Source organism: Dipodomys spectabilis, unplaced genomic scaffold (assembly GCF_019054845.1).
Source record: "Dipodomys spectabilis isolate Male_0828 unplaced genomic scaffold, ASM1905484v1 ptg000204l, whole genome shotgun sequence".
NCBI lineage: Eukaryota > Metazoa > Chordata > Mammalia > Rodentia > Heteromyidae > Dipodomys > Dipodomys spectabilis.
In genome coordinates, this window is record NW_024870881.1 from 1386058 (window position 1) to 1520345 (window position 134288).

General features: G+C 39.3%; 1 protein-coding gene across 2 annotated transcripts; it reads left to right on the top strand.

Moving 5' to 3' along the window:
- The first annotated feature begins 2100 nt into the window (after positions 1-2100).
- Kif27 (kinesin family member 27) lies at positions 2101-112327 on the top strand. Of its 2 annotated transcripts, none has more exons than XM_042696255.1 (18): positions 2101-2209; positions 7368-7713; positions 19421-19621; positions 25756-26714; positions 35889-36032; positions 40938-41144; positions 50040-50209; positions 50909-51012; positions 53325-53480; positions 56404-56609; positions 61632-61829; positions 79411-79524; positions 81455-81631; positions 88557-88772; positions 98776-98982; positions 100382-100580; positions 103016-103180; positions 109921-112327. In XM_042696255.1, the coding sequence occupies exons 2-18, from the start codon at positions 7416-7418 to the stop codon at positions 110379-110381; spliced, it is 4182 nt and encodes a 1393-aa protein (XP_042552189.1). In that variant the 5' UTR covers positions 2101-2209; positions 7368-7415; the 3' UTR covers positions 110382-112327. The 2 variants fall into 2 exon arrangements, with proteins under 2 accessions (XP_042552189.1, XP_042552188.1); XM_042696254.1 differs by having other exon boundaries at positions 50915-51030.
- The last annotated feature ends 21961 nt before the right edge of the window (positions 112328-134288 follow it).

Here is a 134288-nt window from a genome sequence, read left to right on the forward strand (position 1 = left end):
TAGTAGAGCCTTTGGCTAACATGAAGGGCCCTGAGGGTGGGGCAGAAGGCCATATACAAAATCTTATACTATAGATTCAAATATTATACTATAGATTCAAATCTTATACTATAGATTCCATGAATATGAGATGCCCAGAATAGGTGAGTCCATAGACAAAGAAAGTAGATTCTAGTAGTTAGCAGGAGCTGGAAGAGATGGGAACTGGAGGGAGTGACTGGTTTAGGAAATCTCCTTTGAGGTGATAGGATTTGATTTTGGAACGAAACACAAAGATGAGAGTTATACAACGCTGTGAACATTTGAATGAGTCCAGAGATCTCCATCTCTAAATATGGCATCCTGGCATGCTGATTATTTGAAATTAAGGGAATGTAGAACAGAGCGCTGGTGGCTCATGTCTATAATCTTAGCTACCCAGAACCTGAGGTTTGAGGAGCAAGGTTCAAAACCAGCTCAGGCAATAAAGTCCTGGAAACAGAGCTGGAAATGGAGATGTGGCTCAAGTGGTAAAACACCAGTCTTGAGTGAAATGGCAGTGCCCAGGCCCTAAGTTCAAGCCTCGGTACCAGCGCAAAAAAAATAAAAAATACAGGAACTTAGAGAACAGAAGGGGAAGCGGTGCTGTGGCTCAAGTGGAAGAGCATTTGCCTTGAGCTGAAGAGCTCAGGGACAGCACCCAGGCTCAGAGTTCAAGCCCCACAACTGCTAAAAAAAAAAAAAAGAGAGAGAGAGAACAGAAAAAAAAGTCTTCTCATAAGTAATTGAGGACAGCAGGCATTTATCTCCTTGTTATTTAAAGTCAGGACAACCAAGGAGTTTCCCCTTAACTGAAGTCATATTGTGGGACAAAAGTCTGTCAATACTCTTGGATAGACTTTGTCAACACTCACATTCAGTATTTCCCCCCAAATTCTTGGAAGTCCATTGTCTTTTCTGTGGCACCAGTTGACCTAGTCCTAGGCCATTGTAGACATTTTACAAGCCTAAAAAATCATTTAATATTCTCCTAAAAACTGTCTATATTCTCATTGTCCCTCTTTCCCTATGGAAAATAGGTGCTTTGTTTGTTTCTCAGTCCTAGGTCTTGAACTCAGGACCAGGACTCTGTCCATTAGCTTTTCCCCCCTGCTCTCTACCATTTGAGCCATGGATTCACTTTGACTTTTTGGTAGTTGATGAGTCCCACAGACTTTCCTCTAGGGCTGGTTTTGAACCACTATTCTCAGATCTCAGCCTCGTAAGTAGCTAGGATTATAGGCTATGATGAACCACAGGAGCCTAGTTCATGAGTGCATATTTCTGAATCATCTTGCAACTACTGCACATACACAATCCTGTGCCTTGGTCTGCTATAATTTTCCCCTTTTGTATGTTAATAAATTTGCCTTTTATCAGTTCATCCCACTGAAGTTTCAGAAGGCCCCCTTTCTTCCCCCCCCCAATAGTAAGTAAACAACACTGAAATGTAAATTTAAAAAACCCAGCTTATTTTATATTTTGCAAATTTTTCTCTTAAAGAAAAAAAAAGAAAGAAACAGGGCTGGAATGAGGCTTAGTGGTAGCGTGCTTGCCTAGCATGCATGAAGCCCTGGGTTCCATTTCTCAGTACCGGATAAACAGACAAAGCTGGAAGTGGCGCTGTGGCTCAAGGGATAGAGCTCTAGCCTTGAGCATACAGGCTTAGGGACAGTGCCCATATCTAAGTGCAAGGTCCAGGACTGGCAAAAACAAAAAAAGAGGAAAGAAAGAAAGAAAGAAAGGAAGGAAGGAAGGAAGGAAGGAAGGAGAAAGAAAGAAAAAAAGAAAGGAAGGAAGGAAGGAAGGAAGGAGAAAGAAAGAAAGAAAGAAGGAAAAAAGGAAAGAAAGGAAAGAATCTGATTTGTTATCTAAGATACGGAAATGCAATGTGGAAACGTTCTCACACTCGTTTTCTGGAACCTGTGGCTATCTAGAAACTGGTCCTCTGCGATAGGTGAGAAACTGCATAGGCCGCTTACACTTAGGGGCCTCGGGGGCGGGGCTTTCAGGGGGCGTGGTATCGAGGGGGCGGGGCCTGAGTAGGCGGGGCCGAGGCGCAGCGGCCCAGAGGAGGCGCGGGTTGCCGTGAGAACCTTGACAACAAAAGGCCCGGGCGGCGGCTGAGGCGCGGTAGAGTCAAGTCGAGGACTTCTGCGCCCCCTCCCGAAACCAGCGCTTTCCCGGGCCGGTCAGTGAGCCGCGGGGCCGGGCTGGGTAGGCTGGGGAAGCAGGCCCTACTCCCTCCGCGACGGCCCTCCATCCCTTCCCCGGGGCCCGCCGTTGGGAGTCGGGACGCCGCGGGGTGGGCTGGCCGGCGGTTGGGACGCCAGGGAGGCTGAGTTGGCGCCGGCGGAGGCCTGGGGTTGTTGCTGGGAGCCTGGCGAAGAGCCCGAGAGAAGTGGGTCGTCCCACAAGCGCCCCAGGTGTAAGGGCTGGAAACTGGGACCTCAGAAAACGTGGGACCAAGTCCTGGAGTCGGGTCTGTGTCCACCTCATCGCTGAGGGATGTGAGGGGGCCCAGGACCGCCCCCCCAGGCCCCCCCCGGAACCCCCTCCCCAGGATCGCCCCCCCCCAGGACCTCCCCCCCCCACCTGAGGGTTCCTTTTCCTCGCCTAGGTTTGAAACTTTGGCACATGGAATCGCTGTAGAACCCGACAGCTGCCATCCCCAGTGGCAGGTTTTTTTCCTCTCTTTATTTTTAAATTTTTCTTTTGGCAGCTCTTGTGATGCCAAAATGCAGGTGATAATGGAGGAAGACAAAGAATGTTCAGATTGTTTCTTGATAACACCGCTAACACCTTTCCTTCTCATGTGTAATATCGTTTGTTTGTTTTTTTTTTGCTTTAGCTGTCTTTATGCGTTTGAGACTTTTGAAACTGAGATCCTTCTTCAGTTTACATCTAATCTGCTGGGAAGTTTGTTATGAAAAGATTAATAATTAACAAATCACAAGTTTTAAGCAACTTCTACCTTTTGAGAAACCAAGAGCACAGGATGGCTTTGATTTTTAGAGATACTGTTTATGATCAGAAGCATGGCATAGGGGTCAAATCCTTACCTTGAATTTGGTCACATTTCAAAAATCCACTGAGTATACCTAAGTATTACCAGCTGCTGGGCAGATTTCACCTTTGTAACATGTGTTGGTGACAATACTTGTCTCCAAAGACTATAGTTAATCAGAATCTTAAGAACTATAATTTAAATAGACTATATATGTAATATGTGTGTATGTATATGTAATTGTTTACAAGCCATATGTTTATGGCCCATTGTCTCTAATAACTAGTTACTCTGAAGAATTACAGTTACTATAGACTATATATATATATATGTATGTGTGTGTGTGTATATACATTTTTTGTATTGGTTATTTTACAAGCTATATATTTATGGGCCATTATTATTTCTTAATGATTTGCCGAAGGTGAGTTTCAATAGCCTATAAGATCAAATTCCCATCATAAAACTAAGAAAGTGAAAATATCCAAATTATATTTAACAATTTAAAGCAGTTAGGGTTGCCTTAGCATAGACATGACTTTTGCTTTAATGTGATATCGTTAAAAGAAAAAAATCATTAAAAAAAAAGAAAAAAAGCATCTAATTTATAGATGAAAACTTAAGTTGTAGGTGTTCAGAGAAATTTGGAAGAATCTCTAAACAGTTTGAGTTTCTAGTACCAAATTGCAGAGTCCTTTGGAATCTAAGAAAGGATTTACTACCTATGAGCATTTATTTTTTCAGTGCAGATTTTGATTGGAATGGTTAAAACTTCCAAGATTAGACATATCTCTTTGATTTTTTTTTTTTTTTTCCTGTTCCTGAAGCTTGAACTCTGGGCTTGGGTGCTGCCCTTGAGCTTCTTTTTGCTCAAGGCTAACAGTATCACTAGAGCCACAGCACCACTCTTGGCTTTTTCTGAATAGTTTATTAGGGAAAAGAGTCTTATAGACTTTCTAGCCCAGGGAGACTTTCAATTCTATCCTCAGATCTCAGCCTCCTGAGTACCTAGTATTACAGGCCTGAGCCACCTGTGCCTGGCTGTTTTGGCTTTCAAAGATAGGTTGTTGTTAACTGTTTTGAGATTTTAGAGCCCAAGGGATCTGGTGTATATTTTTAAAATTCTCAATGGGATCCTACTAACATGATGTAAATTATTTTTGTTATTGTGATTCTGTTTACATTATCTACTCTGAATTATAAATGAGTGGTACTGCTGCTGAAGTTTATTTTGGGGGGGGTGAGGGTGGGGAAGGGGGTCTGGTTGTTGGGCCTGAACTCTGGGCCTGGGTGCTGTCCCTCAGCTCTTCAGCTCAAGGCTAGCACTCTACCACTTGAGCCACAGTGCCACTTCTGGCTTTTTTCTTTTTGCTTATGTGGTGCTGAGGAATCGAACCCAGGGCCTCATGCATGCAAGGCAAGCGCCCTACCACTGAGCCACCTTCCCAGCCCCTGAAGTTTCTTTTTAGTTGTTTGGGTTTTGTTTTTGTTTTTGTTTTTGGTGCCAGTCCTGGGGCTTAAGGACCTGGATGCTGTCCCTGAGCTTTTGTGCTCAAGGCTAGTGCCCTGCCACTTGATCCACAGCTCCACTTCCAGCTTATTTCTTGGTGATTAATTGGAGATAAGCATCTCATGGATTTTCTGGCCTGGGATGGCTTTGAACTGCAATCAGTTTGTCTAATTTTTCTTTTATTGACTTTGCCTCTGGTATCAAATCTCACAAGCAATCAATAAAACCAAAGTTAAAGTTTTCAATCATGCACATAAACTCTTAGGGCCTTGTGTTGCTAAGCAGGTACTCTATTACTTGGTCCACGCACCCAGCCCTCCTTTCAATATTTTGAAGTTTTCAGTGTAGAAATTGTATAGCTCTTCTTAAATTACTTCTTAAATATTCTATTTTTTATTGTTACTATACAGGTGATGTACCGATGAGTTACAGTTACATAAAAATATTGTGTTCTTTTTTATGCTTTTGTAAGTGTAATTGTTCTCTTAGTTTTCAGGATACTCATTGTAAGTGTAGTAGGGACTTCAATATATTTTTGTGCTGGTACCAAGGGCTTGAACTCAGGGCCTCAAGCACTTTCTTGTTCACAGTGAGCACTCTATCACTTGAGCCATACTTGCAGTCTGGCGTTTTATTGGTTAACTGGAGATGAAGTCGCACAGCCTTTTTTACCTGCGCTGGCTGAAACAACCTTTGTCCTCTAGATCTCAGCCTCTTGAGTAGCTCTGGACCTGGTTGCTGTCCCTGAGCTCTGCAGTTCAAGACCAGCGCTCTGCCACTTGAGCCATAGCGCCACTTCCGGTATTCTGGTAGTTGATTGGAGAAAAGAATCTCACAGACTTTCTTGCCCGGGCTGGCTTTGAACCATGATCCTCAGATCTCAGCTTCCTTAAGTAGCTAGGTGGCATGAGCCACCAGCACCCGGCCACTTGTTTTGTTTTGTTATGTAATTCAGGTTGATTTTGAATTCATGATCTTCCTGCCTTAGCTTCCTTAGTGCTTGGTACAGGCATGCACCCAGGACACCTGGCTCCAGTTTAATTATTAATGTATTAATTTCACCAGAGAGCTTCAGAAATAAATACAACATAGTATTTTGGAGTGGAAAAGAAAATTTTCTGTTAGCGCTTGTGTGTGTGTGTGTGTGTGTGTGTGTGTGTGTGTGTGTGTGTGTGTGCGCGCGCGCGCGCGCATGTGCGCGCGCCCACATGCCAATACTGCCCCCTACCTTTTTGGCTCAAAGGTACTACTACTTAAGCTACAGCTCTACTTCTGGCTTTTTGGTGGTTAATTAAAAATAGAGTTTCATGGACCTTCCTATTCAGGCTGGCTTCAAACCTCAATCCTTAAATCTTAGCCTCCTGCCAGGATTACAGACATAAGCCACCAGCACCTGGCTTAGTTATGGTTATTTTTTAATAAAATATTTAATTTTATATTCATATATTTAGTTTTAAATTTATATAAACAGAAATTTCATGGATTCACCTTTTTTTTGTATTGGGATTTGAACTCAGCCTCATCTTACTTGCTTATCTGACACTACAACTTGAGCCATGTCTCCATGTTTGATTTTTGTTGGTTATTTTGGAAATTAAGTCTTGTGTGCTTTCTGCCTGGTCTGACTTTGAACTGCTATCTTATAGATCTCAGTTTCCTAAGTAGCTGGGATTAAAAATTAAATTTAGCCAGGCACTGGTGGCTCACACCATAATCCTAGCTACTCAGGAGCTGAGATCTGAGGAACACAGTTCAAAGCCAGCCCTGGCAGGAAAGTCCTTGAGAATCTTATCTCCAGTAACCTACAAGAAAACTGGAAGTGGTGCTATGGCTCAAGCAGTAGAGCGCTAGTCTTGAGTTGAAGAGCACAGGGACAGCGCCCAGGCCCAGAGTTCAAGCCCCATGACCGACACACACACACACAAACACTCACAAAAATTAAATTTACTTTTAACTTTTACATAAGATAGATTTACTTTTTTTTTTTTGGGGGGTCCTGTCGTGGGGCCTGAACTCTGGGCCTGGGCGCTGTCCCTCAGCTCTTCAGCTCAAGGCGAGTGCTCTACCACTTGAGCTACAACACCACTTCTGGCTTTTTTCTTTTTGCTTATGTGGTGCTGAGGAATTGAACCCAGGGCCTCATGCATGCAAGGCAAGCACTCTACCACTGAGCCAACTTCCCAGCCCAGATAGATTTACTTTTAATCTTTGTTATGTTTCAATATCAATGTTATGTTTCAGTAAATAACGACAATATATAATACAAATGTTTGCTTTTAATCTGTGGGTAATTCTTCAGTTATTTCTTTGTGTGAATTTCCTAACTATTCAATATAGGCAGATACTGCTGTAGAAATAAATATAAAATGGAATCTCATGTGCTTATCACTTACCTTTCTAATTTACCAATTCATGGCCCTTCTTACCTCAACTATTTTGAAGCAAATCCAATTGTCATATCATTTCATCAATAAATTATTGATTTATTTTACAAGAGAGATTTAGTCTTTGTAACTTTTTTTTTTTTTTTTTGGTCAGTCGTGGGCCTGAACTCTGGGCCTGGGCGCTGTCCCTGAGCTCTTCAGCTCAAGGCTAGTGCTCTACCACTGGAGCCACAGCACCACTCCTGGCTTTTTCTGCTGAGGAATTGAATCCAAGGCCTCATGCATGCAAGGCAAACACTCTACCTCTGAGCCATCTTCCCAGCCCTCTTTGTAACTATTTAATGCTGGAGAAAAATCCATGCTAGAATTGGCTTTGCTTTAAAAGATAGTAATTTTATTAGGATAAGTGGAGTCAGTAATAAAATTTGTCTTTTATTTTAATACACAGGAGTCCAGTAAAATGGATGTTTCTCACACTAGATACTGAACAGCTGCCATGGAAGAAATACCAGTAAAAGTCGCCGTAAGAATTAGACCTCTGCTTTGTAAAGAAGTTCTTCATAATCATCAAGTTTGTGTGAGAGTTATTCCAAACACCCAGCAAATTATCATTGGGAGAGATAGAGTTTTTACTTTTGATTTTGTTTTTGGCAAAAATTCCACTCAAGATGAAATTTATAATACATGTATAAAGCCCCTAGTGTTGTCACTCATTGAGGGCTATAATGCAACTGTTTTTGCCTATGGACAGACTGGATCTGGGAAGACATACACCATTGGAGGAGGTCATGTTGGTAAGATTTTTATACTGTGACTTATTTGAGAAACTAGAAAGAAGCTTAAAATACAGTAATAGCTGATATAATAGGTATGTAGCATATTGATTGAATAATGAAAGCATAAGTAGGATAGTTAAATGTGTTTATAGGATCATTATCTTTTTTTTTTTTTTGTCGGTTATGAGAGCTGAACTCAGCCTGGGTGCTGTCCCTCAGCTCTTCAACTCAAGGTTAGTGCCCTACCACTTGAGCCACAGAGCCACTTCCCGCTTTTTTCTGCTTATGTGGAAGAATTGAACCCAGGGCCTCATGCATGCAAGACAAGCATTCTACCACTGGGCCAGCTTCCCAGCCCTTTTTTTTTTTTTAAGTCAGTCATGGGACTTGAACTCTGGGCCTAGGTGCTGTCCCTCAGCTCTTCAGCTCAAGGCTAGCACTCTACCACTGAGCCACATTCCCAGCCCCTCAAGAGAGTGGTTAATTTCCAATTAACCACTGAAAAACTGGGACTACAAGTTGCAGAGCCCCAGCTATGAGCAAAAGAGTAAAGCTAGAGTGCAAAGTCCTGAGTTCAAGTCTTAGTACTGGCACAAAAATAAACAAAATCATGGAAGCATGGTTCAAGTGATATAACACTTGCCTAGCAAGAGCAAAACCTCTAGTTCAAACCCTAGTGTCACAAAAAAAGGTGAAGACAATATTCATTGTTCAGTCCATGTTATTTTGAGTAGAAGGTAAAGTAGAAATGAATTTTAATTTGATTTTTCATCCTTAAATAAGCCCGATGTAAATATTAATTTTCTTATAACCAGGATTTAGGAGTAACCGGAAAACTTTTACTATATAATTTCAAATGTCTTTTTTAATTTAAAAGCTATTTCTTTTTTTTCGGGGAGGGGGAGGTTAGTACTTTGAACTTAGAGCATCACATTAACAGGCACTCTATCATTGAGCCAACCCCACAGTCCCAGGCTTTTTTGTTGTTGTTGTTGTTATTGTTTTAAGATAGAATTTCACTTCTGCTTGGGTGTATGCCTGATAGTGTGGACCACTATCCTCCTTTGTGGGGGTGGGGGGCTAGGGGTCGGGGGAAGCTTCTTGTCATTGCTGGGATGACAAGCACGTGCTACCACATCTATCTTTTCTTCATTGAGATGGAGTTTTACAGACTTTTCTAGCTGGCTGGCATGCAACAGCCCAATTGCAGTCTTCTGCTTAATTGAGGATGACTGTGCACAGCTAGGGGTTGAGGAGGAGTCTCATGAGCTTTCTTCTTAGGCTGGCCTCAAACCATGTTCTTCCCATTCTTAACCTCCCAAGTAGCTTAGCCTGTCCTAGTAGGATAACAAGCATGAGCTACCTATGACCAAATGCCACATTTCCTAGTTTCTTATTTTTTCCTTCTGGGATAGGATCTCCTTATATTGAATGGAGTTTCACTATAGCCCAGGCTGGCTTTGAACTCCTAATTAATTGTCTTTCTCTACCCAAGTCCTGTGATTACATGTGTGTACCACCACATCTAGCTCTCAGATGTCTATTTTTGAATATTTAATATTTTAGGATATTGGGGCTGGGAAAGTGGCTCAGTGGTAGAGCGACGACTGGACGCCCCCCAAAAAAAATTTTTTTTAGGATATTCTTTCTCCTAATTGTAGTAATAGTTTGGAAAAGGTAGAATAATTTGCAGTAGAGCTGCAAATTTAGGATTTGAAGCAGAGCTGCAAATTGTTAATTGTAAAGCTCCAGAAGAATTGTTGAGTTAGGTTGCTAGACATAAGAGTGGAGGTTGAAAGCCAAGTCTTCTGTTGAGACTTTCTTCTGCATTGGTATTTTTTTTTCCTTTATGGTAAGGAAGATTTTACTCAGGATCATTTCACAGGTATAGCAAACTGCAATAAGGGAACAAGATTAGGATCAATTCCAAATACAGGAAGGACTAGTGTGAATTTATAACCAGGGAAAAAGTTGAGACTCATGGATTGAAAATTATTGAGGTATAACATCAGTAGTAAAAGGGATTTTTACCAAACTGAGCTAATAGGGTTCTTCATAAAATCAGGCCAGAATGATCAGACATCACCTGGGAGATGGAAGTTGAGTGATTGGTGTGATATTGAAGGTGGAGGTTTCTTGTTAAATTGACTTAGTAGGGTTCTTGCTGAAATTGGTTTCTACAAAAAAAAAAAAATGCACAGATAGCTGTAGGAGACATTCAGGAGTTGTAATAAAGCTTGGTCATATGAAGAATCATGGTTCAATTTCATTTAGCATGGTTTTTTATTTAATAAAAAAATCTTTCATGAACCTACGTTATGAAAACTAAGTGAGATAGAACATGTTAAGGATCTACCAGATTTAGCAGTCTTTAAAGCATTTCCAACGTGTTATTTTCCAAGGAAAAAGAACACACACACTATCTTTGAGGAACCTGCTTTCTTCAGTCTTTATTCTTCCTGCCTTTCAAAGGTGTTAGCTGCTAAGCCCATCTTTCATATTCAATCCCTCCTCTATATTTGCTTCTAGAGAACTCTACTTGTGACGTTCAGCCAACCTCTAGAGAAAGCCTTTGTTTCATTTTGATTCCAAAGCAAACTTAGGAAATATTGTATATATGTCTTTGTCTAAATTTTAGAAAACCTTTGTTTCACAGCAAACTTAGGAAATGTTGTATATGAATCCTTGTCTAAATTTTACTTAATATTCCCTATATAGGGGCTCTCTATTTTTTTCTATTTTCATACACCTCAAGTGTAGAATGTATGTCTTTCAGACACTCCTGTCATTACAAAATACATGGATTGGAAGAAGTCTAGATGATGCCTGCACATTCTGAGGAAGATCTGGTGCCAGAGATTAAATGGAAAGGCCTTAAGACCCCAATACCTCTCAATTTTGAAAATTCACGAGTCTATAGTATTTGAGGATTGTAGGAGTGGTTTTTTGATTGGCAAATGGCTTATGATCTTTAAGATCTTGTGTATGCTTTATATTAATAGAAGTGGTAAATATTGGGCTGGGAAGGTGGCTCAGTGGTAGAGTGCTTGCCTTGCATGCCAGAGGCCCTGGGTTCGATTCCTCAGCACCACATAAGCAAAAAGGAAAAAGCTGGAAGTGGCTCTATGGCTCAAGTGGTAGAGCGCTCGCCTTGAGCTGAAGAGCTGAGGGACAGCGCCCAGGCCCAGAGTTCAGGCCCCACGACTGGACCCCTCCCCCCCCAAAAAAAAAGAAGTGGTAAATATTCATAGCTTGGTAACTTAATTGCAGATGTACTGATTTATATTAAAAGGCAAAGTATATGTTTAAATAGCATGTAATAGCCAACTGTGATGGTTGTTGAAGTATCAAACTTTTTCATTTTTCTCTCTGAACGACTCTTAAGACCAACATTCCAAGTGTGAAATATGATATTTAGGTTACAAAAATACATGTTTAAGCCTTATTATAAATATTTGAAATTCAGATTTTAAATATTTAAAAATTTCATGCTTTGTTATAAAGTAGCATAGGGAATAAAAGAACTATTTTTTCCCAGTGGTATAGTCTATAGATTTCCCACTTACACAACAATGTGAAAGAATTTAATCATCATGGAAGCTCTTTTTTCTTTTGAGATTAGGTCTCAAATATATCCCAAAGTGGCCTCAAATTCTCTCTGGAACCAAAACTGGCCTCTAGGCTCAAGACTCCTAATTTTTAAGGAATTTTCACTTTCTGTTTTGGAAAAACCCTTCAGTTTCCTTTTCTTGCCACAGGATGGCAGTCTTGTATCTTAATAGGTGAAAATCGGCCATACAAGTGAATAGAGATTCAAATACTGAAAATGCTTTTTGCCAAAATACTAAAGGTATACTTGGAAGGGACCTTTTTTTCTTTTTTTAAGGGTCATTGGTAAGTCAACTTAGTTACCTGGGATGTATTTTCTATGGTGTACATTTTCTAAACTGGTTTATAAAAGTATATTTGACTTTAAGTTTCAGATTTATCTATTTTAAAGTTTGTCTCGCCGGGCGCCAGTGGCCCAGGCCTGTAATCCTAGCTACTCAGGAGGCTAGGATCTGAGGATCATGGTTCAAAGCCAGACTGGGCAGGAAGGTCTGTGAGACTCTTTTCTCCAGAAAACCAGAAGTGACACTGTGGCTCAAGTGGTTGAGTGCTTTCCTTGAGGTGAGAGCTGAGGGACAGCTCCTAGTCCCCCAGTTCAAGACCCACAACTGAACCCCCTCCTCCCAAAAAGTTTGTCTCATGGAATTTTTTAAAACGAATTTTACAATGGTTGTAAACAAACATGAATATAAATATATATTAAATTTACTATTTTAGCTTGTACTTTTCAGCATATGTGATATCAAAAGCATTCATTTTGAATCAAATTAAGTTGAATACATTAGTACATTGTCACTATTTGCAATATTTTTCTAGTACTACTTTAAACAAAATCTCTGTACCCACTATGCTTGAACTTCTCTAGTTTACTCTCTATCTCTATTTTGACTCTCGTAGATATTTCATGGAAGATATTTCATGGCTTCTTTCACTTCACATCTATCAGAACTTTCACTTCACATCTATCACATGTATCAGAACTTTTATTTCTTTCTATGGTTGGAGAATACTCTGTTGTACACATATGCTACATTTTATTTATCTGGTCCTTCTGCTGATGGGCACTTAATATATTTCCTCTTTAGCTCTTATTACTAATGCTGCTGCACATGGTTATGTACCAGCATCTGTTTGAGTTCCTCCAAGGTATTTAAAAAAAATTTTTTTGGGGGGGGGTTTCTGGTCGTGGGGCCTGAACTCTGGGCCTGGGCACTGTCCCTCAGCTCTTCAGCTCAAGACTAGTGCTCTAGCACTTGAGCCACAGCACCACTTCCGGCTTTTTTCTTTTTTGCTTATGTGGTACTAAGGAATCCAACCCAGGGCCTCATGCATGCAAGGCAAGCGCTCTACCACTGAGCTACCTTCCCAGCCCCTCCAAGGTATTTTTAGGGGTAGTTGGTTTTTTTTTTTTTTTTTTGGTTGATTGTGGGGCTTGAACTCTGGGCCTGGGTGCTGTCCCTCAGCTCTTCAGCTTAAGGCTAGCACTCTACCACTTGAGCCACAGCACTACTTCCGGCTTTTTTTCTTTTTGCTTATATGGTGCTGAGGAATCGAACCCAGGGCCTCATGCATACAAGGCAAGCACTCTACCATTAACCCACCTTCCCAGCCCCTCCAAGGTATTTTTATAAAGTCATTTAAAACTCCTTTTTTAGCCAAGGTATGACATATATACATGTTTATAATATTATTATGCTTTGCTTTTGAAAAAATGATTTTTGGGGGGCAATATTGAGGTAAAACTCAAGTCCTTACCACTTGCTAGGCAGGTGCTTGACCACTGAGTTGCACCTCCAACCCAAAGGAATGAATCTTGGTAACATAAATGGCTTGTACCCCAGTGACTGAGATTCTATCCCAGCCCTGTCCCCTCCAATTGCCTAAATAGAATGATATTTTAGTGCACAGGACTGTGGAATAGGTTATCTCACCTAGAGTCAGTTCCCTGTTTTATCTTCCTTTTTTAAAAAAAAATTACATCAATTAGTTGTACCAGTGTGTAACATGCCCATGTATGGATTCAATCAATGCGTCTTCACCAAAGTCATTTCCTTCCTCTTCCTCTTTCCTCTTTTCTCCCTCTCCCAACCAGTCTCATTGAATTAACTTTTCCACTTTCACAAATGTACATAGATTATTCTGACTATATTAGCCTTGCTTTTCCCTCTGTCTGCTCCCTCCTTCTATGGCCCATACCCCAGTCCATGCTACTTTCTGATGTTATAATGTTCTGTTGTTATATTGCTAGTTAATTACTCAAAGGGATTTCATCATAGTACCTCATACCTGCAACATTATGGTTAGGTCAAGTTGATTTTGTGTGTGTGTGTGCGCACACACGTGTGCGCACACACACACACATATCCCATGCATATACATATCCTCTATGTGTTTCCATATGTTTTTATTTTAGATCTAACATCCACATAAGAGAGAAAGATGCACCTTTTGTTTTCCTAAGCCTGGCTTATTTCACTTAATATGATATTTTCCAGTCCCCATCCACTTCCCTGCAAATGACATCATTTAATTCTTCTTTAATAATACATTGGATATTCAATATTCTATTGGAATAATATTCCAATTTGTGTTTATATATGTATCTCATTTTCTTTATCTGTTTCCAAGGCTTGGGTTTGTGAATTGTGCTACAATGAACATGACTATTCAGGTGCCACTATTAGATCCTAAATTCCTATGGATAAATGCTTTGGTGGATCATAGGATCTTTTTTTTCCCCAGTGAACTTCATTAGTTTGGATTTTTAAATTATTATATATTCAAAGTGTTGTATGGGAGAGGGTTCAATTTACTCTGTTCATTTACGTGTAAATGCATCTTGATCAGAGTGATCCCTTCCAGATTGCTGCTCCACCTATTCTAGTCCCACGTGTCTCCATTTTTCGTGTATGTGCATTAAGTATTATGACTTTATTTGGCCACCATTCTTTCTGTTTCTCTACCTCTCCTCTTAGGCCCTCACAAGTCAAGATATGTTTCAGCTTCCTGATATCTCATTTTTAACTTTTCCTTCCCGATACTCATTTAACTTTTGTTTAACTGTCAGTTAATTGTTCAGAGGAACAATTGGAATTTCATGGAACAAGATGGAATTTCACTCCTATATATACCACACTTTAGTCAATTTGATCATATGTATATGTGTGTGGCCCTGTATGTGTTTGCCAATATGTTTTTATTTTAAGATCCATATACATGAGAAAATATGAGTCCCTTGTCTTTCTAAGCCCAACTTAATTCACTCAATACAATTTTTCTTCCTCCTCCTCTTTTTCTTCTTCTTCTTCTTCTTCTAATTTTTTTTTTTTTGTCATGGGGCTTGAACTCTGGGCCTGAACACTGTCCCTCAGCTTTTCAGCTCAAGGCTAGCGCTGTACCACTTGAGCCACTGCGCCACTTCTGGTTTTCTGAGTGGCTTATTGGAGATAAAAGTCTCATGGACTTTCCTGCCCGGGCTGGCTTTTAAACCACAATCCTCATGGGCTGGGAAGGTGGCTCAGTGGTAGAGTGCTTACCTTGCATGCATGAGGCCCTGGGTTCGATTCCTCAGCACCGCGTAAGCAAAAAGAAAAAAATCCGAAAGTGGCGCTGTGGCTCAAGTGGTAGAGCGCTAGCCTTGAGCTGAAGAGCTGAGGGACAGTGCCCAGGCCCAGAGTTCAGGCCCCACGACCGGACCCAAAAAAACCCCCAAAAAACAAAACAAAAACCTCGATCCTCAGATCTCAGCCTTCTGAGTAGCTAGGATTACAGGGATGAGCCACCAGCTCCTGGCTTCAGTATGATTTTTTCTAAATTTACTTCACTCAGTATGATTTTTTTCTAGGTCAATCCATTTTCTTTCTTTTTTTTTTTTTTTGGTCCGGTCGTGTGGTCTGAACTCTGGGCCTGGGCGCTGTCCCTCAGCTCTTCAGCTCAAGACTAATGCTCTACCACTTGAGCCACAGCGCCACTTCCTGCTTTTTTCTTTTTGCTTATGTGGTGCTGAGGAATTGAACCCAGGGCCTTAGGCATGCAAGGCAAGCACTCTACCACTGAGCTACCTTCCTAGCCCTGTCAATCCATTTTCATTACTTTCTTATGAATGACTAATTCCATTATGTATGTATATATGTATATATTTGTGTATGTACATGTGTATGTCTATGGATATAGATATAAAATCTCATATTTTGTTGATCCATTCATTGGTTGTAGGGCAAATGGACTGTTTCAGTAATTTGGTTACTGTGAATAATGCTGCAGTGAACATGGGTGAGTGAGTACCTTTATTGTCTTCTGACTTGCACTCTTTTGAATAAATGCTCAAGAATAGTATTGCTAGATATACAGTAGTAGTAGTTCTGTTGTTAGGGTTTTGTTTTGTTTTTGCCAGTCCTTGGGCTTGAACTCAGGGCTTATGTGCGTTCCCTGAGCCTCTTTGTACTCAAAGCTAGTGCTCTATTGCTTGAGACACAGCGCCACTTCTGGCTTTTTCTGAGTAGTTTATTGGAGATGTGAGTCTCATGGACTTTCTTGCCAGGGCTGGTTTCAAACCACAATTCTCAGATCTCAGCCTCCTGAGTAGCTAGGACTACAGGAATGAGCCAACAGCACCTGGCTTAGTTTTCGTTTTTTGAGGAATCTCTATATAGACTTCCATAGGAGTTACAAACTTACATTTCCACCAGCAGTATGGTGAGAGTTCCTTTTGCTCAAGACGGGTACTCTACCACTTGAGTTATGCTTCCACTTCTTTTCATTTGTTAGTTAATTGGAGATAAGAGTCTCAAGGACTTTTCTGCCCAGGCTAGCTTTGAGCTGAGATCCTCAGATCTCAGCCTCCTGAGTAGCTCAGATTATAGTTATCAGCCTGGATTGTTGTTTGTATTCTTTTTTTTTTTTTTTTTTTTGGTCGGTCAGTCGTGGGGCTTGAACTCTGGGCTTGGGTGCTGTCCCTGCGCTCTTCAGCTCAAGGCGAAGGCTCTTCCTCGAGCCACAGTGCCACTTCCATTTTTCTAGTGGTTAATTGGAAATAAGAGTCTCACAGACTTTTCTGCCCGGGCTGGCTTTGAACTGTGATCTTAAGATCTCAGCCTCCTGAGTAGTTAGGATTACAGTTGTGAGCCACTGGTGCCTGGCTGTTGTTTGTATTCTTTTTTTTTTGGTCCGGTCATGGGGCCTGAACTCTGGGCCTTGGGCACTGTCCCTCGGCTCTTCAGCTCAAGGCTTTTGCTCTACCACTTGAGCCACAGCGCAACTTCTGGCTTTTTTTTTTTTTCTTCTGCTTATGTGGTGCTAAGGAATTGAACTCAGGGCCTCATGCATGCAAGGCAAGTGCTCTACCACTGAACCAACTTCCTAGCCCTGTTGTTTGTATTCTTGATGATGGTGACTGACCAAAATGGGATCCAACCTCAATGTTTTGTGTTATTGATGTTTTCAGTTGTGGGGCTTGAACTCAGGAGCTGGGCACTGTCCCTGACCTTTTTTTTTTTTGCTCCACCACTTTGAATCACAGCCCTACTTCCGATTTTCCGGTGGTTAATTGGAGTTGAGAGTCTCATGGACTTTCCTGCCTGGGCTGGCTTGGAACCTCAATCCTCAGATCTCAGCTTCTTGAGTAGCAGCATGAGCCACCAGCACCTGGTTTCAGTGTCGTTTTGATTTGCATTTCCTTCATGGCCAATGATGCTGTATTTCTTCATATATTTATTGGCCACTTATACTCCCCTTTTGAAAAATGTGTGTTTAGCTACTTACTTCATTTATTGATTCCTTGGGGACTTAGTTTTTAAGCTCCCTATGTATTTTTTTTTTTTAATTTTGTTTTATTTGAGAACATACTGTACAGAGGGGTTACAATTACATGGGCAGGATAATGCATACATTTCTTACCAAGCATTGCAGCCTCCTCCTTTGTTTACCCTTCACCTCCCTTCCCAGCCTCCCCCCTCCCCCCCACCCAATCATACCCCCCCTCCCCCCCCCCACCGACATTGTAAAGCTGGTTATGACATGACATTTTGTACTTCTCATTGTTGCAACAGGTCCACCTGAATCCTTAAACGACTTGTTTGTCCCCGTCTCCTCCACATGTTATACTGACATCAAATATAGTGAAAGCGGGGGTTACACTGTGGGGGAGGGACATACAAAGCAACAAAGAAATAATCTTATAAATGCGTTAGAAACACATGCATGAAAGAAACAAAAACATTAAAATACATATTTGAGGGTTCGTTTTCCTAACATCACATTCTCTGACTTTTTCCGCTTGACTCATACCTATACTAGATATTGCAAATAAGGGAAACCATGGGACCTATGTTTCTTTGGGCCTAGCTTACTTCACTTAATATAATTTTTTCCAAGCCTTTCCATTTCCTAACAAATGGGGAAATGTCATTCTTTCTGATGGAGGCATAGAATTCCATTGTGTATATATACCACATCTTCTTGATCCATTCATCTACTTAGGGGCATCTGGGTTGGTTCCATATCTTAGCTATGGTAAATAATGCTTAAGCTCCCTATGTATTATTGTTAGTTGCTTGCCAGAAATTTTCTCTCATGGCAAAGTTTTTCTTCCATTCTATAAGTTGTCTTTTCAGTCTAGTGACTTCATTCTTTGCTTTACAGAAGCTTTTTAGTTTGATGCAATCCCATTTGTGAATCCTTGTTCTTACGTGCTGAGGTAATGGAGTTCTATTCAGGAGGTTTCTGCCTATGACAATAGGATATAGTATTTTCCAATACTCTTTCCATTAGTAGTTTCAAAGGTTCAGGTCTTACATAGTAAACATCATTGTATGTACCATCATGCCCACCTCACTTTTAAAAATACCATATTCAGCCGGGCGCTGGTAGCTCACGCCTGTAATCCTAGCTACTCAGGAGGCTGAGATCTGAGGATCGCGGTTCAAAGCCATCCCGGGCAGGAGAGACCGTGAGACTCCCATGTCCAATAAACCACCACAAAACCGGAAGTGGCGCTGTAGCTCAAGTGGTAGAGCGCTTGCCTTGAGCTGAAGAGCTGAGGGACAGCGCCCAGGCCCAGAGTTCAAGCCCCACGACCGACCAAAAAAAAAAAATACCATATTCACTTATCAGTTATGATGTTTAAAAAATTCACACACAAATATACAATGGAATGAGCAAAAATATATTCTAGCATTGACAGTAATAGCAAAAGGTCTTATAAGGAAATGATTCAATAATTATTTGAGTTTACATTTTAGGGTAATCATAAGTGAGTTATGAGATACATCTACATGGAGTAATATCAGAGTATTTTTTCTTGTAAAGAAACTGTACAGAGGGGCTACAGTTACACGAGTAAGGTAATGAGTACATTTACCTATTGAGCATTGTTACCTCTTCCTTTGTTTTTCCCATACCATCCCTTCTGTACCCACTTCCCAACTGCTCCTTCCCTATCATGATGTATATATATATATATTTTTTTTTGGGTCCGGTCGTGGGGCCTGAACTCTGGGCCTGGGCGCTGTCCCTCAGCTCTTCAGCTCAAGGCTAGCGCTCTACCACTTGAGCCACAGCACCACTTCCGGCTTTTTTTCTTTTTGCTTATGTGGTGCTGAGGAATCGAACCCAGGGCCTCAGGCATGCAAAGCAAGCGCTCTACCACTGAGCCAACTTCCCAGCCCCATGATGTATATTTTTAATATACATTGTTGAGTTTAAGACAAATGTTTCAGAACCTATATTTCAGGATACTGTGAACCTCCTACTTATTTATTTGGCTTATACCAGTTATTCCTTATTGTAACTGCCTGTTTTTCCTTGGAAGAAGTCAACAACTCAGGGATATTCCCCTCATTTTGTTCACTAAAGTTTCCCATAATCCTAGAATAGTGCATGACACATATATAGACATTAAATAAATAGTTGTTGAATGAATGCCTGATGAGGTCTATGTAAAGAGATCCGTGTGAAAACTTTCACTCATGAATTTTACAATTTTGTGTTTTTAAACTTTAATAATAGAGAAATATAAAAAAATTATACAGTATAACTTTTGGATATATATTTTGGATACATATGTGTATATGTATGTATTTCAAAGCTCCAGATTTGCTTTCCTTTTCTAAATTTTCAGCATCAGTAGTGGAGGGTCAAAAGGGTATCATTCCTCGAGCTATACAAGAAATATTTCAAAGCGTCTCTGAAAATCCTAACATTGACTTTAATATAAAAGTATCCTACATAGAAGTATACAAAGAGGACCTAAGAGATCTTCTAGAACTGGAGACATCCATGAAGGATCTTCACATCCGAGAAGATGAAAAAGGGAACACAGGTAAAGTAGTCTGTCTACTTAACCAGTTGCCTTTAGTAGCAAGCAGATATACTGAGTTTTGCCTGTGTGTGCTTAGACAAGTGCTCTGCCACTTGAGCCATATTCTGAGCTCTCAAGAATATCTTTAAGGGCTGGGAAGGTGGCTCAGTGGTAGAGCACTTGCCTTGCATGCCTGAGGCCCTGGGTTCAATTCCTCAGTACCACATAAGCAAAAAGAAAAAAGCCGAAAGTGGTGCTGTGGCTCAAGTGGTAGAGCGCTAGCCTTGAGCTGAAGAGCTGAGGGACAGTGCCCAGGCCCAGAGTTCAGGCCCCACAACAGGACCCCCCCCCAAAAAAAAAATCTTTAATTCAATTTCTGGATATATTCCAAGGAAGTTTAAAAAACTAAGCAAAAGGAATTTTTACTTTTTATTCATTTGCTCTTGAGGTACTTAGAATGAAAGTTGGAGCTATGTGCATGTTAGGTAAACACTCTGTCATCAACCCATAACCATAGCCCTTGTTTTTGTTTTTAAATTCAATATCTTTTTGCTTATTGTGTGAAAAGTAGTTCTTCAGACTGGATGAATTTATTCATTTGTAATTCAGAGTACTGTTTTCCTATTGTTAACTTACATCTGAGCTAACCTTAAACTGATATTGGCTAAATTTAATTTTATATTTTTTTCCTCTCAGGGACTTCCTGAGATGAAGGATGGCTGTCCAGATTTTTGTCAAGAAACACCTATTTTTTTCCTCATCTTTTTTTTTTTTTTTCCAATACTGGGGTTTGAATTTAGGGCCTTACTTGCTGGCCAGGCGTTCTACCAGTTGAGCTATGTTGCCCATCCCATTTAACTTTAGCTATTTTTCACATAGGGTCTCATGTTTTTACTTTAGTAAACTTGGACTTCAGTCCTCTTATTTATACCTCTTATGTAGCTGCTATGACAAGCATATGTCACCACACTCAACTTATTGGTTGAGATGGGGGTCTTAATAACTTTCTGCCTTGGCTGGCCTCAAACTGCAGTCACACTTGATTCCCTTTTAAGAGCTTAGAGCTTGAATTTTGCTTCTCCACATTGACATTTACTATCCTTTGTTATGCATCTTGAGGTCTGACTTTTGTGTGTGTGTGTGTGTGCTAGTATGGGGGCTTGAACTCAGGGCCTTGTGCTCTCACTTAACTTTTTTGCTCAAGGCTGGAGTTCTATCACTTGAGCCATAGCTCCACTTCCAGGTTTTTGGTGGTTAATTGGAAATAAACAGTCTCAAGACTTTCCTGACATTTTCCTGCCTTTGAATCATGATCCTCAGATCTCAGTCTCCTGAGTAGTTGAAATTACAGGCATGAACACAGGGCAGAGGTCTGACTTTTTGGGCTAATAATCTGTTAACTCTATTAATTATTTTCTGTTGTTTGGAAATGGAAGAATATTACCAGGAGGGATAAAAATGCAAACATTTTTTTTTTTGGGGGGGGGGTCTGGTCGTGGGGCCTGAACTCTGGGCCTGAGCACTGTCCCTCAGCTCTTCAGCTCAAGACTAGCGCTCTACCACTTGAGCCACAGTGCCACTTCCAGCTTTTTTCTTTTTGCTTATGTGGTGATGAGGAATCGAACCCAGGGCCTCATGCATGCAAGGCAAGCATTCTACCATTGAACCACCTTCCCAGCCTGCAAACATTTTTTTAAATGACATTTTTTTTTTCCTTTTCAAGATACTGAGAATTGAACTCAGGGCCTCATGGTTGCTGGACAGATGCTCTACCACTTGAGCCATCTCCCTTGTCCTTTTGCTGTTAGTTTATTTTCAGATAAGGGTTTGCCTGAGTTGGCCAGAGATTTTGATTGTCTTACTTCCATCTCTCCAGTAAGTGGAATCATAGGTATGTGCCACCATGCCTTGTTTTTAATTTTTTTTTGTGCCAGTCTTAGGGCTTGAACTCAGAACCTGAGTGTATTTCCACTCAAGGCTAGCACTCTGCCACTTGAGCCATAGCTCCACTTCCAGATTTTTTGGTGGTAAATTGGAGAGAAGAGTTTCAGCCAGCCTAGGGTAGTTTTGAACCTCACTCCTCAGCCTCCGGAGTAACTAGGATTACAGGAGTAAACCATCAGCACCCTATCCCTGTTTGTTTTGGAGATAAGAGTCTTACTTCTTTCTCCTGGGCTGTCCTCAAACTAATTTTTATGTCCATTTCCTCAGTAGCCTGGATTACAAGCATGTATCACCGTGCCTAGCAATTTTTTGCTTATTTGAGTTAAGAGCTATTTGTCATGGAATATTTTGAAAATGTATAAAACTATAAGGGAGAAAGTTAAAGATCATCTCTGACCCTTGAACTTTGAAATGGCAGGTTTTTCCTCCTCCTCTCCTTGATGCTGGAGATTGATCCCAGGGCTTTGTACATGCTTTGCAAGTGCTCTGCCATTGAGCTAGTTCTTCCATTAGCCAATAATATCTCTTTTTGTGTGTTTCTTTCCCAAATTCCTATTCTGTGTATATATAATTTTAAAACTTTTTTTTTTTTTGTTGGTCGTGGGGCTTGAACTCTGGGCCTGGGCGCTGTCCCTCAGCTCTTCAGCTCAAGGTGAGTGCTCTACCACTTGAGCTACAGCGCCACTTCCGGTTTTTCTGGTGGTTTATTGGAGATAGGAGTCTCACGGTCTCTCCTGCCCGGGCTGGCTTTGAACCGCGATCCTCAGATCTCAGCCTCCTGAGTAGCTAGGATTACAGGTGTGAGCCACCAGCGCCCGGCCATAATTTTAAAACTTTATGGGCTGGGAAGGTGACTCAGTGGTAAAGTGCTTGCCTTCCGCATGAAGCCCTGGGTTTAATTCCTCAGCACCACATAAGCAGAAAAAGCTAGAAGTGGCTCTGTGGCTCAAGTGGTAGAGTGCTAGCCTTGAGCTGAAGAGTTGAGGGAATGCTCAGGCCCAGAGTTCATGCCCCACCACTGACAAAAACAAAAAAATAAAAAAAGTATATGCTTGTAATACAGTACTACCTACAGTTTTACATTTTATTTTCCACATAATATTTATATTGTATTTTCATCACAGTTTTGTTTTGTTTTTGACAGTCCTAGGGCTTGAACTCAGAGCCTGGGTGCTATCCTTGAGCTTTTTGTGCTCAAGGCTAGTGCTCTATCACTTGAGCCACAGCTCTACTTCCAGCTTTTGTGACATTTAATTGGAGATTAGAGCCTCATGGATTTTCCTGCCAGGGCTTGATTGGAACCACAGTCCTCAGATCTCAGCCTCCTAAGTTGCTAGGATTACAGGCATGAGCTAGAACCTGGATATCACAGTTGTTGGGTTTTTTTTGTTGTTGTTGGTGGTGGTGGTGGTGGTGATAGTACTGGAGATTGAGCTCAGGACCCCTTGCTAGACAGATACTTAAGCTACACCCCATTCCTGTTTTGTTTTTTGGTTATTTTTTGGAAATAGTCTTTTTTTTTTTTTTGTCAGTCATAGGGCTTGAACTCAGGGCCTGGGTGCTGTCTCTGAGCTTTTTTTTTTTTTTTTTTTTTTTTTTTTTTTGGGTCCGGTCGTGGGGCCTGAACTCTGGGCCTGGGCGCTGTCCCTCAGCTCTTCAGCTCAAGGCTAGCGCTCTACCACTTGAGCCACAGCGCCACTTCCGGCTTTTTTCTTTTTGCTTATGTAGTGCTGAGGAATCGAACCCAGGGCCTCAGGCAATGCAAGGCAAGCGCTCTACCACTGAGCCACCTTCCTAGCCCTTGGAAATAGTCTTATGTCTTTGTCCAAGACTTGACTCAGACTTGAATTATCCTACCTACAACCTCCCAAGTAGCTAGGATTACAATTGTGGGCCATTGTGCTTAGTCCATTTGTATTATCAATGTGGTATAATAACTTATTTAACTCTGCTGTTGTAGAATATTTAGGCTGTTTTAAGGTTTTGTTATTAATGCCATTGATGTAAGAGTTCTTGGCTGAATTCCACTCCTAGAAAACATACATAGAACTTTTTCTGAAGAGGCTGCCAGACGAATGACTTCCTGGAGGACTTCGCTAGCACTTAGGAAAGGAAAATTGATATTATCATTCAAATTATAGTCTATAGGGGACAGTGAAACTTGCTCCTTACAGCCATGTTCTGGCCATCATGGCATTCCTGGATGCTTGGATAAACTGTTTTTTGCCTTGTAAGAAAGCGACCATGTTAGCTTATGGTCTTACTAGATAACCTTATATAGTTTTATCTATTCTGAGTAGAATTCATACTGAGCTTCTTGTACCTATGGTTATAATTACTGAGGTTTCTATGGTGTATAAAAATGACCAAATAATATATGCTAATTATAAAACATTAAAAACAATAGAAATATAGACTACACTCTGATTTCTAATAAACTTGGTGAATGTATTTTTCCTAAGTGAACCAATCTTGCAAAAAATTTGGAGGGCCATACAAATTATCTTAAGACAAATTACTATCTTATGTAGAGTTCTTCCCACGACCACAGTACATTTGATTGACAGATTGCTTTACTATCCTGGTATTCTCTGTCCTTGAAACAATGTTGTCTCAGCTACTGCAAAATTAGGGTCACCTGAAATGATTAATTTTTTAAAATATTGATTTCCAGGCCCAACTTCTTAGAGATTCTGATTTTTAGTCTAGGATAGTGCATTAGTTGTTTTTGTTTTGTTTTGTTTTTCATAATAAGTTACTAGGTGATACGTGAGTGGGTTTTAGAACCAGACCATTAGCTTACAGCCAAATATTCTATAAAAATTTCTAAAACTTTTATGAAAAATTTACTAGAATTTACAGGTTCAGTGCCATATTGTATAATCCTTGAGGGTTTAGCTCTGCCTATTTGTAGTACAGATAATTTAGAACTTTTATTTACTTTTTTTTGTACTATGAAATTTGAACTCTCAGGGTCTTGAGAGCTTACTAAGGCAAGCACCTCTCCTACCAAATCTGTAGTCTTTACAAAATTTCATTTACTTTTCTGATAGCATCTCCTACTTCTTGCCTGAGGCCAGCCTTGAACCATCTAGACCTCCCACAGAGCTGAGATTACAGATATGCACCTCTATACCCAGATTGTTCTTTGAGATAAGGTCTAGTTCATTTGCTTAGGCTGGCTTTGAACCTTGATTTTCTTATCTATGACTCCCTACTTGGAAGTCATAGATTGGGATTATAGTTGTGAGCCACCATACCTGGCCTAGAACTTTAAATGAACTAGGTTGCTACACTAGTGTCATGATAGAAATTATATAAACAAAGTTATTTATTTTAAAAGTAACAGTGATTGTGGCAGGATGTCAAAGAGGAAGCATGACACTACCATTTGAGCAAGGACTTGAGCTTTGCTTCTTGGATTAAAATCACAAATAACTTAATTTGTATTCAAGTTTTGATTTATCATTGATTGTGAGTCGACAACACAAAAAAAAAAGCTTTAAAGCTAAGGATGGCTTAAACTGCAAAAAAACTAATTTCTCTCAATTTACTACTGTCTAGCTCTATGAATCTATGATACATAGATTACTACTTAATCTGAGTCAAAATATTGAAACAGAGGGGTTTGAGTTTTTTGTTTTTGTTTTGTTTTGGGGATTGAACCTAAATCTTTTTTTTTTGTTTGTTTGTTTGTTTGTTTTTGGTCGGTCGTGGGGCTTGAACTCTAGGCTTGGGCACTCTCCCTGCGTTCTTCAGCTCAAGGCACATGCTCTACAGCTTGAGCCACAGCGCCACTTCCACCTAAACCTTTTTATGTGCTAAACACATACTTAACCACAGAGTTCTACCTCTAGCTCAAGAGTTTTTTTCTTTGGTTGTTCATTTTAAAGGTTTAAGTGTGATGTTTGGCGGAAGGAAGGAAGGAAGGAAGGGAAAAGAAAGGAAAGAAAGAAAGAACAAGAAAGAAAGAAGCGCACTAGATTTGTAACAATAAGTTATATCTTTTAGAGTTCAATCAAATGGTTCCATCGGGGAAATTTCCTTAAATTATTTAAATGAGATGGATGATGTTATTATTGTTTGCAATGCTATGTTTTTTTTCAAAGTGACTATCTTGATTGGGCTGTTTAGCAAATGATAACTTGTCTGTGTAACTCTATTGGATTTGATGGAAGCTTGCTTTTAAGATTTGTTGTTGCTATTTCCAGTGATTGTTGGGGTCAAAGAATGCCATGTGGAGAGTGTGGATGAAGTGATGAGTCTCCTAGAGGTGGGGAATGCCGCTAGACATACGGGTACCACGCACATGAATGAGCACTCCAGCAGGTCACATGCAATTTTTACAATCAGCATTTGTCAAGTTGAGAAAAATGCAGAGGCATCTGATGATGGATCATGGTATTCCCATCGGCATATCATCTCCAAGTTCCATTTTGTAGATTTGGCTGGATCAGAACGAGTAACCAAAACAGGGAATACCGGTGAACGGTTCAAAGAATCCATTCAAATCAACAGTGGATTGCTGGCTTTAGGAAATGTAATAAGTGCCCTTGGGGACCCACGCAGGAAGAGCTCACATATTCCATACAGGGATGCTAAAATTACTCGGCTTCTGAAAGACTCCCTGGGAGGCAGTGCCAAGACTGTCATGATCACCTGTGTCAGCCCATCCTCCTCAGATTTTGATGAGTCTTTAAATTCTCTCAAATATGCCAACAGAGCTCGCAACATTAGAAACAAACCCACTTTAAACTTTAGCCCCAAGTCAGACCGTATGGATGAAATGGAATTTGAAATTAAGTTGCTGAGAGAAGCTTTGCAAAGCCAGCAGGCTAGCGTCAGCCGAACTAGCCAGGTCCTTGGAGAGAGCACTCCTGATAAAAATAGGATCCATTCTCTAGAGGAACAAGTAGCTCAGCTACAAGGGGAATGTCAGGACTACCAAAATTGTATAGAGGAAGCCTTTACCTTCCTAGTGGACCTAAAAGATGCTGTTAGATTAAACCAGAAGCAGCAAGATCAACTTCAGGAGTGGTTTAACATGACCCAAGAGGTCAGAAAGGCCGTCCTTACTTCATTCCAAGGAAGCCAGGGCAGTGGAGACCTGGAAGAAGGACCACAGCATGTTACAGTTCTCCAGCTGAAGAGAGAGCTTAAGAAATACCAGGTACTTACACATTACTTTCATGAGTAACTTGTTTATGAACTACATGTATTTGGGCAAATCAATTCTAAAAGACTGCAATTGATGATGCTTTTAAGAAGAATTCCATTTACCCTTTGGCTTCCTCTGTTTCTTTCTATTCTCTATTGTTTCTTCTTCATGAGTTTTGACTTGATTGGTTCCTCTTCTCTTTATCGTTAAACTATAGGTCAGTATGTTAAATATATTAAATAGGTCAAGTGTAATATTTTGGTATCAACTTAGAGGGTGAAAAGAAATGTTTTCAGAAATAACTAAGTTGTACTTTTTTTTGACCATAAAAACATGATTTTATCAGTTAATTTCTTATAAGAGAATTATCTAAACATAAACTAATGGATAATCCCAAAACAAACTGAGTACAATAAAACTGTATCATAAATAAATTTGAACTTACACCTGAAAAGCCCAAAGTAATTTTTTTTTTTTTGGTTGGTCGTGGGGCTTGAACTCTGGGCCTGAGCGCTGTCCCTCAGCTCTTCAGCTCAAGGCGAGAGCTCTACCACTTGAGCTATAGCGCCACTTCTGGTTTTCTGGTGGTTTATTGGAGATAAGAGTTTCACAGACTTTCCTGCCTAGGCTGGCTTTGAACTACGATCCTCAGATCTCAGCCTCCTGAGTAGCTAGGATTATAGGCGTGAGTCACCAGCACCCGGCTCCAAAGTAATTTTTAAAAGTTTTTTGTTTGTTTTTAATAATCTAAGTTGTACTTTACTAAGTTCTTTCTCTGGGTCTGTAGTTCTTTAGAAAATACTTCATTTCTTAAGTCTAGATTTAATTAATTTAATCAACACATTTGACAATATCAAGCAATTAAGGAATGGATATGTATGCACATTGTATATACATATTTTGAGTTCAAAATTAATTGCCCCATTTATCATTTGAAAAAACATGGCATTAACGATTATGTGTCACTGGGAGATAATGTGGAACAAGACATACCTGGCTCACAAGACACACCTGGCTCTCCTTTTGTGGCATTCGTAAGAAGAATCTTTCTTTAAGTAACCTGGTTCCCAATTTCTAGGGTGTCATCTGTTTCCTAATATAGGAAAGCATTGCTTTCTGATGAGAAATGGGTATTCTCTATTATAGCACTTTGCAAACTTTTTCAAAACAAGAAAAAAATGTATAGAAGTGTGTTTTATATATATATATTTTTATTTATTTATTTTTTTATTTTATTTTTTTTGTCGGTCATGGGGCCTGAACTTTCTGGGCCTGGGCACTGTCCCTCAGCTCTTCAGCTCAAGGCTAGTGCTCTACCAGTTGAGCCATAGCACCACTTCCAGCTTTTTCTGTGTATGTGGTACTGAGGAATCGAACCCAGGGCCTCATGCATGCAAGGTAAACACTCTACCACTGAGCTACTTTCCCAGCCCGTGTGTTTTATATTTTTGCAGTCTCATTAACCTTTATCTTAATAGAAGGCAATTGGATTTCATAATGTGCTTTCAGCAGTTTGTTAGCTCATGCTGTTGAAGTTAGAAAAGAAAAATTCAGCCTTATGTAAATTTGTATTTGGAGTATTTTAATAACTTTTTAATATAACTGGAAATTTTTCTTTAATTTTTTTCATGTTTGAGGAAAGTACTCTATCACTTGATCAGCGTCCTTAACCTTTTTTTGTTTGTTGATTTGTTTTATTTTTTGAGATAGTGCTCTGCTAACTTGGCCCAAGCTAGACTCTAGCTCCAGAATCCTCCCTACCTTCTGAATAATTGGATGACAAGCATGCACTACCATGCCTGACTAGGAGGGGTGTGTGTGTGTGTGTGTGTGTGTGTGTGTGTGTGTGTGTGTGCGTGCGTGCACGCGCGCGCACATGCATATACATTTGCTGGTACTGGGGCTTGAACTCAGGGCCTTAAGTGCTTGCTTAGTCTTTTCTGCTCAACATTGGTACTCTATCACTTGGGCCATGCTTTTTTTTTTTAACATTTTGCTGGTTAGTGGTAAATAACAATGTCTTGGATTTGACTTCCCTGGCAATCTTCAGATCTCAGCCTCAGCCTCATTAGCAGCTAGGATTATAGATGTTAGCCATTGGTACTTAGTTTCAGAGATTATTTTTTAATACCATACCAGAACTTAACAAGTAGATATTTCCTATGTTTACTTGTAGTATGTGCTTTGAAATTTTTTTTTTTTTTGCCTGTACCAGGGCATGAACTCATAGCTTCAAATCTTGCTTGGCTTTTTAGCTAACAATTAGCACTGTGTCACTTGAGTCATGCCTCTAGTACTACTTTTTTTGCTGGCTAATTGGAAATTGTCTTGAGGCCTACTGCCAGGACTGGTTCAGACCTTAGTCCTTTGATCTCAGCCTCTTGTGGCTAGGATTACAGGTGTAAGCCACCCGTACCTGGCTAAAACTTTTAAAAAAATTAAGATTTGCTGGCTCCACATTTTGAAAATAATTGATCATTTAGGAAATAAGTTGTGTGCTAGGCTAAACAGTTATTCCAAAACCAATGATACCAAGGTATTATTTTTGTATTTTGTATTATTTTTGTTTTGTATGTAATTAGAGCTGAACCCAGGGCCTTGTGCATGGTAGGCCTTCTGCCTAACCACTTGAATTATGCTTTTTTGTTTGCATTTTGTCTCTATGAGCTACACTCACTAGCTTTTCCCAGGGCTGACTTTAAACTCAATCCTTCTGTCTGTACTCCCCAAATAGCTGAAAGTACAGGTATTGGATACTCTGTTTGGCTATTACATTTATAAGCATTTGTTGGAAGCTGTCAAGCTCATAAGTAGCAGAAATGTTTTCTGAAATTTAATTTTTGTGAAATTCAAGGATTATCATTTCTAGAAAAGCTCAAGTTTTCCTTGAAATGGTAGGTCCTCATTTTTGAGAAAATGTCTGCATGTACTCAAGTCTGAATAGCCATAGTTTATTTTTCTTTTTTCTTTTTTGGATTCGGTCGTGGGGCCTGAACTCTGGGCCTGGGCTCTGTCCCTCAGCTCTTCAGTTCAAGGCTAGCACTCTACCACTTGAGCCACAGCGCCACTTCTGGCTTTTTTTTTTTCTGCTTATGTGGTGCTGAGGAATCGAACCCAGGGCCTCATGCATGCAAGGCAAGCACTCTACCACTGAGCCACCTTCCCAGCCCAGTTTATTTTTCTTGTAAGCCTAGTTTGTTATTCTTTTTTCTTTTAATTGTGAAAAAACTGTACAGAGGGGTTACAATTACATGGGCAAGATAATGAGTACATTTCTTATCAAGCATTGTAGCCTCCTCCTTTGTTTCCCCTTCCCATCCTATCCTCCCCCCACCCCCCCAACACTCCTCCCCCCCCCAGCCCTCCTCCCCACCCCACCAAAGTTGTAAAGTTCATTTTCAACATAACGACTTGTACATCTCATTGTTGCAATGGGTCCACCTGTATAGCACAGACTAGCCTCTAATTCACCATCTTGTTAACTCAGTCTCCTGAGTACTGGGATTTCAAGCATGCACCACTATGCCTGATATAGTTTGTCATTTTTAAGTTCCTAGTGCTGCTTATAAATCATCTGCAAGTGCTCAAGTACATTCCCACATACAGCTTTTCCCACACACACGAACTCCAGAATTGAAAATTCATTTTTTTTGGTTGTTGTTGGTCATGGGGCTTGAACTCTGGGCCTAGGCGTTGTCCCTGAGCTCTTCAGCTCAAGGCAAGCATTCTACCACTTGAGCCACAGCGCCACTTCTGGTTTTCTGGTGGTTTATTGGAGATAAGAGCCTCATGGACTTTCCTGCCCGGGCTGTCTTTGAACCTTGATCCTCAGATGTCAGCCTCCTGAGTAGCTAGGATTACAGGCATGAGCCACCAGTGCCTGGCTGAAAATTAATTTTTTTATGCCAGTCTTGGCACTTGAACTCAGGACATGGGTGCTGCCCCTGAACTTATTCTGCTCAAGGCTAGCACTCTACCACTTCAGCCACAGCTCAAGTTCTATCTTTTTGGTAGTTAATTGGAGATAAGAGTCTCATGAACTTTCCTTCCCAGGATGGCTTCCAAGAGTGATCCTAATATCTCAGCTTCCTAAGTAGGATTACAGGTGTGAGCTATAGGCACTTGGTAAGGCAATACTTTCTTTCTTTTTTTGTGAAAGGTGGTAACCATGACTTGCCTCTTTCCCACACAGAACAAGCCCTTCCTCAGTAGTGTAAGAAACTGGTAGGACAGGAAGTACAGGTAATTGGAAGATTGAATTTTGGGATAATACAGATGTTGATAAGAAGAACTGCTTTTCCTTTTTCTTGCTTCTTAGGTGGCTGAAATTGGAAGCCCATACCACCTACTGTTAGAGGGGTAGGAAAAGTGCTAATTTTCTTTCTTTCTCTGTTAGAAACTCTAAAATTAAATTTGCTCTGGATTATGGCTTCCTGAAGATACTAACATCTTTCTGGAAAAGAATACCATGATCAGATTATTCTGGGGAATGCTAGATGGCGGAAAGCAAAGTTTTCTTAATTATAGGATTTGACAGAGCTTGGAAAATGCTAATGAATATTATCAATCTCAAAGTGAGAGACACAGCCCCTTTCCCCTATTTATTGGGATCTGAATCTTACAGGACTAATGATCTCTAGGTACTACTGGATAGCAAATGATCAAACAAAAGTTGTCATTCCACACACTTGTGTTGCTTTGGCAGTATTCCTGGGATTTGAATTCCAGGTCTGCAGCTCTGGCTAGGCTGATTTGTTATCATCTGAGTTGTGCAGCTAAACTAGTTTTTCTCTGGTTATTTTGGAGCTGGAGTCTACCATACTTTTCTGCCCAGGATGGCTTCCGTTTCAATCTTCAGGCTCTCAGCCTCTTGAGTAGCTAGGATTACTTACAGGCATGAACTACTGAGTCTGGCTCAAATAAATTCATTTTTTGCCCTTTCTTTTTTTCTGTGAGATGACCAAAAAAACAACAACAACAACAAAAACCCAGTGGTTAAAAACAACTATGCCAGGGCTAGGAGGGTGGCTCAGTGGTAGAGTGCTTGCCTTGCATGGATGAGGCCCTGGGTTCAGTTCCTCACCACCACATAGTGGCCCATAATGGCACTGTGGCTTAAGTAGTAGAGTGCTAGCTTTAAGCTGAAGGGCTGAGGGACAGAGGCTAGGTCTAGAGTTCAGGCCCCACGACCGACAAAAAGAAAGAAAGAAAAAAAAGAACAAGCGTGTCTCCTGGGCATTCATGGTTCACGTCTGTAATCCTAGCTACTCAGGAGGCTGAGAGCTGAGGACTGCAGTTCAAAGACAGCCTGGGCAGGAAAGTTTGTGAGCATTCACCACCAAAAGGCTGGAAGAGGAGCTGTGATTCAATTGGTAGAGTGCTAGCATTGAGCAGAAAAGCTCAGGGGGAGCAACGAGGCCCTGAGTTCAAGCCCCAGGACCACAACACACACACACACACACACACACACACACACACACACACACACACACACACACACACACACACACACACACACACACACACACACACACACACACACACACACACACACACACACACACACACACACACACACACACACACACACACACACACACACACACACACCTGGATGAAGTAAAGCTCAATAATTGTTAGCTAATTATAATCTCCTCTTATTATTTATTTATTTATTTTTGTTGGTTGTGGGCCTGAATTCTGGGCCTGGGTGCTGTCCCTCAACTCTTCAGTTCAAGGCTAGTGCTCTGTCACTTGAGCCACAGTGCCACTTCCAGTTTTCTAGTGGTTTATTGGAGATAAGAGTCTCATGGACTTCCCTGCGCAGGCTGGCGGGCTGGCTTTGAACGGTGATCTTCAGATCTCAGCCTCCTAAGTAACTAGGATTACAGGCATGAGCCACAAGCACCGGGCTTCCTCTCTTTTATTTATTTATTTGATTAGCTCCCCTGGGCTTAGGCATGTAAAAGTATCAGCTTTAGTCTTCCTAGGGAAGAACATATCCCATGTATCACTGTGAATGTAGCTTGGTAAACTGTCCTGCTTAGAGAGATTGCTTGGCATCATGACAAGAAGGCAGCCTGGGTGAAGATTTTTTTTTTTTCTTGGCCCTGCTTCTTTTCTTGAGTCTAGTAGGCAGACAAGTAAGCTTATTGAAAACTTCTTGGCCAAGATGAGATTGTAGTCAGATTATTGGTAAGGAAGTAGCATTGTTTTTTTGTTTTTATTTTTGTTTTTTTGTTGGTTGTGGGGCTTGAACTCTGGGCTTGGGCACTGTCCCTCAGCTCTTCAGCTCAAAGCTAGCGCTCTACCACTTGAGCTACAGTACCACTTCTGTAGCATTTGTTTTGAAGTTACCATCTCTCATAAATATATCTAAGGGACTTTGTCATTGTTGTTTGGGGTGGTGTGTGTGTGTGTGTGTGTGTGTGTGTGTGTTGGGACAGTTACTACTAGAGTTTGGACTTAGGGCTTATGGGCTCTATTCTGTTTTAAAAAATAATTATTTATTGAGATTAAGTGATTACATAAATTTCACAAATTTCACAGTATTGTGGGATAGTAATAGTTAAAGTCACGAACACATTTTAATCTTCACAAGGCAAATTGTCATTATCATGGTCTATAAAGTTTGTGAGTTCTATGAGCTTTGACAATACAACTTCAACTTCCACATCAAGTGATATGTACTTTGCTTTGTCTAAGCTGTTCCCTCTTTCCCTCTCATTCCTTCATGGGCTCTATTCTTTTTAGTTTTTCTTTCACTCAAGGCTGGCTCTTTACCACTTTAGCCACAGATATACTTCTGGCTTTTTGCTGTTAGTTGGAGAAAAAGTTTCATAGGCTTTCCTGCCTGAGCTGGCTTTGAGCTTCAATCTTCAGATTTCAGCCTCCTGAATACCTAGGATTGTAGTCATGAATATTGAGCACCGAGCTGACTTTGTTTCTTTTTGTATTTTGAGTACAAGAGTAGACAACGAAGATAAATGTATTGAGTAAACATTGAAATAAATAGAAATCAAATAAAATTATAAAACACTTATAGAGATATTTTACTATGCAGAAGTTAAACTTCTGAAATTAAAAAAAATGCATGTATGGGCTAGGAAGGTGGCTCAGTGGAAGAGTGCGTGCCTTGCATGCATGAGGCCCTGTGTTCGATTCCTCAGCACCATATAAGCAGAAAAAAGCTGGAAGAGGAGCTATGGCTCAAGTGGTAAGAGTGCTAGCCTTGAGCTGAAGAGCTGAGGGACAGCGCCCAGGCCTTGAGTTCGGGCCCTACAACCAAAAAATAATAATGCATGTAGAATAAAGAATAATTCTCATTATTATAGTTACCTCTATGGTTTTATAATATGGTATACAACTACATTGTAATATTAAAATACAACCATACTTTAATATGGTTATATAATCATATTATAAAGAATCTCAGAGAAGCTGGGCACCAATGGCTCATGCCTGTAATCCTAGCTACTCAGGAGGCTGAGATCTGAGGATCATAGTTTAAAGCTAGCTGGGCAGGAAAGTCTGTGAGACTATTCAAAAAATCTGGAAGTGGCACTTTGGCTCAAGTGGTAGAGTGCTAGCATTGAGCAGAAAAGCTCAGGGAGAGAACCAGTCCCTGAGTTCAAGCCCCAGGACTGGCAGAAATAAAAAAGAATCATAGAGAAAAAGAGGGACTCACCTAAAGTCTTACTCTCAAGTGGGTAAAATCAAAACTGGCCTCAGATCTAGGGCCCAGTGAAAGGTCTGATCATTACCATTCTACTTCCAGAAAAGTCACACATGTGCTATATCTTAGATTAAGTTGTTTTGTAAAGTGAAAAGTATTTTTGTCAACGAACCACTTATTCTTGGCTTTATAGCTTTCTAGTAAAGAGCAGAAACTTAGGGTTCAAATAGAGCCTGGGATTGAATCTTAACTATTGTATCATCTTGGGAAGAAATTCAAATCTCACTGAGCCTTAGTTTCTTCATGGTAAGAAATCATGTCTATTTAGGTAGATTTTCAGATTACTAAATATATGGCATGAAGTAGGACCTTGATGAATAATTTCATGCTTATTTAATTTAAAAATTATTCAGACATCCTAAGGTGTCTGAAAAACAAAATTCTTCAGAAACCAAGAAATAAGACCAGATAACTGCATTTTCTGTCTTCAAAAGACATCTCTTCATTGTGAAAGCATATGAACTCCTCAAGTATACGTCATTTAAATGCTTATTTGTATTTTTTTTCACTTTTTAAAAAATTTAATTTGATTGTAAAGGTGATATACAGAGGGGTTACAGTTACATAAGGTAATGGTACATTTCTTGTAGAACATTGTTACCCCACTTTTTCCCAGTTTCCCTCCCCCCAACTCACCTTCTCCCCAAGTTGTAAAGTTCATTTCCAACATAGTGTTTCATTTGGTTTACCCTTTGTCTTTGTTTCACCATTTTGTTATTCCCCTTCCCTTCCCAAATAAGATAAATGTATATACAAGCCTCAGGTACCAAAATCAAAAACAGTGAAATGGGATAAATCAAAGGGTAAAAAAAGAAATAACTTCACCCAGTACATTAAAAAAAGCCAACTTTTGTTTCCATATCTTGGAGTTAATTTCGATTAGCATCATTTTATATAGTCATATATATATAGCTACTGAGCTATTGTGATCCTCAACCCAGTGTTCCCCAGGAGATGAATGGATCAAGAAAAGGGAATTCTATGTTTCCATCAGAACGAATGGCATCGCCTCATTCATAAGGAAATGGAAAGACTTGGAAAATACATATTGAGTGAAGTAAGCCAGACTCAAAGAAACATAGGCTCCATGGTTTCCCTCATTTGTTCTTTCATCTGAACTTTAAAAACACACATGAAAATTTCAGCATTTCTAGCAGACTTGTAAAAATCATACTGGATATACTGTAGAATCCTGATAAGTAGTTTTCATATAAAGGAAATGAAAGTCAGGAAAGCTTTGTCTTCTTGGTAATTAATTGCAAGGATATAGCAATGATAGCTTCCTCATCAGTTTGGGGTTTTGTTTATAAAGAAACCAGGAAAAACTTGAAATGAAAGGGGAAAACGAAAAGAAAATATGTTGTCTACCTAAGATGCTAAGAGTTTTGTTATTATGAAGGTTCTCTTGAGTATTGGCCCTGGTGAATGTCACGTTTTTCTTTTCTGTGCAGTGTGCTCTGGCTGCTGCTGACACTATATTTAATCAGAAGGAACTGGAGGTGAAGGAACTAAAGAAACAAGTGCAAGAGTTGATGCAGGAAAACAAAGGATATATTGTATCTTTGAAAGAAGCTCAGAAAGTGAATAGATTACAGGTAGGGTTCCTTAATTTATCTACTTCTGTAGATGTAGTACTTTAAACAGAATAGCATTTTAACTTTTAATTTTTTATTTATCTTTAAGTAGTTGTACAAAGGGGTTTCAATTCAATATGAGTACAATGCTCCTTGATAAATGCCACCCCTTCCATTGTTCTCTCCCATCTCTCTCAACTCCATCCATCCCCTCAAACTGATTCCATTTTCACATATATACATTGAATATTATGACTGTACAGAATAGCATGTTAAATGATAAATAGACACTTAAGTATATTTCAGTTGAAGGATCTAAACGTAGGTACCTGAAAGATGGTAGTTTTTCCCCTAAATAATTTGAGAAACCATTTTTAGTTTAACTTCTGTTTCACAAAATGAAGCTAATACCTAGAATTTAATTTATATGGTATATAATGCTTATTTTTTTCTCCGTACTTATCCCTTCAGTTGTTTGTGAAGTTAGTATGCAGTATCATGTATCACACTTGTAATCCAAGCTACTCTGGGGACTGAGATCTGGTAGATCAAGGTTTGAAGCTAGCCAGGGCAGGAAAGTCCAAAAGATTCTTATCTTTATAATTAACCATCAAAAAGCCACTCTGTGGTCATGGTCAAATGGTAGAGCAAGAAGCTGAGTGAGCTTAATTAAGATCCTAAGTTTAAACCCTAGTACTTGCTGATATTGGAGTTTGAACTCAGCTTTGAGCTTGCTAGTTAGGTGCTCTATATTTTAAGCTATGCCTTAGCCCCTCTTTATTCTTTAGTTATTTTTCAGATAAGGTCTCATTATTTTTTGTTTGTTTGTTTTTTTGTTGGTTGTGGGGCCTGAACTCTGGGTATGGGTGCTGTCCCTCAGCTCTTCAGCTCAAGGATAGTGCTCTACCACTTGAGCCACAATGCCACTTCCGTTTTTTTCTGCTTATGTGGTGCTGAGGAATCAAACCCAGGGCCTCCTGCATGTAAGGCAAGCACTCTACCACTGAGCCACCTTGGCCACACTCATCATACCTATATCTCCCAAATAGCTTGGATTACAGGTGTTAAGAACCATGTTCAGGTCTTCTTTTACAATATATCCATTTAAAATAGTATCTAGAGTATCTGCCCTCCTGAGCTTATCCTTACCTTCATTCTACGGCAACTCTCCATAAAATTTCTTAATTTTTTATTACCTATAAGTTATAAAGAGTCATTTTCATTTCCAATACACAGGTCCAAATTCTTTTTTATTTTGTCTTGTGGTACAGAATGGTTCAATCCTTTCAATTATTGAAACTGGCTTTTTGCATAAGCATCAGGCCATTTTTTTGTTGATGTACATGTGCTTATAAGACTGTATTTTCTCCTTAATTGGGTTTATTTAAATCTGTATTTTCATTCACTTTTTGGGTCTTTTTCTATCAGTCATTTAAGAGAGTGATGTTAAAATCTCTCAAAATAATTTTGGATTTTTTTTTTCATGTAATTCTAGTGATTTTTCTTTTTACATAAGACAAGACATATTGAGGCTGTGTTATTATTAAGTACATACATGTAGAATTGCTATTTCATACTGATAAATTGACCTTTCAATTTTTTAATTTGCTTTTAGCTCTCCTAATGGTTCTTGCATTTTTTGGGGGGGAGTAGGGGGTCGTGGGGCCTGAACTCTGGGCCTGGGCACTGAACCTCAGCTCTTCAGCTCAAGACTAGTGCTTTATCACTTGAACCACAGTGTCACTAATGACTTGTGCTAAGGAATCAAACGTAGGGCCTCATGCATGTAAGGCAAGCACTCTACCACTGGGCTACCTTCCCAGCCCCGTAAAGTCTGTTTTGTGATTAGTATAGCTACACCATTTTTCTTTGAATAGGAATTTATATGGAGGGTTTTTAAAAATCATTCTTATTTTTTCTGTACCTTAGGCTTATTGTAAGCAGCCTATTGTCACCTTTGCAGTCTTCTCAAATAGTCTTGGTCATTTATTTATTTATTTTAATTTTTTCTGCCAGTTATGGGGCTTGAACTCAGGGCCTGGGCACTGTCCTTGAGCTTCTTTTGTTTAAGGCTAGTACTCTTACCACTTGAGCCACAACACCACTTCTGGCTTTTTCTGTCTAGGTAGTACTAAAGAATTGAACCCAGGGTTTCATGTATGCTAGGCAAGTACTCTACCACTTAGCCATGTTCCCAGCCCTCTTGATCTTTTAATAGGACTGTTTAGTTCATTTATGAATTTAACATAATTACTCTCACAGTTGTGTTTTTTGTTCATCTTTCCTGCTCAGTTTTCCTATTTCTCTCTTGTGTTACCTTCTTGTGTATCAGTTGGGTATTTCTTATTTTTCTATTGCTTTTCCCACTAGTGTCAAAGCTATGCTTTTCTTTATTTTTCTAGTGATTATGCCATCTACCTTTTTATTAAAGTCTAATATCAGTACCTTTACCTTTTCCCAAGACAATGTAAGTGCTTAACTGATCACTCCTCAATTTATATGCCATTAAGACTGTATACTTATTTGAATACATGACTTTTTTTTTTGTCGGCTTGGGTGCTCATGATGAGCACTCTGCTGCTTGAGCCACAGTGCCACTTTCTGTTTTCTAGTGGTTTATTGGAGATAAGAGTCTCATGGACTTCCCTGCCTGGGGCTGGCTTTGAACCATGATCCTCAGATCTCAGCCTCCTGAGTAGCTAGGATTACAGGCGTGAGCCACTGGCGCCTGGCTTACCTGACTTTTAAATAATACTGCTTTTATTTTTTGGCAGTAGTAGGGCTTATTCTAAGTAATCAGGCACTCATCACTTGAACCACTACACCAATCCCTTTTAGTGTTGGTTATTTTCAAGTAAGGGTCTTAGTTTATGCTCAGGCTAGCTTGGACTGTGGTCTTTCTGTTGTGCTTCCCTTAGTCACTGAGATCACAGGTTCTCAACACTGAGCCTAGCCTTTGTGATGAGTCATGTGCCTCCATATCTAGCTATTGACTAAGATGGAATCTCATAATCTTTTTTTAATGCCTAGGCTAGCCTTGAATCATAATCTCCCAATCTCTGCCTCCTGAGTTGCTAGAATTAGAACCACTGTGTCTGGCTAATATTGACTTGTTTTTTTGTTTTGTTTTGTTTTTTTGGTGCCAGTCCTGGGGCTTGAACTCAGGACATGGGCACTAAACCTGAGCTTTTTTACTCAAGGCTAATACATTCTACAACGTGAGCTACCGTTCTGCTTTTGGCTTTTTGGTAGTTTATTGGAAATAAGAATCTCACAGACTTTCCTGCTTTGAACTGTGATCCTTAGATCTCAGTCTCCTGAATAGGTAGGATTATAGGTATGAGCCACTAGCACCCAGCTTAATATTGCATTTTTATTGTTCTGTGAAATTTTAGGGATTTTTCCCCTATTTAAACATTGTAGCATGGAAGTGGCATTGTAGCCCAAGTGGTAGAGCGCTCGCCTTGAGATGAAGAGCTGAGGGACAGCTCCCAAGCCCAGAGTTTAAGCCCCATGACCGACCAAAAAAAAAAAAAAATTGTAGCATGTGTGAAGTATTAAGGTTTTTTTTTTCTTTAACATTTTATAAAATACTGGGTGTCATGACAATGTATTTTGATAATATTTACTCCCATCATCTTCTCCAAACTGTTAGTACCATCCAAAATAGTACCCCTTTCATATTCACATCCTTTTATTGTTGTCGTTATTACTATTGTACTAGAGTTTGAACTCAGGGCCTTAAGCTCTACCACTTGGGCCACACACCCAATCTTTTCGTGTTTAGTTTGTTTTTCAGATAGGCTTCTGTCTAGGCTGGCTTTGGACCATGATCCTCCTACCTGTCCTCCTGAGTAGCTGAATTAAACATAAACCACCATTCATGGCTCACAATGGTTTTTTTTCTGTTGTTGTTGCTATTGTTTTTGTTGGTTGTTGGGCTTGAACTCAGGGCCTGGGTATCTCCCTGAGTTTCTTTGCACTCAAAATTACCACTTGAGACACAGCAACACTTCTGATTTTTGATTGATTATTTGGAGATAAGAGTCTCATGGAGATTTTTCTGCCCATGCCCAGGCTGGCTTCAAATCACAATCCTCAGATCTCAGCCTCATGAGTAGCTAGGATCACAGGCATGAGCCATCAGCATAATGTTTTGTTTACATTTGTTGTTGTTGTTCTAGTACTGGGGCTTGAACTGAGGGCCTGAATGCTGTCCTTTAGCTTTTTCACTCAAGTCTAGTACTCTACCACTTGAGCCATACCTCTCTCCACTTCAGAATTTTTGCTGGTTAATTGGAGATAAAAGTTTCGTGGACTTTCCTGCTGGATTGGCTTGGAACTGTGATCTTCAGATCTAAACCTTTTGAATAGCTTTTGTGTCTGTAAAACAAAGATTGAAGTTAGAACTTTCTGCTTTGGATATTTTACAGGATACATAAAGTACACATAATTTGTTTTGCCATTGACTTTTAAGTTGGCTGTTTCCTGTCACCTTTCTGTCTCCTTTGCTATACAACCTGTTATGTTACCTCTTAGATTTCAACATAATAGGATTCAGCATAATGGTAATTAAGTACATTGTTCTAATCATCATGGCAAACCAACCAGTCACGTTGGATGGGTCATTTTTTTGAGTATTTTGGCTTCTTTGACTATTTGTTTTTGCTTAATACTGAAAAATTCTTTACTAGATTAAGGATATCTAGTATATGCAAGGGCCTGGGTGTTTGATGCAAAACAAGAAAAGAAAAGAAGAGAGTTTTTGCCTCTCAAAAAACTAGTTATAAACACCAGAAAGCTTTGGAATGAGGTTTGACTATATTGTTAAGATAATTGTGATTTTTGTCACTGTAAATTTGTTTTTAATTTTAACTAATACATGCACTAAGATTTTTTTTCAAATTTTACTTTTCTTCTACAAAGAATGAAAAAATAATAGAACAGCAACTTCTTGTGGATGAACTGAGTGAAAAATTAACAAAACTTAACCTGTCAGTGACTTGTTCAGTTAAGGAAAATTGTGGAGATGGGCCTGATACTAGAATTCCTGAAAAGAGACCATATACTGTACCATTTGATGCTCATTTGGGGCATTATATTTATATCCCATCAAGACGAGACTCCAGAAAGGTAAAGTCCAAACATGAGCCTTTTTCTTACTTGGAGATTTAAAATATAGCTAGTATATCGATTTAAGATAAACTATTCTATAAAATATTATAGTATGACATGCTCTCACAGTGTATTTGTGAAATTTGTAAAATTTCTGCATGTTTATTTTCCTGTTTGGTTTTATAGTTTTGGGCTATATTCTTTCTTTTATGTGTCCTTTTTAATAAAAAATAAATGAGAATACATACTATATTTGGAAGAAATGATTGTATAAAAGTCATGTCTACACTTCATCAAGGAGCAAAAGATCTCTTTATATTTTCAGACATGACTGATAGCTTTATGAACTATTATTTCTTTACAAAGGTGAGATGAGGCTAGAGGGTATTTATTTTGTTTATTTGCTTAAAAAAATTACACTTAGGAGGCTGAGATATGAGGTTCAAATCCAAGCTGGGCAGGAAAGTCCAAGAGACCCTTATCTTAAGATAATAAACAAAAAGCTGGAAGTGAGCTGTGGCTCAAGTGGTAGAATTCTAACCTTGAGCAAAACAGTTCAGGAACAGCCCCCAGATCCTGAGTTCAAGCCCCAGAACCAGCACACACACACAAAATTACACCTGTGTGTCATTCTTTCTTATTAAGCTGATATAGTCAAGACGGTGTAAAGATAAATTAGGTATATATTTTTAGTTTTCATTCTCATATTTATAATCCACATACAGGGCTGGGAATGTGGCTTAGTGGCAGAGTGCTTGCCTAGCATTTTTGAAGCCCTGGGTTCCATTCCTCAGTATACCACATAAACAGAAAAGGCCGGAAGTGGCGTGGTGGCTCAAGTGGTAGAGTGCTAGCTCTGAGCAAAAGAAGCTCAGGGACAGTGCCCAGCCTTGAGTTTGAGCCCCAGGACTGGTAAAATAATAAAAAATAATAGTTATAATCCACACACAGATTTTTCTTGAATAATTTATCAGGAATCTACAGTGAAAGTCAATTAGCAAATTCATGAAGTTTGGTTTCTATTTACTTCTTTTATGAAAAGAAATTGTTTAAGTGAAATCTATGTAGTAAGTTACAGTTATAGGGATGAGAAATATAAGAAGCAAGTTACATAAAGTGAATAGACTTTTTATTGGTCAGGCATGGGTATGAACTCTAGCGCTGGTGTATAGCCATAAATATTTGACTAAACTGGAGTGAGCCCCAACCTCCTTACGGTTAGAATGGGCAATTATGTAGTGAGGTGTATAAAGAATTTGCATGAGATGCTGACTCACTGCCCAGCACAGTGACTCACTGCCCAGCACAGTGTCATGGGTCCCATGACAGATGTGCAGTGAATGAGACAAATGCTATCTTTGCCTGTATGCTTATCTCTTCTTTTCTTTTTTGGAGGGGGGTTGATTTTTCTGGATATCAAACCGAGGGGCTTATACAATGATAGGCAAATGCTTTACCACTGAGCTCCAAACTCAGTTCCATTTGTATTATTTTCAGGTGCTTACATTTAAACTTTAAACCATTGTTAGTGTTAATTTCAGTTTTACTTTGGAGAGTTATCAACATTCTTTAAGAATGAATAAGACTTTTGTAGGATTCAATTTTCATTAATGCCATTTAAAAACTTATCGTCTGTACTTTAAATTTTGTACAATTGCTAGTGATGTGAAAATTTTCCATTTTTATCCATTCTTTTATTTCTTTTTTTTTTAATTTTAATTTTAATTTTTTGTGAACATACTGTACAGAGGGGTTACAATTACATGGGCAAGATAATGAGTACATTTCTTATCAAGCATTGCAGCCTCCTCCTTTGTTTACCCTTCACATCCCTTCCCAGCCTCCCTCCCTGCCCCCCCCAATCCTCGTCCGTTCCCCCCCCCCCTCCCCCCGCACCAAAGTTGTAAAGTTCGTTTTCGACATGACAACTTGTACTTCTCATTGTTGCAACAGGTCCACCTGTATCCTTATTTAAACGACTTGTTTTTCCCCATCTCCTCCACAAATTATACTGACATCAAATATAGTGAAAGCAGGGGTTATACTGTCGGGGAGGGACATACAAAGCAACAAAGAAATAATCTTATAAATGCGTTAGAAACAAATGCATGAAAGAAAAAAACATTAAAATACATATCTAAGGGTTCATTTTCCTAACATCACATTATCTGACCTTTTTTGCTTGACTCATACATATACTAGATATTGCAAATAAGGGAAACCATGGGACCTATGTTTCTTTGGGCTTGGCTTGCTTCACTTAATATAATTTTTTCCAAGTCTTTTCATTTCCTAACAAATGGGGCAATGTCATTCTTTCTGATGGAAGCATAGAATTCCATTGTGTATATATACCACATTTTCTTTGTTTTTTGTTTTGTTTTGTTTTGTTTTTGTCTAGTTGTGGGGCCTGAACTCTGGGCCTGGCCGCTGTCCCTCAGCTCTTCAGCTCAAGGCTAGCGCTCTACCACTTGAGCCACAGCACCAGTTCCGGATTTTTTTCTTTTTGCTTATGTGGTGCTGAGGAATCGAACCCAGGGCCTCATGCATGCAAGGCAAGCACTCTACCACTGAGCCACCTTCCCAGCCCATATACCACATTTTCTTGATCCATTCATCTACTGAGGGTCATCTGGGTTGGTTCCATATCTTAGCTATGGTAAATAATGCTGCAATAAACATAGTTGTGCTGGTAGCTTTAGTGTGGTCTTGTTTGTAAACATTTGGGTAAATGCCCAAAAGTGGGATTGCTGGGTCATAGGTGAGCTCTACGTGAAGTCTTTTGAGAAACCTCCATACTGCTTTCCAAAGTGGTTGAACAAGTTTACATTCCCACCAACAATGAAGTTAAGGTTCCCTTCTGTCCACATCCCCTCCAGCATCTGTTGTTGTTAGAGTTCTTGATTTTTGCCATTCTAACTGGAGTGAGGTGGTATCTCAGTGTTGTTTTGATTTGCATTTCTTTTATGGCTAGAGAGGTTGAGCATTTCTTCTCGTGTCTATTGGCCATCCTACTTTCCTCTTCAGAGAAGGTTCTCTTTAAGTCTTTAGCCCACTTAGCATTTAAAGTATGTCTTTGGTTATACAAATTGAGTTATTTACTTTATCTCTCTTGTTTGTGGTTTATGTCTCTTACCTCTTTCTCTTTGGAGAGATAGAGCTAGTGGTTAAGTCCTTTTTATCTTTAATTGTTTGATGAAGTCTGACATAGATTGTGACTGGAGTAAAGACTTCCAGTTACTGTTTCAAATTTGCAAATGGTTAGTTTTGTTCTGTTTTTAAAGTTCTTCTATCCCCAAAAGAGCCCTCCAAGCCACTGAAAGAAGGAAAGGAAGGAGATACAAAGGTGCTAAGTTCACAATTTTGGAGGCTCTCCTGTTCCTACTGTTTGTCCAGAAACCCTGGTCATCTCTCCCGCTTGGCTGATCACCACAGCAGCTCTGAAAAAGCAGTCTTGATGGGAAGACACTTCAGGGATAGGGAGGGGTGGTCCTCTTCAAGTCTTCTTTGTTGTTCCATTGTTTTAAAAGTAAGGGAAAAATTGCACATTGAGTATGAAAGGTGGCTAAATTAAGCCGAAGGGAACATCTGAAATATTATCTCATTTTCTCATGGATTTCTCCTTTCTTTAGTATTTAGTATTTTCTTCCTTCAGTTTAACTCTATTATTTTCTTGAAGTATAAATTGTCTAGCAAGAAAAAAATATTTTCTCAACTTAAAATACTTTCAGAGGAAATGGGGGGAAATGACTTAGTCAATTTTTAAATCAATTATACCAAGATGGTATTTAAGGGCCTTATGTTTGCTAGGCAGGCACTACTTGAACTCTACTACTAAGTTATATTTTATGTCCATAATATATGTATGTGTGTGTGTATGACAGTTCAGTGCTAGATATCAAACCTAAGGGTTCTCAAACCAAAATCAAATCTTGGCTTAAATTTAAATAAAAACAAAGAAGAATTTTACTTTCTTAGTGTAACTGTGATATTATTAAAACTAAGCCAGTCTCATCCATATTGAAAAAGGTATTTAAGAAGAAACAAATTATAAAATAGTTTACAGTCATAGTTTAATAATGATGAAAATCTATAATAGGTATCTAGACAGCTATAGATTCTTACAGAATAGGTAATTTTGTTGATATTAAGACTGACATTTTCACATGTGTCATCTTTCATGGTGGGACACATTTTACAGTTAATGGCAAGTCATAGTTTAACAGCTTTTTTTCTTTTTTGGTGGTATAAAAATAATGTGTGTCTATTAAATTTGATAAAATATGGCATTATGAAAAGGAAATAAAAGCAGTGGTCAAAATATATCAGTTTTTTACTTGACATAATTATATAGTAAGAAAACCAACTGAAGTATCCTTTTTTTGCCATTCATGGGGCTTGAACTCAGGATCTGGATGTTGTCCCTGAGCTCTTATGCTCAAGGCTAGAACTCTATCACTTTGAAGCATAGTGGTACAATCTTTAGCTCTCAGCCTCCTGAGTAGCTAGGATTACAGGTGTGAGCCACCAGCTCCCACCATATGTAAAGTATTCTTTTTTTTTTTTTTTGTCTGTCGTGGGGCTTGAACTCTGGGCTTGGGCGCTCTCCCTGTGCTCTTCAGCTCAAGGCAAGCGCTCTACTGCTTGAGCCACAGCGCCACTTCCGGTTTTCTAGTGGTTTATTGGAGATGAGAGTCTCCAGGACTTTCCTGCCTGGGCTGGCTTTGAACCTCGATCCTCAGATCTCAGTCTCCTGAGTAGCTAGGATTACAGGTGTGAGCCACTGGTGCCTGGCTTATCTGAAGTATTCTTAAGGGTTACATATTTAAAATTTATAACTGCAAACTCAAAAAGTGGAAATATTAAAAAAATTAGCTTTGTCTTGAATGAGTTATATTTGTTGAATGACAAAATTTCTGTGTATAACTTAACACTTGTAAGTTAACAGCCTCTATAATTTTTTGCTAAGAGTTTTTCTCTCTTACATAAAGGCTACTTTTTCTCACAGACAGATCATCAGGTTTTTTTTTTAATCATTTCTTTGCCTACTTAGTTGATCATGGTGAAGAGTGAGCAGCAATAAAACTGTGGGAGTCACATTTTATGGGCTGTTGACCAGATTCTTTTGCTAGCTTCCTGCAGAACATATCAACTTCATGGCTACAGAATTACCAACCATAATTACCTAAACTCTGCACAACTCTCCAACTTCAAAGTTAAATATGTGAAAGCCATAGTTATGGGATATTAGTTAATGTTTTAGCACATATAATCAACTAAAATATACCATTAATGAGAGAAGATTATTTTCTTGTTTGGTATTTTAGTGTGGGTATTATATTTTAAGTCAAATTAGGTTACTTTAAGGAAGCAACCAAGTTGCTCTGAAGTAGTTGTAATTCTAGTCTGAATCAGAGGGTACATGGTGACTGCTGGCAAATATTTGAAGACATATTTTTAGACTTCAGAGGTAGAGAAGAAGCTATAAGGAAATACAAAGAAGAGCTTAGTATTGAGATCCACCAAAGATGATGCAAGAGGCCTCCTGGATGATGAATATGTTTAAGCAGAGGCTAGATGATAACTTAGAGTATTGTAGAGAAGAGTCAAACTTGAGATATGATTAGTTTAGATCACTTTTTCAGACAAGGTCTTTCCAGGCTTGTGGCGATGTAATTCTAGGGAAAAATGGATTTTTATTTATTTTTTAATTTTAATTTTTTTGCCAGTCATAGGGCTTGAAACTCAGGACCTGGGCACTGTCCCTGAGCTTCTTTGTTTTGCTCAGTGCTAGCACTCTACCACTTGAGCCATAGCACCTTTTCTGTTTATGTGGTACTGAGGAATTGAACCTAGGGCTTCATGAATGCTAGGCAAGTACTCTACCACTAAGCCACCTTCCCAGACTGGGTAAAAAATTTTTAATTGGCATTTAGAAAGACACCCCTCAGCTCAATTCTCAATCAGCTTAGGGGGGTTAGTTATGTTGCTGTCAGTATTGTTTAGAATGTGGTTGAAAGTGCTAAAATATTCCTAGTGGTGAGTTGCAGAATGTAGAACCCAACACCGCAGTGGAATGCGATTGGGTTATAGAAGATTTTAGGAACCTGAGAGACACAAGAGCCCCTTAGGACTGGGTTGAAACAACCATCAATAAATGTTTAAATGTTGCACATTTTGACAGCGTTGGTGTGTGTGTGTGTGTGTGTGTGTGTGTGTGTGTGTGTGTGTGTGTGTGTGTGACTCTGGGGCTCAAGTCTAGCACCGGAGCCGTGTGTGTGTGTGTGTGTGTGTGTGTGTGTGTGTGTGTGTGTGTGTGTGTGTGTGTGTGTGTGTGTGTGTGTGTGTGTGTGTGTGTGTGTGACTCTGGGGCTCAAGTCTAGCACCGGAGCCATATTTCTACTTCCTGCTTTTTGTAAATTCATTAGAGACAAGTGTCTCACAGACTTTCCTACCTGGGCTGCCTTTAAACTGTAATCCTCAGATCTCAGCCTCCTGAATATATCTTAGTGGATTACAAGCATGAGCAACCAGTGCCCAGCTATTTGGTTCTTATTAGTAAGTTGGGACATTAAGTTTTCTATATAAAAAGAAAATTTTAAAGTAAGTTTCAATCACAGAGAAAAAAAGTTTGACTCTGAACAAAATGTCTTATTTGCTCCTGAAAATATGCCCAAATCCTCACAAGAGAAACTATAAAGCTGTCAATTATAGGGCAATATGGCTATGCCAGATACATTATACATACTAGACAAGTAATTCTTGAGTTATTCTGTAAAGAATCACTCTCTCTCATACCTTATTCCCCAGAACTAGGAGGTCACCTAGGAAATATTAGCCTCTATCCATCTTGGTGTTGATGTGGTAGCTGGTGACCATCAGTGAGGGAAAAAAAGATCAGATTCAAGAGAATCAATGCCAGGTAGTCTTTTTTAGAAGGGGATGAGTAAAAGGCCTACTGTCAGCTGATTGGATCATAAATGCTATGTGATACACATATCCATTATTAAAATTTTAACAACTTTTATGATTTGTGTTAAGTTGAACATTCTAAGTTATTACTTTTTCTGAGAAGTCATCTTGATGTTTTGTTACAGAGAGATGATGAAAAAGGAAACATGTTATAATTTGAGCCTAGATAAAAATATGGAAAGTTATTTGTAATTCAGTTGTTTATAAGGTCATTTGTGTGTGTACTAGTCCTAGGACTTGAATTCAGGCCCTGGACTCTGTTCCTGAGCCTTTATACTCCAGGGAAGCACTCTACTACTTGAGCTACAACTCAACAACTTCCAGCTTTTTTGGTAGTTTTTTTTTTTTTGGTCGGTTGTGGGTCTTGAATTCTGGGCCTGGGCGCTGTCCCTGAGCTCTTCAGCTCAAGGTTAACGCTCTGCCACTTAAACCATAAGACCACTTCCGGCTTTTTATGCTTATGTGGTGCTAAGGAATAGAACCCAGGGCCGAATGCATGTGAGGCAAGCACTCTACCACTGAGCCATCTTCCCAGCCCTTTTGGTAGTTTTGGAGATGAGAGTTTAATGGACTTTCCTGCCCAGGCTGGCTTCAAACCATGCTCCTCAGCTTTCAGCCTCATAAGTAGTTAGGAATATAGGCATGAGCCACCAGTACCTGACTTGCAAGATCATTTTTGAGCATGTAACATGCATTTCCTGTAGAAGTATGCTTTAGTAAAGAAAATTACAGCCAGGCACTGGTGGCTTACTCCTGTAATCCTAGCTACTCAGAAGACTGAGATCTGAGGATAATAGTTCAAAGCCAGACTAGGTAGGAAAGTCTGTGAGACTGTTTTCTCCAATTAACTACTCAGAAAAATCCAGAAGTAGTGCTATGACTCAAGTGGTAGAGTCCTAGCCTTGAACAAAAGAAGCTCAGGGACACACACAGCCCAGGCCCAGAGTTCAAGCCCCAGGACTGGCAAGAAAGAGAGAGAGAAAGAGGGAGGGAGAGGAAGGAAGGAAGGAAGGGGGGAAAGAAGGAGGGAAGGAAGGAAAAAATTTCTTGGCTAGCCCATAAAAGGGTATATATCCTATTATATTACTTAAATATATCACTTGGAACATTAATTCAGCTCTAGCTCGTCACTATTTGTTCTTGTCAAGTATGAGAAAATGCATTCTGCTATTTTTTTTTATTTTTATTTTTTTTGGTCCGGTAGTGGGGCCTGAACTCTAGGCCTGGGCACTGTCCCTCAGCTCTTCAGCTCAAGGCTAGCACTCTACCACTTGAGCCACAGTGCCACTTCCGGCTTTTTTCTTATGTGGTGCTGAGGAATTGAACCCAGGGCCTCTGGCATGCAAGGCAAGTGCTCTACCACTGAGCCACCTTCCCAGCCCCGAGAAAATGCATTCTGATTTCCAAACTGGGAATGTTTTGTCCTGGCAGAAGGAGTAGCAGTAGTACTGATTTCTTCCAGCTTTGGGATTTGATTGAAGCTAGATATATATGTTCATCAGCAACCTTGTAGTTTCTCTACATGTTCTGAACTGGGAATATTTGTCAGGGAGGGCCTTTGCTCTGTTGAAAAGCTGGGATAATTTTCATGCTTCTTTTTAGTTTTATTATTGGCTATTTTCTCTAAAACTGTTATTGAGGTATTTTTCATCCTTCTCTTTAGTTTTATTTTTGGCTATTACTTTTGGTAAAGTTATTTTCGAAGACCGAAGAGCTTTCTAGAAGAGAAAGAGCTGTGTAGATCCTGAAAGAAGCATGAGTCCGTGAAGCACCTTAGTATTGTGAAATTAATTTTAACCTTTTTGAGGGAGCACATTGTCAGTAATTGGCTGTCTAAGAGTACCTATCTAATAATCTCTTAAAAACATTTTGGATAGTAGGACAAAACTAGACATTAAAAAAATACTTCTTTTGTTGTTGGGTGGGGAAATCACTTGCAAGGTCTACTCAAGTCCTCCTATGTACTCTCTGGATCAAGTATTTGCTGGATTTCGATCACGAAGTCAGATGCTCTTGGGTTGCATAGAAGAACAAGATGAAGTCCTCCACTGCCAATTTTCAGATAACAGTGAAGATGAAGAATCAGATGGCCAAGAAAAATCTAGAATTGGGTATGTTACGTGTAGACCCACTTAATAAATATTATTATAATTATAATGATGGAAGATACATTAAATAACAATACATTACAGAAGATGCATTAAAATGTATTTTCCCATTAAACAGGAATATATAGTTTTTTAAAATATATACAGTCATATAATGTGATGTGAAAATAATGTTTGAACCAACATCATCAGCCTTACAATTGAAAATTATAAAATTGAAAAAACTTTATGAAGCTTTTGTAGTTATTCTAATGTTCAGAGGGCATGTTTTAGATTTCCCAGTTGTGCTGCCAAACATGGTAAATTTTCCATTAGATCTAGTATTGAAGACATTATTTTGAAGAATATTAGCAAAATTACTCTTATATATATATTTTAACATTGCTGCTAATGTTTTGGAGACACTAATTTAAAAGCATATAAGTAAAATCAGATAAAAAACTATCTTTGAGGGGCTGGGAAGGTGGCTCAGTGGTAGAGCACTTGCCTTGCATGCCTGAGGCCTGGGTTCGATTCCTTAGCACCACATAAGCAAAAAAGATAAAAGCCGGAAGTGGCGCTGTGGCTCAAGTGGTAGAGCGCTAGCCTTGAGCTGAAGAGCTGAGGGACAGCGCCCAGGCCCAGAGTTCAGGCCCCACGACCGGACCCAAAACAAAACAAAACAAAACTATCTTTGATCGTGATTATTGTTACTCTTTTTAACTGTAGAAATCATCAGTGGATTAAAAAGCCAGCTTCTATTTGTTCTCTTGTTGAGTTGAATGATATTCAGGATGAAACGCAAAAGTCAAGTTTGGGAAATGAAGGTACACAGACTTTCTCAAGTAAGTTAGACCTAATATTTATAAGCCACTATTGCTTTTTTTCAGTCAGTAATATAAGAAGCATCTAGGAAGTCTCAAAATTAGAAATTGATAGGAATGTTTTCTGGATTTGTAGAATTTTGTTTGTATTCTCAATTCTATAGACTCCAGGTTTTCACTCTTTCTGTTCCTTTGTAAAAGTTTTTTTTGTTGTTGTTGTTCTTTTTTACTTAGAGATGATCATTGTTTATATCCCAACCTGAGTATGTTCTGTACCTTCAGAGAACATTGTATGTCATCTACTAAGGGTCTTTTGACCTGCACTGGCACTCATGCCTGCCATTAGTTCTGGAAAACCTAGTTATATACAGAATATTTGTAATGTTTTAGCTGGTGGCTCACGCCTGTAATCCTAGCTACTCAGGAGGCTGAGATCTGAGGATCGCGGTTCAAAGCCAGCCCGGGCAGGAAAAGACCGTGAGACTCCTATCTCCAATAAACCACCAGAAAACCGGAAGTGGCGCTGTAGCTCAAGTGGTAGAGTGCTCGCCTTGAGCTGAAGAGCTGAGGGACAGCGCCTAGGCCCGGAGTTCAAGCCCCACGACCGACAAAAAAAAAAAAAGAATATTTGTAATGTTTTAGAACAAAATTGATGAAAATTTCTATGCATCAAGTAACAACATTAAGTGTTGTAACAAATCTATAATACAAAATCAAGTAGTTTCTCTTGATCTAAGTAGGTCAGTTTACAAAAAGTAAGGTTACATCCTCTGGACACCGGTGGCTCATGCCTGTAATCCTAGCTATTCAGGAGGCTGAGATCTGAGGCTCGCAGTTCAAAGCCAGTCCAGACAGGAAAACCCATGGAATGCTTATCTCCAATAAACCACCTGAAAACTGGAAGTAGTGCTCAAGTGGTAGAGCGCTAGCCTTGACCTGAATTGCTGAAGGACAGCACTCAGGCCCAGTGTTCAAGCCCTATAACCAACTGCTACAATATGAACAGACCACATCTCTCTGAGTTTTTTTTTTTGTTTGTTTTGTTTTGTGTTTTTGGGTCTGGTCGTGGGACCTGAATTCTGGGCCTGGGCACTGTCCCTCAGCTCTTCAGCTCAAGGCTAGCGCTCTACTACTTGAGCCACAGCACCACTTCTGGATTTTTTCTTTTCCCTTTATGTGGTGCTGAGGAATTGAACCTAGGGCCTCAGGCATGCAAGGCAAGCGCTCTACCACTGAGCTACCTTCCCAGCCCTCTCTGAGTTTTTTACATGTATTAGTTACTAAAATTTGACTATAAATAAACTAAATTAATTTCAAAATGTAGAAATAATGAAGATAAGTACTGCTCACATAGCCATCCTTAAACAGTTTTGTCTACAGCCACAAAATTTGTGCTAGAATATAGAAGAGTTCATTAAGAAAGCCTTTCTAGCTGGATGCTGGTAGCTTATGCTTATAGGTAATCAGGAGGCTGAGATCTGAGGGTCAAGGTTTGAAGCCAGCCTGGACAAGAAAGTCCATTGAGACTCTTATCTCTAATTAACCACTAAAAATCTGGAAGTGGTAGAGTGCTAGCCTTGAGCAAAAAAGAAAAAGAAAGGCTTGCTAAATTTAAAAGAAAAACAGGGTGTTTAGTGACATAGTTGATTTACATGGTGGTGCAAGACAGTAACATAGTGTTGGTCTACATTTTCTCTCCTCCTCCTCCTCCTCCCTCTCCTCCCCCTCCTCTTCCCTCTCCCCCTCCCCCCCCCCCCTCCTCCTCCTCTTCCTTCTTCTTCTTTTTTGCCAGTCCTGGGGCTTGAACTCTGGGCCTGGGCACTATCCCTGAACTTCTTTTGATCAAGGATAGCATTCTACCACTTGAGCCATAGCACCATTTCTAGCTTTTTCTGCATATGTGGTTCTAAGGAATTGAACCCAGTGTTTCATGCATGCTAGTCAAGCACTCTACCACTAAGCCACATTCCCAGCCCTGACTACATTTTCTGATCACAATAAAACTAGAAGGTAACAGGAAAAAATTCACTTCTCTGCCCACTTGGAGATGTGGTGCCTATTTCAAATAAGTCCAGGTAAAGCCAGTGGCAAACTGTTTATCCAAACCTCTATGAGGTTTGGGATGGGGAGGGGGAGTGGTGCAAGCATGCATGCTTAAAATTTTAAAGTAAATGAAAACTCTTACTATAAACTAGAACACTATTTATTCCTCCCTGTATTACCTATAAATTGCTTTTCTCTTTAAAATCAGTTTTAATTGAATATTTTATGAACAGATATATTTGTTTCTGAGTTTTGCTTCTTCTGTTTTAAAGATTTAAAGATTGAATGTCTTCGGAAGAGTCAAGAGTCAAATTTGCAAAAATTAAGGAGTTCAGAACTCATACTTAATGAAGCTAAACAAAAAATGAGAGAACTTACAATTAACATCAAGATGAAAGAAGATCTGATTAAAGAGCTAATAAAAACAGGTAATAGTATGCTGTTTTTATATGATTTAAAAAAAGGTCTTCTAAAATTGTTTCTGATGTGGTAATATTTATTTTAGTTGGTAAAGCTCATGACGATCCACTCTAGCTTGGATTAGGTATATGAGATACGTCTTAGAGATAATATGTGGAGATCAGTTATCAAGAATTTGTTATATTGAGATATCATCTAGGAATTGTTGTATCCACTGTAAATTTTGTGTTGTTCTGAATACAGCACTTACATATTAGAAAACTATGCTAGATACCTAAGTATATGTCTGAGATGTTTTTCTAACTCATTTTTAGTTCTTGTGGTACTGGATATAAAACCAGGGCCTTTAGTGATTTCTCACTGAGCAATTAATTGTTCATTTTAATGTAAATTTTTAAGTATTTTAGGTAAAGATAAGTTTTACTTCTCTAAAGATACAAAGATTTGTTCTTGAGAGGTTTTAGGAATAAGGATAGTTTGGAACGTTCATAAAGTGGTGATACCTAGTGAAAATAATCAATGTGCATTTATTTTCAGTCTTGCTAAAGACTTCTCCCAAATAGTAGCTACTTTACTCATGTGTACACTATATTTTGTCAGTCTAATACTTTTTTCACATCTTAATATCTATGAATTCAAGATGCATCTTATAATCAGTAGCAGTTTAGTATTTTATGATAATAATTAGCCTGTTTTTTTCTTAATGGTTCATAAAATTGGTTTGTTGACCCAATTAGTAAATAATTCAAGATTTGTTAAAAGTATTCATAGTTATGTTATTTATTGTATATTTTTCTTATTTAATTTGGGGGTATGAAGTTGAATTCAGTCACACATGGTAGGCATGCTCCATACTACTGAACTATATACCATAGCTCCTTAGTTGTCTGTATTTTAAAGTTGGCCAAATATTTAGAGTTCAGTAACTTTTTTACTAAAACCTTACAAGATTTTCCCATGCAGCAATAGAACAATTTGTATAACAGTATTACATGTTGCTTATATCCTGAGCTCCAGACACCTATTGTCAGTAGTCTGCCAATCTCACTATGGAACAACTAAAACCTAACTTGAGTCAGTAACTAATCTTAGATGAAAAGAAATATAGAAAGGAAATACAGAAATTTCTGTATCCTTCCTTTCCTCTGTTTAAATATTCATAAGTAAAGTATTTTTTAAATTTGTTCAGGTTTTTTTTTGTTTGGTGCTAGACTGGGTCTTAAACTCAGGACCTGGGAACTAGCCATTAGTTTTGTTTTGCTCAAAGCTAGTGCTCTATCACAAGAACCACAGATCCACTTCAGCTTCTTGGTGGTTAATTAGAGATTAATCTAACAAACTTTCTTGTCCAAGTTGGCTTCAAATCTTGATCCTTAGATCTTAGCCTCCTGAGTAGCTAAGATTACAAGCATGAGCCAACAACACTCAGCATAAGTAAAGTTTTGGAAAGATTATTTAACAAATTAAGTAAGGTGTCAGTTCAAGGTTAAAAGATTCTTTTTATAACTATCAGATATATTGTGTGACCTTATATAGATGCTGATTAATGAGCTAATTGTAAGAGTCATGTCAAGGCAATTGGGGAAGTCTAAATATGGACAAGTGGGTATTAGTTGTTAAGTATAACTTTGTGCTTATGCTTATATACTTTGTAGATATTTATTGAGGTATATAAAAATGAGAAGAGATAATATCTGGGACTCCTTAATATTTGCTTAAATATTCTTTAAGCAAAATAAAAGAAGGCTTACTTGAAGCAAACTGTGTCAAAATATTGATAATTCTTAAATCTGAGCAATGAGGGTTCATTTTTATTTCTTTTAATATATTTAATTTTTCCATAATTTTTTAAAATTAGAGTTTTAAAAAATGCTAGAAGACAGATGGGGTAGCAGGAAGCCAATGTGCACTAAGAGGACAGAGTGGCCCCTAATAGCCTTCTTACCTGGAGTTTGATGACAGTGAAACTCACCTGCAATTTCAGAGGATAAAAAAAATCATAGTGGGGCTGGGAAGGTGGCTCAGTGGTAGAGCGCATGCCTTGCATGCCAGAGGCCTTGGGTTCGATTCCTCAGCAACACATAAGCAAAAAGAAAAAAGCCGGAAGTGGCGCTGTGGCTCAAGTGGTAGAGCGCTAGCCTTGAGCTGAAGAGCTGAGGGACAGCGTTCAGGCCCCATGACCGGACACAAAAAAAAACAAAAACAAAAACAAAAAAATATTATAGTAACACACAAAAGATGAAACTGTGAGAATCAACTGGTACCAGACAAGAATATCGTTAAAGAACTGATTAATAAGTATAGTGGGAACTGGGAGCCAATGACTCACATCTGTAATCCTAGCTGTTCAAGAGTCTGAAATCAAGGATAGTTTTTTGAAGCCAGCTCACACAGGAAAATATATATATATATTTTTTTGTGGGTCTGGTCATGGGGCCTGAGCTCTGGGCCTGGGCGCTGTCCCTCAGCTCTTCAGCTGAAGGCTAGCACTCTACCACTTGAGCCACAGCACCACTTCCGGCTTTTTTCTTTTTTGCTTATGTGGTGCTGAGGAATCGAACCTAGGGCCTCATGCATACAAGGCAAGCGCTCTACCACTGAGCCACCTTCCCAGCCCATGGCAGGAAAGTATTGAGACTCTATCTAATAACCACCAAAAAGCAGGCAGCGAAGCTGTGGCTCAAGTGTAGAGTGCCAGTCTTGAGCAAAAAAGCTGCCAGATTCTGAGTTCAAGCCCTAGTATCATCACACACACACACACACACACACACACACACACACACACACACACACACACACAGAAATGTGACTGTTCACTGCATTTGTTGGGGGAGGGGATAGCTGACTGATTAATGCTATGCCTTAAGTGATAACTCTACTCAGCCTGAATTTTTAATTATAATTTTTATTGCTGTTGTTATTATGGTGAAGGTAATGATGCCAAATCTGTAAGCAAGCAGTATTCTCTCAAAGTAACAAAACTAGAGCATGAAGCAGAGCAGGCAAAAGTGGAGCTGACTGAAACACAGAAGCAGCTACAGGAACTGGAAAACAAAAATCTTTCTGATACTGCTTTGAAGGTCAAATTACAGAAAGAATTCCGTAAAAAGATGGATGCTGCAAAGATGAGAATCCAGGTAACTTAAAAATGTAATTAAGAACCAGGTGCTGGTGGCTCATGCCTATAATCCTAGCTACTCAGAGATCTGAGGATCTCAGTTTGAAACAGGCTGTGCAGGAAAGCCTGTGAGACTCTCATCTCCAATTAACAAGCAAAATGCTGGAAGTGAAGCTGTGGCTCAAGTGGTAGAGCCTTGAGCAAGAAAGCTCAGGGACAGTACCCAGGGCCCAAGTTCAAGCCCTAGAACCAGCACCAAAAACAAATGTAATTAGGAAAACTTTTTAAAGCCTTACTATTCATACTTATTTAAGAATTCTGCTGGGCTGGAATGTAGCTCAGTCATAAAGTACTGGTCTAGTGTCTAAGGCTCCAGGCTTGATCCTCAGTATTACAAACAAATCCCACAAAGCAGAATTCTTGCACCAAGTTAGGAGAAATGTAGGATTCTATTTACCAGAAGTAAAAACTGTTGCAATTATTTTTTATTTAGTGTGCTGATTGGTTTACATATTTTATAATGGGTAGTATATTACTTTATTCAGTAAGTCTATTTTTTTTTTACAGAAGTTATATTTTATTTACCATTTAGATGATTAACACATATAGTTAAGTGGAAGCACTTTATTTGGCTTAATTTCATCTCCAGAGACAAATGAGCAATTCCAAGAAATTTATGGCAAAGTCTATTGTTTTGATTTTGATATTTAAAAAAACTTACATGGGCTGGGCGCCAATGGCTCACTCCTGTAATCCTGGCTACTCAGGAGGCTGAGATCTGAAGAACATGGTTCAGAGGCAGCTCAGGTAGGAAAGTCTGTGAGATTCTTATATCCAATTAACCACCAGAAAATCAGAAGTGGTGCTGTGGCTCAAGTGGTAGAGTGCTTGCCTTGAACTGAAGAGCTCAGGAACAGCACCCAGGCCCAGAGTTCAATCCCCATGACCGACCAACAAAAAAAAAAAACCCAAAAAACAGAAAAAAATCTACATGGTAAGAAACAAAAATAACCACAGACATAGTATCCCTTCATGAAGGACAAAAGATTAAATGATAGTTTAAAAATATATAAATATATTAAAAAACATATAAATATGTATATAATATCAGGTACCCATGTTGAAAAAATTTTAAACCTTTTCGGGGGGAGAGGTCGGTCCTGGGCTTAAACTTTGGGCCTGGGCACTGTCCCTCAAGCTCTTTAGCTCAAGGTGAGTGCTCTACCACTTAAACTACAGTGCCACTTCTGGTTTTCTGGTGGTTAATTGGAGATAAGAGTTTCATGGCTTTTCCTGCCTGGGCTAGCTTTTTGTTGGTGGTGGTGGTGGTGGTCATGGGGCTGGAACTCTGGGCCTGGGTACTGTCCTTCAGCTCTTAAGCTCAAGGCTAGCACTCTACCACTTGAGACACAGCGCTACTTCTGGCTTTTTCTGCTTTTGTGGTGCTAAGGAATCGAACCCAGGGTCTCACGCATGCAAGGCAAGCACTCTACCACTAAGCCACCTTCCCAGCCCCCCCCCTCCGCCCCACCCCGGACTAGCTTTGAACTGTAATCCTCAGATCTCAGCCTCCTGAGTAAGTAGGATTACAGGAGTGAGCCACTGGCACCTGGTACCAAGATAGTTTTAGCCAGATGCACTGGCTAGCCTGAAATCCTAGCTACTTAGAAAGTAGAGCTGGGGGTGAATGTGAGAGGGAGCCTAGCATAAGGCCAACCCAGGTATAAAATTTGTGAGACTCTATCTCAACCAATAAGTGGGTGTGGTGATGCAATTCTACCATCCATAGAGAGACAGGGAAGCACAAAATAGGAGTATTATAGCCCAAGCTGGCCCAGGCATAAATCAAGACTCTACCCTGAAATTAAGTAATGCAAAAAAGGGCTAGACATGTAGCTCAAATAGTAGAGTGTCTGCCTAGCAAATGTGAGGCCCAAATTCAGATCCTAGTACAACCAAAAATGAAAAAAGGGACTTGAATTTGCTATTTCAGTACATGCATGCAATGTTACCTGGTCAAATTCACCCCCTTTATCACTCTGCCTCATTCCCCTTCCCCATTTAAAATACTTTCTACAAGTTTAATTGCTCCGTTTTCATATATGCATAGAAAGTACTTAGACTATATTCACTTTCTACCCTTTCCATTTGCCTTACCCCACCCACAAGTACTCACCTCCCAATAGAACCTGCTGTATAGTTTCATCATTTATTTTCTTTAGTGTGTATAGGTGCAGGGGATGAGAAGGAGGGTAGGAGAATGGTGGAGGTAAGTCATATCAAAATACATTTCATCTACATGAAGACACATAGGAAACTTTCTGAATGCTATTAAGTAATAAGAGGATAAGGGAAATGTGGAAAGGGAGAGCAACAGATCAGGTAAATTTGACTAAAGTATAATGTATACATGTGTGAACTATCATGGTGAAACCCTTTTGTACAATTTATATGTACTAAATATTTGTGAGGAAGAGAGAACCTGACAAAAGCAGACTGTCTGAAAGAGCATGTAGGAAAAGTCCAAAGTGATGACCTCTAGAAGGGTGCCTATAATCCTGCCAGCCCCTGATCCAGCCATGATGCCCAGCCATGATGCCCAGCAGCTACTCCTTCCCTGCCTTACACTGGAGCGCTTACTGTATGGAGCTTGCATAGTAGCTTCGACTAGTCTTGACTAGTAATTTTACCTTTCAGAAGAAAATTAATGGAGAAAATATGGCAAAACTTAATAAATTCAAATAAGACTTAACTAGTGGAGAAATTACTTTATTGAATAGATTAAAAATGTACAAATAACACAAAGATTGGTACATAAAACATTTCCAAAGAACCCCACCATGGACTACTATCCATGGCACTTTGTATATACTCAATAAATAGGAACTATTTCAGACAGTTTTCTGAAACCATAATTGATCGGTTTAAGAAAATAACTTTGAGGGCTGAGAAGGTGGCTCAGTGGTAGAATGCTTGCCTTGCATGCATGAGGCCCCGGGTTCGATTCCTCAGCACCACATAAGCAGAAAAAAAAAAAGCTGGAAGTGGTGCTATGGAGCAAGTGGTAGCTTGCTAGCCTTGAGCTGAAGAGCTGAGGGACAGCGCCCAGGCCCAGAGTTCAGGCCCCATGACTGGACCCCCCCCCCCCCAAAAAAAAAAGAAAAAAGAAAACAAAGTAACTTTGAGTAACACACAACTCAGCCATAATTCCTAATGCTTGAATTTAGCTATAACTTCAGAAATAGCCATAGTTAAATATTCTGTTCTAGGGCTGGGGAAGTAATTCAGTAATAAGAGTACCTGACTAATATTGTGAGACCCTGGGTCTAATTCCTATTACTCGGAAAGAAAATCCTATTGTGCAAAAAGGAATCCTACTGTGTGTATGAGGAAGCCATTTTCAGGTGCTTTGGTGATAGTCCTAGTGTTTTGTTAAATCATAATGAGTTTTCTAGAATGCATCTCTAGTTCTTTTTATTTTATGATCTATTGCTTTCATATTGCAGGAGCATATTCCCATTGTTTTCATTGTAGATAAAATTGAATTCATTTGACCTATTTAGAACAATATTATTTTGTTTGGTAGGGGGAACTACAGCAACGCTAATTTTTTTTTAACTATATGTTTGTATCTGATATGTAGCACCTGTCACAGGTGAAGATGAAAGTCAGTCCCTCCTACAGTTCCCTTGCCACCTCAGATATCTAAATATCTCCACTAAAAATTGTTACCTATATAGCCTGTCAAGTCACTACCAAATTAAACTAATACAACTTGAATATATGAACTGTTTTAAAGGAGGTCTGGTGATTGTTCATGTCCTACCTTCTATTTTTCCTCAGAATATTTATTTCAACTTACAAGGCATATCCTAGATTTGGGGGTGTTCTTTTTCATTTCTTGATCCTTCAAATGAGGGCCTTGATATCTAACAAATCACTGACTTTTTTTGTGCCAGTATGGTCTTGAACTCAGGGCCTTGACTGTTTTTGCTCGACTGGTGCCCTGCCACTTTGAGCATAAGTCCATTTCTGGCTTTGGTGGTTAATTGGAGATATAACTCTCATAGAGATTTTTCTCTTTCAACTGGCTTTGAACTGTGATCTTCAGATCTCAGCTTACTGAGTAGCTAGGGTTATAGGTATGAGCCACCAACACCTAGCCAAATAACTGATTTTAATAAGACATTTAGTAGAATAAAACAAATGTCTTCTCTGTTTAGGGATCCCATGTACACACACATACACACAATTTTTTTTTTGTCAGTCGTGGGGCTTAAACTCTGAGCCTGGGTGCTGTCCCTCAGCTTTTTAACTCAAGGCTAGCACTCTACCACCTGAGCTACAGTGCCACTTCTGGTTTTCTGGTGGTTTATTGGAGATAAGAGTTTCACAGACTTTCCTGCCCAGGCTGGCTTTGAACTGTGATCCTCAGATCTCAGCCTCCTGAGTAGCTAGGATTACAGGAGTGAGCCACTGGTACCCGGCTGATGTACATATATATTTTTAATGAAAGTTCTTAATAAAAAAAGCAAGCTCCATTTTGGTCTGGTTGCCAGCATTAAGAAGACTCATCTTTTGTTGTTGTTGTTGTTGGTCATGGGCTTGAACTCTGGGCCTGGGTGCTGTCCCCCAGCTATTCAGCTCAAGGCTAGTGCTCTGCCACTTGAGCCACAATGCCACTTCTGGTTTTCTGGTGGTTTATTGGAGGTAAGAGTCTCATGGAGTTTCCTGCCTGGGCTGCCCTTGAACCATGATCCTCAGATCTCAGCCTCTTAAGTAGCTAGGATTACAGGCATGAGCCACAGAAGCCTATCTTAAGAATACTCATCTTTAATAATTTACATGTCTGATAAAAATGATGATGATTTTCCCAGTTGTAAAATTAGAAATGCAGAAGAATATATAAATGTTGAATTTTTCAAAAATAAGTGAAAATCTAGGAGAAATGGCTGCCCTTACCATTGAATGAAAAGATTAAGTTTAGTTAAGAGATGAAAGAGATGCACTTTTTCATTTTGAAATATCTATGTGATCTCAGGTCTTACAGAAGAAGCAACGAGATAGTAAGAATTTTGCATCATTGTCGATCCATAATGAGAAACGTGCCCATGAACTAGAGCAGAATGTAGATCACATGAAATACCAAAAAGTACAGCTGCAAAAAAGACTTCGAGAGGAAAATGAAAAAAAGAAGCAACTGGATGAAGAAATTCAGCGAGATCAACGGAAAATCAAAGTAATATTGTCATACCTTCCTGCTAAGTATAATATGAAATGTTAACTGCTCAGAGCTAAAGAAGCCAGGGTCTTGATTCAGTTGGCTTGTGAAGTATCTGTCCTTGACCTGCCTTTCACTGCTGTCCTTACTTACTTCAAAGCTTTGTTCATCTACATAGTAAAAACTATTTATTGAATTCTGAGTACTGTCTTGAAGGCTTTGGCTTCACAAAAGAAGGTACAGTGATAAATGTTCTCTTCATAGGATTTTTAGTTGCAATTAGTAAAAAATACAAATTTATAGAGTTGACTCTGTGTGTGTGTGTGTGTGCGTGTGCGCGCATGTGCGCGTGCGTGCACATATGCTGGTCAAGGGTCTTAAACTCTGGGCCTGGGCACTCTCCCTGAGCTCTTTATCTCAAGGCTAGCGCTCTACCACTTAAGTCATGGCGCCACCTCCTGTTTTCTGGTGTTTAATAGGAGATAAGACTCACAGATGTTCCTGCCCAGGCTGGAACCACCATCCTCAGATCTCAGCCTCTTGAGTAGCTAGGATTACAAGTATGAGCCAATGGTGCCCAGCAGTGGAGTTGACTTTTAAATAAACAGTGTAATTTATAAAGGATTACCAGTTTTCAAAGTGTTTTGACATGCGTTGTCTATGTGGCTCCTGGAAAAAGTACAGATAAGATGATACCATGTCATTCTCAGTGCGCACAACAGTGATCAGGCTGGTGGTGTACCCCGCCATTCCATAGACTAGACAGCTGGGGAAGGGACTAGAGCTGTGAGCCTGGGCTCTGGAACAACACTAACATTAGCTTCAATCCCAACTCTCGTTTCCTGGCTGAGAAAATCAATCACTCTTTTTGAGTCTGTCTTATCTAAAATAGTCTTTAAAAAGTTATTGTAAAGGTGATATACAGAAAGGTTACAGTTACATAAGTCAGGTATTGAGAATATTTCTTTTTGAACACTGTCACCTCTTCCCTCATTTTCTCCCAGTTTTCCCCCTCTGGACCCTCCTCCCTGCCAAGTTGTACAGTTCATTTCTAACATAGTGTCTAGTGAGAATCACTGCTGGCTTAGTTTATCCTTTGTCCCACCATTTCTGTGCTTCCCCTTCCCCTCCCCAAATCAGATAAACTTACATCAAGACAAAAGGTACAGATATCAAAACTGTGACAAAAGGGGAAAATAGGAAAAAAACACAAAAAGTAAAAAAGATGATCATCATAATCATAATAACATAGTTATCTAATATATGCCCAGCTCTGTTCATTGAAATAGCAAACAGAACCAAAGGATTATAACATAGTTTTCTTTTTATTAATATTTTATTTAGAGCAGTTTTAGATTCTCAGCAAAATTGAAAATATCTAGTCTCATAAATCCTTTAGACTCCTTAAATTTTTGACACTGGATAGAATCTATTTACAGACCATAAAAAATTTGTACTTTAGTTATAGAAGAGAATCTTAAGAGCATTTACTCTTTTTTTGTCTTGTTTTTGTGCCGGTCCCAGGGCTTGAACTCAGGGCCTGGGCACTGTCTCTGAACATTTTTGCTCAAGGCTAGGGCTCTACCACTTGAGCCAAAGTTCCTTTTTGGTGATTAGAGATAAGTCTCACAGATATTACTGCCCAGGCCAGCTTGGAATTATGACTCTCAGATCTTAACCTCCTGGATCTTGAGCCACAAGCAGTTATTTTTGGTTTTGGTGTGTGTGTGTGTGTGTGTGTGTGTGTACACATGTGTGTGTGTGTGTACACACACGTGTGTGTGCACCGGTGCTGCCCCTGGGCTTTTGTGCTCAAGGCTAATGCTCTACCACTTGAGCCACAGCTCCACTTCTTCCTTTTTCTGTAGTTAATTGGAGATGAGGCTTATGGGCTTTCTGCCCCAGGCTGACTTCGAACTGTAATCCTTAGATTTTTTTCTGCCTGGGCTGGCCACACACCCTGATCCTTCTCTCAGACTCTGGGAGAGGTAGGCTTATAGGTGTGAGATACCAGTGTCCAGCCTTATTGTGGTTTTAATTTTCATTTCCTAAGTTACTAAGTTTTAATTTTCATTTCCTAAGTTACTAATTCAAGCATCTTTTCAAATGCCTATTTGTATATGTTCTATGGAGAAATGTCTGTTCATATCTTTTGTTCATTTTATTCATTTGTTTAGAGGATTTAAAATTTTCTCTCTTTTATAACTATATTTGTTGTATAATTTCCATTTATGCATAAGATGTATTTTCACCAAATTTGCTGTTACTTTTTCTTATGCCTCTACCCTCACTTTAAAAATTATTTATTTTCACCGGGCGCCGGTGGCTCAAGCCTGTAATCGTAGCTACTCAGGAGGCTGAGATCAGAGGATCGCGGTTCAAAGCCAGCCCAGGCAGGAAAGTCCATGAAACTCTTATCACCAATAAACCACCAGAAAACTGGAAGCAGTGCTGTGGCTCAAGTGGTAGAGCGCTAGCCTTGAGCTGAAGAGCTGAAGGGCAGTGCTCAGGCCCAGAGTTCAAGCCCCATGACTGACAAAAAAAAAAAAAATTTATTTTCTTTTTGAGGCAGGGTCTCACCATGTTTCATAGGCTTACTTTGAACTGAGCAGCTTAGGCTAGCTTCAAACTCTCGATCCTACTGATGCAGGCTCTTCTTCAATTCTTGTCTGCCTTTATTATTAAATTGCAAGAATGATATATTCTTGCCAGGAGCCAGTGGCTCACACCTGTAATCCTAGCTACTCAGGAGGCTGAGATCTGAGGATCGCAGTTCAAAGCCAGACCAGGCAGAAAAGTCTGTGAGACTCTTATCTCCAATAAACCACCAGAAAACCAGAAGTGGCACTGTGGCTCCAGTGGTAGAGCACTAGCCTTGAGCTGAGGAGTTGAGGGACAGCACCCAGGCCCAGAGTTCAAGTCCCACAACTGACAAAAAAATTATATATTATGGACACTAAACCTTGTCAGTCAAATGATTTCTAAATATTTTCTCATTATCTAGATTGTCTTTATTTTTTGACAATGTAAAATGTTACCCGAGCTGGTTTAAAACTCATGAAAAAAAAGTTATCCTCTTAGCAGATCTTTCTGCGTAGCCGGGACTACAGATTTGTACTATCACATTGGCCTAAACTTTTATAATATGCTTTGATGTACAGTTTTATTTTGAAGTCCAGTTGTTTCTATTGCTACTTGTGCTTGTTTTCCTAAGAATCCATTACCAGACCTGAGGTCATAAAGACTTACCTCTAGATTTTCTTATGAAAGTGCTATGGTTTTAGACATTATATTTAGGCTGTTTAGCTCTCTTGGGATAGTTTTTGTGTAGGATGTCTAGAATATCTCCATGTGCCTTGCATGTAGATCTCCAATTGTACCAGTACCATCTGTTGAAGAGACTTTTCTTTCCCTTGAATGGACATGACACCTTTGTCAAAACTCATTTTGGTTGGTTAATGGGAGACGCTGGTGGAGGAAGTAGGGAAGTTATTGGTCAAAGAGCACTAAGTTGCTAAGATGAGTATTGTATAGTGCTTTATGATTACAGTTAATACTATAAGCTGAGCTTGGAGAGACGTACACCTCAGTACTTGAGAGGCCGAGGTAAGAAGATCTGAAGTTTGAGGCCAGGCAAGGCTACATAAATGAGAGCCTGCCTAGAAAAAGATTGTATTTTAACTATAAAATTGCCAAGAGGAAATTTCAGTTACTTTCATCTTAAAATGTAAAATGGTAATTATACGAGATTATTAATTACCTTGACTGAAATAATTTCATTTATGTATATTAAAACATTACCTTCTATACCTTGGAACTTTGGCCAGATATCGTGGCTCAGCCTATAATCTAGCTACTTTATGGGCAGAGATCAGAGTGTCATGGCTCTAGTCTAAGTCTGGGCATTAAAATATCTCAACCAGTGATTGAGCATACACACCTGTTATCCCATTTACAGGTGAAGCAGAATGGCTTGGCACAATAGTAGACACATGTCATACTACATGACACTGAGAAGCACAAGTAGGAAGATTGCAGACCAGCCTAGCCTAAGCATAAAGTGAGACCCTGCCTTGAAAATAACCAATGCAAAAAGGGCTGGAGACATGGCTCAATGGTAGAGTCCCTTTTTAGCCAGACTCTGAGGCCCTGAGTTTAAGCCATATTACTGCCAGAAAATATTTTTTTAAAATAAAAGTCAACCGGGGAGCCTGGCATCAGTCTGGCTCTAATCCCAACTACTCAGGAGGCAGAGTTTGGAGGATGAAGATTGAAAGCTAGAGGTTCCAGGCTCATAGGGTCCTGAGTTCAATCTTCAGTGCTAGGATGAAAAAAACTGCAACTGGCCATATGTGATGAATGTTCTCTTCCACAGGGTATATTTCTATCCTCTTGTCAGTACTACACTTTTTATTTCTTAAAATGTATAGTTTTGAGACATCAACAAGTCTTCCAGCTTTGCTTGTCTTTCCTTTTTTCCTTTGATTTCAGTCCTCTGCTATTCCATATAAATTTTTTTTTTATTGTAAAGCTACTATACAGAGGGTTACAGTTACATGAGTGAGGTTATGAGTACACTTCCTCTTGAACATTGTTACCCCCTCCATTGTTTTCCCCCTACCATCCCCTCCCTCCCTCCCTTCCCCGAGGTTCTTTTTTTTTTTTTTTTTGATTGTGATTAAATGATTACATAATTTCAAAGTCACAAGTTCATTCTAACTTCCCTGGAGCAAATTGTCTACCACAGTCTGTAATATATAACATTGTTCACGTTATATACCATAGTTGTGATCAGCAGCATGGGGATATTTAGTAGTGGTTCAACCAGATGAGCGGGAGTTCTTTGTTTCTTAAGTCCTGTTAGTTTTGTCGTATCACCTAACCTTTTGGATTTAGCATCCACTTATCAGGGAGACCATGTACCGTTTGTCTCTTCGTTCTTGGCTTCCCTCGCTCAACATGATTCCTTCTAGCTCCATCCATTTCCCTGCAAATGCCATTATTTTGTCATTTCTAATGGCTGCATAATATTCCATTGTGTATAGATACCACAATTTTTGGATCCATTCATCTGTGGTGGGGCACCTAAGTTGTTTCCATATCCTAGCTATTGCGAACAGTGCTGCAATAAACATGGAGGTGCACGTGTCCTTGTATATTGGTTCCTGTTGTTCAGGGTAGATGCCTAGAAGTGGTATGACTGGGTCGTAAGGGAGGTCAATCTTTAGCTTTCTAAGGACCCTCCAGACTGCTTTCCAAAGTGGTTGTATAAGTGTACATTCCCACCAGCAGTGTAATAGGGTTCCTCTTTCTCCACATCCCCTCCAGCATTTGTCGTTGGCTGATTTGTGGATGTGGGACATTCTGACTGGGGTAAGGTGGTATCTCAGGGTTGTCTTTATTTGCATTTCCTTCACCACCAGGGATGATGAACATTTCCTCATGTGTTTCTTTGCCATTTTTATTTCTTCATTTGAGAAGTCCCTCTTTAGTTCCCTTGCCCATTTAGTAATTGGTTTGTTAGGTTTGGGAGGGATTAGTTTCTTGAGTTCCCTGTATATACAGGATGTTAACCCCTTGTCTGATATATCGCTGGTAAATATTTTTTCCCAATTAGTTGGTTGTCTTTCTAGCTTAGTTGCGATAGATTTAGCTGTGCAGAAGCTTTTTATTTTAAGGTAGTCCCATTTGTCGAGTCTCTCTCCAACTTGTTGTGACCCTGGGACTCTGTTCAGGAAGTTCCTTCCTGTGCCTATTAGTTCAAGTGTCTCTCCTACTCTGTCCTGTAGTAGTTTCAGAGATTCAGGTTTAATGTTAAGGTCTTTAATCCATTTTGAGTTGATGTTGGTGCATGGTGATAGGCTGGGGTCCACTTTTAGTTTTCTGCATGTGGCTGCCCAGTTTTCCCAGCACCAGCGGTTGAAGAGGCTGTGTTTCTTCCATTGTATGTCTTTGGCTCCTTTGTCGAATATCAGCTGGCTGTAGGCCTGTGGATTTATATCTGGATCTTCTATTCTGTTCCATTGGTCTTCGGGTCTGTTTTTGTGCCAGTACCATGCTGTCTTTGTGATTATAGCTCTGTAGTAGAGTTTGAAGTTCGGCATGGATAGCCCTCCCATATTGTCTTTATCCCCTAGAATTGTTTTGGCTATTCTAGGTCTTTTGTTGTTCCATATAAATTTTTGGACTGTTTTCTGTATTTCAGTGATGTACGTCATTGGGATTTTAATAGGAATTGCATTGAATTTGTATATTAGTTTTGGAAGTATTACCATCTTTACTATATTAAGTCGGCCTATCCAGGAGCATGGGAGGTCTTTCCATTTCCTAGTGTCTTCTGCAATTTCTTTCTTTAACTTTTTATAGTTCTCATTAAATAGTTCTTTTACATCTTTGGTTAGGTTAATTCCTAAATATTTTATTTTTTGGGAGGTTATTGTGAATGGGGTTGCTCCCTTTATTTCCCTCTCTTCCTGTGCGTTATCAGTGTATAGGAAGGCAACTGATTTTTGTGGGTTTATTTTGTATCCTGCTATTTTGCCGAAGTGACTTATGATTTCTAAAAGTTTGGGGATGGAGTTTTTGGGATCGTGGAGGCATAGTATCATGTCGTCTGCAAAAAGGGATAGTTTCACTTCTTCTTTCCCTATGCGGATCCCTTTAATGTCTTTTTCTTGCCTTATTGCCCTGGCTAAGGGTTCTAGGACTATGTTGAAGAGGAGTGGAGACAGTGGACATCCTTGCCTTGTTCCTGTTTTTAGGAGGATTGGTTGTAGCTTTTCCCCATTAAGTATAATATTGGCTATTGGTCTGTCATAAATGGCTTTTATTGTTTTTAGAAATGTTCCTTCTATTCCTATTTTCTCCAGAGCTTTTAGCATGAATGAATGTTGAATTTTATCAAAGGCCTTTTCTGCATCTGTGGCGATAATCATGTGATTCTTGACCTTGGCTCTGTTGATATGCTGGATTACATTTATTGACTTACGTATGTTAAACCATCCCTGTGTCTCTGGGATGAAGCCTACCTGATCATAGTGTTTTATTTTTTTAATGTGTTTCTGGATTCTGTTAGCTAGAATCTTGTTAAGGATCTTTGCATCTGTGTTCATCAAGGAGATTGGCCTGTAATTCTCCTTTTTGTTTGGGTCTTTGCCTGGTTTGGGGATGAGTGTGATATTGGCTTCCTAGAATGAGTTTGGGATGGCTCCCTCCTTCTCTGTTTCTCTGAAGAGCTTGAGGAGTATGGGTATTAGTTCTTCTTTAAAGGTCTTACAGAATTCTGCTGTGAATCCATCTGGTCCTGGGCTTTTTTTTGTTGGAAGACTTTTGATAGCTTCCTGTATCTCATTATAGGATATTGGCTTATTTAATTGGTTAACTTCTTCTTTGCTCAGTGTGGGTAACTTGTATTTCTCTAAAAATGCATCCATTTCCGCCAGATTTTCTTCCTTTAGAGAGTATAGCTTTTGAAAGTAGTCTGTTAGAATTGTTTGGATATCTTGGGTACGTGTTGTGATGTTTCTCGTGGCATCCCTAATCCTATTAATATGGGTTTCCTCTCTTCTTTTTTTAATTAATCTTGCCAACGGGCCATCAATTTTGTTTATTTTTTCAAAGAACCAGCTTTTTGTTTGGTTTATTTTGGTTATGGTTTTCTGATTTTCTAATTGGTTAATCTCTGCTCTCAATTTGGTTATCTGGCTTCGTCTAGTAGCTTTAGGTCCCATTTTTTCTTGTTTTTCTAGCTGTTTTAGTTGCAACATGAGATTATTTACTTGGTCTGTCTCCATTCTCTTGATGTGGGCACTGAGGGCAATAAATTTGCCCCTCAGGACTGCCTTTGCTGTGTCCCACAAGTTTCTTTGTGAGGTGTTTTCATTTTCATTGAGTTCTAGGAAATGCTTTATTTCTTCTCTGATCTCTTCTGTTACCCAGGCCTTGTTAAGGAGTATGCTGTTCAATTTCCATGTATTAGAGAAATTTCTGCGGTATGCTTTGTTATTGAGAGCTAGCTTGATTCCACTGTGGTCAGATAGGATACAGGGGATTATGTCGATCCCTTTGTATTTGCTTAAGTTCCTTGCATGAACTATGATATGGTCTATTTTGGAGAAAGTTCCATGAGCTGCTGAGAAGAATGTGTACTGTGTTGTTTTAGGGTGAAATACTCGGTAGATGTCAGTTAATTCCGCTTGAAGTATGGCCTCACTTAATTCGGTAGCTTCTTTGCCAATCCTCTGGTTGGTAGACCTGTCCTTTGGTGAGAGTGGCGTGTTAAAGTCTCCTAGTATTATTGTATTGGGATCTATTTTATTCTGTAAGTTTGAGAGCATTTGTTTAACATATCTGGGTGCACCGATATTTGGGGCATATAAGTTGATGATGGTTATATCCTCTTCTTGGATTGTTCCCTTTATTAATATGTAGTGTCCGTCCTTGTCTTTCTGTACTGATTTTAATGAAAAGTTTATTTTGTCAGATATCAGGATAGCTACACCTGCTTTCTTATTGGGGGAATTTGATTGGTAGATCCTTTTCCACCCCTTCACTCTGAGTTTGTTTGTATGTTTGGATGAGAGGTGGGTCTCCTGAAGGCAACAGATGGATGGGTCTTGTTTTCTGATCCAGTCCTCAGTTCGTTTTCTTTTAATTGGCGAATTCAGCCCATTTATATTAAGAGAAAGTATAGAGAGATGCATTGTTGTCCCTGCCATTCCATTTTCCTAAGTTTTTCTTCTTTCCTTTCCTCCTGTGCTTGCTCAGTTAGACTTTGAGTAATGCCTGTTTGGGGCAGGTCCCAGTTCCTGGTTGCTTTCTTCAGGTTGTGTCCCCCCTCTTAGAATTCTTTGTAATGCTGGCTTAATGTTTATGTATTCATTTAGTTTTTCTTTGCTATTAAAAGTTTTCAGTTCTCCATCGAATGTGAATGCTAGCTTTGCCGGGTATATCAGTCTGGGTTGGCAGTTACTGGCTCTCAGGGCTCGTATGGTGCTTTCCCAGGCTTTTCTTGCATTCATTGTTTGTGTGGAGAGATCTGCAGTGATTCTAATTTTTTTCCCGTTGTAGTATAGCTCCTTCTTCATTTTTGCTGCATGCAGGATTGTTTCCTTATTATTCAGAACCATCATTTTTACTATAATGTGCCTAGAAGTGTTTCTCCTGGGATCTTGCTTGTTGGGTGTTCGATAAGCTTTTGTGATGTAGTTAAGATGGTCGTTTTTGAGGTGGGGAAAATTTTCATTGACTATCTTGTTAAATCAGTGTTGCATTCCCTTGTTCTGGAATTCCTCACCTTCGTCCACTCCGATTATGCGAAGGTTAAATTTTTTAGCATTATCTGCTTGCTCTTGAATTTCCCTTTGGTTTAATTTGAGTGATTTTTCCATATCTGTCACTTTTTGGTCCAGTTGGTGTATTCTGTCTTCTGTATCTGACACTCTACCTTCCATTTCATTCACTCTGTTGACCGTGGCTTCTATTGTGGTTTGCATGGTGGAAATGGATCCCTTTATGGATTCAATGTTGGTTCTCAGAGTACTGATCTCACCTCTCAATGAGGTGAGATCAGTATGCATTACCTCTAATTTGGCGTTTATCTCACTTCTTACTGAGGTTTGTGCAGCTTCTATTTTTGCATCCAACTTTTGTTTGATGTCCTGTATATCTTTTGATAGTTCATCCTTGTGCTCTTTCAATTTCTGATCCATTTCTCGCTTTATTTCTTGAGTCATTGCCTCCAGCAACCCTTGGATGTAGTTTTTGTCTTCCATTCCTGCTTTGCTCTCACTGGGGCTCTCCCCTGCGTGGCTGCTGGCTTTTGAGGTGAGCTTGCTGTCCTGGGTAGTGGTAAACCTTGTGATTTTTCTCTGTGATTTTCGCATGGGGGTTCAGGAGACTGCTCTTCAATCTTGTTTTGGTGTGTCTGTCTTTGCTTGGTTGCTGATTCTGTATTGGTAGAGAGAGTCTGTGCCTGATCTGGATTCTGTTGGGAGCCTATTTCCAGCTGCTATTCTGACTTACTTAGGATTCTCAGCTCTCTGCTGTAGCAATTCCCGCCTTTGGAAGGGTTGAGCAGCCTAGACTGCTTGTGTTTGCTCCTGCGGGTGCTCTTGGGAAGATCAGATGCTCTGGATGCACTCTCCCAAATACTGGAGTCTGCTATGGGCTCCTGATGTGTTTTTGTTTGTTTGTTTTGGGCTGGTTGTGGGCTTGAACTCTAGGTTTGGGTGCTGTCCCTCAGCTCTTCAGCTCAAGGCTGGCACCCTACCATTTGAGCCACAGCCCCACTTCTGACCCTTTTTGCTTTGTTCAGGCGCCGGTCCCCGGGCCTGGTTCCGGCCCCAGCCTGGAGCGCGCTCGTTAGGCCAGTGCTAATGTGTATACCACCTAGGTTATGCAGCCTGGAGGACACAGTTCAAATTTCTTCTACTCTTGGTAGTCTTGACCCAGGGGCGCTGTTCCTGGCTTGGGCATTTAAGCTCCCTTCCAGGGGCGCTCTTGCTCTGGCCTGGCCAGCAGAGTGTGCTCCACCGGCTGGTGGAGCTCTCGAACAGTTCCCAGTTTTAGTGGGTCCTGTGGTCCGGGTGTTGGGGTAGGGAGTCTAGGTCAGGGTCTGGGGATTCCCTCCAGCTCTGGTCTCCCTTGAGGGATTCACTGTCCCCTGTGGGGTACTCACCCTGTAGGTCGTCAGTTGTTGTTGCAATCCGAGTTCAGTTGGGGTGGTTGCGGGCTGGGTTGGGCGGCCCCCCGCCGGGTAGTTGCGATGGCGATTGGGCGGGTGGTCTGCGGACAGGTCCCTTTGTGGCGCTGCTGGTGCCGGGCGGCTTTGGCGGGATGGAGCCTCTCCGCTCCGGTGGAGAGTGAGGGGTGGGGGTGGGATCCTCGTGGAGACTCCCGGCTGGTAGGTTTCTCTGTTCCTGGCGATCCGCTGTTCTGCAATCCGGTACCTGGTGATCTGCAAGCAGCCCCCTGTGTCTCTGTGGCTCCGGCAGCCCCCGCCGGGCCGGCTGGCCGGCGGCTTGGCGCACTGCCGCGCGGCCAGTAAAGGTTGCGGGAGGGGTCTTCGCTCTTCTCTGTTCTGAATTTCTTCTTTTCCTCTCTTTCTTTTTTTGTTATTTTCCACCTCTGGTTTTTCTCTGAGTGTTCGTCTTTTTGTTGTTGTCGGTCTCCTGGGGAGATTAAACGTTGGAACTCGAACTCTCTTTTTGGTTGGAGAGAGCTGTGGCGTTTCCCTACTGCCCCGTCGCCATCTTGGTCCCCCCTTCTATTCCATATAAATTTAAGGATCCATTTTTCCGTTTCTGAAAAAGGCCATTAAAATTCCTTTCTTTCAAGACAAAGTTTCAGTTGGACTTGGTGGCACACACCTGTAATACAAACTCTTGGGAGGCTGAGATGAGGATTAGGAGCTCCAGGCCACCCTGGGCTATATACTGGGTTCCAGTATAACTCATGAAACATAGTAGAGACCCTGTCTCCAAAAATAACAAAAAAGGCATGCGTGGGGTTGGTAGATCACCTAGACTAGCCTGAAATTAGCTATGTAGCTCTAGCTGTCCTCATATGGGATCCTCATATCTCTGTGATTATAGGGTAGTATTGACCACTGACAATATTAAGTCTATTCATGTGCATGAATAGTATTTTAAACTTGTATATGGACAAATAGGAATAGTAGAAATTCAACTTCAAGTATAAAGTATCTTGAGATAGCTTTCTTTCAGCATCCTGAAATTGCTGATATTCTTTTTTTTTTTTTTTTTACAATTAAATACCTTTCTATATTTAACCAAGAAACAATCTTTCCACCTTTATAACATGTATTTGCTTAAAGTTTTAGATGTTGAATAAGTCCATGTTACATTGCTCTTCTGTTCCTTTTTTTTTTAATTTAATTTAATTTTATTTGAGAACATACTGTACAGAGGGGTTACAATTACATGGGCAGGATAATGCATACATTTCTTACCAAGCATTGCAGCCTCCTCCTTTGTTTACCCTTCACCTCCCTTCCCAGCCTCCCCCCTCCCCCCCAATCATACCCCCTCTCCCCCCCCTACACCAACATTGTAAAGCTGGTTTTTTTTTTTAATTTTATTTTATTTTATTTGAGAACATACTGTACAGAGGGGTTACAATTACATGGGCAGGATAATGCATACATTTCTTGCCAAGCATTGCAGCCTCCTCCTTTGTTTACCCTTCACCTCCCTTCCCAGCCTCCCCCCTCCCCCCACCCAATCATACCCCCCCTCCCTCCCCCACACCGACTTGTAAACCTGGTTTTGACATGACATTTTGTACTTCTCATTGTTGCAACAGGTCCACCTGAATCCTTAAACGACTTGTTTGTCCCCATCTCCTCCACATGTTATACTGACATCAAATATAGTGAAAGCAGGGTCTACACTGTGGGGGAGGGACATACAAAGCAACAAAGAAATAATCTTATAAATGCATTAGAAACACATGCATGAAAGAAACAAAAACATTAAAATACATATTTGAGGGTTCGTTTTCCTAACATCACATTATCTGAATTTTTCCGCTTGACTCATACCTATACTAGGTATTGCAAATAAGGGAAACCATGGGACCTATGTTTCTTTGGGCCTGGCTTACTTCACTTAATATAATTTTTTCCAAGCCTTTCCATTTCCTAACAAATGGGGAAATGTCATTCTTTCTGATGGAGGCATAGAATTCCATTGTGTATATATACCACATTTTCTTGATCCATTCATCTACTGAGGGGCATCTGGGTTGGTTCCATATCTTAGCTATGGTAAATAATGCTGCAATAAACATAGTTGTGCTGGTAGCTTTAGTGTGGTCTTGTTTGTAAACATTAGGGTAAATGCCCAAAAGTGGGATTGCTGGGTCATAGGGGAGTTCTTTGTGAAGTCTTTTGAGGAACCTCCATACTGCTTTCCAAAGTGGTTGAACAAGTTTACACTCCCACCAACAATGAAGTAAGGTTCCTTTCTGTCCACATCCCCTCCAGCATCTGTTGTTGTTAGAGTTCTTGATTTTTGCTGTTCTAACTGGAGTGAGGTGGTATCTCAATGTTGTTTTGATTTGCATTTCTTTTATGGCTAGGGATGTTGAACATTTCTTCATGTGTCTATTGGCCATCCTTCTTTCTTCTTCAGAGAAGCTTCTCTTTAAGTCTTTTGCCCACTTACTTATTGGGCAGTTGTTTCTTTGAGGATTTGTTGTTGGGTGGTTTAATTTTTTGAGTTCCAAGTATATTTTAGATATGAGACCCTTGTCCGTTGTATGGCTAGTAAAGATCTTCTCCCAATCCGTGGGCTTTCTGTTGATCTTGCTAGCTATGTCATTTGCCCTGCAGAAGCTCTGCAACCTTATGCAATCCCATTTGTCCAACCTTTCTTTGATTTGTTGTATTTCCGGGTCTCTATTCAGAAAATTTCGTCCTGAGCCAAGGAGACCCAGGGTTTCTCCTATTCCATCCTGTAATGTTTTCAGAGTGTCTGCTTTGAGTTCAAGGTCTTTGATCCATTTGGAGTTGATTCTGGTGCAGGGTGATATATAAGGATCTAGCTTAAGTTTTCTACATGTAGTTAACCAGTTTTGCCAGCACCATTTACTGAAGGGGCTGTCTGTCTTCCATTCTATTGTTTTAGCTCCCTTATGGAAGATGAGATGGCTATAGGTCTGTAGGTTCATTTCTGGGTTTTCAATTCTATTCCATTGGTCCTGAGGTCTGTTCTTATGCCAATACCAAGCTGTTTTGATTACTATGGCTTTATAGTAGAGTTTGAAATTTGGTATTGATATTCCTCCAGCAGTGTTCTTTCCGTTGAGGAGCGTTTTTGCTATTCGGGGTCTTTTATTGTTCCATATGAATTTTTGGATTGCCTCTTCTATTTCCTTGAAGAATGAGGGTGGAATTTTGATAGGTATTGCGTTGAATTTGTAGATAGCCTTGGGAAGTATTGCCATTTTCATGATGTTAATCTTTCTAATCCAGGAGCATGGGAGGTTTTGCCATTTTTTAAGTTCTGTGTTGATTTCCTTTTTCAAGATTTTAAAGTTTTCCTCATAGAGGTCCTTCACTTCTTTAGTTAATTCCTAGGTATTTTATTTTTTGTGGGGCTATTACAAATGGAGTTGCTTTCCTAATTTCAGCCACACTTTTCTCATTGTTGGCATACAGAAAAGCCATTGATTTTTGGGGGTTAATTTTATAACCTGCTACTTTAATTGCTGATATTCTTGACGGGGGTAACAAGCTCAATTATAGCATTGGATAAGAGAAACAATGGATTAGGGAAAACTAATGGGAGGCAAAATAAAAATCTGGTCCAAAGTCTCTCATAATGCAACTCAGATGGGCACAGAAAACTAATTTAGCCTCTAACAGACTGGTGATCCTTGTGAGCACATCTCTCTCCTACTATGTGATGATATTTGCCAGAATAAGGGAACTAACCTAATATCTTGTTTATACCTTATCCTGAAAATGTAATTATTTCCTCTGAAGAATTCTTAAGTCTCTTAAATAAGAATACCCAGTCTCTTAGCCTCTTCTTCCCTCTACTCCTATCTTCAAGATGGCATCTAGTTTATGTGGTGGTTGAGTCTGTAGCTTTCTTCACTACATCCCATAGATTTGAAGGACATGATTGGCTAGAATCTGCTCTCTCTTGTCCACCATTCCTTGCCTAGCCTGTGACTCATGGTGATACAGCCATGGCTAGAAAAACATATGGGCTGGTCTGCCTGCCTTTTTCAGAATGTGGATACTTTAGTTTCATCTTTACTCCATTTGCTTCTGTAGCATTGTAAACTTGTGTTGAGATGACTGAGTTTTCTGTCTAGCTGCTAGCCCAGTGGTCTCTCCTACTCTCAGTTTGAGGTCCTATTCCTTACAATGACTGGCCCATATTGGCCCCTTGACTCAGGATCCATGCTGTATGAGACCAAGTTATCTAATTAGTCCCTCTTCCCTAACAGTACCTTTACTCTTTTCTGTGAGTCTAGGCAATCCCTGTAGGTTTGGGGGTCTCTGCATGTATTATGTTTTCTCTCTCAGATGGGGTGGGGTCCTTTCTTCTCTTGTTCCTTTTTCTGAGTCAAAACTCAAAGGGGCTGGGAAGGTGGCTCAGTGCTAGAGCGCTTGCCTTGCATGCATGAGGCCCTGGGTTCAATTCCTCAGCACCACATAAGCAAAAAGAAAAAAGCCAGAAGTGGTGCTGTGGCTCAAGTGGTAGAGCGCTAGCCTTGAGCTGAAGAGCTGAGGGACAGTGCCCAGGCCCAGAGTTCAGGCCCCACGACCGACAAAAAAAAAACAAAACAAAACAAAACTCAAAGACACTTGGAACACAAGTCTTTAATATTTTATTTTTCTTTCTTCCATTATGAGGGCTGGAAAGCTCTAATCTTTTATTTCTGTTCTTCTAGTGCTACTGAAATTACCTGTGGAGAAGGAACAGTTTCCATTTATTACAATTCACAGCTCAATACTTTATTATAAAGTATTTATTAGTAGAAAAATAATCCAGGCATAGGTAGCTCTTGTCTGCAATCCTAGTTACTTGGGAAGTTGAGAATAGGAGAATCATGGTTTGAGGCCACACTGAGCAGAATATTTGCAAACCCCCTCTTAACCCAGAGCTGGTTATAGTGCCATGTGTCTATCATCCTAAGCTACATGGGAGGCTGAAATTGGGAAGATCAAGGTTCCAGGACAGCTCAGGCAATCCATGAAGGGAATCTCTATGACGGGAAACTGGATGTGGTGGCACATGCCTATTGTCTGAGCAACTACAGGACTCCTAAAGCAAGTAGATCATGGTCCAGGTATGTGCCCAGGAAGAAAATAGGATCCTATTTTGAAAATAACCACTACAAAACAGAGCTGGCAGCATAGCTCAGCAGTGTAACACTTGCCTAAGAATCACAAGACCCCGAGTTCAAGATCTTAGTACTGGCCCCCCCAAATTGAAATATACAAATGAAAGTCTGTTTTCTTTTGAGACAGGGTCTCACTGTGTTGGCCACACTCCCTGAAAACTTGTGCTCTTCCTGTCTCAACCTCCCAATAGTTGGGGTTATAGAAAGGTACCACTTTGCCTAGTGAAAGTCCTTTATTTATTTCTCTCTTCCCCTGCTTTTTCCTTTCCCTTGCTTTCTTCTCTCCCTCCTTTTTCTTCCTCCCTTCCTTCACTCTTGCCCTTTCCATCCCTCTTTCCTGGGAGAACTGGGGTTTTTTAACTCAGGGCCTTATACTTGCTAAGCAGGCACTCTGCTGATGAGCTATGCCTCCAGCTCTTCTTTACATTTGGATATAAGGTTGTAATTCCTGCCCAGATGTATGCCTGGACTGCAGTCTTCCTGTTTTATACTTCCTGCCATAGCTAGGATGCAGCATCTTCTGCAGAGATGTAGTCTATTTTCTGCCCAGGATGGTCTGGAACTGTAATCCTCTCAATCTCAGAATCCCAGATGCTAGGATAACAGACTATACAACTGCACTGACTATTGGTTGAGATGGGGCCATGTGTGGGGGGCGGGGGCTGCCTTGAACTATGATCCTTTTTTATCGTAGCCTTCCAAGTAGCTAGGATTACAAGTATGAACCACAAGCACCTCGTTTACAGTCTTATTTAAATTATACGAGTCAACAGATATATAATTATCTTGCCAAATTGATGTCTAACCACAGACCTTCAGTTTTTATACTTACCCATCATGGACCACTAACAGAAATGGGCTATTTATCCATTGTTTCAGTCTGGTTCCTGCTAAACTTTAGTAGTGACAGCAGCATCTTCTAAACTCTAGAGGAGGACCATGAACTTTGGGCTTCTTGACACTTAAAATGTGGATGGAAACAAATTAATGGAATTTTGATCTGTCTTGCAAGGCTATTGAAAGCTGTAGACTATTTGTGAGCACCATAACGTCAATATTACTTCTTTTGCATTTCTACTATAATAAACTCAAGTATACCCATTGCTAACTCTGTAAAAAATTTGTATATGTATGTGTGTCAGACCTAAAGTTTGAACTCAGATCCTAGATGCTTTTTCCCCTCAAGACTAGTGCTCTACCACTTGAGCCACAGCTCTACTCCTGGCTTTTTTGCTGGTTGACATAGAGTTTTACAGACTTTCCTACTCAGGATGACTTTGAATCATGATCCTCAGATCTCAGCCTTCTGAGTGGCTGGAATTACAGGCATGACCCACTCACGCCTGGCTTATAAATGGTATTTAAATCAATTTATTATGATCAAACTTAGGGGTCTCTAGCATGTTAGGCAAATAAATATTCTATCACTGAGCTAGCTATATCACCAGCCTAAAGTTATTTTTTCAAAAAGCCCTATTTTTCATCCACTCATTTTCTCTTTTTGCAGCTAGGAAAAGTAAATGTTAAAAGAAATTGATTCTCAGGCTGTGGTGAGTATAGCTCAATGGTAGGGTATGCACTTAGCACATTCAAGACCCTGAGTTTAAGTTACAGCACCCAAAATAAAGAACAGCAAATGAGATGAAAGCTATTTTCTGCATAATTAATGATAGCCAGGTAGTAAAAGTGCTGAAGTGTCTTTAATTTTTTTTTACAGGAGCTCCAGTTAAAAAACAAACAGGAAGAAGATCTAAAACTAAAAGCTCAGGACATTGACGCATGTTACTTGCAACGGAGAAAAGGCCTTTTTGGACAGGTAGAACCACTCCAGGTTTGTTAGTTCTGTGCAGTGTTTGTTTCCTCTTCCTTTTGATGGTTGTCTAACTAGAAGTCAAAAGTGTGCATTCTGAATAAAATCTCAAATACTCATGTGTAAAATTTTTAATATTCCTTAATACTAAAAATTATTTTCTGATCCAGAAATTGCTTGTTATTACTTTAAAAGAAATATGTTTATTTGAAGGTTATGGAATACAGATGTGGACTCTGTGTTCACTAGCTTCTATTTATTCTGACTGCAGTTTGGACACAGATGTATTTCTAAAAATCAGAGCTTTACATTCAAACAGCTCCAAATTGGATATACATAATAAATTTTAAAGAACTGTTATTTTAGTTCTTCATTTGCAAAGTAAAAAGTCATAATTCCATGAAATAATTTCAAAGTTCAAAGAAATGAAAATACTTTAAGGAAAATAATGTGTGTAAAATTGTATTATACTCCAAATGTAAATACATCTATCTTAATTGTGAAAACTTTACTTCCCTTAAATTTTATATATCTTATTAGTGACAGGATATGGATGTATTCCCACACATACTCCCTTTACCCAGAAATGTTTTTTTTTTGGGGGGATCTGGTCGTGGGGCCTGAACTCTGGGCCTGGGCACTGTCCCTCAGCTCTTCAGCTCAAGGCTAGCGCTCTACCACTTGAGCCACAGCGCCACTTCCAGCTTTTTTCTTTTTGCTTATGTGGTGCTGAGGAATCGAACCCAGGGCCTTGAGCATGCAAGGCAAGCACTCTACCACTGAGCCACCTTCCCAGCCCAACCCAGAAATGTTTTAACAGTGATTTACTTTTTTGTTTTTGTTTTTCTCCTGTTGGAACAGAGCTTACAAAGGTCTTCTTTCAAACTCTACTCACAGTTGAAGAATAATTGAGTTTGTTTCATTGCAGACTTTGTAGGTCTCGTATTAGACTGTCTAAGGCTAAAACAAATGGAAATTATTTTCAATAGTTAACGCTCTCTTCCTGCCCTAATGATTGTCAAGCTTCTATTTTAGAATTCAGTATAAGAGCATAGTATGTAGACTTGTATGTTAGACTCACTAGCTTTGTGCTAGTGAGTTGCCTTGGCCACTTTGGTCTCTTTATCTCATGCATCTTTACTACCTCATTGAGGTATTGAGACACAGTACTAACTTGTAGGAGTTACTTTTACCAGGCCAATTAGCAGCTAGACAATAGTATATGTTTATTTTTCTGTTTATTGTTTCAGTATCTTTATGATACCACTCTGTCCTTTTGGTAGAGTACATCAAAGTCATATTCCATTTGTTCATACTCCATTTGTACTTATGTTTACACTTGTTTCTTTAACAAAATACAACTTTCTAGCTTTTTATCTTCTAACAAGTTAACTACAATGTAGATTGGGTTGTTATCCCATTGATTAATGATTGAATTAAGCATTTATTTACTTCTTCAATTAACATTTTATTTAGTGGCATTTGTGGGCCAGGCAACACTGCACCTATTATGGATAGAGAGATAAAAAGCACAGCTCCTACAGTCAATCGATTAGCTCAAGCTAAGGGATGATAGACTAGTAGAGCAACTGTCCATGTAAGTATTATGAGGGAGATGCGCACCTCTCAAAATTCCCATGCTGGGAATCTTTAATACAGGTAGAGAAATTTGTCTTTCCTTTTTTTTTCAGGCTGAAATGCTTCACACTCTTGAACATATTTGGGGAATCAATTTTAATTTTTAATAAAGCAACACAACAGGTTAAGTAGAACCACTCCTTATGGTTTCAGACTTATGGAACCTTCAGACCTTATGGAACATGAGTTATTTTTTACTGATTGTTTTAATGTTTATTTCAGAGGTTTTAGCCAGTCCAAAATTATAGTATCACCATGTAATCTTTATGGTAGGAGGAAAAACAAATTATGTTTCTTTGAAATTTTAATATAGAAATTGGATGAGCAAAAGAAATGGTTAGATGAGGAAGTAGAGAAAGTTCTGAACCAACGCCAAGAATTAGAACAGCTGGAAGAAGACCTAAAGAAACGGGAAGCCATAGTTTCTAAGAAGGAGGCCTTGCTACAGGAGAAGAGCCACCTGGAGAGTAAGAAGTTGAGATCTAGTCAGGTATTCCATTTAATTTGTTATTTAATTCTGGTTCTAGGATTTTTTTCCCCTAAAAAGTGAATTGTATAATTATGAAGTTAGAAACCAAAAGCTAGTCCAAGGAAGGTTCAAGTGGTGGAGTGTTTGCCTAATAAGCATGAGGCCTGGAGTTCATTACCCAGTAATGCCAAAAAATAGTATCTTATTTTCAGTATATATATATATATTTTGGGGGGGGTCTGGTCGTGGGGCCTGAACTCTGGGCCTGGGCGCTGTCCCTCAGCAATTCAGCTCAAGGCTAGCGCTCTACCACTTGAGTCACAGTGCCACTTCCGGCTTTTTTCTTTTTTGCTTATGTGGTGCTGAGAATTGAACCCAGGGCCTCAAGCATGTAAGGCAAGTGCTCTACCACTGAGCCACCTTCCCAGCCACTCGGTATATTTTTCTTATTGTTACCAGACAACCATCACCAAAACATTTCCATTATTTAAGTGAAATGGTGAGTGCTCTTCAGGTATGATTATTAACTTCATTATTGTGGCAAAATATTTTAAAATGTAATATTTATCATTTGTATGGCCTTGAACTTGAGATCTTCCTGCCTCGCCCACCCTAAAATTTGCCATTTTAATCTCTATTGAATAATTCAATGGCATTAATTACATCTCTAGTGTTGTAAAACTATTACAACTATCTATTTTTAAAACTTTTTGATAACACAAATAGAAACTCTGTAACCATTATGCAGTAACTCCTCACTTCCTTTCCTCCAAGCCCTATGCAATCTTTATTAAGACTTATTAACTTTAGTATTTTAAATTAATTGTATCATTTGATACTTTATATTTAAAGATGGATAATTTAGAAGAATGAATTTTAAATCTATCTAGCTATCACCACTACTCAACGTTAGGAATTGGCAGGATTCTTATAAAAGAAAGAAAAATTTGTAAAATGATGATTTGCTTGTTTTTAAGTTATAAAGAGTTTTAAAACTTCACAAAAGTTTTACTGGATGAGTTGCATTTTAGGAGTGAGTTAAAGATGTAATTTTATGGACAAGTTTGTCTAAATTTCAATTTTTGAAAAAGAAATGGTTGTGGGAATAGCCATTTTGTCAGCAACAGCATCTAAAAATGAAGCTGTTTTACTCAAACTTGAAGAAGATGATTCACCTCTAGCCAGTGTTGGGTCCTGGGTCATCCACACATTGAGTCATGGACTAGAGGATCAGTGAAGAGCCCTCCTATTACACTTGCCATCTAGCCAGCATCATGACCAGTGAGATCTGAGTTAATAGTGTGATCTTAACCTCTGCACATCAGTATAATATGCTGATAATAATAGGAACCTTTATTTACCTCCATTTCCCAATTTCTATTGAAATAGCTTTAAGCAAAGGCCGCTGAATAATGTCAGGGTGGTCACTCTAACCAGCCTAGTTGCTGGCACTACATCCAGATAACTTGCTAAAATGGGCTGTCAGGGTCAAATGTAAAAATTTATCCCTCAAAAAATATTAAAATCCCATGTGAGTAAACAAAAGAAAATCAGACTTTTATATGTTCTATATTATGAATGGAAAGAAAAACAGAACAAAGAATAAACATTAGGAAGAAAATGCTTTCTCTGAAATAAGTTTACTTCATGATACAGAAAAGAAACTAAAAGAAAACAAATGTTTTCTCTTTTTAAGGAGGTATACTTTTTAGGTAAGTAGGGAGTACAAATGAATAGAAATCACAAAATAGCAAAGGAAAATTGATCTTTAAAAACTTTTAATTATCCAAGAGAAACTTGAAATTAGGATCTTTCTGGAACAAAAGCTTTAAAATGTCATCCAATGTTTGAGAAATATTTATAAAATCTGATTATATACATTTCAGACAAGGAATATAATTGATTTAGCACAAGCATATTGCCTTACTAAAATGACAGAAAAGGAATTTATTTACATTGTACATAAACTCACATTGGACACAAGCCAGGCATGGTAACTCACATCTATTATCTCAGATTTGGAGGCTGAGGAACAAGGATCATGAGTTGAAGATCAGCCTGTATTACACAGCAAGACCTTGTTTCAGAAAGTAAAGCAAACAAGGAGCCTTTAACTCCCATATCCTGTGTGGGGAGCAGAGAATGTTTCTATTTCTTCCTACTTTATCCCTGAAGTGCTAAAATAGATCTTACTAAATAAACCTTAAAAAGAAAAAAAAAGAAATTTTAAAGAAAAACTAAAACTAATCTAAAATGGATGATATACAGCAAAGAACTAAAATAAAAAAACTCTTACATAGGCATAAATCTTTGACTTTATATGTTAATTGATCATTTCTTAGATATTATCCTAAAGCACAGACAATAAAAGAATGAAAAATAAAGTGTATTATATCAAAATTTAAAATATTTGTGATGCAAAGGACACTAACAAGAAAGTAAAATAGACCACTTTATAGAATAGAACGAGGGAAAATATTTGCAGATAATTTGATATGGGACTAAGAATATATAAAGGGGGCTGGAGGTGTGGCTCAAGAAGTAGAGCACCTGTCTAGCAAGCACATGGCCCCAAGTTCAAATCCTAGCACTGAGGCTATACACATACACACATATATACATACACAGAAATATTAAGAACTCCTACACATTGATTAAGATGGAATTGTATTTATAAACTGATTTGTTGAATGGTAACTCCTTTGTACACTACTTAAAGATAATAACATAATGAAAAAAGAAAGAACTCTTATAACTCAATAATAAAAACTTGCCTGTAATCCCAGAGCTCAGGAGGACAAACAAGTTGATTGTTAGTTCAAGGCCAACCTGGGATATATAGTAATACCTTCCTTCAAAAAAAATAATGAAAATTTAAAAATGGGAAAAGGATCTGAAAAGAGATTTCTTCAACGAAGATATGGAAGTGACTAATAAACACATAAAACAGTGTTCAACATAGCCATTGAAGTAATACAAATCAAAATACCATTTCACATTCAAATAGGATGGCTACAATCAGTAAACAGTAAGAAGTGTTGGTCCTTGGCATGGTAACACACACTTGTAATCCTAGTACTTAGGTGGCTGAGGCATGAGACTCCTGAGCTTAAGACCACAATACATAATTCCATAGAGCAGAAAGTAAATGATGGTTGCCTAGGCTATGGGATATTAGGGAGGAAATGGAATTACTGTTACTAGGGATGGTGTTTCTTTTTTGAGGATTGATGAAAATGTTTTTATTGATAGCATAACTGAATATATGTAACCTCATTTATATACCTTAAGTAGATTAATTATATGGTGTATGAATTATATCTCATTAAAACTCCTATTGAAGAAAAGGCTATGAAAACAGTAAAGGAAAGAGAACAAAAGACTAAAAAGAACTATAAAATGGAAAGCAAATCGAAGTTAATGATTTAGCAGAAGAGACGAAGCTAAAATACATGTCTAGAAAGACAGAAATGAGGACTATATGACACAAATGTATTATGAAACATACAATATTAAAAATGAAGAGCAAGGGTTTTAGCTTTAGCTTTTTTTATTCCTTAAAAAAATAATGGCTTTAGTGAGCTACAATTCACCTAGAACAGCAAAAAGATAGAAGTAAGGTGGCTAGAATTTTCAGAAGGCAGAAGTAAGGCACAGGATAAAAACAGGGCACTGTGGTTTATTTTTTGAAGATTGAACTGAATAAGTACATCAGAGGGTCAGAATTGGTCAAATACACAGAATGAATGTAAACATACCTATGAATTCTAAGCCATCCAGTTCCTAACCCTGATTTCCAATTCAAAGATGTTTAAAGGTGGATTTGTACTTCCTAGTAGAAGATCAGCAAATTTTCTGAAATCATTCCTAAAAAGAGATTTTAAAACTTAGGGATTTTAAGACTTGGAGCTGGGTGTTGGTGGCTTACTCCTGTAATCCTAACTACTCAGGAGGCTGAGATTTGAGGGTTGCAGTTCAAAGACAGCCTAGGCAGGAAAGTCTGTGAGAATCTTATCTCTAAATCTCCAGAGTTAACTACCAATAAGCTAAAATTGGTACTGTGGCTCAAAGTTGTAGGGCACTTAACCTTAAGCACAAAGAACAGTGACCAGGCCCTGAATTCAAACCCTGGGACCGGCTTGCTCACTCTCTCCTCTCTCTCTCTCTCTCTCTCTCTCTTCTCTCTCTCTCTCTCTTCTCTCTCTCTCTCTCTCTCTCTCTCTCTCTCTCTCTCTCTCTCTGTTTGTCTCTCTTTCTCACACACACATACAATTCAGATTCATCTTTGGAATCTGACATTATATATATATGACATATATATATATCTAAAACCACACATTCTTTTTATTAGCTTACAATAGTTATTACTTGGGGTGGGGGACTTTCATTGCTCCATTTCCACACATTTACAATAAATTTTAATTAATCTCACCCATCCATCACTCATCCCATCTTATTAAGTTTTGGGGGGTTTTGTTTGTTTAAGACAGTTTTGTTATGTGCCCTCAAACTTGAGATCCTCCAGCCTCAGCCTCCCAAGTGATTATAGCTATGTCAGCTAACTTTCCAACTATTTTGTGTCTGACTCTTCAATGTTACCAATATTAAAGGAATACCACTAACATTAAAGACAAACACCAGAGAGAAAAAGGAACTTAGAGAAATTAGAGACAACTAGGAGCTTAAAAATCTTCCAATAAAGATCTTGGTATCCTTGATGATCCGTGATAAATGATATTACTATATCCATCAAACAAGAACTACAAGTTATGAAAACATGAAAGAACTGTTGAACATTAAAAGGGTTAGAGGATACAGTTTAAAAAAGCTCAGTAAGTTAAAAGGCAAAGCACAAGAAAATAAAAAATACTTTAAACTAGGAAGTCCAATTTTTAAATAGTAGGAATTCCAGAAAGAAACAAAAAAGAAGCAGGAGAGATTATGAAACACACAGTATAAAAAAAATTTCAGCACTAATTTTCAAGGATCTAGAAAAATGAATACCTTAAGCAAAGCATTATGAAGGTTTAGGTGCACAAAGGGAAAAAAAAGATTCTGAAAGCTTCTAAGTAGAAAAGACTAGTTGCTTATCCACCTCAAGAATCAGAATGGCACTGGGCTTTTCAACTTTCTTCACTAGGAGGTAAAAGAAATGAAGCCAGCTTCAAATTTATGAGGAAACATTTTCAGTTAGTATTTCTTCTCTTAGCCAAACTCTTAATCAAATGTGAAGATGGAAACTAGTGTAGGATGTCCTCCACAATAAAAACATGAATTATGAAAAAGACTTCAGATCCCCAAAATGTGATCCAGCAGGAGAATGGAGGCTACAGGCAGAATGTTTTCAGAAAAGAATGTATTAAAAAGATTTCCTGATAAATTTGGTCAAAAGAAGAAAGTGTGGGAAGGAATTTTATAGTTTTATTTTACTTATAGGGTACCAGAATTGGAGTATGATCATTTTATGTTAGGTAGATGAGCTATGACTAATAGTTGCAAAGTCCTAATAAGGTGTAAATGAATACTGATGTAACTAAAAGCTGTACTAGAACTTAAATTGGGAGAATGAAGGTAGGGAGGGGGTAAGTGGAGAAGGGGAGGTATAAGAGTGCTAAACTCTATAATATACAGATGATGGACAGTATCTAAATTTAGACATGTGGACCAAAAAACCAGAAGAAACATCTAAAAGGATGGGAAGCAGCTTGTTTAGGGAGTAGGACTCTGGTGAAGGTTATGAGAAGGAACTACTTTATTAATGATAAACTTTATGCTAGTAAATATATGGCTACACACACACACACACACACACACACACACATTTATAACTACTGCTACTACGCACCAGCAGCTCAGGCCTGTAATCCAGTCTACTCAGGTGGCTGAGATTTGAGGATCATGGTTCAGAACCAGTTGGGAAGGAAAGTCCATGAGACTCATCTCCAGTTAACCACCCCCAAACAAGAACTAGAGATGCCAGCTTTGGCAAAAAAGCTACAGGACAGGGCCCAGGCCCTGAGTTAAAGTCTTTGTACCATTACATCTCTGTGTGTACAGAGACACAAACGTATACACACACTACTTGTTGCATATCTATAAACTTTTTGACATTCATGGTCGCTTCAGATCCTCACAACAATCCTGGAATAGGCACTACTGCTTCCAGTTTATAGGTATCAAAACTGAGGAGCAGAAAACTCAAGTGTCTTATAGGAGGCCACATAGCTAGGGAGAGACTGAGATAAAAATATTTTAGCGTAAGCTATAATATTTTCTGACTAGAATGATGTATAGATAAAACCAAATTTTATGTTTAAAACAGCAAATATCAACATCTAGGGAATTACAGTTCTTTGTAATAAGCTAAGGTAAAAGACTGTTCGATTTAGAAAATAATAAAAAAGAAAAACTATCTCTGAAAACCTCACTTAAGGCATTCTTGGTAGTAAATTCTTAGTTTAAATCTATTTTTTAATACATTCAGCTTAGTTTTTGTGTGTGTGTGCGCGTGTGTGTGCACACGCATATGCACACACTCGTACTCCTGTACTGGGGCTTGAATTCAATGCCTCATGCCTCATACACTTGTTCATCTTGCTTGCTCACAGCTGGTACTTTACCACTTGAGTCATACCTCCAGTTTGGCATTTGGTTGGGTAATTAGAGATGGAGTCTTATGGACTGCATGAGCTGACTTTGAACCTGGTTCCTCTAGGTCTCAGCCATTTGACTAGCTAGCATTTTAGAAGAGAGCCACCACCACCTGGCCTCAACATAAGATCTTGATAATGAACCCCCAAAAAAATCTATGGGAGAAAATAATTTAAAAGTGAAAAATGCATTCACTTAGTAATTTTCTCTGTTTTTTTTTTTTTTTTCTGATTTATACACAGTCTGGATTTCTCGTAACTGTTTTGGGGGTATTTGGTGGATTGTATCTTTTTAGGCCTTAAGCACTGATAGTTTGAAAATATCAACTCGCCTGAACTTGTTGGACCAGGAATTGTCTGAAAAGAATATGCAGTTTGAAAGCAGTACTGCTGAGGAGAAAATAAAGATTTCAGAACAAGTTCAAGTTCTTCAGAAAGAAAAGGATCTTCTCCAGAGACAAAGAAACAGTGTGGATGAGAAACTTAAAAATGGTAGAGTTCTATCACCTGAAGTAAGTCAGTATTCTTTGGAACTGGAGTTGATGTATGAGTGATTTTCTTGGTCTCTTGTCACACAATCATAAAAATGATAAATCTGATAAACTTGCTTCCTTGATATTTTTGTCATCTGTAATGAGTTCACCTGGCATCTCTTAGTATCGTAAACTATGCTTGACTAGAGACAGACATGTCCTCACAGAGTGGTTCAGAGAAATATGGCCCTCTCCTGACATAGCCAGCCATTGGAAAACCAGTATTTCTTGAGTTTGGTCTTCTAAGTCTTGATTTCTTATCTGAAATCAACATCCTCAGAACATTAAGGGTTAATTCTTCCCAAGGAACCTTTTGAAAAAGAGTTGACATTGGGAGCATATACCATACCAAGTCCAAACAATAGACATAAAATCAATTCTCAGTAAAGTTCTTCTTAGTTATAGAAGATACAGGTCCTCTCACCTTTTTTTTTTTTTTTTTGGTCGGTCCTGGGGCTTGAACTCTAGGCCTGGGCACTGTCCCTGTGCTCTTCAGCTCAAGGCGAGCGCTCTACTGCTTAAGCCACAGCGCTACTTCCGGTTTTTGAGTGTTTTATTAGAGATAAGAGTCTCACGGACTTTCCTGCCCGGGCTGGCTTTGAACCACGATCCTCAGATCTCAGACTCCTGAATAGCTAGGATTACAGGTGTGAGCCACCAGTGCCAGGCTTCACCTCTTCTTTTTTAGGGAGGTCGGGGTTAGTCAAATATTTTTATTATTATAAAGGTGATATACAGAGTGGTTACCATTTCATAAGTCAGGTAACAAGTACATTTCTTTTTGGACAACTGTCACCCCTCCCTAGTTTTTCCTTCCTGTCCTGTTCCACAAGTTATATAGTTAATTTTCAACATAGTGTCTACTGAGTACTGCATTTGTTCACCTTTTGTCCTACCTTTTCTGTGCCATTACCACCCCAAAGAAAGATAAACAAGACAAAAAGAAAAGAAAAAAGTCATCTTCCCATTTCCTGGAGTTCATTTTGATAAATATTATTTTATATGATCAGAGGAATTTTTTGCCCAGATTTTTTTTTTTTTTTTTGTCGGTCATGGGGCTTGAACTCTGGGCTTGGGCGCTGTCCCTGCGCTCTTCAGCTCAAGGCTAGTGCTCTACCACTTGAGCTACAGTGCCACTTCTGGTTTCCTGCTGGTCTATTGGAGATAGGAGTCTCACAGTCTTTTCTGCCCAGACTGGTTTTGAACCACGATCCTCAGATCTTAGCCTCCTGAGTAGCTAGGATTACAGGCGTGAGCCACCGGCGCCCGGCTTGCCCAGACTTTTTTTTTAAGTGAGGCTTGAACTCTGGGCCTTGTGCTCTTGCTTGGCTTTTTCCCTTTTGGCTGGTGCTCTACCACTTTAAGCCATGCCTCCATTTCCAACTGTTTGCAAGTTTTTGTTTCTCAGATTTGTTTGCCTGTGCTGAGTTCAAGCCTCAATTCTCAGTTCTCAGCCTCCTGAGTGGCTAGGATTATAGGCATGAGCCACTGACAGCCACTGGACTTACTTGTTTAAAATTTTTTTCACTCAGTAATGGCCCTACATCTTACTTTATCAGATAAAGCTGATGATGTTTTTCATGTGCTTGGGCTTGAGCTCAGGGCCTCAAGCTTTACTTGTTTTTTTCACTTACCACTGGTGCTTTACTCTTTGAGCCATGCTTCCTGTTCCAAAAATGAATGTTTGAGCTTGAATTTTCTCTACTGATATTTATAGCTTGTGTCCTGTCATTACCAAACAAGGTAAGGGCAAATTCCTAAAAGAAGGTGAGTTGCTGCTGGTCATGTGCCTTACAGAATCTTGTAGTGATGTAGATTAGGATAAGATAGAGGTAAGAGAGCTAGTTTAAGAAATGGAAGGGCTGGGAAGGTGGCTCAGTGGTAGAGCACTTGCCTTGCATGCCTGAGGCCCTGGGTTTGATTCCTTAGCACCACATAAGCAAAAAGAAAAAGCCGGAAGTGGCGCTGTGGCTCAAGTGGTAGAGCGCTAGCCTTGAGCTGAAGAAGGGACAGTGTCCAGGCCCAGAGTTCAGGCCCCATAACAGGACCCCCCACCCCCAAAAAAGAAAAGAAATGGGAGAAAGGAAATATAAAGTTAGATTGTTAACTGACTTGGTGAAAGGAATTGAGGACTAATTTAAGGACTAAGTCAAAATTGATCAGGTACCTACCCCTCTACTGCCCTATTTTATAAGTTAACTTGGGTACTTGTGGAGAGTGTCCTAAAGTATTCCATTGGAGCCCCAAGCTTTCAGATTTGAAGGTATGAGAACCTACAACACAACAAAATATAAGGAGGAATTCTGGCCAGGACAGATACTAGCCTTGTGAAAGAAACGAAAATGTAAAACATACATCTTTGCCTTGAGAAATTCATACTCTATCTTGGAAAAAAGAGAAATATATGAAAACTCTAAACCCCAAAGTACATAATAAAGCAGGTTGTGTTGCAGGGTACTGATGGTTCTCACCTGTAATCTTAGCTACCCTCAGGAGGCTGAAATCTAAGGAACGTGTAGTTCAAAGCTAACAAAGGTGAAAAGGTCCATGAGAATTGGATCTCCAATGAACTAGGAAAATGCCAGAAGTAGAGGTGTGGCTGAAGAGATAGAGGACCAGTCTTTTTAAATTTTTTTTCTTTTTTTCTTTTTTTTTTTTTGTCTAATACCAGACTTGGACTAGGTATCTGACATTTTCGCTCTATGACCTGAGCCATGCTTCCAACCCCTGGAGCACCAACCAGTCTTAAATGAAAATGCCAAGTGAAAACTCTAATCTTTGAGTTCAAGTCCCAGTACTGGCATTAAAAAAGAAAAAAGGCAAGTTGTGGATATTCTAATAAAGCTATCATTATTATACTGTTTATGCAAAGCAGTACAATGATTATTTGAGGGAAAATGTGTCAAGGCTAACTTGGTAGATTAATATCATGAATTGGATTATGAAAAACATGTATTGACAAATTATAAGAAAGCCATTTTAGATAGAACATGGGTAAGAAAGGCATATAGAAAAGAATGAGCAAATTATGTGAGCAAAAGGGTAGAGGTCTATTACTAAGAAACATTAAGACTTTTACTTCATGAGGATTTCTTTAAACTAAAAGTGCATATAGATTTATGGTGAAAATATTTCACTGTGTTGAAACCTACTGAGCAGACTCCTGGATTATTTTGAAGGAATAATGAACTTGCCACAGTTGTTGGGATTCCATATAGTCTGTTTCTTTGTACTTTGTCCCACACAGTTGGTTTTCCTTTAGTGTAACTATGAAGTGGGATTTGCTCTCACTGGTTGTCAAGCCAAGACTAATATTCCCAAGTAAAACTGCCAGTAGCAGACTGCTGGATATGTGAGATTGTAAAGTGACAGAAATCATCAGTAAAATCTTGGTAGAAAGATGTCTTTTTTTTTTTTTTGGGTCTGGTAGTGGGGCCTGAACTCTGGGCCTGGGCACTGTCCCTCAGCTCTTCAGCTCAAGGCTAGCACTCTACCACTTGAGCCACAGTGCCACTTCCGGCTTTTTTCTTTTTGCTTATGTGGTGCTGAGGAATCGAACCCAGGGCCTCAGGCATGCAAGGCAAGCGCTTTACCACTGAGCCACCTTCCCAGCCCCAGAAGGATGTCTTTAAACTTGCTTAAAATTATTTTTTGTTCCACAATAAGTAATTTTCCTAGTTTTATTACTTGATAGGAATTATAAACTTTAGATCCTGCATACCAGTAGAGAATTACCCAATAAGTTCCTGTTACCTTAAAAAAAATAAAATCCAGAAATTAAAACTTTAGAAGTATTTGAGTTCTACTTTTATTTTTCTTTTTTAAACAAGCATATGTAATTATATGCCAATAAAAACCTTTTTTCAACACCAGTACTGGGGCTTGAACTCAGGGTCTCAAGCTCTCCCGTAGTGTTTTTGTTCAAAGCTGAAACTCTGCCACTTGAGCAATACCTTCACTTCCAGATTTTGTTGGTTAATTGGAGATGAGAGTATCCCAGAATTGAATTGTCTTCCTGAGCTGGCTTCAAACTCAGATCCTCAGATTTCAGCAGTAAATAAATCCTTAGAGTAGCTAGAGTTACAGGTGAAATATTCTAGCCTGGCAAAACTTTTTTGTTGTTGTTGTTGTTGGTCTTGGGGCTTGAATTCTGGGCCTGGGCGCTGTCTGTTTTTCAGCTTTTTCTGGGTTTTTTTTTTGGCGGGGGGGGGGGGGGGGGGGGGAGGGGGGGGAATCTGGTTGTGGGGCCTGAACTCTGAGCCTGGGCGCTGTCCCTCAGCTCTTCAGCTCAAGGCTAGCGCTCTACCACTTGAGCCACAGCGCCACTTCCAGCTTTTTTCTTTTTGCTTATGTGGTGCTGAGGAATCGAACCCAAGGCCTCATGCATGCAAGGCAAGTGCTCTACCAGAGCCACCTTCCCAGCCCCTAGCCTTTTCTGTTTATGTGGTGCTAAGGAATCAAATCCAGGGCCTCATGCATGGGAGGCATGCACTCTACCACTGAGCCACCTTCCCAGCTTTTCTTTTTTCATTCCTTTTCATTGGCCATGGGGCTTGAACTCAAGGCGTGGGTGCTATCCCTGAGTTCTTTTGCTAAAGGCTAGTGCTCTACCACATTGAGCCACAGCACCACTTCCAGTTTTCTGATCCTTAGTTGGAGATAAGAATCTCATGGACTTCCCTGCCAGGGTTGGCTTTCAACTTGGATCCTCAGATCTCAGCCTCCTGAGTAGCTAGGATTACAAGCATGAGCCACCGGTGCCTGGTTGGCAAAACTTCATATATATATATATATATATACACACACACATACATATATACATATATATATATATATATTCTTTTTCTACATTTTAATTTTCACCTTCAAATAGATGTAAAACAGGGTTTAAATTTAACATACCCATTTAACATATCCATGTTGATTAGTGTCACCCCTGATAATCATTTTCCTCCTCCTTTTATGGAGAACAGTATTATAACTCAATATATGTATAAAATACATAATGATCAAGACAGAGTACTTTAGCATTTCCATTTCCTCAAATAGCATAATTTCTATGTTGTGGAAATCCTGAACTCTTCTTTTTGAAACAGTTAATAAATTTCTTTAGGCAACAGATACCCTGCCATTCACCATTCTATGGAACATGAGAACTAAGTGTATTTGGTACCCATTAGCCAACCTCTTTCTATCCTCCCTACCTTTCATAGTCTGTAGTCATGACTTTTATATCTCTACTATGTGATCATCTTCTTTAGCTTCCGTAAATGAGTGAGAGAATGCTATATGCAGCTTTTTGGGGCTGGCTTATTTCAATTAACATAATGTCTGCCACTTTGATCCACGTTACAGATGATAGAATTATCCTTCAGTGGGATACATAAAGAAAAGAACTGTTAATGTTAGCTGGGCATTGGTGGCTCATGCCTCTAATCCTAGCTACTCAAAAGGCTGAGATCTAAGGATCATTGTTCAAAGTCAGCCCATGCAAGAAAGTCTGTGAGACTTATCTCCAGTTAACTACCAAAAAAGCCAGAAGTAGAGCTGACTCAAGTGGTGGAGAGTTGGCCTTGAACAAAAAAAAAATCTCAGTGACTCCGCTTATGCCCTGAATTCAAGACTCAGGACCAGTACCAAAAAAATAAATAAAAGAACTGTTATGTTTATTTCATCTTAGAAGATTTCTGTTTTATGTTTTATTGTTATATTACTTTCATTTATGGGGAATAACTACATATGCAAAGTATTTGCTAACTTTTTGTTTTGTGATCCAAAACATTTGGAGAACATTACTTTTGGTCCATGTTGCTTGTACTGTGGTCTCTGAACCAACAGCACCTCAAGGGAGTCTGACAGAAATGCAGACCCTTAGGGCCCACCCAGAATCAGAATCTGAATTTTAATATGCTCATCAGTGCATACTCAAATTTGAAAAGTATGATAAAGTACAACTGACTCTTGATAATCTGAAATTTGTGTTAAGACAAGTTTTTCGTCCCATGACAGTTTTTCATGGCTCCCTCCCTATACTTAGTGCTGAGTTAGAGGGAACTGCAAACACCTACGTGCTTGAGCCTCACTGGAGTCACTGTCCTCAGGGTATTGATACTTCCTTATACATCACTGCACTTCTTTAACTTAGATCTGAAACTGTATAAACTAAGTTTACACTCTTCTTTGCCATCAATAAAGGCAAACTTTTCATATTTGTGTTAAGTACAATTCAGCACTCAAATATTATCGTCAGATAATTCAGTTATTTCATGGTTTCTCTTACCTAAATACATTTAACTTCTTAAGGGCTTTTTTTCTTTAAAAAGGTGAATATTACTTTGTTTCTTATGGACCAATTATTAAATCTTTGAATGATAGTAGGTGTTTTACAAAGAAATAGAATGGCTGTTGAACATTTTTTTCAAAATAGCTCTTCCAGGGCTGGGAAGTTGGCTCAGTGGCAGAGTGCTTGCCTTGCATGCCTGAGGCCCTGGGTTCGATTCCTCAGCACCACATAAGCAAAAAGAAAAAAGCTGAAGTGCGCTGTGGCTCAAGTGGTAGAGCACTAGCTTTGAGCTGAAGAGCTGAGGGACAGCGCTCAGGCCCAGAGTTCAGGCCACACGATGGGACCAAAAAAAAAAAACAAAAAAAAAAATAGCTCTTCCAGCAGATTTTATATAATGGCTCTTTAAAAGGAATATTACTCAAACCTCTCACTAGACAGTCATTACATACCTATTTTTTTGAATTCCAAAAGAGAAGCTCAAACGTTAATATTCTTTAATATAATCATAAATATTCACATATTTTCCTTTGAGATGCTGCAGGGAGGAATGGAGAAAAGTTGTTAGGTTTCTTTTTTTTTTTTTTTTTGGTTCCGGTCGTGGGGCCTGAACTCTGGGCCTGGGCACTGTCCCTCAGCTCTTCAGCTCAAGGCTAGTGCTCTACCACTTGAGCGCCACTTCCGGCTTTTTTCTTTTTGCTTATGTGGTGCTGAGGAATCGAACCCAGGGCCTTGAGCATGCAAGGCAAGCGCTCTACCACTGAGCCACCTTCCCAGCCCAGTTGTTAGTTTTCTTGGTAAAGATTTGTCAGATTTTTTCCTAGAAAAGAAGTATCTAGTACATTAAAGCATGCTATACTTCCTCCTTTCAAAACAAAATTTCTTAGGAATGCTATTAAACATTACTTTAAAATTATCTTTAAATAGTTGTACAATGAAGTTGCCATTCAATTAAACCATTTATGTAAACAATGCATCTTGATCAAAGTCACCCATTTAATCATTTTTCCCTATCTCTCCCAACCTACCACTTCCCTCACTTTTCTTAAATTTGTAGAATATGCACTGAATTTCATGACTGCATTCTCCCGCCAAACATTATTAGTATTTTTTTTTTTTTTTGCCAGTCCTGGGGCTTGAACTCAGGGCCTTGGCACTATCCTTGAGCTTTTTTTTTTTCTTCCAAGGCTAGCCACAGTGCCCCTTCTGGCTTTTTCCTTTTATGTGGTACTGAGGAACTGAACCCAGGGCTTCATGAATGCTAGGCAAGCACTACCACTAAGTCACATTCCCAGCCCTCTAAACATTATTCTTTTCTTTTTTTTTTTTTTTTTTGGGTCCGGTCGTGGGGCCTGTACTCTGGGCCTGGGTGCTGTCCCTCAGCTCTTCAGCTCAAGGCTAGCACTCTACCCCTTGAGCCACAGCGCCACTTCCGGCTTTTTTCTTTTTGCTTATGTGGTGCTGAGGAATAGAACCCAGGGCCTCAGGCATGCAAGGCAAGCACTCTACCACTGAGCCACCTTCCCAGCCCCTAAACATTATTCTTAATAGCACTTTCCCTGATTACATCTTTTCATAGGAATCTTAGGAAATGCTTTGTGTCCTTTAATCTTTACTTCATTTTCATTTTTCTTTCCTCAGTAACTCTTCTCTGATTACTAGTTCATGTGTGTGTTTGTGTGTGTGTATGTGAGAGAGAGAGAGAGAGAGAAAGAGCGAGCGAGCATGTGCACATGCGTGCATGCCAGTCCCAGGGCTTGAACTCAGGGCCTGGGTGCTATCCCTGTACTTTTGTGCTCAAGGATAACCGCAGCTCCACTTCTGGCATTTTGGTGGTTAATTGGAGATAAAGAGTCAAAGACCTATCTGCGTGGGCTGATCTGATCCTCCAATCTCAGCCTCCTGAGTAGCTAAGATTACAGCCATAACCCACGAGCACCTGGCTTACTGGTTCTTAATAGCTTACTCTAAACGTATTTCTTCCTTCTGTCCTCACAATATACTGTTTTAATAGGTTATTGGAGGGACATCAGGAGCTCTCTAGATTTTACTAGTGGAAATACTGATTCAGAGTATAGAAAGAGATGGCAATTCTGTGAGCATATTCCTTGGGTTTGGCAAGATGGTTTATGCCTATAATCCTACCTACTCAGGAGGCAGAGACATAGAGGATAACAATCAAAGCCAGCCTAGGCAGAAAGGTCTGCAAGACTTTTTATCTCCAGTTGATCAGCAAAGTGTCAGATTGAAGACATGACCAGCAATGAGTAAAAAAGCCAAGCCAGAGTGCAAGGCTCTAAGTTCAAGCCCTAGTATTAGCACACATGTCAACCAACATCTGGGCACAGTAGTATATATTTTCATCCCAGTGATGCAGGGAAGCACAAATAAGAAGGCCAGCATAAAACAAGACCTAATCCTGAAAATACCCAATACAAAAAGGACTGTCAGAGTGGTTTAAGTGGTAGAGCACCTGCTTAGTAAGCACAAACCCCTATACCACTAAAAAAAAAAAAAAAAAAAGCATATTTCTTGAATTTAGGTAGTTAGCATTTGCAGTATGACCTTGGGATGTTTCAGAATTCATGTATCTGTCCTTCCCTTTTTATTATAGGTTTAGTGTGAAGACACAGTGCAAGAGCTCAACCTTTGTTGTTGTTGTTTTTTAATTTTTTATTGTAAAGATACTATACAGAGGGTTACAGTCACATGAGTAAGGTAATGAGTACACTTCTTATTGAGCATTGTTACCCCCTCCGTTGTTTTCCCCCTACTATCCCTTCCCTCCCTACCTTCCCCGAGGTTCTTTTTTTTTTTTTTAATTGTGATTAAGTGATTATATAATTTCCCAAATTTCACAGTATAGTGGAATAATGATGCTCATTTAAAGTCACAAGTTCATTCTAACTTTCCTGGAGCAAATTGTCTATCACAGTCTATAACATATAACAGTGTACACATATACACCATACATGTGATCAGCAGCATGGGGATATTTAGTAGTGGTTCGACCAGATGAGTGGGAGTTCTTCTTAAGTCCTGTTAGTTTTGTCATATCACCTAACATTTTGGATTTAGCATCCACTTATCGGGAGACCATGTACCGTTTGTCTCTTTGCTCTTGGCTTACCTCGCTCAACATGATTCCTTCTAGCTCCATCCATTTCCCTGCAAATGCCATTATTTTGTCATTTCTAATGGCTGCATAATATTCCATTGTGTATAGATACCACAATTTTTGGATCCATTCATCTGTGGTGGGGCATCTGGGTTGTTTCCATATCCTGGCTATTGTGAACAGTGCTGCAATAAACATGGAGGTGCACGTGTCCTTGTATATTGGTTCCTGTTGTTCAGGGTAGATGCCTAGAAGTGGTATGACTGGGTCGTAAGGGAGGTCAATCTTTAGCTTTCTAAGGACCCTCCAGACTGCTTTCCAAAGTGCTTGTATAAGTGTACATTCCCACCAGCAGTGTAATAGGGTTCCTCTTTCTCCACATCCCATCCAGCATTTGTCATTGGCTGATTTGTGGATGTGGGACATTCTGACTGGGGTAAGGTTCAACCCTTGTTTTTTAAAATTTAGTACTAGGCTGCAAATTTTCCTTAAAACCAAAAAGCACAGTAAATTCTAAGTATATGACAAGGTCTAGGTTATATGATTTCATTTTAAATGAGTGCTTCATATTGTATTATTCCTAGGAAGAACATGTTCTTTTCCAACTTGAAGAGGGCATTGAAGCTTTGGAGGCTGCAATTGAATACAAGAATGAAAGTATCCAGAGCCGCCAGGACTCACTTCGAGCATCATTCCAAAATCTTTCTCAGAGTGAAGCAAATGTCTTGGAGAAACTCATTTGCCTGAATCCTGTTGAGACTAGAGCTATCCTTTTCAGATACTTCAATAAGGTTTGTTTGTGAGGAACAATATTTTTCTTACAGAGAATAGTCAAGAGCTCCTCATTATGTCAATTTTTTAAAGAAAAAAATTAAAGGCATAAAGATTTGATGGTAGAACTACAAATTTAAACATGACTTCTTTTTATAGTACTAAATGTTACCTGAAAATTTATAATTGTCCATGTAGGTACACCTAACTTAGTGAAATGTTTAAAGTTGGAGAACTTTTCATTAGAAAGGATTTAGATTATATTGCTTCCTTACTTTTATTGAGTATAAGTTTGTGAGTTGCTATGCAACATTATGAAAAGTCAAGGGCCCTCTGACTTTTTCTTTCATTGCTGTGGGGAGGTAAACCTGTACTTTTTCATCATGTGTGACTTGAATAGAGATGAAGTGGTGCTTCAGTGGCAAAGATAACAATAGACTTTATTAACTTATACTTAAATCAATTAAAATATTTTACATAATTTTTTTAATTTACTGATCCAGGGCTGGGAAGGTGGTTCAGTGGTAGAGCGCTTGCCTTGCATGCATGAAGCCCTGGGTTCGATTCCTCAGCACCACATAAGCAAAAAGAAAAAAGCCAGAAGTAGCGCTGTGGCTCAAGTGGTAGAGCGCTAGCCTTGAGCTGAAGAGCTGAGGGACAGCACCCAAGCCCAGAGTTCAGGCCCCACGACCAGACCACCCCCACACACACAAAAAAAAGAATTTACTGATCCAGAGATGACTATAAGCATTAAGAACTTTGTCCATCTTTTTTAATGTCCTTTCCACTTAAAATAGACATTACAGAGTTGCTGTTGTTATATTTCTCTGAAAAATATAGTTTATAGAATACCAGGCAACTGATAAATAAAGCACCAAAGTTTTTAATGTTCTAATTAAACAGAATAGAATAAAGATATGTCAGATGCTGGTGGCTCATGGTTATAATCCTAGCTATTCAGGAGGCTGAGATCTAAGGATCACAGTTCAAGGCCAGTGTGGGCAGAAAAAGTCTGTCTCTTCAACTAATCAGCAAAAAGCTAAAAGCAAAACTGTGATTCAAGTGGTAGAGTGCCAGATTTGAGCAAAAACACCAAGCAAGAGCAAAAATCCCTGAGTTTAAGGCCAAGTACAAGCAAGGAAGGAAGGAAGGAAGAAGAGAAGGAAGGAGGGAGGGAGTCAGGCAAGCATACAGTTTCCTCTTAGATACCTACAATAATTAATTACAATTACTACTGTAAGCTACTTCAATTGTGAGAGTGCATCTAGTTGCAGTGCTTGTTTAGAAAATAGAAAAATAGTGGAGTCCTGTCCTAGGCAGTAGCTTACAGCTATAGAGGTTAAAGAAGTTCATCTTTATGTAGTCCCAAAATAGTCGATTGTAAGACACGACTAAAAGTACAAAACTTATGTTTGCTAGGTGGTTAATTTACGAGAAGCAGAGCGAAAACAACAGTTAGAAAATGAAGAGATTAAATTAAAGGTTCTTGAACAGGATAATATGGTTCGTGAGTTGAAATCTGCACTGGATCATCTGAAGTTACAGTGTGATCGGAGGCTCACCCTGCAACAAAAGGAACACGAGCAAAAGATGCAGCTGTTGTTACATCATTTCAAAGGTAATTGTCTTTTTCAGTATACAGAAGTGATTCAGGAAGGAAGACAGAATTTGATCACCCAACACATGATCCAATATATATAAATAGTTAATACTTACACTACTTTGGGCCTTTACATATTTTGGTTATGGGAGAGTGAACTTTGATGAAGGCTATTAATGCTTGAGATGCCATTTCTTCTACCTGTCCCCAACCCACATGTAAGTACTGCTGCTAAGTACTCTTAGCTTGTTGTTGGTGTAGTTTTTATGTTAAAATGTAGGACTACTTCTGGCTTTTTGGTGTATAGTTGAAAATTTCTTTCAAGCTTGACAAATTATTTTCCGTTAACAAACTTCAAGTGAATGATGTCCTGTTACTACCTAAACTACCTAAATTTATTATAATTTTATTTGGTTATGATTTTTTATGCATGGAGGTTATATCATAAGTTGAAATTAGTCTACCAAATACTGTCACTAGTGATCAGCAGTTCAACCATTAGCTGATGTAGAAAGAGAGCTGTCATAATGATCAGTCCTCACATTATCTGGGCATATGGCCAGTACACAAACAGTTGCTATGGTAACAAAATCACAGCCAGGTGATACTATTTCTCTCTCTTTTTTTTTTTTTTTTGTCGGTCGTAGGGCTTGAACTCTGAGTCTGAGCTATTCAGCTCAAAGCTAACGCTCTACCACTTGAGCCACAGTGCCACTTCCAAAGTGATACTATTTCTGCCTCAATCCAGACTACTTACTCTTTTTTACAAAAATAAAAATATTTTATTTTTGGTGTTACTGGGGTTTGAACTTAGGGATTTGCATTGAATTCAGGGCTTTGCATCTGCTAGACAAGTATTCTACCTCTGAGCCAAAACTCCAGTCAGGCTGCTATGGCTTGATAATCAGTAATTGAAAATGGGTCAGATGGACCCAAGGAAGCAGAAAACCCTTGGAAAATACATGAATTTGCTTTTTGAGGCAATGTGCCTCTAAGATAGTTGCATATCTGGCTTAATTAGCAACCAGTGCCTAATGACAGGATTTCCTTGACACGATCCCACACATTATTACATCTGAACATGCTAGCCTTTCTTTAGTTTCCCGTCTCAAGTGTCTAAGAGTGATGTTTGATTACAATTTTTATGTCTTTTAAAGCAACTGGAATTATAATACCAGTATACATTCTAGTATTTGATGTATATATCAAAGCTCATGTCATAGTCAAATGAGAACATTCTTTAACACTATAGCTATACAGCGTTCTCATAACAAAGTTGTAACTGAAAATGTTAACAATTTGTGAATTTTCTATGTTCAACTAAATGAATATGGGAAATTTTGAAAAAATATAAAAATATGTAAAATAAAAACTATACTTTTATGTTGGTGGTGGTTTTTTGTTTTTTTGTTTTTTGGGTTTTTTGGTACTGAAGATCATATCAAAAGTCTCACACATGCTATCCAAGTGCTCTAATACTGAACTATACAACACTACCCAGCTCTACTGTATGAGTCTCTGATTTATAGTATCATTAATTTTAAGAAATTTTAAAAACATGGAGGGTTAAATTAAGCTATACAAATACACTTAAAATTGTACGAAAACAACACAATTTTCAAACCAGCAGGACTATTTTATAAATATATCACAGTAAGTCTGAAAGTACCTACTTTTTAAGTCAGTATACTGGGTTTTACTATTCTGGGCAGGGTTAAACATAAACATGAGCTAGAAACTTTTAAGTTATATGTGACATCAGCTAACTTATGCTGCCATCTCACTTTTTATGCCATGTTTTCTTTGTGATTTAATCTCTACCCTCTTTTAATAAGTTTGCTTCTTTGTAAGTTTCTTGGTTGTAGATTGTTTGTGCCTGTGAAGCCTAAACTTAGAATTTTTCCTATAATCACAGTTCCTGACATAAACTTTTTTTTTTTTGGTCTGGTCATGGGGCCTGAACTCTGGGCCTGGGTGCTGTCCCTCAGCTCTTCAGCTCAAGGCTAGCACTCTACCACTTGAGCCACAGCGCCACTTCTGGCCTTTTCTGCTTATGTGATGCTGAGGAATCGAACCCAGGGCCTCATGCATGCAAGGCAAGCGCTCTACTACTGAGCCACCTTCCCAGCCCCCTGACATAAACTTTTAAGTAAGATATTGAAAGAGCTTATGGAAAGAGAAACATGAACTTTGTGTAGGAAATGCTGGCTTCTGCTGTTCTAAGAATGAGTGTTTAGTTGTAGTTGCAAAATGTTTATGAATTGTCAGGTAGGGATGGAGTAAAAGAAGTGACTTAAGTGCTAATGTTTTCCAAAATATAGGTAGAAAAATTGAGATTGTGAGATGTAATGTAACATACTCTGATCCTTTGAAGATAGTCAGGGGTCATGTTAAAACATACTTTTAAATCATTTGTTTAAAACCAAGTTTAAATGTAAATTTTCACTTTATAGAGCAAGATGGAGAAGGTATTAGAGAAACTTTAAAAACATATGAAGATAAAATCCAGCAGTTGGAAAAAGATCTTTATTTCTATAAGAAAACCAGCAGAGATCTTAAGAAGAAGCTTAAAGAAGTGGCACGCGAAGCAGTTCAGTGGCAACTAGCATTGTCAGAACGTAAGACCTATGCTACTTGTGTTAACTGTGTTTCTCTGTGTTTGGTGAGGTCATACTCAATTTGTTGTGCAGCATTTCTCAAGATAACTGGGTTATTTAGGATGAGTCACTTCTGTTTGTCACTGCAGACAAAAACTAGTTTAGTTTATGTATAGGACAGAACTTCAGGAGAGTGAATGAATGAGTGGACAGTATGAAGGGAGTTATCACTAATCTTTTTTTTTTTTTTTCCCAGAAGGCAAGGCTTTATTCACTATTGAGAATATTCTGATCAAATTTGAAAATTAAAGAACAATACAGTTGAAGTAGTTTTAAAGAATATGTTAACTGAAAATAAAGGTTATCTTAAATATACCTTGCCTAGTATAAATGTTAATGCCAATTCTTCCTGTTGAATGGATTCATGAATCTCTGCACTATAATTATCAATCGGAGTGTAAATGGCATATGCTGAACCATTCATTTTACTTCAAGTAGTGCTCACTGATTACCACTAAGACTACTTAACTTTCTCTTGTTTTTCTTAACAGTCGAGTATAATTGATTTTCATGTATTTAAAATATGTAGACTACAAATGCATAAACTAAGCTACAAACTGTATCTAAAATTGATACCTAAAGCTGTAGGAAACATCATTTATTGTCTGCTGTGTGCTAGTGATTTTTAGTCTTTAATTCATTTAGTCCTTAAAATAGCCCTATAATTTATTTGTTGTTTTCCTATTTTATAGTAAAATGAGCCTTCTAATTACCATTGGAAAAAAAAACATGAAGCTCACACCTGTAATCCTAGCTACTCAGGAGGCTGAGATCTGAGGCTCAAGGTTCAAAAAGCCAGCCCGAGAAGGAAAGTCCATGAGACTCTTATCGCCAAGTATGGCTCAAGTAGTAGAGCATTTGCTCCAGGACAGCGCCCAGGCCCAGAGTTCAAGTCCCATGACCAACAAAATTAAAAAAAAAAAAAAAAAAAAAGTAACTGCTGAACACTGGTGGCTCATGCCTATAAATCCTAGCAACTCAGAAGGCTAAGATCTGAGAACTGAAGTTCAAATCCAGACCAGGAAGGAAAGTCCCCTGACTCTTTTCTCCAACTAATCTCACACACACACACACACACACACACACACACACACACACAGAGCCACAAGTAGAGATTTCTGGCTCAAGTGGTAGAGTACTAGCCCTGAGCAAAAATCTCAGGAACAGTGCCCAGGCTCTGAATTCAAGATCCAGAACTTACAAGAAAAAAAAAAAAAAGATATAGCTGGGCACCCATAGTTTATACCTGTTATTCTAGCTTCAGGAGTCTGAGATCTAAGGATCAACATTCAAAAGCTAGCCTGGGTAGAAAAGTTCATGTGATCCCATCTTCAATTAACTAGAAAAAAGCCAGCCCAAAGGTATGGCTCAAAAAGTAGAATGCCAGCTGTAATCAAGCAAGCCAGCAAGCCCAGGGAGTGAGTGCATGGTCCTGGATTCAAGCTCCTTGCACTAGTAATAGAGAATAATAAAAATAAAGATAAAAGTGTATTTCTAAGATAAATCAGTTTTTTTTTGTCAGTCGTGGGGCTTGAACTCTGGGCTTGGGCATTGTCCCTGCACTCTTCAGCTCAAGGCAAGCGCTCTACTGCTCAAGCCACAGTGCTACTCCCAGTTTTCTAGTGGTTTATTGGAGATTAAATTCTCACAGACTTTCTTGCCCAGGCTTTGAACCGTGATCCTCAGATCTCAGCCTCCTGAGTAGCTAGGATTACAGGCATGAACCACCGGCACCCAGCTAACATATACCCTTTTTAAGCGGGGTGCCAGTGGCTCATGTCTTTAATCCTCACTACTCAAGAAGCTGAGATCTGAGGATCACAATTCAAAGCCAGCCTAGATAGGAAAGTTTGTGACTTCGTATCTCCAATTAATTACCAAAATAGCCTGAAGTGGAGCTGTGGCTCAAGCAGTAGATGCTAGCCTTTAGCCAAAAAAGCTCAGTGACAGCACTTTGAACCAGCATAGGAAATAAACAAATGCACACACCTCTTTTAGGACAGCAAAATAAAAGTAATATTTCTCAAATAACAGTCTATAAAATAACAGCCTTCTTTCAGAGGTTCGTTCTAATAATTTAAATATGGTTTGTGAAATATTAAGACTATACCTAACTTGACCTTTAAAGAAAATTGTTCTTAGATGACAAGACAAATGAAAGAATTTAGTGGAAAAATTATATTTATGTGCAATGAATATACATGATGACTATAGAGTGGAATTAGCATACTTTTCTTCTAGAGTAGAGTACTGCTTTATATTCATGACATAAATATCATAAATTTGCAATATTCAAGTAACAAAAAGTATTCCAAGAAAAAAACACTTGGATAAAGGTATTTTCACAAATAGTGTAAACTTAGCTCTCAAAGTCAGGGTAAACCAGTGTCTGCTAAACCTGTGTTTTGATGAGAAAGTTAGGGCCAAGCACTCATGATAGAATAGTAATTAGAACATGGTCCAAGAGTTTGCATCTGACTCCTGTTCCAGTAATCTAGTGATAAACATGTGATACAGATTCTATGAGCCTTCCCAAAGAGACTAAACTTACTGATCATCAATGAATTAGTACAGAGGTGCTTATAGACATAAAACTTTTAATGGAAACATTACTTCAGAAATGTAACCAGTCAATAAAAGACCATTATTTTAGCTTTTGGTTAGTGATACTGAAGCTTTAACTCAGAGCCTCACACTTGTTAGGCAAGTGCTCTACCACTTGAGCCATGACTTGTCCCCATTTTAGCCATTTTAAAAGCTCACTTTGAGAGCTGAATGTGTAGCTTGTCATGTGTGAGTCCCTGTGTGAGTCCATCCTAGCACCAAAACACACAGCAGCAACACAAATAACCCCTTTCCAAATCTGAAGTATTAAACATCTGGTTTGTAAATGGTACATGTTTGTACTACTGAATCTACTACATACTTCTTTGAAGAGACAATATAATATTTGTAAATATACCTGGGGATGTGTAAAATGAGGATAAAACCTATCTGATCAACTTGCCCAAGAAGTCTAGTAGTCTTAGTAATGTTAAGAAGATTATTTCAGGGCTGGGAAGGTGGCTCAGTGGTAGAGCGCTTGCCTTGCATGCATGAGGCCCTGGGTTCAATTCCTCAGCACCACATAAGCAAAAAGAAAAAAGCTGGAAGTGGCGCTGTGGCTCAAGTGGTAGAGTGCTAGCCTTGAGCTGAAGAGCTGAGGGACAGCGCCAAGGCCCAGAGTTCAGGCCCCACAACCAGACCCCCCCCCAAAAAAAAAAAAAATAAAAGAAGATTATTTCAGCAAATCTGTTTTTCTACCTGGAAACATTTTAAATACTTTGTGGGGGGGGGCGCTATAAAAACTAACGTGGCTGGGTGCTAGTGGCTCACACCTGTAATCCTAGTTGCTCAGGAGTCTGAGATTTATGGATCTTGCAGTTTGAAACCAGCCTGGGCAGAAAAGTCTGTGAGGCTCTTACTTCCAATTCATCAGCAAAAAAGCCAAAGGTAGAACTGTGGCTCAAGCAGTAGAGTATCAGTCTTGAGGGAAAATTCCAAGCAAGAGTTAGTTGGAGGCTTTGAGTTCAAGCCCTAGTACTAGCACCAAAAAAAAAAAAAAAAAGAGTTAAAAAAGAGTAATATGTAGTCATTATAGAAAACTTGAAAATACAGGAAAAAATGGAAAACAACTCATAAACTACCCATATTTTAACATATTTATTTTCATATTATTGCCATGTTTTAAAAAACAGTTGCAATCCAGTTAGGTATATTTGCATATTATATCATATCTCTATCTCTATATCATCCCCCTGCTTTCATAAGTGACATTAAACAAACTTTAGTTGATGTTTAAAATACAGCAATTTATATTTATCAAATTCTGAGTTCCCAAAAAATGTCTCTGCTTACTAACCACTGTCCTAGTTAATACAAAACTATCTTGGTATTCAGTTCATTGAGATTAATTGGTTTTTATAAGGAGCTGTGTTGCTTTACCTAGTCTTGAACTCATGAACTCAGTGGTCCTCATGCCTCACCCCCTGAATAGCTTGACTATAGATGTATATCACTACGCCCAGCTTTTAACTCACTGTGTTTTGATAGTAGTTTTTGTTGTTGTTGTTGTCTGCATACAAGAATTGTATTTATTTTGAGTATTCTTGGCCTTTTCCAGTATCAAAAATTAATCTTCTGACTGAAATATCTTGGTCATTTGGTGACTATGACTCTGTAATAGTATATGTGGTTTCTGATATATTTTGTGTGGATAAATTTAGTCTATATAAACATCTCTCCACTTTAGTTTTTTGTTTGTCAGTCATGGGGCCTGAACTCTGTCCCTTAGCTCTTCAGCTCAAGGCTAGCACTCTACCACTTGAGCCACGGTGCAAATTCCGGCTTTTTCTGCTTATGTGGTGCTGAGGAATCGAACCCAGGGTCTCATGTATGCAAGGCAAGCACTCTACCACTGGGCTACCTTCCCAGACCTGCACTTAAGTATTTAAAACTATATATCAACTTAAATCAGTATCAAACTATATAAAATGATACTGGAGTCAGAAGATCTGGGTTGGAGTCCTTTCTGTCTTGCTTTATTCTTCAGTGATGGTATAGTACTCAGGGCCTTACAAATGCTAGTCAAGTGGTCTACTGCTAAACTACATTCTCAACCCTAGAATCCTGTTTTGTTCATTTTTCTTTTTTAGTGGGTATGAACTCAGGGCTTCCTGCTTGCCAGGCCAGCACTCTACCACTTAAGCCACATCCCTAGCCCTTTTTGCTTTCATTATTTAATTTTAATTAATAGGATCTCTTTTAAATTTTTTCTTGATAACCTCCTACCACCCCCTTTCTCTCATTTGGGAGCCACTATTTTTGGTCAACTTTGTATCTATCTTAGTATCTGATTTATGTCCTGTGTCAGTTCAGGGGTTGTTTGTTTTTGAAAGATTTTAAGAGCTAGAAAATAATTTGCATTTTAAACCAGGGTTAGAAACTAGAGTACCTTCAGTAGCCAAGAAGCAAATGTGACTATAGGGTCTATAGCTCTTATCAAATGGAACTCTGCTCCTGCTGCTGTTGCTATATAGTTGTTAGCTCTTTTAGTTGATGTTTCATACCAAAATAAATTTGTATGAAACTTCTGATTTAAATTTTTTTATTTTATTTTTTGTACTAGTCCTGGGGCTTGAACTGGGGATTTGGATGCTATCCCTGAACTTTTTTGCTCAAGGCTAGTGCTCTACCACTTGAGTCTCATCTCTACTTCTGGATTTTGGGTATTTATTTGGATATAAGAGTCACAAGAGTTTCTTACCTGGGTTGTATTTGAACTGCAATCCTCAGATCTCAGCCAGGATTGCAGGAAGTAAAAGTGTCATGGACTTTTCTGTTGGATCTGGCTTTGAACCTTGATCCTCAGATCCAGCCTATTGAGTAGACCAGGATTACAGAGTGGTTGGAAATTCTTGAAATTTTTTTTTTTTTTTTTTTTGGTCAGTCATGGGCCTGAACTCTGGGCCTGGGCGCTGTCCCTCAGCTCTTCAGCTCAAGGCTAGCGCTCTACCACTTGAGCTACAGCACCACTTCCGGCTTTTTCTGCTTATGTGGTGCTGAGGAATTGAACCCAGGGCTTCATGCATGCAAGGCAAGCACTCTACCACTGAGCCACCTTCCCAGCCCCATTCTTGAAATTTTTTGAGTGAAGTATTAAACATTAGAGTACAATGTGTATGTGTTAGTTTGGCTTAGGGGCTGCCAGTGTATAACCTGTTTTTAAACCTGGTCTTAACAAGACTAAAAGTGTACTAAGCACATTATATGTTCAAGTTGGCATTTATTAGGTATAGTTCATGTGTGAGTTTTCCCTCTAGTAAGCTTTTGTCTGAGATAATAGTTATGATTTGGAGAGTTCTAAGCCTGAATTTTTTCCACACATTCTAATCATTGTATGATGTCTCTCACTGAGGTGTTATGCACTCATTTTTTTTTTTTTTTTTGGTCAGTCGTGGGGCTTGAACTCTGGGCCTGAGCACTGTCCCTCAGCTCTTCAGCTCAAGGCTAGCTCTCTACCACTTGAGCCACAGTGCCACTTCCGGTTTTCTGGTAGTTTATTGGAGATAAGCGTCTCACAAACTTTCCTGCCCCGGCTGGCTTTGAACTGCAATCCTCAGATCTCAGCTTCCTGAGTAGCTAGGATTACAGACAGGCATGAGCCACCGGCACCTGGCTCATCTTCATTTTGACATGGCATATACCCCAGCATGCATTTGTGCAGCAGAACCCTGCTATCATGCTGGGAAGGCTACCTAAGACCAGATTTTCATACAAATAATGCCAAGTCTCCTAAGCAGGCCTATACAGAGAAGGCAGAACCAGTGTTTCCAGAGCTGCCTTTACTTGAACAGTAACAAGCCAGACAGACGAAAGTATGGAAAGGCACCAGAGAGAAGAAAAGCATTTCTGGTTTCCAAGAGTTACCAGAATCCCTAGAAGAAAATTTCCCAACTTTGCTCTGTGAATTAACATTCTGATTTATTCTCATACAAAATGCTTATAAGTGAAATAATTCCCAAGTTTGTCTAAAACAAATAAACTAGCTGAAAATGGATTGGTAAGAATGTAGTTATGTTAGGATATTATTATTATTATTTAAATACCTGGTTTTGAGGGAATCATCTCTAATAAATTTTTGGTTTGGGGAATTATTTTAGATCGTGATGCTGGAGATGGAGTCCTGATTCCGGAAGAAACAAGTGTGTTTTCAGAAGAATTAAAATGGGCATCCAGAACTGAAAATGCAAAATTAAGTGGAAAAGAAAAAGAAGTGGACAGTTTCCCAAGCAAACCACATTCTCAGTTTTGGGATGATATCCCAGAGTTACCTGCAGTTAATAGCTCTGTAGCACCCTCTAGTGGACAATTAAGCAATATGGATAAAATAGATGAAAATCATTTTATATATTCTCACAGTCGAACATCACCCCTAATTCAGCCAGTAGAAAATGTGGGACAACTTCATGGTATCACACCTGTAAAACTGTGTCGCAAAGAATTACGTCAGATTTCTGCCATGGAACTCTCATTACGACGTTCCAATCTTGGAGTAGGAGTTGGATCAATGACTGCTGATTCCATTGAAGTATCTAGGAAACAGAGTGATTTTAAAACTTAGGCATTTAACAGTAGAACCTTTAATTTAGTGAATAAAAAAAAATAAAAATATTTCTTTTCCTAACCTGTTAAAAATTAAAACTCAAGCTCACTAGGATCCAAGAAAAAGGAAAGGATTGAATTTCTCATCTTTTTGTATATTTATGGACCTGCTATAGTGTATTTCTGGAATTCCAATTTGCATTTCCATAGTAATCAAACAATTTTATTCAAATATTTGATAACATTTAAATATTTCCACTTATAAGATGCACACATAAATTTTCAGGCATTTTATTTCATTTTTTTCAGGCATACTTGAAGAATATTTGAAGAATAGACTAACTTGTCCTTCAAATGCATATTATAGCATTATGTTGTAGCATATTACAATATACAATAACTATTGCTGTTATTCTAAAATACAAATGTATTTCTATGTTTAGGAAATCCAACTAAGTATTTAGCTTGTATCAGAAGGGGTCACCAGTTGCATATGTTTTGGATGGATTTGTTTTATATTATTAGTTTGCTAATAGAACAAATGTTTCACTTTCTTCTGTCCTATGCAGTCAGAATGGGAAAGTATTGGACATAATTCCATGCAACAGGGTAGCAGTAATAGATTCAGCAAAGAAATCTAACATTCCAAGGAAAAGAACACTGGTGTGAGCAGCCAGGCCACATGGAGTGTCTGTAAAGCTTGAAGTCTAGCCAAGGCATCTTTAGCCAACATGTGCTTAAGTATGGCAGCTTGCCTCATCAAGTTTTTTGCAGGCCAAACTACACTGGGGCTGTGAATATGTAAATGAAAGTTTTGCTAAAATTGCCCTTCGAGTTTTTCTTTTGTCAAAATTTTACATAATATTTAGAATTAACTGAACAATTTGACCACCAGTTCTTTTCCACCATCTTTCCCCATCATGGGTAACATTCCACTATCAAGACCTGAGGTATTATTTTGTTACTTTTTAATACTTTACCAGACATTGACTTCTAAACCAAAGTTGAGTTTCTTGGACTAGTCACTGATGTTGCTCAATAAGAGCCGCTGTGCTTCCATGCTGAGTCCATTTGTTTTTATTGAAACAGCCACAGACACTTTTTTATATTCTTTCTTCTGTTGCTGCTGGTCTGACCATCACTCCTAAGACCTAATCTGTTTCCTTTCATTAGAACACCAATGACCTCCATCCTTTTTCTACTCGCTAGCCCCAACAGACTAGAGTTCCTTGTCTTATTGCTAAAGAAACAATTCTTAAAAGGAAAGAGAAACTTCTAAATAGTTTTTTTAATCTCTTAAGCATGGTGCTAAAATAAAATCATAAGTTAAATAGATTTCTTTGGATTTACGTTGGAACTGAACAGTTTGTAGCATTAGTCTAATGAGAAATTGCCTCTCCTAAGGTTCAGACAACTAATTTACAAACTAACATAGAACGTTATTTTATCTGGTCATTTTCTGGTTTACCCTTAGTCTTCCTATTTGCCTTTCATTTACATGTCGGTCGTATAGCAAAAGCCTTCAATAAAATATAGGAATTATACATTTATTAGTAAATATACATTTATTCATGAGTCATAATAATAAATTCCTTATAAGATTATATAATGTGCTATTAGCTATGAGTAATTCATATGAGAATGTATTCCGATACTAGAATGGTGCCTACTCAAGGAATAACAAAGCAAAAGCTATATTAAATTACAGTGATTTGATTTGATAATGCAAAAGTGAATTGACCACTAGTAACAAAGTTGTGATATTTTCCCCTGTCTTTGATTAGCTGTTTACCCTTTATTATACTATGATATATTTCATGCACATACTCGAAACAAATAATGCAAATAACATATTCTGGAACTTAATTTAACTTCTGGTTATTGTAGGTTAATCAATACTCTTAACAAAGGAAACAAAAAATAAAGTACCTCATTTAGGACAAATAAAATTATTTTAAATTTAAATAGATTTTACTCTTTTATGGTATTCAATATTCTTATTATCTTTTAGTTGTACAAAGGGGTTTTAATTCAACATTTATACTTAGTTATATGCTTCCTTTAGTCTAAACCTTTTGTCATTATGTTTGCTTTATTACATACAGAAACACTTTTGGGGTAGGGGGAGTTGTTCATTATTTTCTTTTATTCTCCACCTGTAGTAGAACATTTGTAAGGGAAGACATCTCTAACGTAACTAGGTTTTGGTTTGGGTTTTTTTTTTTATTTTTGCTAATTCCAGAGTTACACTGAACAGAGTGGAAATTTTTCATATATGGGAATTATGCATAGTGAAAACATGGATGAAGGTGGTGTGTGTGTGTGTGTGTGTGTGTGTGTGTGTGTGTCTGTCTGTCTGTCTGTCTGTCTGTCTGTCTGTCTGTCTATATTACAGTGCTGGGGATAAGTCCTAAGCTTGGCTTCACTTAGGTAAACACTCACTGAGATATACTCCAAGCCACTGCTATGCTTTAATGTTTGTTTTCTCTTGTTAGTGTATTATTGGCTCCTCATTTCTTCCCAGCTTCATGAACCTTTGATTTCAAGGAGTTAGCAAAAATATATAGGATCTTCAGTTATGTGGACTGTATTGCCATTAGCCATTGCCTTGTTTATATTAAATATAGAGTAATAAAATTTATGAATATTTCAGACTAGATCACATTTGAAAAATAAAGGCCTTATATCCTAGGATGGATTATAATGTCATGAAATACTTAGTAGTTGTTCGGTTCTATGGTCACAAAATTTCAAACATTCAACGGACACAGGACATATTTGACTTTAAAAACACTGTTAAGCCAATATCTGAAGATTCAAGTAGAAAATTTATTCTACCTTCAACATTACTAGAATTAAAAACATTTATTGTATATATTTTACACTTGTTATATTCGTAGGCTGCCCTCGTTAATACTGATGACATACTTAAATGTGAGACAGAAATCTTGTTGTAATAAGTACCTTCAATGCATTGGGTATTGTTATTTGGGGGCCTAACTGGGTGGTAGTTTGCCAGGGGAAGGGTTGGGAGCTTCTGTCCTACAGGAAGAGAGGGTGTGTTCTCATTGTCATGGTGCTGCACTGCTTAAACTCCTTGCTCTTGATGTGCACTTCATACCAGCACATAAGAACAAACTGATGGATAATCATTATGCTGGTTCATGTTGAACTCAACATGATCCCAGAATGCGGAACAAGGGAAATTATAAAAGGAAAGCTCATACTCAGGAGGCTGAGATAATAGACTCTCAATTCAAAGACAGCCCAAGCAGACATATCCAAAAGGTATTATCCAGCAAAAAAGCTGGAAAGGGAATTTGTGGTAGCTCAAGTGGTAGAGCACCAGTCTTGCCAAAAAGCCAAGCAAGAGCACAGGCCCTGAGTTCAAGCCCTAGTACCGGCATTCCCTACCCACCACCCCAAAAAAAACACCTCAGAAAAACCTTCTTTTGAGTATTGTATAGTTCTCATTTGCCCTTCTCCTCCTCCTCCCCCCCCCCCTTTCTCCTCCTCCTCCTCCTCCTCTTTTTGAGAGTCATAGGGCTTAAACTCAGTCCCTGAGCAGTTTTTCTCAAGGCTAGGGCTCTACCACTGTGAGCCACAGTACCACTTCCAGTTTTCTGATGGTTAATTGGAGATAAGAGTCTCATGGACTTTCCTGCCCAAGGCAGCTTTGAACTGTGATCCTCAGATCTGAGCCTCTTGAGTAGCTAGGAGTGAGCCGCAGAACCTGGCTCATTTGTCCCTTTTAATATTTTTTTCTTCTAGGAAGTTTCACAGTAAATTAACACAATTGCCACTACTTGAAATGCTAATAGTGTAATTTGATTGAACTCAAAGATAATTAGACTTAGCTTTAATACTCTGTATAAAGTTTGGTTTTCTGTTTTTTCCTTTTTTATTGTACCAGGGCTTAAACTCAGGACCTCACACTCTTGCTCAACTTTCTTGCTCACAGTTGGCACTCATCACTTGAGCAGGCTTGCAGCCTGGCTTTTCTTGGTTATTTTTTATTCATATATATATTTTTTGTGGGCCGTGGGGCCTGAACTTTGGGCCTGGGTGCTGTCCCTCTGCTCTTCAGCTCAAGGCTAGCACTTTACCACTTGAGCAACAGCGCCACTTCTGGCCTTTTCTGCTTATGTGGTGCTGAGGAATCGAACTCAGGGCCTCATGCATGCAACAAAAGTACTCTACCACTGAGCCACCTTTCCAGCCCTTTGTTGGTTATTTCGTAAATGATGTCTTAGAACTTTGCTGCTTAGGGTTGAATCTCAACTGTGATCCTCCTATCTAGGATTATAGGCATGAGCTATAGGTACCTGGCTTAACACACAGTTCCACTGAGTTATTTCTACAGCATTTCAAAGGAAAAATATAGCAGTCTTATAAACTTTGTTACAACAAGCAAATGCTTTGTATCTATGAGACAAAATCACACCAAAAAAGAGTAAAAATTTTAATCTTCAAAAAATTTATACTCAGAATTCTTAGACAAAGTCCACTTATTAATAAATGCTTCTGTAATTAAAGTAGAAAGAAATTACTTTAAAACTCCATTCACATACACACACACACACACACACACACACACACACACACACACATACGTATTATTTTTACTTATATAAACAGCTCACTATGTTGACCTCAAAATTTCAACCCTGTCTATAGCCCTTTCCTCCTATCCTGTAACCCTGCTGGGATTATAAGCATGTTCTACCATGTATATCCTAAGGTGCCTTTTTGTTTTGCCAGTCCTGGGACTTGAACTCTGGGCCTTTGTGCTGTCTCTGAGCTTTTATGGTTCAGGTTAGTACTCTACCACTTGATCCACAGCTGTACTACTGGCTTTTTTTGTAGTTTAGTGGAGTAGCCTCCTGAGTAGCTAGGATTACAGGTATGAGCCTCCAGCACCTGGTTGGTGCCTTAATTTTAAAAGAACCACCTCCTGCAAAATTATCAGCAACAGATTTTAGGTCTGTACTTAATTCTTAGTGACTCAGGATTCTATCAGCTCTAAGAAGACAGGGACTAAGGAACAGGAAAAAAAGATTTCTTTGAAAGTACTGTGTAGACAAGTAAATTATTTTTAAGTGATTTTAAGTGATAGGACAGTTTATTAGAAGAGAAAGAGCATGTTGCCTAGACCTACCTCAGGGAAGACAGAACTTCAGCCCGTATTAGCCATCTCATACCATCTTCAGGATTTATAGAGTTTGGTCTTGGGTTAAATAGGGAGAATAGGACAGCTTCTGCTTCTTACAAAGTTGTGGCACCAAAGATTCAGTTCCCATCCTTATTTCTTCATTCTTTTCTTCTTCCTCATTCTCTTCTTCTTTTGTAGTCCCCTCTCATATTTCATTTGGTCTATCTACAAGCTTTTAGGCCACAATTCCCTGCCTGTTTTTCTACTAACTCGAATCATTTTCCCCTTCTAAAGAGGTAACCCTAACTGCTGCTAGGGAAATAGGAGTAATGAAAGGAAAGGATTTTCAAAAATATTTGGAGGGAATGTTTTCTTTGGCAGAAAATACTCCTAACTAGAACTGAATTTGCCATTTGAAAATATGCATAACCAGGTTTTAACAGTGGTTCATTTTCCTGTGGTTATAATTAATCCAGGATTATATAAAGCAGCCATCCTTTCAGAATTTGAATGGAAACTGAAACTAATCACTAGTTAACAAGAAACAATAACTTGGGATGAAGCACAGCAGTCTAACAAACTGAAGAGAGCACTTGGGATTTAAAGGATTTTTACCAATGAAGAAGCATCGAAGACTATATCAAAATAAAGATTTGATTGTAGGCAAAATAAAAAAGTGATACTATCTCAGTTTTGCTCCCTCTGAAAATATCCCTGAAGTTTTCTACTGAAAAACCTGTAGATGAAAGCTTTCCACTCATGATTATAAATAGCAGCTATCATTCTGCCACAAGTGGCTGAATTAACATTACTTATTTTTGTCTGTGGCTTACAGTGGCATTTAACTGTCCTACCCTGCAGGATCGAGGAGTTAGTTGAATTCTACTAAACTTGAAGTTTTGCTATTTTTCCAGCATACTGTGTTCTCTAGCTGAAGAGCAAGAACCAGAATTATAATATTTTTATACAGAGGCCTTTGAGATTCCCATCACCTGAGGGAACTGGTTGGCTCTGAATGGTAGCACTACAGGCTCAGACCTAAGCACATCACTTTCATATTTTCACAGATAACTTATGGTGTCAGCTGCTTTAAGATGACTGGAAGGACTCAAGCTATAATAGGGCACATTAAATAATATTTTCCTCAACCTCCAAACAGCCTTTCCTTTCCTTCAAAGAGAAAAGCCATGAGCCACTCCTATGCACTTTACTTTTTTAAATTTATTTAATTTTATTTTATTATTGTGAAAATACTGTACAGAGGAGTTATAATTACATGGGCAAGATAATGAGTACATTTCTTATCAAGCATTGTAGCCTCCTCCTTTGTTTCCCCTTCCCATCCCTTCCCAGCCTCCTCCTGTCCCCTACCCCCAACCCTCCCTGCTCCCCGCCCCAACCAAAGTTGTAAAGTTTGTTTTCGACATAACGACTTGTACATCTCATTGTTGCAATGCGCCCACCTGTATCCCTATTTAGACGATTTGTTTTTCCCCTTCCCCTCCACAAATTATACCGACATCAAATACAATGAAAGCAGGGGTTATACTGTGGGGGTTATACTTTGTGCAACAAAGATCCTATGCACTTTAAAACAAGGTACTTTTCAAATACAATTTGCAGTGATAAAGTGTTCTTTTTCATTGCACAGCAATCTGGTGCTTTACCTAATAAACTCACAAAAGTACTTTTTTTTTTTTTTTGTCAGTTATGGGACTTGAACTCAGCTCAAGTAATAGAGCTCAAACTTTGAGGTGAAAAACCTAAGCAAGAGTGCCCTGGCCTTGAGTTCAAGCACTAGTACTGGCATTTTAAAAATGCATAACAGCATTGCTGGGAAGTTTCATATGAATTCTGTAATCAAAATACTTTAAAGAATTACCAAATACTTTTATAAATCTTGTGTTATGACTATGTTTTGATTTATGAGTGAAATAAATGTTCATTGGTAATTTTTGGTCCCTAGTTTGGGGCTACAGAATGACTTCTTAAAACTGATAACCGGGGGCTGGGAAGGTGGCTCAATGGTAGAGTGCTTGCCTTGCATGCCTGAGGCCCTGGGTTCGATTCCTCAGCACCACATAAGCAAAAAGAAAAAAGCGGGAAGTGGCGCTGTGGCTCAAGTGGTAGAGTGCTAGCCTTGAACTGAAGAGCTGAGGGACAGTGCCTAGGCCCAGAGTTCAGGCCCCACGACCGGACCCAAAAAAAAAACAAAAAACAAAAAACTGATAACCGGGGCTGGGAAGGTGGCTCAGTGGTAAGAGTGCTTGCCTCACTGCATGAGGCCCTGCGTTCCATTCCTCACCACCACATACGCAGAAAAAGCCGGGAGTGGCACTGTGGCTCAAGTGGTAGAGCACTAGCCTTGAGCTGAAGAGCTGAGGGACAGGCTCCACAACCGACAAAAAAAAACAAAAAAACACTTGATGATTAAAAGTATTTTAAACTATTTCCTCCCCAAAGGAAATGGTTAAACAATTAATTGGCACATTATATAGGTAAGATCAGTCTTCATTTGCATTTGCTACTCTATGAGATATAAGAAGTATATTAGAATTAAATTTGACATTACCATAGTGGCTTCTTCATAAATATTCAGAGGGAGCTCATTTTCATTCATTTGCAAGTATCTGCCAACATTAAGAAATAATTGTCTCTTTAGATCATACCACTCATGTTCTGAACAGTCAAATAATCAAGAATACCAAGACTTTAAGAATAATAGAACCTATGCTCAGAAGAATTCTAGTGGATTGTGAACAAATAAGTCAGGAAGAATACTTCCATACACTTTTCCTCAGTTACCTCCAGTAGTCATGGGGTTCTCTTAGTAAGATCTATTAGAAAATCCGGTTTCTCCCATGAGAAAGGAAGCTAGATATAAAAACCTGATTAATTGGCCAAATCACAGCAAACCCTTCAAGACCAGCCTAGTAACCTAGACTTTAGTTCTCATATGGCAGAATCTATCTGAAAACATCATAAAAATAGCATCTCTCTATGGAAATCTATATGGACGTTTTTATTTGCAGGCCTGCTTTATGGTTCCTATCCTTTTATTTTTGCAGCTAGAGCTGAGGACTAAGCCTTCTCTGTGGAGAAACTTACATTCTAGTGGTTATTGTGGTGAGCCAGAGGCATAGTGTGAGAATAGAGTAAGGGTTGACGGTTTTAAATGTTTCTGAGCTTACACATATGCAGATGAAGTTGCCTTTCCAAGGTTCTGCTGTACGGCTACTCATAAGAGGCAAGGATTAAAAATTATTTCTGATCACAGAAATCACCCCAGCCATTCTGAATGGGAAGGGAAGACATTGATTCACCTTGCAAACAACATGCTACTCTGATCTACACTGTTGCTTACAATTTATCCCAAGCCTAGGATCATATTCCAGTTTTTAAAATTTTAACATATAATTTACTAAAATTTACCATATTAAGATGTATTAAATCGTTTTTAGTCTATTCCTTACACTAATCATACTAATTCTAATTCTAGAACATTTTCATCACACTGAAAAGAAATTAGCCATCGGTCCGACTTTTCTCTTCCCTCATCCCTGGCAGCCTCTGATCTGCTTTCTGTCTCTGGATTTTCTTAGTCTTCACATTTCATATAAATAATATTTAATATGTAACCTTTGGTAGATTATTTTTTGACAGTACTGAGGACTGAACTCCAGGCCTACCAAGCATGCTACCACTTGAGTCATGTCTCTAGTCTTTTTGCTTTTAGTTTGTTTCGGAGGGGCGGGGTAGGATTTCCCACTTTTGTTCTTGCTGACCTTAGACTTTGATTTTCCTATCTCAACCTCCTGAGTAGCTGGGATTACAGATGTGAACTACCATACCTGGCTTGTATGGCTTTTTCATTCAGTACAGTGATTTTAAAGTTCATCCTTAAAGCATGTACCCTATTTAATTTCTGCTAATGGCTGATTAATATTCATTATATTTGCCATACTATGATTTCATAGAAATTTGGATTATTTCCAATTTTAGGTTTTTTATGAATAACCATGCTAAAACATTTATGGGTTGCTATGAAAATTTATATACAAGTTTGTGTGAACATATGTTTTCAGATCTCTTGGTTATATAACTGAGAGTAAGATTGCTAGGTCATATGGTACTTCTATGTTTAACTTTTGGAGTTACTGCCAAACGTTTTCACTGTATCTGTACCATTTAACACTTCCAATGGCAGTGTATGAAAGTTCTAGTTTTTCCACATGCTGTCAACACTTGCTGTTTTTATTTTTTTATTACAGCAGCTACAGCTATCCTAAGGCATCTTGTAGTAACAACTAATGGCAGTATCTGTATGTTTGTCATTTCTGTATTTTTGGAGAAACATTTTTTCAAATCCTATGTCTACTTCAAATTCAGTAATCAAAGTTGTAAAAGAGTTCTCTATTCTAGATTCAAATGTCTCATTAGATAATAGTATTGCCAAATATTTTCTCTCTTTCTCTGAGTTTCACTTTTTTTTGTTTTGACATACTGGGGTTTGAACACAGGATCCTATGCTTACTAGCTAGGTAGACACTCTATTACTTGAGTCACACTTCCAGTCTGTTTTGCTTTACTTACTTTTCCAACAGGATCTCACATTTTTACCCAGGCTGGCTTTGGATGGTAGCAGTCCTACCTATTCTTCCCTGTAGCTGAGAATACAGGCATACACCACCATGGCTGGACCTGGGTTTCACTTTCTTGTTTTTATATTGTGCATGGTTTCTGTTGTTGTTGTTGTTGAGACTGGGTGGCACTATGTAGCAGAAGCTAGCATCCAACTCATAATTCCCCCTGCCTCTGCCTCCTAAGTGCTGGGATTACAAGCATGAGCCACTATGCCTGGCTTTGTTTTCACTTTTTTTTTTTTTTTTTCCTACACTAGAGCTTGAACTCAGGGCTTGGGTGCTTTTATTTAGCTTTTTTTGTTCAAGGCTGGTGCTCACTACTTGAGCCACACCTCCACTTTGAGATTTTTGCTGGTTAATTGGAAATAAAAATCTTGAGTACTTCCTGCCAAGGCTAGCTTTGAACCACAATCCTCAGATCTCAGCCTCCTGAGTAGCTAGGATTATAGTTATGAGCCACTGGTGCCTGGCTGTTTTCACTTGTGATGACGTCCTTTTTTTTTTTTTTTTTGGTCATGGGGCCTGAACTCTAGGCCTGGACGCTGTCCTTGAGCTCTTCAGCTCAAGGCTAGCACTCTATCACTTGAGCCACAGTGCCACTTCCGGCTTTTTCTGCTTATAAGGTGCTAAGGAATCGAACCCAGGGCTTCGTGCATGCAAGGCAAGCATTCTACCACTGAGCCACTTTCCCAGCCCTGAAGTCCATTTTTAACTTTTTCTATGGGTTGGTTGTGCTTTACTTTTCATATCTAAGAACCATTGCCCATTTAAGACCAAGTGGACTTAAAGTGATATATAAAATGCTTAAGAGTTTTATAGTTTTAAGTCTTATATTTGGGTCTTTGGTCCATTTCAAATTAGTTTTTTTTTCCCTGCAGTCCTGGGGCTTGAACTCAGGGCCTGGGCACTGTCCGTGAGCTTCTTTTGCTCAAAGCTAGCATTCTACCACTTGAGCCACAGTGCCACTTCTGGCCTTTTCTGTTTATGTGGTTCTGAGGAATCGAACCCAGGGTTTCATGCATGCTAGGCAAGCACTCTACCACTAAGCCACATTCCTAGCCCAAATTAATTTTTTTGTATATATTGAAAGATAGGGTTTCAGCCGGTGGCTCACGCCTGTAATCCTAGCAACTCAGGAGGCTGAGATCTGAGAATCGCGGTTCAAAGCCAGCCGGGGCAGGAAAAACCATGAGACTCCTATCTCCAATAAACTACTAGAAAACCGGAAGTGGCGCTGTAGCTCAAGTGGTAGAGCGCTCGCCTTGAGCTGAAGAGCTGAGGGACAGCGCCCAAGCCCAGAGTTCAAGCCCCATGACTGACAAAAAAAAAAAAAAAACAGAAAGGTAGGGTTTCAACTTCATCCTCTGTATGTAGATATTCAATTGTCCCAGAATCATCTGTTGAAAATGGTTTCTTCTTCACTGAATTGGCTTTATACCCTTATTAAAGATGAGCTGAGCAGAGATGAATGGTTTTAGACCTACAATTCTATTCCATTAATCTGTGTTTATACAATGCCAGTGGCAACTTTCTTCATTACTGCTGCTTTGTAGTTAAAAAAAAGCTTTGAGTTAAAGTATGGATCCACTTTTTCTCAGTATTGTTTTGATTATTTCAGGTCCCTTGAGTTTCTGTGTGAATTTGAGAATCTGTTATCCATGTCTACAAAAGAGCCAATGGGAAGGACTAGCAGTGTGCTCAGCTAGGCTTCTGCCTAGCAAGCATGAGACCCTGAGCTCAACCCCTCATACAATTGCATGCTAATTAGAATTTCAATAGATTTTAATGGACTCTGTAGATCAGTTTTGGTAGCATTACCATCCCAATAATATTAAGTTTCCACTATGAACATGGTGTATCTTTCCTTTCTTCTAACTACATGCTATAGTTTTCAGTGTATTTATCTTACTTTTAGGGGTAAATTTATTCATAAATGTTTTCTTCTTCGTCATATTATTATAAGTGAATTTATTTTTAAAATTTCACTTTTGCATTTTTCATTTTAATATAGAAATATAACTGAAGAAGAGGTGCTGTGGCTCAAATGGTAGAGGGCTAGCCTTGAGCCGAAGAGCTGAGGGACAGCGTCTAGGCCCTGAGTTCAAGCCCCACCACTGACAAAAAAAAAAAAAAAAGAAAAAAAAAAAGAAATACTACTTGTTGGGCTGGGAAGGTGGTTCAGTGGTAGAGCACTTGTTTGCATGCATGAGGCCCTGGGTTCAATTCCTCAGCACCACATAAGCAGAAAAAGAAAGCCAGAAGTGGCGCTGTGGCTCAACTGGTAGAGCGCTAGCCTTGAGGTGAAGAGCTGAGGGACAGCTCAAGCCCAGAGTTCAGGCCCACGACCGGACCAAAAAATAAAAAAATATATATACATATATATATAACTGATTTTTCTTTACTGGTTAAAGTTTAATTTTTTTCTTTTTTTAAAATATGGTATTTTAAATGGATTCCTTTTGTATTTTTAAAAATCTTTCTTGGCAGTACTCAGGTTTAAACCCAGGGCCTTGTGATTGAGCCACACTCTTAACCCAGTCACAGTTTACTTTTAGAGGATAGTAACTTTAAGTTTGAAAGATAACATACCATAAGTCAAAGAATATTCTAGTGCGCACCTGCCCAACCAATTTAATGAGTTAAAAATCCAACTTTTTTGCTTAATACAATTTTAGCTGGTTATTTGCAGACTTAGAATTATTTCATCTGGCTTATGTAACTGTAACCCCTTCGTACATCACCTTTATTATTACAATAAAAATTAAGAATTATTTCAACCATATTTCTAAATTAAGGTTAACACAGAGGGTCACTTGGTCCCATGGTTCACATGCATTTTTTCCTATTGAACTGAGACAGTGCCCTTAGCACCCATGTCCTCTAGGCTAAGCACGCTATTCCTCCATGTTACATATCTAAAAGATATGTAATATGGGAATGCTGACAAAATGAATTTAATCAACAACCTCTTATGTGCTAGCTCTATGCTAAATACAAGGAAGGTAGGAAGGTAGGAAGGAAGAAAGGAAGGAAGGAAGGAAGGAAGGAAGGAAGGAAGGAAGGAAGGAAGGAAGGAAGGAAGGAAGGAAGGAAGGAAACAAGCCAAGGTTTAAGACCCATGAACAAGGAGCATGCAGTCTATTGAGTAATGAATCAAGTCAACAGACAGTTCATTTGAATTTGTTCATTCAGCACTTTGGAATGCAAATAATGAGCCTGGCACTGTAACATACCAGTAAGTAAAAGAGACTAAATTTATACCTTTACAAGGCTCATAATAGCAAGGATAATATTAAAACATAGTGGATATTAGAAGTATGGAGGAAAAACAGCAAAGTTTAGGGGTGAGAAAAGGCTTTCCCTTCTTGTGTCTGTTTTCTGATACGGGGGCCTGAAGTCAGGGCCTTGTGTTTCATCAGCTTTTTTGTTTGGCTGGCACTCTACCACTTGAGCCAGATCTCCAGACCAGTTTTTTGCTGATTAATTAGATATGGGAGTCTCAGACTTTTCTTCCCTGCCTGTATTCAAAATGCAATCCTCAGATCTCAGCCTCCTCAGTAACTAGGATTACAGGTGTGAGCCACTGGAGCCCAACTTCTCCTTGTGTCTTAATGGAGAAGTTGACCTTAGGAAGGGCTATAGGTAAGAGTTGCATTATTTTGGGCCATAAGAGCCCACCATAAAACCTGGGAAGTAAGAAATAAAGTCACATGCTCAGGGAACTGCACACTGTTTACCAATAGGTCCAGCATGTTAGAGGCTCTGAGTATCTGCTGAATGACTGAATGGATTCTTGCTGGACGTGAGGGGTGGTGGAGGTGAGGATCACAGCAGCCACACTGGCAAGTCTGGCAGCCATTGAGAACCTGCTGCATTGGCTTTTCTTCTGCTGGCCCAAATCTTGTTCTTCATTTTCTTATTCTTGTTCTGGATGGTATAAGCACTAGAAGAGAGTTGCAAACACACTGAGTACAACGAGATAATTATAAATTATATGTACTGGGGCTGGGAAGGTGGCTCAGTGGTAGAGTGTTTGCCTTGCATGCCTGAGGCCCTGGGTTCGATTCCTCAGCACCACATAAGCAAAAAGAAAAAAGCCGGAAGTGGCGCTGTGGCTCAAGTGGTAGAGCACTAGCCTTGAGCTGAAGAGCTGAGGGACAGCTCCAAGGCCCAGAGTTCAAGCCCCATGACTGGACCCAAAAAAATAAATAAATTATATGTACTATCTGTATGTCTAAAAATTAAAAATCAATTCCAATCACTGCCAAGTTCTGGAGGAAAATAATTTTTGGATGCCTAGTGTCAAAATGTATTTTTTAAAAGTTTTATTTTATAAAGTACAAAATCATCTTTTATAAAATAATTCTTTTTCTTTTCTTTTCTTTTTTTTTGTCGGTTATGGGGCTTGAACTCTGGGCCTGAACGCTGTTCCTCACTAGCACTCTACCATTTGAGCCACTGCACCACTTCTGGTTTTCTGAGTGGTTTAGTGGAGATGAGAGTCTCATGGACTTTCCTGCCTGGGCTGGCTTTAAACCACGATCCTCAGATCTCAGTCTCCTGAGTAGCTAGGATTATAGGCATGAGCCACCGGTGCTAGAATATAAAATAATTCTATATGCATATATATCCTTTTCCATCCAAGTAAGTGACTTCGAACTTAACTGTCACACCAAGGGCAGAGAAAGGACAAAGCTGAATCAAAATACTTTGAAAGAACATTCACTTTGCTGTTGTGCAGAATAGTGTGACAGTAAAATAAATACTAGCTTTTTAACACTTCAATGTATTCAATTTTCTTGAGAAAGGCAAGAATTCCATTTACAACCTTCCTTCCTTCCTTCCTTCCTTCCTTCCTTCCTTCTTTCCTTCCTTCCTTCCTTCCTTCCTTCCTTCCTTCCTTCCTTCCTTCCTTCCTTCCTTCCTTCCCCCCTCCTCTCTCTCTCTCTCTTTCTTTCTTTCTTTTTTGCAGTACTAGGGTTTATACCTTTGCTTAGCTGGTATTCTACCATGTAAGCTATGGCTTCAGCCAGGCTTTTTGTTGATTATTTTGGAGATAGTCTCACAAAGTTCTGCTTGGGCTGGCTTTGAACCATGGTGCTTCTTCTCTCAGCTTTCTGAGTAGGTAGGATGACAGATATTTGCCACAGGTACCCAGATAATTACAATGTTTTTTTTGTGGGTCCAGTCGTGGGGCCTGAGCTCTGGGCCTGGGCTCTGTCCCTCAGCAATTCAGCTCAAGGGTAGCGCTCTACCACTTGAACCACAGCGCCACTTCCGGCTTTTTTCTTGTTGTTTATGTGGTGCTGAGGAATCGAACCCAGGGCCTCATGCATGCAAGGCAAGCGCTCTACTGCTGAGCCACCTTCCCAGCCCCAATTACAATCTTTTTTGTTGTTGGTTGTGGAGCTTGAACTCAGGGCCTGGGCACTGTTCCTGAGCAGTTTTACTTAAGGCTAGTGCTCTACCACTTTGAGCCACAGTGCCACTTCCAGTTTTCTGGTGTAAATGGAGATAACCTCATGGACTTTTGTGCCCAGGCTGGCTTTGAACCACGATCCTCAGCTCTCAATCTCCTGAGTAGTTAGGCATGAGTCACAAGGGCCTGGCTTACAAACTTAATATGGAATGATTAAATCAAAATAAAAAATAATGCTACAACCTGGGCATGATGGCACATATCTGTAATGCCACCTACTGGAGACATGTTGGTTTGTGCCTGTGATGCCAGATGTATGGAAGGCATAAATAGGAGGATTGTAATCTGAGGCCAGCCCAGGTAAAAAGCACAAGACCCTATCTGAAAAATGACTATAGTAAAAAGGGATAGGGTTATGGCTCAAGTTCCTGAGTTTAAACCCCAGTATCACTAAATAATAAAACAATAATATAATCTCTTCTCTGTTGCCATTCATTTTTTCTTTTTATTGTAAAGGTGAAGTACAGAAGGGTTGCAGTTACATAAGTCAGATAATGAGTACATTTCTTTTTTTTTTTTTTTTTTGGTCCGGTCGTGGGGCCTGAACTCTGGGCCTGGGTGCTGTCCCTCAGCTCTTCAGCTCAAGGCTAGCACTCTACCACTTGAGCCATAGCGCCACTTCCGGCTTTTTTCTTTTTGCTTATGTGGTGCTAAGGAATCGAACCCAGGGCCTCAGGCATGCAAGGCAAGCGCTCTACCACTGAGCCACCTTCCCAGCCCCAATGAGTACATTTCTTGTTCAATATTGTCACCTCTTCCCCTGTTTTCTCCAGTTTTTTCCCCTCCTGATCCTTCTCTCACACAAGTTGCATATTTCATTTTCAACATAGTGTCTAGTGAGTATCACTGCTGAATTAGTCTACCTTTTGTCCTTTTAAAAACAAATATAAGCTAGCTGAGTGCTGATGGCTCACAACTGTAGTCCTAGCTACTCAACAGGCTGAAACCTGAGGATCATGGTTTGAAGCCAGTCGGTGCAGAAAAGTCCATGAAACTCTTATCTCTAATTAACCAGCAAAAAGCTGGAAGTAAAGCTGTGGCTCAAGTGGTAGAGCACCAGCCTTGAGTGAAAAACCTAAGGGACAGCTCCTAGATCCTGAGTTCAACCATTAGTACTGGCATGCATGTGCATGTGCATACACATACACACACACACACACACACACACACACACACACACACACACACACACACACACACAAGACATAAGAAAAGAAGGTTAACAAGGTACAATGCCTTACAATTGTCATCCTAGAAAGATAAGATTAGAGGACTATGGTTGAAGGCCAGCAGAAAAGTCCACGAGACTCTATGTCTATGAGGGGAAGCTGGACACAATGGTGTGCACCTATAATTCCAACCATGTTAGGAAGCCTAAAAGTAGACACATCTCATGGCTCAGGCCTAGGGTCTGCTTCTGAGCTGGGTTAGTTTAGGGATAGGGTCTTACTTCTTTTAACTTTTTTTTTTTTTTGGTCAGTCATGGGGCCTGAACTCTGGGCCTGGGTGCTGTTCCTCAGCTCTTCAGCTCAAGGCTAGCACTTTACCGCTTGAGCCACAGCGCCATTTCCCACTTTTTCTGCTTATGTGGTGCTGAGGAATAGAACCCAGGGCCTCATGTATACAAGGCAAGCACTCTACTACTGAGCCACCTTCCCAGTCTCTTACTTTTAATTTTAAAACTGGTTTTAAAATTAACCCAGTTCTGCCAGGCACCGGTGGTTCATGCCTGTAATCCTAGCTACTGAGGAGGCTGAGATCTGAGGATCATGGTTCAAAGCAGCCCAGGCAGAAAAGTCCGAGAGCCTCTTATCTCCAATTAATTACTAGAAAGCCGGAAGTGGTGCTGTGGCTCAACTGGTAGAGCGCTCGCCTTGAGCTGAAGAGCGCAGGGATAGCGCCCAAGCCCAGAGTTCAAGCCCCATGACTGACAAAAAAATAAAAATAAATAAAATTAACCCAGTTCAGAAGCATTATTACAGCTGGGCGCCAGTGACTCATGGTCCATAATCCTAGTTACTCAAGCTGAGATCTGAGGATAACAGTTCACAGCCTACCTGCACAGGAAAGTCCATGAGACTCATTTCCAATAAACCACCAAAAAGTGGAAGTAGAGCTGTGTCTCAAGTGGTAGAACACTAGTCTTGAGGGAAAAATAAAACAAAAAACTTACAGACAGTATCCAGGCTCTGAGTCCAAGCCCCAGGACCAGCCCCTGAAAAAGTATCACTACAGCTTAGCAAGCATAAGGCCCCAAGTTCAAATCCCCAATACTGGAAAACAAATTAAAAAGTTGACTAGAACTGGGCACAGGTGGTTCACACCTGTAACTCTAATCAGGAGGCTGAGATCTGGGGATTGTGGTTCCAAGCCAGCCTGGGCAGAAAAGTCCCTGGGAAAATCTTATCTCCAGTAAATTGCTCAAAAAAGCTCTAGCCTTGAACACAAAGAGGCTCAGGGACAGTACACAGGCCCTGGAGTTCCAGCCTCAGGACCAGTGAGGGGGAAAAAAATTGATTAGATACTGTTGGACTGGGAAGGATCTGCCAACTGTTGGACTTCACTATGAAACAAACCCCATTTCTTATAGTGGGATCTCAAAGTTCAATATTTAGTGGCCTTTTCTCTTGGAGTAGCTAGTTCTCCCCTATATTCATTTTCCATTATGGTAACAAATAACTGAGGTAATCAACATGAGAAAGAAGTTTCAGCTTAGCTCACGGGTTTGGAGATGCCAGTCTATGACTGGCCCATTGCTTTTGGAAGTGTGGGAAGACAACACATTATGATGGGAGTACATGGCAAGAAAAATTTCTTACTTTATTGCCAGAAAGCACAAGAGAAGGGAAGGAGCTAGTATTCCATAACCCCTTTAGAAGCACACTCCAATGACCTAAAGACCTCCCACTAGGCCCCACCTCTTATAGGTTCTACTACCTCCCCATAGCATCACCATGGTGACCAAGTCTGTAACATAGAGGTCCTGGGGAGACATTAAACCATACACAAAATATAACACTCTCTCTCTCCATTCTGATCTGATAGCACTCTAGGATTTTAATTTGGAAATGAAGTTAAGAGAATTTTTCTCATAATTTAGTCTACACAATTTCACAGTTTTTTTTTTTTTTTCTGTGTAAGTGGGCCAGCCTGTCTTCAGCTCTGCTTGATGTCTAGAGGAACTCTAAGTCAACTTCTCTAGGGAATGAAGCAGAGAATGAGGTTGGGAAGGGTCTAACTCAAAACCTTTCCATTCTAATTTCCAGCCACATTCTACCTCTGCTTTCATAGGTATGCAGTCTTATTTTAGGGCCTTTCCAGTGTTTCATAATGTGAATAGGATGGCTGTATTCTCTCAAATGATTAGGTATTAACTTCCTTAGCTTTGGTAAGTCAGTTTTTTGTTGTTGTTGTTGTTGTTTTTTGGGGGTCCAGTCGTGGGGCCTGAACTCTGGGCCTGGGCGCTGTCCCTCAGCTCTTCAGCTCAAGGCTAGCTGAGCCACGTGAGCCACAGCACCACTTCTGGCTTTTTTTCCTTTTTGCTTATGTGGTGTTGAGGATTCGAATCCAGGGCCTCATGTATGCAAGGCAAGCGCTCTACCACTGAGCCACCTTCCCAGCCCCCAGTCATTTTTTTTTTTTTGTATGTTTGTGTGTGTGTGTGTGTGTGTTGCCAGTCCTGGCACTTGACTTCAGGCCTGGGCACTGTCCCTGAGCTGCTTTTGCTCAAGGCTAGCACTCTACCACTTGAGCCACAGCACCACTTTCGGCTTTTTCTGTTTATGTGGTACTGAGGACTTGAACCCAGGGCTTCATGCAAGCATTCTACCATTAAACCACATTCTCAGCCCAGTAAGTCAGTTCTTATCCATCTGCTTTCTACATTCCTAAGTTTTGTTGAGATCCTTCTTTAGCAGGAAGCTGTTTGTTTTGTCTCTATGTTTATATCTTTTTTTATTCCTTCACTGTCATTTCAGTGAACAGAGGGAAAAAAAGTGTGTTCAATGCATCCTGTTTATCCTTCTTATCATTAGATCTTAACATGCAGAAATATGAACATTTTCTTTTTTTTTTAATTTTTTTTTTGGGTCCGGTCATGGGGCCTGAACTCTGGGCCTGGGCGCAGTCCCTCAGCTCTTCAGCTCAAGGCTAGTGCTCTACCACTTGAGCCACAGCGCCACTTCTGGCTTTTTTCTTTTTGCTTATGTGGTACTAAGGAATCGAACCCAGGGCCTCATGCATGCAAGGCAAGCACTCTACCACTGAGCCACCTTCCCAGCCCCCATGAACATTTTCTAAGTAGGAAAAATCAAGTACTGTTATATATAATTATATATATATAATTCTATAAAAATTATATATAACAATAAAATAACTATATGTAGGCTGGGTATAGTGGCTCATTCCTGTAATCTCAGTTATTCCAGAGGTAGAGATCAGGAAGATTATAACTTAAGACCAGCCTGGGCACAAAGTTAGTGAGACTCCATCTCAACTAAATAGCTCTGTTATCCCAGCTACATGGGATGATGGAATCCAGCCCATCCTGTCTAAAGCACAATCCTCTACCTGAAAAAACAAAGCAAAAGGGGCTGGAGTTTTAAATAAAATTTGACCTTTATTTTATACTTTAACATTATAATAAAAGTTAATTCTGGTCAGATTAAGTTATTAAACATAAACATGCACAATGAAACTATAGAAATGAAAAGTACAGAAAAATGTCTATTATCATCTTGGAATAAAACCCTTTTTATACTTTGAATTAGCTCAAAACAAAAATGAAAAACTATCCATTATATAAAAATTAAAATTGTATATATGAATTATAAAACAAGGAAGGTAAAGTATTCACAAGAAAAAATATTTGTAATATATATTATAAGGAATGAGTAAATATCCTTAAAATATGAGGAACTCCTATAAACCAAGACAAAAAACAGTTAAACAACCTGATTTTAAAAAAAACTGGGTGAGACACATGGACTGACATTTCACAAAAGTGGCCATTAATGATATGACTAACTACTGGACACATGACGATCTGTATTATGGTTAGGATATGAAGTATCCCCCAAAGGTTCAAGTGTTGAGGGTTTAATCTCTGTCTGTGTGCATGCACACATGCCTGCTAGTATTAAACTTGAATTTAATGGTTCATGCTGTCAGCTTTTCTGCTCAGGCTGACTTCCTAACACTTATGGCATACCTCCACTTCTGGCTTTTTTACTGGTTAATTGGAAATAAGGATCTCATTGACTTTCTTGCCTGAGCTGGTTTCAAACTATGATCCTCAGATCTGAGCTTCTTGAGTAGCTAGGATCACAAGCATGACCCCCAGTCCCTCAGGAGAAGGCTTAGTCTTCATTTTATTTATTTTTGTGTGCCAGTCTTGGGATTTAAACTCAGGGCCTGGGCACTGTCCCTGAGATTTTTTTCTCAAGGGTAGTGTTCTACTACTTGAGCCACAGCTGCACTTCTACTTTTTTGGTACTTAATTGGAGATAAGAGCCTCATAGGGTTTCCTCTCTGGGCTGGCTTTGAACCATTATCTCAGCCTCCTGAGTCGGATTATAGGTGTGAACCACCAGCACCTGACTTGGAAGGGTTTAGTCTTAAAGCTTGGTAGAACTAATCATTAACAGATAATTGGATTATGAAAAAAAGACTGGTGTATAGCTCAAGTGGTAGAGCACCTGTCTATCAAGTTTGAGACCCTGTGTTCAAAGCTAGTATCATCAACTTCTCCAAAATATCACCCCAAACAAAAATCAACTATACCTAAATCTAACCTAGTACTTCACTGTGCTGGGCAATATTTCAAATACTTACATAGAGTATACTATAGAGAATGTATTATCTTCATAACCACCTATGAAGGGAGATGCTATGCTTCAATCCCAGCAGTCTGACTTCAGAGCCTTCAAGCTTGTGTGTGTAACATGGTATATTTTCCAAGCTAATGACAAATCTTAGTATTTTCAATTTGCCAAGTCTTTAATCAATCCTTATTTACTGTTAACTTATGGAAAACTTTTTTTTGTCTATCTTTTTTTTTGGGGGGGGGGGGGTCCAGTCGTGGGGCCTGAACTCTGGGCCTGGACGCTGTCCCTCAGCTCTTCAGCTCAAGGCTAGCACGCTACCACTTGAGCCATAACACCACTTCTGGCTTTTTTTCTGCTTATGTGGTGCTGAGGAATCGAACCCAGGGCCTCATGCATCAAGGCAAGCTTGCTCTACCACTGAGCCACCTTCCCAGCCCTGCCTGTCTATCTTGTCTGTCACAGTGTCTTGGTATGTAGCCAAGATTGACTGAACTCACAATCTTCTTTTAGCTTCCCAGGTGCTGAGAATATAGGCATGCAACTACATACCTGACTCTTTACAACAGGTTTGCCTAATTAGTGTTACAACTGCCTACTCATTGCCTGCCCATCAGCTGGAGAAAAAAATGCACAAGCAGCTGAGTGGTCTCAGTGTAAATCCATGACCATTCACTGTAGGAGTTCCTTAGTAGTTTCTGGAAACCTTATGATGTTGCCTAGTTAGTTGGCTCTCCTTAACTCAGACACATGTAGACTCTCTTGCCTATCCCTCCATTACTTTCAGTTAATGACTATGTTAACTGACTAAAAAGCTATGACAAAGAGACTTCAGAATGCTAAGGCTCTAACTCAACAGAGGTTTACATGTCACTCACAGAATTGGTTGTTCCAGGTCAGTGGGCAGCTCTCCTCTCATGCAGGAACAGGCAACTTCTTTCTGTGGCTCTGCCACTCCTCAGGGACTTATAGTAATCTGCATAATCAAAAGAAAGGCTCATGTCCAGGTCTAGCCTGCAGAGAGGAAACACACACGTGAAGGAGGCATGTGTACTGTGAAGGCCTTGACCTTGCAGTGGCAGCCACAATTCTTGCTCCTACTTGATCACACTGTCTAAAAGGTTGCATTCAGAGAAGGAGAAATAAAAACTGGTGAATAATTAGCCATCTGCCAATATACCCTTGTTCCCTACTTCATTAAGAAAATAAAAGTATAAAAGAACTATGTATTTACATTTTGTGTGTGTGTGTGTGTGTGTGTGTGTGTGTGTGTGTGTTGGCACTGGCTTGAACTCTGGTCCTGAGCATTGTCCCTTAGCCTTTGGGGGTTAATTGGAGATAAGAATCTCACAGCCTTACCTGCATGGACTAGTTTTGAACTGCGATCCTCAGATTTCAGCATCCTGACCAGCTAGAATTACAGGTGTGAGCTACTATGCTCAACTTGGCTTTACTTTAATACATGCATATATTTAGGTATTACAAGGGCAGGATCTCTAGGTAGTCTCTAATCAAAGTGGAAATTTCTATGCTTTTAATTAGAATATGACTATAATAACTACCTCATCCCACAGTGCAATCATATTTTTTCCTTGTGCTTTTCAGTTTGTTTAGTTTGGGATATTGTTGATAATACTTCTTCCTGCCTAGCTTTTGTGAAACCCCAATCTACCCTGCTTTGATGATTCTGTATCACTTTCTCCCCTTCCCCGACTCTCTCTTCCCACTCCCTCTACTCTGTTGGTTTCTCTCATTTAGATCAGGGTTTCACAAACTTTGATGTGGTACAAACTTCTTGGGGTTCTTGTTAAATTGAAGATTCTGATTTGGCACATCTGGTTTGGGGCCTGATAGTTTCAAACAAACTCCCTTAGTGACAGTAATGTGGCTGGACTATTAACCCCACTTTGGATAGCAATCCTCTGAAGATGTTTTCCCAAAATCTGGCCTTTTCTTTCACAGTGATACCATGGCTAGACTGATTACTTTGCAATCTATTTTCTAGTTCAGCCTTCTTTCAGGTATTTCAGAACCTTTATTTCTAACTTCTTAGTGTCCACCTCTATGTGGATACCTTGAAACCCCTTCAAACTCTTTAAAATATCCAAATCTAAGCTGACCACCTCTCAAAAAGAAGCTTCTTTTCCTTTCTCTGACACAGAGAAAGGAAATTATAGTCTCTTAGCATTATCTCCAAACACAAAACTTCGGCTATCCTTGATTTCTCTCTCCCTAATCCAATTAGTCAGTAGTTATGTGGATTCTGCTTCCACACCATCTCTCAACTATGGTCTTTTAAAATCTTCCTGCCTTCCCTTTAGCTGAGTCCTTACTACCTTTTCTATTTCTCTTTTTTACCTTTCCTTTTTAAAAATTTTATAAAGGGCCCCAGTATTTAGCCACTGGCCTTGAACCTGTATCCTCCTCACACATCCTCCCAAGTGTGAATCCAGTACTGTGCCACTCCACCCAAGTACTTTCACCATTATGTTCTAACTGGCCTACGTAGGGCTCAGTTTTTCCACCTTTAATTTCTGCATCTCTCCACAGAGAGATCAGTAGTTACAAAGAAAAACCCTTCCCTTTTCCCCCTTCAAAATTTTAAACCAGGATAACTCAAAGATGGAATACAAATTCACCTACTTGGCATCTGCCCTTTGCCTTCACCATTTTTTCAACATACTGTAGAGTACTGCACTTTCTAGAACGCATTTTTCATTGGTTTTCATGCAAGTTTCCATGCATTAGCTAAAGAATCCTCCCCAACCTCCTTCAAGGCCAATTCCTAACATCCCTGGGCCCTGACACTCCCCACCCCCAGCCCAGACAG

Coding starts and splice junctions, on each gene's coding strand:
- Kif27 (XM_042696254.1), top strand. CDS start 7,416: ATGGAAGAAATACCAGTAAAAGTCGCCGTAAGAATTAGACCTCTGCTT. Junction 19,622..25,755: donor AGATGAAAAAGGGAACACAG/GTAAAGTAGTCT, acceptor TGCTATTTCCAG/TGATTGTTGGGGTCAAAGAA. Junction 26,715..35,888: donor GAGAGCTTAAGAAATACCAG/GTACTTACACAT, acceptor TTTTCTGTGCAG/TGTGCTCTGGCTGCTGCTGA.